General features: G+C 48.1%; 2 protein-coding genes across 2 annotated transcripts; one reads left to right on the forward strand and one right to left on the reverse strand.

Annotated features, from left to right (window-relative positions):
- The first annotated feature begins 53,379 nt into the window (after positions 1-53,379).
- LOC144116515 (uncharacterized) lies at positions 53,380-100,479 on the forward strand. The gene is made up of 3 exons (XM_077651207.1): positions 53,380-53,534; positions 82,114-82,539; positions 100,345-100,479. Exons 1-3 carry the CDS (start codon positions 53,380-53,382, stop codon positions 100,346-100,348), a joined length of 585 nt encoding a protein of 194 aa, XP_077507333.1. The 3' UTR covers positions 100,349-100,479.
- Positions 92,006-94,609, reverse strand: LOC144116516 (uncharacterized). Its single transcript, XM_077651208.1, has 2 exons — positions 93,931-94,609; positions 92,006-92,034 (listed from the first exon to the last, which is right to left on the reverse strand). The coding sequence occupies exons 1-2, from the start codon at positions 94,607-94,609 to the stop codon at positions 92,006-92,008; spliced, it is 708 nt and encodes a 235-aa protein (XP_077507334.1).
- Positions 100,480-122,069: the final 21,590 nt, after the last annotated feature.

Genomic DNA, 122,069 nt, shown 5'->3' on the forward strand with positions numbered 1-122,069 from the left:
CCAATGCAGACACCTTTGCTGCGCCTTCGAAGCTGATTTCCCGGACTTGGCCGAATCACCTTTGACTAGGGAACAGTAGCACCGTTAGTGCGTGCCTTTCAGTGTCACTTTGTACAGCGCCCAGAAAAAAGCCTAACTAAGCCTGTCCTAGCACAGAAATCCTTCAGTGGTTTTGAAAGCCGCAGTCGTGATAACGTTTGCCGTAAATGAGAGGTTTTTTTTAGTTTTAAATGTCTTTCATTGTGCCGCAGCCAAATTTGCGTTCGTTTTTGTCTTTTGCTAACCGATAGCATGTCTGTGTATTTTCAAACAACTATATTGACGGGATGATAGCATGCAGCGTGCCCTTGCCATCCGCACTTTCGTACGCGCTGTTTTTGTGAAGATGTTTAGGATCACCAAATAATTCTACACATGCTGGAAATATATCTTCCAGTCCTACAGCATCGCCATCGTGGAGAGACATGCTGCAGCGAAGACTACACCACACACATGCAGCACCAACTTCCTTTTATTACAAGAGTGCCGTATAGACATTAGGCTTTTCCATAAAAATCATGGGAGTCATGGACGATTAACAGAAAATCAACAGCTCAGCAGATACAAATCAACATAAAGACAAACTTTCGGTTAAAGTTATGCACACATCAGAAGACCCGTAACCGTCACAGCTAAGTACACTTAGCCTGTGAATATGCAGCATTAAGAAGACAAAAAGAAATAGTTACGAACAATAAACGACTCAAACAAAGCATGCTCCTAGCAAACGCCCGGGAAGACGCCCGGCGCGCCAAAGAAAAGCGCGGTGATAAAGTAGAAGCTTCAAGGCACAGCCGTGCCATAAAACTAAGAGAAACGCGCAATAACAAATACTAAGCCCAAATAATGCATAAAATAGAACCGAAGCGGAAAACGTAAGAACCAAAAAAACGTTACTGGTTACATGTCTTTCTGGTCGGTGCTTACGGTTTAGTATACGCGTACATTCCTACTAAATCTGAAAGAAGCGAAAAACGCTTCCTTTTATTGGTTTCCTTCCCAGTACCCACCTGTGATCAAAACGGTTACTATGAACTATTTCAATATATTTAAATAACTTGCTTGCTGATGCTAACTGGAGATGTAATTCTTCCCCAAGGGCCTACCACCCGCTCCGAGTCCTGACTCTTACAGATGAAATCATTTCAACTGCAACAGGTAATTTTAGTCGGCTCTTCATCAAATAAAAATCCCGTCGTGATAACATAGTTTTCCTTGACTCTCTGAGTCGAAACATTCCTGCAAGAAACTCAAATATACTGAAAGCTCTAATAATTTGTTTTTCCCTTTTTCCGCTGAACACATTCAGGTTGTCAGGGCTCAGATGCAACCACGTCCTAATGAACTACGCTCAGTAATAGGTAAATTATAGAACTTTAAAATAAGAAAAATGTCACCGCTACGTCAGCAGTTCATTTCGATAGCATCATACGTGACGACAACTCATCCGCGAATCGTTCAGCTCGAAAAGAAACTAACTTCGCTTGCTTCGTTTTCAGCCTCGTCAAAACTAGATTTACAACAAGCCTCGTTACACCTAGCCTCGTTACAACTAGGAATACAGCATATATATCTATCGTTCATAAGGATCAGGGAATTAAGGTACGTTGTTAGGAGAGCGTGAGGGGCGATGGCCGCTCAAACCATCCGCTTCTTTCTTTTCACCACCGCTAGCAGCATGCTCTATCAATGCAGCTCTAATCATTCATGCTATAGATATGTTCTCACCTCAAGTCGTAGCCATGCCCGGTACGCGAATTTCTACAAATGCTTTCTTTGAGCGGTCCTTCGGGCTGTCTAAAATTATTCCATCGGCAGCTATAAGTGCGCAAGCACTAATCCGGAGGTTGAGAGCCTAGAAAAATCATCTCTTGCCTATGTATGTCAACTCCGTCCCGAGCATAGAAAAAAAGAGGCAGAAAAGGCAATCACAAATATCCACGAATGGGAGTCGAACCCGCGGAGACGCGAACAAAGGCCACTGCGCGAGACTACTTGGATATCGATCGGCGCATTTTATTTCCATTATGGTGCTTACTGCCCGAGGTTATGTATGCATATAAAGGGGCTATGTACATATTATTTACTAAGCACTCAGCTGGTGGCTGCACAGCACTAGCTTGACAAAAGGCAACACAACTAAAAGCCGGCAAAGATAGACACCGCCTCAAAGAGGAAACCAGTCCGGTGGAAAGTCGCTTCTCTCATAAAAGTCCTAAGTTGTACCCTGTGATGGTACACAAATGAGACTATCGCCGCCCGCGAACACGCCTCGTAATAAACTGCCCCGCACTCTGTACGTTGCAGAGCGTCGTCTTCGTCAACTTCCATCTGCTCCGTACCGCGGCACTGCCCGCTCATCGTTGTCTTCTACATGCATCACAAATCTGTGCTTTCGCAATGATTGGGATGTAAACAATCACTGTAGATTTTTTTTGTCAGCGTAGCGTGGACATCGCCAGGCGTTTCGAATTATCGCTTGGCATAAAATAATTTCCAAACGTTTGCTATCTTTTGCTGACTTTTGAAATGATCTTCATGTCAACATTAAGTTTGGCGGCTTTCTTCATTTCCCGAGTACTTTTTCGATGAATTTCGTTAATCCAACGCTATGTACAATGCTGAGCCAGGTTTATTTTATCGTTTTCTCTATCGAGCGCAACCGCTTCTATGCCTGTGTTCTGTATTCACATTTTTACAGCTAACCAACCTACAAGATTTCACACTCTGCCTCAGACAGAAACAGTAATTTAACTTTGTCTAAACCTAAGCTAATTAAATAGCACTTCGTGCTTGCGAGGCATGCGTCACCGCTTTTTAATTCACCTGGCCAAATGGCGCTTGCTTTAGACTTTTTAAGGGAATCGCTTTGGGATCGGTGGAGTGGCTGGCAATATGCACGGCAGACACCGCTAATGTGGTGGTCTGTCCTGGAAATCCCACTTAGACTTGACGCTGTACAAAATGTCTCGCCTCGATCGACCTCACATGTCATGCTATGTGTAAGGTCGCATGCGACGTGCCACCACACGGGTGATGTGCCGTGTCTGCACGCAGTCACGCCTGATTGGACTGGGCGACACTCTTTCAATGCTAGAATTCCCATTGAAATAGCTCCAGCTATGCAACAAGTACCTTTTCAAATAAATTTTACCTTTAAATCTGACGTTTTGGAAGTAGTTTCATCGCTCTGTGGCTATAACAACAGACAGCACATGGCTCAGCAGTCAATGGATAGATAAGAGGCCAGAGGGAGTGAATACCGGAGGTGATACGGGTGATAGATAGTTTGGAGGGGAGGGAGAAAGAAATAGGGCATATTGGTTGCGAGGCTTGTTTTTTCACTTTTGTCAGAGGCGCGGGGTGGTCAATTATAGTTAGGGGTCGTGAGGGAGCCTCGAAGGAATGGTTGTGCACGCGCTGTAACAGCAAGTTTTTCTTCTTTGTTAGAGGCATGTTTTTGGGTTTTGTCGTGCTGTTCAGGTAGCAGCACTTGACATCACTCCGCCAGTAAGAAAATATTGCACCACCTTTCGGGGCTTTCTTAAGATTCAGTACATAATAGCAGCTCAGCATTTCATGAGCTTTGTCATGTAGGCATTTTTTGAACGTGAGGGGTTAAATTTTAAACAGAACAGAGTAATTTTATCCAACGAGTTGTTTTCACAGCATTGCCATACAAACTAAAGTTTATTGCTGCCATTATTCAAATCACCCTGGGGCCGCCTCGGTGGCTCAGTGGTTATGGTGCTCGGCAGCTGGCCCGAAAAACGCGGCTTCGATCCCGTCCACGTTGGTCGCACTTCGATAGAGGAGAAATTCTAGAGGCCCTTGTGCTGTGCAATGCCAGTGCACGTGAAAGAATACCAGATGCTCGAAAATATCCGGAGCTCTCCACTACGACGTCCCTCATAGCCTGAGTCGCTTTGGGACGTTAAACCTCGTAAAACCAAACGAGTGAATCCCCCCACAATAACGACCAAAATAAAGTTATGGTCTGATACATATTTCCTTGTTCTGTTGTACGAAAAACTTTTTTTGACTGTCGATATTTTGTTCACTGAAGAGGGCTAGGTCGTGCTGGTTGGTGAATGTTGACGCAAACGACTGGACAGCATCAACGGTACGGAAGAGAATACAGACACCATCACATGTGTATGTGTTCTTCTTTTCTGTCCCGTCTGTTAGCGCATTTCAGTCGTCACCAGCAACATGTATTTTTTCTTTGCCTATATTCATAATAATTCGAAACTATTCAGTTCGCAGGCAAAAATGCGATACTCGCACACCCTATAAGGTTCTCGCTCTGAAAGAACAAAAGTCACCGGCTTTTTTCCTCCTCTCTTAGTCTGTCCAACAGCCATTTCTCAGGCGCCAATACACGCCGCGAAGGCGGGCCAAGACCATGTGGATTGAGTACTGAGGAGAACAGAACGGCGTCAGAGGCATGTAGTGGTAGTGGTGGTTTTATTGAAATAATGACGAAAAGGAAGGAAAATATTTTTGCTAGCCCCGGCATATGCCATCGATACTGAAGCACCTGAGCTGGGGCAGCGGATAGCAGGATAGCAGGCAGAATGGGGAAATGAAATGAAAGAAGTAGAAAAAACTGTGTTATAATCTGGTGCTTCTTTGTGCGGACGGAAAGAATTTCGAGGCGTGAAGAAAAGAGGTTGAGGGGCGCTGAACGGACAACTTAAACCGCGAAGAGAAGTTCTGGGAACCTGGAAGAGCTGCAAGCCATGAAGAAAAGTCCCCCGAGAGCGCCGCTGTACTCCGACTGCCGTTAACCGGACCCTGCTTCCAACACGTGCTCGAGCGCCCGTGATCTGGCGCCGATGTATTTGGACGGCGTCTCCAGCAGTGGGCATACGTAGACCGGTTCTGTCGTATGTTAAGAGCGCCAACTTTGGGCGCGTGCACCCAAAAACGGCCCTTGAAGCACACTTGCAGAATATCGAGCGTCCTCTACAGTTTGCCAGCCAAAAACCCTCGTTTACAGACGGCAATCTCGCATTCTTGTACGAAAAATGAGTTTGGAGAGGTCCCTTTATCTGTATGAGATAGTAGACGTTGAAAGGATGTGAGGAGCGGGTCGAGATAGGTACTCGTCAAGAGAATTCGGTCATTCTAGCTCTTAGAGGTGGCGCGGCGGTAGTACGGTACTGCGGACGAGGCGGTGATGGCGCCGATGCCATAGCGTGAGTCTTTATGGAAGCAAAGCGGCTTCTTTAAAAATCACACCAAAGGTGTCACAACGTAGAGTCTAGATAAGCAGCAGTCAATGATTCTTGGTCATTAATACGATCCTATGCTTGAGTTTGGCTGCTTTACAGGCTAGAAATAAATCTTTATCGATATTCGCATGGAATCGCTAGTTCGCAAGTGCCGCGCGCGCAAAAACCGCGTCATTGAAACTTGCGAACTTAGCATGGTGAAGTACGATGAACACTTTGAAGCGTAATTATTTTGCACGTTCACTTTCTTTTTCTTTCGGCACTTATCCGAAAGCGTAAGTAAACTACTTTAATGACCCAGACAGTCTAACGCTATGTTTCGTGCCTACACGAGTGCGGCCCTTACCCGCGTAAATGCGGTATGTGTATTTATTGTGTGCTGGCCTTATAAGGATGCCATTGAAAAAAAAAAATCAGCAGTTGGTAACAATGCCCATTCCGCAGCGTAATATTACAGCAGTGATCAAAATCAACTTTTTAATGTTGGACTGGATCAAACAGCCAGAAACATCAAAATCCTTGAGCCTACAATTTCGACGTTGATTGACTGCTTGTTTAGGTAAACAGAAAAGTTTTACAAGTGGTCTACATTTTCTCGCGGAGGAATTCTGTTCGGTAGCCCTGAATGTGCGCGTAGCTTTACTGCAGACTAATTTCCGAATAGCTGATCCGGATCATGAGAGGGAGATAACTAGAAGGATAAGAATGGGGTGGAGCGCATATGGCAAATTCTCGCAGATCATGAGTGCCAGTTTACCAATTTCCCTCAAGAGGAAAGTGTACAACAGCATAATCTTACCGGTACTCACCTACGGGGCAGAAACGTGGAGGCTAACGAAAAGAGTTCAGCTTAAGTTAAGGACAACGCAGCGAGCCATGGAAAGAAAAATGATAGGTGTAACGTTAAGAGATCGGAAGCGGGCAGAGTGGGTGAGGGAACAAACACGGGTTAATGACATCCTAGTCGAAATCAAGAGAAAGAAATGGGCTTGGGCAGGGCATGTAATGCGAAGGCAAGATAACCGCTGGTCTTTAAGGGTAACGGAGTGGGTTCCAAGAGAAAGTAAGCGTAGCAGGGGGCGGCAGAAGGTTAGATGGGCGGATGAGATTAAGAAGTTTGCAGGCAAAGGGTGGATGCAGCTGGCAAAGGATAGGGTTAATTGGAGAGACATGGGAGAGGCCTTTGCCCTGCAGTGGGTGTAGTAGGGCTGATGATGATGACGATGATGATGATGAATTTCCGACTATATATAGTCCATCTGCAGCGTACGTTGGTCGCATATATGCGGTAAAAGAAGAGGCAACGTAGCTGTTGTTTGAAGCGGCAGCCAGGGGGTCATTCGAGCTTTATAGTACAGTCGAAGTTAGCGCTGAAAATGTGTTTTTGACTGGCGGGGGAAAACGCTGTGATCGAGTGAGCAGACGACGGTTGCCAACAAGCGTTCACAATTATACAACCACTTTACGCATTATATCCGAGAAATATATGTACATTGTGAAGTTCTTGCCATTCATGTCGCTCTTTAGCAGTCACGTCGTGGCCAGAAAGCCGTGTTTAATCTAGACCAGAATGAACTGAAGCTCGATGAAAAATGTGTTTGCTGCTAACGCCCACCTTAAAATATTACCATATACACCATACTATAGCTAAGTGTTCAAGCACTGCACTGCTTTCATGCAGCTGTAATAGGCTATGTTGGCAGCATGAACAAAACTCCGAACAGGAATGCGTTGACGACATGGTGTCGTGGGGGTGTTGACGACATGGTGTTAATCAGCAACGAGTATGTTGCTGATTAACAGACGGGTCATTAGGCTGAAACTCGTTACCAACCTGCAGAATGAACTTAATCACTGCTTTTTGAACACATTACATGTTGGCAGAAACAACATGTTTGCTATTTGGACTGTTCGCAAATTGTAGAATAACAGAATATGCTCATTTTTGACGCGTATCTTAGGCTCCAAACCACTGCGAGTGCACGCGCCGCGCAGAGTGATCACCGGCTCGCCGCTTCAGGAAGAGCCCGCTTTGCGCCCCCACCGTCGCTGAAACGATCGAAAACATCATTGTAACCTTTCGACAACTTCTTTTTTACAGCTGGTGGCGACCGTCGGGGCTTCATGTTCCCGCAGGATAGGAGGCAGCCCCCCTCACCTTTTCGAAACAGAATACAGTGCAGGACGACTGACTCATCTCTCCTCATTCTAACCCCGTTAGTCAGCAGAGCAGGAAGTGAAAACGCGGTTTGCTAACGTGGGTTGTTGGAAGAAACCTTCCTTTAAGCCAGCAATTCTGCAAGTTGTCCATTCACGTGGTTCAGGTGTCCAACGATATATGAGACAGATACTGCGCCATTTCCTTTCCTCAAAAACCAATTATTGATTATTAATTATTAACTTCTGAGAAAATGAATGCTGCACGTCAAGAGTACCCTGTCAATAGTTTTTTGTGTTTGGTTGGCCTAGGGTGCAGTGACGCGAGGCAAAGATCATGTGAACCAGCCGTCTTTGAAAAGGAGTTGGTTGGTTGGTGTTTCGGGAAAGGAAATGGCGCAGTATCTGTCTCGCATATCGGCGGACACCTGAACCGCGCCCTAAGGGAAGGGGTAAAGGAGGAAGTGAAAGAAGAAAGGAAGAAAGAGGTGCCGTAGTGGAGGGCTCCGGAATAATTTCGACCACCTGGGGATCTTTAACGTGCGCTGACATCGCACAGCACACGGGCGCCTTAGCGTTTTTCCTCCATAAAAAAGAGTTGTCCGCATTTTCAGTGCACGCGCTCACGCTTCCCCGCTGAGAGGTTTACGAGCATAGTGACATCACGAGTAAAAGAATAGTGACGCCATGCGTACTCAAAGCAATATGAAAATAAATGGCAATAAAGAATGAGATATCTGGCGTTCTGCGGTGGTAACCGTGTCTCGTGATTTTTGTGCTCTGCTTTGCGTTTTTTTTTTAATTTTGATATGGTGGCATTGGAGACTCGATGCACCGTGCTCGACGCTTTTCGTCGCCAGAAAATCTCTGGAGAAATGGACAGTTTGTTGCATTTTATTCGTTTCTTGCCACACAAGACGAAAACACGTGGTTTTTGAAGCTTTCACCAATTATGTGGTCGCGGAAATGTCTCGCGCGTTCACAATGGTCGGTTTTATTTCGTACAGTACACAGGCCATAACAACATAGTGCACTCACGTTGCATGACAAGGAACGAAGTAAAGGATCTAAAGCCCCACCTCGATGGACACATCCTACGCGTACCGGCGGAGCGCCTACGCGCACGGGCGTACGCTGGATCGTGTCTGCGCATGCGCAAAGCGCGACGCGCGCGCAGGCGCGCGCGCTGCATAGATATCTGTACATGTCAGATATCCGCGCCTGAGCGCGGGCGCCTGCGCGCGCATCCGAAGCGGGGTCCGGTTTACAACATTAGGAAAACCGCGGGGGCTCTCGGGGACTCTTTTCTTCATGGCTTGAAGCCCTTTCAATTTCCTGGAACTTTCTTTCGCGGTTTCAGTGGTCCTTTCAGCTCCCCCCAAATCCCCTTTCTTCACGCTTGAAATTATTTCCGTCGGCTCGTGGGGGAACGCGCCAGCACTAAAAAGCATGGAGGTAGATGCCTTTTTTCGACGCTCGTCGCGGCGCGGGGCTGGGCGCGCAGGCGCTCTGCCGTACGCCTAGGATGTGCCCATCGAGTTGGGGCTTAAGGAAAACATTTCCAACGCGCTGCCTTTTTCAGTGAGTGAGCAGATGAGAGCCACGGCCACTCGGTGATGCGGTTCCATCGAGTGGCCGCATTGGTACCAACCGTTGCCTCCACAAGCTGGTAGAATAGCGGGTTAACGGGGTCGCATTTTTCATTGCAGCACTGAGGCTTCAATTTTGGATTTCGACGTGGCCTCTTTGTATGTCTGAAATTTACTTGACCTGAAATAAAATAATCGAAAATGTTTTACGGCCGCGAGTGAGTTTCGAACCCGAGGCGGCGAGAACGCATACGTTTTGCTGGTTACTGCGTTAAGCGTGGCCCGCATGGAGCGTTTTTCCGGGCGATTCGCCGGCGTCGGCGGCAGCGGAGCGCTTTTTTGCCGCTGTCGACTGCCACACCGCCGCAGCCGAACATTCTGCGTCATAAAACACCAGTCTCTTGCGCTGTATTTTGGATATCGTCGTCTTCATCAGCTGCATCTATGCGCAACGGAACCGAACACTGAAACAGCACTGAAAACCGAAGTGCTAGCACTCCTAGTTGCAACTGGCGTAACCACGCTAACTCGTCCGAAATTGATTTTGGTGGCACTGTCTACCTGTGCCATGCGCTGTGCTTTTAGCAAGGCTGGTGGAATTCCTTAGTTTGGCGGAAGGCAGTAAAGAATCTTCTGCAGAAATTCTGATGTCTTTTTTGGGAGATTTTTGTCTGCGTGTGGAGAAACCCTTTGCCAGGACTGACACATTAGCGGTTGTAAGTTTTTTTTTGTGACAGCCTGGAGGCAAGAGTGCGTCCATGACCTTTCCGGGCCGTTTTCGCAGAGGCGCCGACTATGTCGTGCAGCTCGTGCTTCGCACCATAGGGAACAGAAACATAGCGCATCCAAAAAGCAACCATGGACTGCGCTCCACGATTAGAGGAAAAGTAAAAGGAGAAAAAACAAGAAAGGCAGGCAAAGGCACAGCAGGAGACCCCTCCCCACTGTCCTTTTCTTCCTCCCTCTTACCACCCTGCTACCGGCTGCCCGTGTAGCTCTTGAAAAAGAATTTCTCCGTACCTATGCACCTGCTCAAATCATCCTTGGCCCCTTCCGTTACGGCCTCTCCACGTTCTTCATCCGTTTGATGCTGCGTGTTGTGCGTCTTGTTCCCGTAGCCTTTTTGGGAGGAACAGTGCTGAAAATTGTGCCCTAAGGGTAGTGTGGAATACAAGCAAGTTTTGGTTAAGACGATTCCCAATTCTTGCATATTTGTTTTAAAATCAGCGACAACAGCAATGACACATCGCTTTGAGCATGCGGCTCGAGGACGGTGTGTGATTCGTTCCGCAGTGTCGCCGTGTACCCACTGATTTCCAATGGGTAGAAGTTTTCTCGAAGCCTGGCGCTTGGTTTCTTTGAGTTGAAGTGCTCGGAAAATGGTCTTCCACCTAACATTGTGTTGAAGAAAACACTTCAACCCATTGCGCTTGGTGCGAGGTTGTCAGTGCGCCATTAAAACTCATCATCAGCAAAAGAAAACATTTCTAGGCAATTTATACCCAAGATTCTTCACTCGATGTATCATCTAAAACTGAAAAGGATGCAACGAAAACAACTCGATATGCTTATGCTAAGGACACGCTGGTGGCAAAAACGCGTATGCAGTTAGTACGTAAAGGGTGTCTGCGAAACCTTGGCCAGTGTTCTCAGAAAGGAAGGGATGCAAACTACACACAAGCCCGACATCATTATCGGAGGCCTCCTGTGCCACTTCAAAGACAGTCATCCCACCCCAAAAAAGGCCTAGAGGCGCCAACTCGAATGGCCCTCCCTGGGCGTACGCGCTCAGCGTCCGCGCTCTTAGCGTAAGCCGAAACCGGTCTGCGCATGCGCACTGCAGGAGACGCCAGCAAGCCTAGGTGAGGCGTCCGTGCTAGATGTCGGCATCAGCGCGCGGGCGCTCGTGTACGCGTTGGAAGGGGGGTCCGGTTTATAACAATGGAAGGATCGCCGGGCTCTCGGTGGCTCTTTTCTTCATGGCTTGAAGCTATTTCAGGTTCCCCGAACTTTTCTTCGCGGTTTAAGTTGTTCTTTCATCGCCCCCCAACCCCTTCTCTCCACGGCTTGAAATTCTCTCCGTCCGCTCGACAGGGGAAGGGAGCCAGCACCAGGAACATGGAGATGCATGGCACATTTAAAAGTCGCTGGATCGTTCCGTGGAAACGGCTCCCTCTTCTGACTCCCGCGGTTTGTGCGCTTAAAAAGCCGCGCTAACTCCCCGGGAGTCACACATCCAAGAAGTAGTAGTTTGCCAACAGCTTCAGAGGCAACAACTGACGAGAATACAAAAAGGAAGCTAAAAATGTTGCCGGCCCAGCGATTGCTATCTAATCCGTCAAGCACTGGAACTGCAACCGGTGGAATTAAAAGCAAAGAGAGAGGATAGCGAAAAGTAGATAGGAGAGCGGCAGAAAAAAAAAAACGAGGGTAGGTTGGAACTTATGAAAAAAAAATATGTTCGCGCCACTCGTGCGAAAGTGCTTATGGGTATTGTTGCACATATTCGCAACACGGTAAATTCACTGCATATTCAGGGCCGCGACCATGTAGCGTCCTGTCGCTAATGAATCGCGCTAGCGGCGCATTGCACAAACGGATGGGTGGAGCGCCGAGTCACCGTACTGGAGAAAACCAGTAATCTTTTAAACATCGTGTTATCCGACAATAACTTCTGTTCATTTCTTAGCAGATTTAAATTATAATCAAGAACATTTAACTAGAGTTTGACTCTTGATTGCTGCTCTGGGTAACGGCGTAGTTACTGGCTTGCCGAACTGATGGCACACTCTTCAGAATAGTTCCCAGCATGCCACTCTATGAAGTCTTCGTTAGCGGTTCATCCTTCACGTACATCTTTGACAGAATTGCCGAAACTAGCATCGATTACAGCAATGGTAAACCCCTTCTCGACGGCGAACGATCGAATCGTGAGAAGCACTTTACCAACCTAGACAAAAATGTGAACTACCACACTACTAATTGTTACATTGGACAAATAACCTACTGGCATAAAACGCAGCATCAGGTTTGCCGCCTCTTATGTGCAACACATGCAACATTCACTTCAACGCATCCTTGCTGCACTTACACCACATCGACAAAAGATTGGAAGAGCTTTCTGCTATTGAGGCTAATAACATGAGTGTTGAAATGTAGACATTAAGACACGATTTTACAATTTTGAATGCACAGTGCAAGAACCATATACAAGTATCGGTGAGTGGGCTCTAAGTATGAGCGTCCGGGAATTACAAATTTCACTGCTTGAACGAAAGTACCTAGAAGCTTCATTGCTTTGCACTGTTATTGCGTACGCAATTCCACTATCACCTATGCCGGTGTGGTCACTGTACGCGCTTAATGAAAAATGTACCTGTCAAGCAAAAGAGTCTTCTTATAATTTCCTCTATATACCTCATAGAAGGCACACGCTTTCTTGTAGCATTTTATGTAGCAGCCCATGGCCATAGCCTCCCTCCAATGGGGGCACTTTTGATAAAACTGCGCATTCGTACGGCAGGCTCAGCCTCCCAAAGCAACCTACCAAAGCAGGGACACTGTAGCAGGGCACGGCCGGAATCGAGCCGCCTCCGCTACTCGAGCCCGGCCGCGAGCAGGGACGTGTGCCTTTCCAACGCTCCGAGAGAGGGCGCCACACGTTTCATGAAAAAGCTGATGATGCATGATCAATAGTGAAATAGCGCAGGAAGACTTTTACGCCATTGAAATGTAAAATACCTTATACTTCCTTAAAGGTAGGACATTACCCTACGTGAACCTGCTAGAGCTTGTCGATATATTTTAAAATAGGGCTGTAGTGAGCGATAAATTGAAGTCAAGTGGGGTATTTTTCAGGACCTCGCCATAGGCTCCATGCTGTCATAGATCATTGCTCATGGCAAACGCAATATGTAAGCTACATCGATGAAACTCGACTAAATGAAACTTTAAGATGCATTTACCATCTAGGCGAGAGAGCTAATTTCTAACTGTTATGCGCGATGAAATATCAATTTTTATTTTTCGTCGCCATTGAGTTACGCGCCGCCGCGCCGCCGGCTGTCGCGAGATGGCGCGACCGGTTTTTCGAGGCGCATGGTCCAGACTCCTGGGGATGCGGCTGTACCTTGGTGGTAATAGGTCATATCTTGAGGCGGCATCAGGTACGATGACTAGCATTTCTAATTCTTGGCATATGTAACCTAATCGGAATAGTCAAGGCCTGATGGATTGGGGTTTATTTTTAAGCAATGCTTTTCAAGTGCACTTGGTAATTATGGCGTAAGGGAGGTGTTTCGGTAATGACCTTATTTTGAGCACGTATGCTCGTGTAAGCATTCGTCTGCCCTCTGAGAAGGGTGTGTCATTTGTTTCTACACGGACTATTTCCTGGTAAGGTTCGGTGCACGCCAGTTGAGAGACGCAACCCTAGGTTTTGTAGTGAATGCAGTCTTTTTTGGGTACGATAGTCTCGCTGACCCATGTACTATATATACATAATCTAACATACAGCGTAAAAAAGAGCAATACATTTGTAAAAGGCATGTCCTATCGGACGCCGGCGTTTTCATGCGACTACTTTGGCAGCAGCGACGACAGCTTGCGAGACACGCCTAACGCGCTCCCCTGCTTCCTTCTGCAGATCACTTTTGCCAGGTGCACGAGCCGCCCGACGTACGCCGGCGTACTATCGCACTTCATCAGCACGATCAACCACGGAATCAACGACAACAGGCGTCAGGAGGCGATACTCGTCAGCAGCGCACGTGGTCTTCAGTCCTGGTTTCCGGTGGAGCGCCGCTTGCTGTATAAGAGGCATTCACTTCCTGGCCTGGTCACTTGGCAGCAGCGATGACAGCTTGCGAGACACGCCTAACGCGCTCCCCTGCTTCCTTCTGCAGATCACTTTTGCCAGGTGCATGAGCCGCCCGACGTACGCCGGCGTACTATTGCGCTTCATCAGCACGATCAACCACGGAATCAACGACAACAGGCGTCAGGAGGCGATACTCGTCAGCAGCGCACGTGGTCTTGAGTCCTGGTTTCCGGTGGAGCGCCGCTTGCTGTATAAGAGGCATTCACTTCCTGGCCTGGCCACTAGGCAGCAGCGACGACAGCTTGCGAGACACGCCTAACGCGCTCCCCTGCTTCCTCCTGCAGGTTAGTGCTCGTAAAAGCAAACTTTCCTGACCCCTTTCTTTGTCATCGCTGCTGCCAAGCACAATTATACGAGTATTTGTGTGTGCGGGTGTGTGTGTGCTAGAATGACTAAGGATATTGCAAAATTAAAAGAGGAATTCCGTAATGAGTTCGTGAAGCTAAAGGAGGAATTTCAAAGAGAGGTGAAGACGTTACTTGAATCTTCCGAACGCGGCCTGCGGAACGAAGTGCGCGAAGTCAAAAAGGAGCAGATGGAACTGACTCACAGCATTGAGTATACGCTGAAGGACATAGAGGAACTAGAGAAAAAATTGCAGCTAGAAGTGGAGAAAAATTCGAAACTAATGATCGAAAATCAGGAGCTCAACTCCCGATGTGCCTTCGTAGAAAAAAGTCTCGAGATCTTGACATCCGGCTTGTTCAATGTGAACAATAGTCTAGAAACCACAATATCGAAATTCAAGGTGTCCCAGAGAATGAGGAAGAAAATGTGACTACGATTCTGTCAAAACTTGGTGATGCAGTCAAAGAACCAGTCACAGATTTGGATGTCGAGGCCTGCCATCGCGTTCCCACTCGCAACTCCGGCAAATCTAACATTGTTGTTAGGTTCAAATCCAAAGCCAAGCGTGATGATATGCTGCAGAAATCAAAAAAGATGCGGCTTACTTTCGATGATGTTGGACTGGAAGGCACGGCTTCAATCTATGTCAACGAACACCTAACGCCCGAAAACAAAAACCTTCTTGGAGCTGCATTAGCAAAGAAAAAAGAAGTTGACTGGAAGTACGTGTGGACAAGAAATGGGGCTATTTACGCACGCAAAACTGATGCATCCAGCGTCAGTCGCCTGTATCTGCACGATGATTTGCCAAAAATGGAATAGTAACCGGTAGCTCAGCAGATGCATCTTTTTCCGTTTTTTAGACTAATATGGAAGAAACGCCCCTTTTCACACCATGGGAGTTCAACTGCTCCCTAAGAAACAATAAGTGTGGCAAATGTTTGCAAATGCTACACTTGAACATGCAGCGTGCCTTAAATAAGACGGATCACTTGAACAGTTTTTTGTCCAGCCTTCAGTGTACATTCGACGTAATCATGCTATCTGAAACATGGTATTGCTTCGATAGTGACGTTATTCGATTTCCAGGCTATAATACATTCTTTCTTAACCGAAGCTCAAAACGTGGTGGGGGCGTCGCCCTTCTAGTAAAAGAAAGCTATTCGTGCCATATCTTATCGGAACACAGTCTGAGCGACGAGAATATTGAAATGCTTACACTCCAATGTAGCCGTCAATCACTTACCGTCGTTTACCGCCCACCACAAGGCAATATGAATGAGTTCCTTCGTGTTTTTGAAAAAGAAATCACTTTTTTGTCAGATAATTTATCTTGTATAGGAGGTGATTTTAATATAGACGTGGGTGTTAACAGTCCCGCACAACAAGAATTCACAACATTGCTTCAAGCCGCTAGCTTCCAGAACGTTATAAATAGCCCAACACGCATAACTTCCACTTCATGTACCATTATCGACCTTTTCATTACAAATTATGATGTGCCTCTCACCGCAGGGCGTTTTGCAGTAGACATCAGTGACCATCTGCCTATTTTTATGCGTGTTCAGACTAAACCCCTCCCATCACAAACCTTTAATCCACGTCGGCAGTGTATTTCCCAGAAAAACCTTGAAACATTTAGAAGTCGCATAGAGCTAGTAGACTGGGAACCTGTTTTCCTAAGCACCGACTCGGATGTTGCCTACACAGCTTTCTTGCGACACTTTTCACCCATCTATCACGAATGTTTTCCTACTGTTGAAGTAAAACTGTCGAAAAACGCTCGCAAACCATGGATGTCCCCTAGACTTATAAGACTTGTAAAAAAGAAGCACAGGATGTTTGCTGAATTTATTAGGACTAGGGATACTTCACTACTGCCCCGTTTTAAAGCATTTCGGAACTCGTTGAACAAAGAACTCAAAACAGCTAGGACCACTTACCACAATAACCTTTTTGGTAAGGAACTCTCCAATCGCCCTAAAGAAAAATGGAAGCGCCTTAATTTACTTCTGAATAAAATTACACATCCAAATAACATGACAAGTTTAGTAGTTGATGGAACTAACCTGAGTGGGTCTCGTTTGGCCGGTGCTTTTAATAATTTTTTTACTACCGTTGCAGTCGGTATCACAGCCCTGACTTCTCAAAATGTTTGGGTGATAAACTTTCACAATCCTCTTCTTTGAACCTACAGATGAAAATGAAGTGTACTCTATTTTAAAAAACTTAAGAGACACGACAGGCTTAGACTCTTGCGATCTCCAGAGTCGCCCAATAAAGTATGTCCTGCCTTCAATAGTTCCCTGCTTAACGCATATATATAACACTGCGCTCACTACAGCCCACTTTCCTGCTGATATGAAACTTGCTAGGGTGGCAGTAATCTTCCAAAACGGGGATAGAAATAAGTTAAGTAATTATAGGCCATATCAGTATTACCTTTCTTCTCCAAGGGGCTAGAATGCGTAATTCATCATCGAACTCATAATTTTCTTCTAAAGCACTCTATTATAAATGACTGCCAATACGGGTTTACCAAGAACAAATCAACAGAACATGCATTACTTGATCAAAAAGAATATATATTAGGTAATATTGAATCCCAGAAGCTCACTTTTGAAATCTTCGTAGATTTCAGCAAGGCGTTTGATACCCTCAATCATAACACCCTCTTTGCAAAACTTGAACATTATGGTATACGTGGCCATGCCCTCAACCTTTTCAAGTCATATATGTCCTCGCGTTCACAATATGTTGTCATCAATAACTGCCGCTCTGATGTCCTACAAATTTCAAATGGAGTGCCACAGGGTAGTCTCTTGAGTCCTATACTTTTTAACTTATATATAAATGACATCACTAATATAAGCAACGAGATAAAATTTACTATTTATGCTGATGACACCACTTTGTTCTGTTCCTCCACTGACATTAACCAGTTAACCGATTCAGCGAACTTAGTATTGACTGCTCTGAAGGAATGGTCATCCTCAAACTCCTTGAAAGTAAATATGGAAAAAACAAAGGCGATAATATTTCATGCTAAGGGCAAGTTGGTAGAGAATGCACCGCCTATCTTTTTCAGTGGCGCACAAATTGAATATGTTGAATCATTCACATCACTTGGCGTAGACTTTACCCCGTCAATGTCATGGGATGCTCACATAAACAAGGTCTGCATAAAGCTCTCTAAATTCATAGGTATCGTCTCTCGCCATAAATATATCTTACCTACAAAGACAAAACTTGACCTTTACTATGCATTCTTTTTTTCATACTTAGGGTACTGCTATTTGGTATGGGGAAATACTACAATGTCCAATTTGCAAAAGCTTTTTCTTCTACAGAAGAAAATGCTACGAGTCATTACAAATTCCTGCTATGACGCCCCAGCTCGCCCCATTCGAATAAAATACAAAATAATCCCAGTTCCTAGGTTGTTTGAGTATAGGTTTGCCTGTTTTTATTAAAAACAGACTGCAAGAGATGACCCCTTTTTGTCCCGTATTGTGCAGCTGGTACCACACAACACGCCGTATACCACCAGAAACCCTGAAATGTTTTCGGTACCCAGATGTAGAACAAACTATGGTTTTGCTATGCTGAAATATATACTACCAAGAAGTTTGAACTCTTCTCTTTATAACAATATAAACAGAATGTCTCTTCGTGCACTTCGTGAAACATTTATTGATTAGGTTGTATTAGTACTGAATACATATGTCGACCGTTTTTTTCTTTCCTTGTCATTGTTTAATATATCTAACCCCCTGCCTGCATTATAGTACAATCTGTTTTGTTTGAGATGTGAATAGTATTTGCATGCCGCAAGAACTGCCGCTGCTGTCATCGTCGACTTTTTCGGGTGACGAAGCCCGTCAAGCGGTTATTGTGAACCGCTTTTATTTCGTCACCCACGCTTTCTGTAATGGCAAAAAGCGAAATAAACAAACTTTCCAAGTATGTTCAAGGATTTGCAGGCTTTCTTTTCGAGAGTGTTTATATGAGGTAGGAAACAGATTTTTGTCGAGCGAAATGCCTAGAAAGGTGTGTTAATTTTTATAGGTAATTTCGTTTTATTTAGGTCTAAGCAGTAGTCAGTTTGTAGGCCTCGTTAGAGCGAGAATAGAACAGCCACTGTTTTTTATTTGGAAAACTGAAATCCATTCCTATCTTCCCACGCCACTAGTTCATTCATTGTGCAGGCTAACTGGAGATCGTCAGCATAAACTGAATAGATTGTAGAGTTTGGGATTCTTTCGCAAATGTAATTCAAATTAACAAAGAAAAGTCTAGTCCTTAAAAATACACCCCCGGTATACCATATTCTCCTGAACCTAGTTTCATGAAAGGGTTGAGCCTAGTTTTGCATGAATTGATCGATTGAACAAAAAATCGTTCAAAGAGCTCAACATCCTGCTGCGGAGGTCCACAGTTCTCTATTTGTTTCTTGGAGTTCAATTAATCTCTTGTATTCTTCATTAGCACCTCCACTTGTTGGGAGTACTTGTTTTTCGGCTATGCTTTTTATATTAGAAATGACTGGGTATAATGTGACGAACCAGAACTGCAGCGAAGTGCTCCCCTAATATGTATGCCTGTTCCCTTATACTCGTTTGCGTAGCAGGTGTTTTCAAAAGCGGAATTGTGAACTGTGAGAAGCTGCCGTTAAATTTTCTTACCGCGCTCCCTTTAATGTTCATGTGATTTGACTGTTTTTGGATGCGGCATATCGCTGACATGATGCTTTCTCGGCACTACAACGGACGAATCGAGCTTTAATTGTTACTTTTTTAAAATGTACGGGGTTGTCTTGTTTGGGTTTAATGTCCCAAAGCGACTCAGGCTCTGAGGGACGCCGTAGTGAATTATTCAGGAAATTTCTACCACCTGTGGTTCTTGAACATGAACTGACATCGCACAGTGCACGGGCTTCTAGGATTTCGCTTTCATCGAAATTCGACCGCAGCATCCGGGATAGAAGTCGCGTCTTTCGGGTCACCAGCCGAGCGCCATTACTGCTGGGCCACCGGGGCGGCGTGTGTCGGGTGCCTGTGAAAAATACCCAGAGCTTTAATTTGTTGCAGTTTCTTTTTGCTGCCTTGCAATCTTGTGTCCACTGCACTTTGTGGTCGTGTGGCACCTTTCCATAGTACTTAGGAACGCTGAGTGTGTGGCAACTATGATGCCATTTGTGAACTTTTCATTTATCTCATTCTTGTCAAGATTTTCAAAAATTGTTTTTTTTTCTAATGTGGCTTCTGCCCTAAAAGTTCTCAATCTGCTAAAGGAAGCTTCCAACGTTGCGTTTTTGGTGGGATGTCTTCCGGTGCAGATGTTTTACTGACTATTACAGGGAGATTTTCGCTGCTCTAAGAGTTGAGAACGGAATCCCATTTGAAATTGCGAAAAACATATGGCGAATTAAAGACAATCTAGACAGCTGATTTTCCCTGAGGTTGGGGTGATGTGTGTGGTTCTACCAGAGTTCAATAAACAAACAGTACTATTCAGAACTAAATACTCTATAATTTAACCTATAGTGTCAGTTATTCGCTCCCGCAGAAAGGGGATGTGCGTTAAAATCACCAACTACCAGCAAGCGTTCTATTAGCAGGTGTGAAATGTGTTCTATTTGATGCATTGCAACTCTGAGGTGAGGGTCAGTATATATACAACACACTGTTATTGTTTTGTGTGTAAGCAGAGTGGCTGTTACAGCTTCAAATTATTTAGTCTTTTGTATAAGCTCACGTGCTGGAACGTCCTTTTTTTACTAAAATGGCAACGCCACCTGCGAGCCGGATTGCCTTCTTTCGGTGGCGGCGAAAGAATATGTTTCTTGAGCACATTTTTGTGTGGGGGAGCTATGTTTGTTTTCTTTATATGCAAGGCAACCAGTGAGAATGTAGCTTAATGTTTTTTGTTTCGTTTGAGTTATTCAACAGACCAGTATTTAGAGTCCTGTAGAGGTATTTAAGAGAATCCCAGTGGATTAGAAAAGCCATGATTTTTTGGAAGCCTATTTTGGAAAATGATGGCCCTATTTCTTTTAACCCGTTATATGGATCTTACTTTTTTCGTTTAAGAGAGCTCCGCCGCCGCTGCAGCGGAGGTGAACTCGTTGTTACGTCCATCGCCTCACTAGGGGCAGTGGAGCCCCGCGGGGAGCACACCGGTGCCCTGTTTGTACGCCTCTCCCGAGAGGGGGTTGCCTTGCGGTCGCCCGACCCAGTGGTCGGGGGACCCTTTCTTGAGGGTGGCAGAGCAGCCTTCACTGCATCTACCCGGGGCGCGGATGGACCTGCCTCAGACTCAATGCGTGTGGCCTGGGCAGATTCCTGAAGCCTGGTGTGGTGCCCCACGCCACCGCACCACATGGGCGAAATTTGTTCTTGCCGTGAGCAAGAATGTTCCCCGGGATAGTGCAAATGGTTTTCGCGCTTCCTCAAATGCTGTTTTTCTTAATGTTATTAGTTATATACTTCTGTATCGTGCAGGATGGGCATGACCTAGAGTACGCGGGGTGTTTCCTTCACATTTAGCACACATTGGCTCTGCGTTCATTAGATTCGTGTTCATTAGATCCACATTTGGCCTTGGTGTGGCGGCAACGAGAACTCTGGGTTCCATGGTCAAACCTCTGGCACTTGAAACAGCGGCGAGGATTAGGGATGTATGGTCGCGCTGCTATTTTCATATAACCTACTTCTACCATATTAGGGACTTTGCTGGAGGCGAAAGTCAGAAATAATTGTTTCTGGATGTTTTTTTCATCTTTTATGGCTTTTATGCGTTCGACATCAGTGACATTCTGCTCTTTGAGGTCCTCGTGCATTTCTGCCTGTCAGGGTGAGAAAATGTTCAAAAATTACGCCTTTGGCAGCAATGAGGAATCGATGGGTGCTAATGCAAACAGCTATATCTCCAAAGGTTACTATGTTTGAAAGCTTGGACTACTGTGCTTTGTCACGGACGTTGAGTAGTAGGTCACCACTGGGCAACTTCGCCACCTTGTAGCCAAGGCCCGAAGCATCAGTGAGAGATCTCGTAACTAAAAAACGAGAGATGATTCTTGCTTGCTTTGATGCTACTTCGCTTTTTACCACTTGGTACCTCGGGAAAATATCTGTTCATTTTTACAGGAACTGCGCAATGACATTACTTCGCCCACGTTTGTGAGGGCGATGATTTGTTGAAGAAAAATAAGCTATAAAAGAAATTATTCGTCTGTGGTGGCAGCCACCCACCACAAGATGGAACACGGGGATGGGACAGGAAGTTACAAGCAAGTCCCGCCCACGCCAGCTGGACGCCGCAACTGTAACCAAATATGACGTACCTCAGGATGGTTCGTCAAACAAGGTTAACCCTAGCCGCCTGTGAAAGAAGAAAAACAAGAAACGAGGAGACAGGACACTAGTGAGAAAGAAGATAGGAAGGTGAAATATGGAGAGGAGGACAAGAAAAGGCGACTGCCGATTTCCCCAGGTCGGGCCAGATTGCACGTACAGCCTGTGGGAAGCTGGAGCCAAAGTAGTGTGTTGCCTCCGCCAAGCGGCCTTTAAGGTCCAAACGCTCGGCAGCGGCTCAACCGCCCGGATCCCTTTTCCCCGGACATGGCTGAGCCACGCACGGCTACTGCTGATTGCAGTTGCGTGGGTCCCTGGTGTTGCACTCCTCACCACCATTCCACTGCGGGGATGCCCCTGCGGATGTTTGGGAAGCCGTGGTGTCGCAACTAACCAACATCTCCATGTAGCTAGTACCCCATCAGGGAGAACAGGGAATTGAAAACACTAATAAGAGAGAAACCGGTCAGCGAGTTAGCGGTAAGAGAGAAAGTAAAAGAATTCAGGATCCCTCTGCAGACCAGATTTGGTCTCTAATCGAGCATAACTACTTAGTATTCAAGTAATGAATGAAAATTTCAGAGGTATCATTACTGAGTGCTCATTAGAAGTAGGCGGGCGGTAGGATGGTTCGACAGGATGCCGGTAAGCTCTCTCAGGAGGAGAAAGATCTCATTAAGAAATTCCTTAGCCTGAAAGCCTCTAACTCAATAAGCATAATAGAACTGTTACAGCTTTCAAAGTTAATCAATAAGCATAAAGTAATAGGCATAAGGAAATATAATATCAGTTGACCGAGCATGCTCAAACGACCGTCCTCAAGCGAGGCTGTATAAAAGCGGTCAAGTGGAAACAAGGCATGAGAAAAAAATCAGCAGGGGATATCATTAACAGTATTGATAAGGTAGTTAATGTAGCCGAGAGGCTCTGCACAGATCTGTACAGTAGCGATTGTAATCGCGTCGATAATGAAATAAGAAATAGTGCGGAGAAATTGGGCATCCCTCCTTTAACAAAAAAAAAAACAAACTGTCGAGTCAATACAACGGAGGAAACCAGTTGGTGAGGCTTAGGTGAAGGCCGATTTTTTAAAAGACGGCGGGGAAATTTCGACAAAAACTTGACTACTGTGTATGCGCAGTGCCGCCTGTCTTGACTTCACGAAAATCTTTGTAGAACACTAAGAGTATCTTAATCATGAGAAAAGGGAAGTGAAGGACTTGAAAACTTACACACTGATCAGAGTACTGTTCGCTTCCTACAAGGTATTTACAAATTAAATAGCTGACAGAATCTGGACAGTCTCAGACTCCATCAACCAAACAATCATGCAGGCTTTCCTAAAGTGCATTCCGCAGTACACTGTATTCACAAATTCAATCAGGCGATAGAGAAAAGCGTAGAATATAACAAACCCCTATATATAGCATTAATTTACTACAACAAAGCATTTGACTAATACCCCTGTCACACAGGCACTTGCAAAGCCTTAGGAATTAAGGTACTTTGCCTCAAATTCGCATGACGCACATCTACACGGCAAACCGTCGAGACCTTTTCGAAAAAGGTCCGTAGCCGCAAAGGCAGCCGTCAGCAGCCTTAAAGTTGCTTAAAGGAGCAACCCAGACGGCAGCGCTAGCTAGCGAGATCTAAGAATAAAAAATTGACGCAATTGTTTTTATTCGAAAACGTAAAAAATATCTAATTGATCTTAATTAACGGTTAATTTTGCGTTACAGTGCACTTAACCGTAGAGGAGGCTATGACTTAAAACATCTACACTGCTAAGAAAGGACTTGAACGCTTTTCAGCAGCCGCATCGACACACATGTGCTTGCGCTTCTAGCTTTGCTGCTTTTCTTCGTTTGTTCTTCATGGCAATTACACACTTGGTTCTAACGTCTTGCGGTTCATCGCTCAAGATTACGGCAGCAAGCTAACGAGGCACACCCCAATTTGTTTGAAATACGCACAAGGACATAAGCAACAAAGCACGCTTCTTGCACACAACGAGGAACCGAACGGAAAAGTACGCCTACCGTGGTCGGACTGGGAACGATGAACAAGAAAAGAAACTTTTGTTCCAAAACATCGGTTTCTCACCGTCAGAACACTGGTTTGTTATCGTGATAGCTACTTTTTCAAACATGCACGAAAGCACTCTTATCCTCTTAGCTGAAGTGCTACCGTCTGCTTTAATTTCATAATGTTACTAGCGCCGCTTCACACACAGCGGTGACTTTTGGCATTCACGGAGGCCGCGTTCTAGCGCCTTTGGATTTGTCGCGAAACAGCACCGCTGCTCCTTTTTGGTTTTCCTCCTTTAGTGCATTAAGATAACTTTACGGAAAAGGCCGTGAAGAAGACCCGTGTGACTGGGGTATAAGTCCCACCCTTAGAAGTCATGCAGGCATTGCGGAATCAGGGAGTCGATGAGCCTTATGTGAAAATACTGAAAGATATCTATATTAACTGCACTGCCACCAAAGTCCTCCATAACGTCAGCAATAAGATTACTAGAATGGAGGATGTCCGGCAGGAAGACACGATCTCGCCCGGTAATATTTACCGCCTGTTTACAGGAAGTGTTCCGAGGCCCTGGATCGGGATCAGGTGGGGATGAGAGTAATCTGCGATTCGATCATGGCATTGCCCTGGTAAGTAACTCAGGGAACGAATTGCGAAACATGATAAGTGACCTAGACAGCAAAGCAAAACTGTTTGTCTAACAATAAATATGCAGAAAACCAAAGTAATCATCAAATGTCTTGGGAGGGAACAGCATGTTAGAGAGACGCTGGAAGTTGTGAAGGAATGTATTTACATACCGCAGGTACTACCCTCAGATCAGGACGCGAGAGTAAAATACCTAGAAGAATAAAACTGGGGTGGAGAGCATTGGTGGGCTGGGGAGGGGGGGGGGGGGGTGGACACTCTCACTTCTTGAATGAAAAGTTACCTGTATTCACTAAGAGGAAAGTATGCACTGTACTCCACCTAAAGTTTACACAATTCTTAAAAATAGGCTTTCTGAGCTATAAGAATGCTTTTTCGGCATAACATCATCAGCAGTGGCGTATACCAGGATATAGGTAACACATACTAATTAGCCAGCTGGTTAACTAATACTGAACAGTTAACTTTCTAACTCTTACTGTTATGCTCCTTAATTATTGAGAGGCGTGTGGTGCACCATAAGTAATATCCATATCAGTTTTTACAATTTCGTAACCGCAGTTACCCTCGTCGCTGTGGCACAACAAATTATGACTACTTCGCGCCAAAATACATGCGCTTTGGAGAAGCTTTCGGGAAAGGCAACCTCACCACTGCCCGTAAGCCATCGAAATGGGCAAAATTTGTAGGGGCACACTGCCAGGGATAACTTCCCTTTAGAAATTATAAAAACTGATATGAATATTTCTTACTGTGGCCTACACGCCTCTCAATAACTATGTAGCCTAACAGTAATGATAAAGCGTTAACTATTCAGTATTAGTTAACCAGTCTGCTAGTTAGCACGGCTTAGTTCTATTCAGATGTGTTACACCGCTCGCAATGCTGTGCCGAAAAAAACGCTCTTCTAAGTCAAAAGGCCTATTTTTTAAAAGTTGGAAAATTTTAGGTAAAGCGTCCTGTATAAAAGCTCTATCTTGCCGCTAATTACCTATGAGGCATAAACGTGTGTTTAATAAAAAGGAATATTAACTTCAAATGAGGACAGCAGAGCCGGCTATAGAAAGGAAAATGATTGGTGTAAAGTGAAGAGACACGAAGAGAGCAGAGGGGGTGTGGGATCAAACGAGAATTAATGACATCCTGGCTGAAATCGTAAACAAAGGGATATGAGCAGGGCATGTAATGCGAAGTCAAGATAATCGACGGTTCTTAAGAGTAGCGGATTCCGCTCCAATAGAAGGCAATCGTAGCTAGGGGTGGTAAGGATAGGAGGACGGATGAGATTAGGAAGTTTGCGGGGATAAAGTGGCTACAGCTAACACAGAGCCGCGTTGATTGCAAAGAAATTAGAGAGGCTTTTGCTGTGCTGTGGGCGTACCAAGCTTGATGATGATGATGATGCATCTTGAAGGAAGTTATTTATTATTCTCGTCATTCTCGGCGCGCATGTCTGCAGGGTCGCCATTTTGCATATACAGAAATTCTTCAAAGCTGGTTTTTCAACAGCCTACACTTAGTGCACCTTTCCACGAGAAAACCTTTAATGTCTTGAGGCTCAGAACGGGGACGAAGACTGAAAAAATGGCACGGGCACACAGAACACGTTCTGACAACCGTTTACTTAGCCTCGAAAGCTTTCCATTTCTGCACAGAGAAGCTCAGGTTTCTTCGCGGCTTGGTAAACTGCTCAGTTGGCGTTCTGTCTGGCTGTGCCATTTGTTCTGTGTTGGTGCCGCAAAGAGCTTGTAGGTGCCGCATTGTAGGCTTCATGTGCTCCCAAGTAGGCCCTGTTGTCGCGCACTTACCTTTCCAGTAACAGAGCACTCGATGGTGAGTAATTATTCAGGGGTACTTCGCCCTTAGATTTCAGAAGGCACTTATGTCTGAAACACAAGACGAACGCATTTCATTATGATGACTGCAAAATATAAACACTTTGCTGGCTTGCAACAAAACGGCTGGCAGTGTCACAGATATGAAGCGTGCAATGAATGTTGCAAGAAGTGCAGTAACAGTCAGTGTTCTTGAGCAACTAATATTACTCCTTTAGCGGGCCATACCGACTGTCAAAAGCAGAAAAAAAAACATAATTTTACTGTGTGATTTTCTAGTGCAGTTTCCCTGGACGCGCTTTGTTGCCGTGCTGTCGCGCAGAACACATTGTATGATGAAAAGGTGATCTGCGTTAATACGGTGTCTGTGACGTAAAAACGCTTTGGGAACTTCTATTACTCCCTGCGTTTAGCCAAATTGCTATATTTTTGGTATTTCTTCGCGTTTCTTTCCGAAAGGACCCCAGCAGCGTTGAACAGGTTATCTTCCGTGAATGCAGGTGCTCACACTTGAGGGTTCTCTCCATGCCTTTTGGAACGTGCGCGCCTTGCGCATCAGAAAGGTACGGATAGCCATTGAAAATCAACATCATCATTATGTGGAAACCACTCTTTGAGCTAGAACAGCGCCCTAGCTCTCCCGGCCAAAGCGTCTTCTTCGTCGTTAAAAAGTGACGAAAGCATTTGAATTTCATTAATCTTAAACAAATTTTATGATCTACTGAAAGCGCATGACGGTGGAAGCTTCTCTGGCAGTCTCAGACCCATCAAACACCCGAGCAGCAGGCCTGGGAAGTCTGGTATTCACGTTATTTTGCACGTAGCAAAGCCCCGGGATTGAGATCAGAAGCCGTCCCTTCGCTTCTTCAGTTTTTTTTCCTGATTTACGATCTTACATTGAAACCACTGTTTATTTTTTGAAGACGGCGATGGAAGTGGACGCTGTTGGACTTCAGCCCGGTGGGTCAGCCGTTGCCGTCCAGAGGAAACGTCTTGGCCTCCCGAATGACTCAAGCAGCCAGGTCACCGTTGTGAACTCGGCCACCAGTGATGACTCCGGCACGACGGCTTCATCAGAGTACTAAGCAAGAACGCCAAAGGGAGACTGCGCAAAAATTAGGACTCGTCGTCGTCGAGTACGTCCACGATCACTACGGAGCGAGAATCATCGCCACGCACTGTCCTTTTTGGTCCGAGACTCCCACCGACAATCTCTACCACATCAACAGGCAAGCCACGTCTGCCTTCCTGGAACCTCAAGTCCCGGGAGCAATTAAAGAATTCAGGGTGAATCGTTTTATGAATGTCGTCGCCATTGATGTCATGGACCGGAACGCGCTTGAAAGTTTGAGCAACATCAGAACGCTTGGCGGCATCAGCGTTTGTTCCCATGTCCTTCTAGGCAGTGGCACTAAGGCAGGCGTGTTTTACGACGTCTACGTAGCCATCCGCGACTCTAATCTACCCATTTTGATTAAACCAGCTACCGACGGTGTAGCCTTACTGCAAGCTCAGCGTCTTGGGAGGACAAAGTGCATCAAGTTGACCTTCCAAGGGATTGCATTCCAACGTACGTGAAGATTTGACACTTTCGGCATGCAGTTAGGCCTTTCGTCCCGAAGTCTCTCTAGTGCCGGAAATGCATGAAGATAGGACACGTGAGTAGTGTGTGCTATTTCCCCATCGTGTGCCCACGGTGTACTCAGCCACACAGCGGCGATGGTTGCCGGGCAACAGTCCTTACTTGTGCCAATTGCCGCGGCCCCCATGACGCGAACTCAAAAGATTGTCCTCGTCTGAAAAGGGAACGGTCGATACTCAAACAAATGACAAGAGACAATTCCAAATACAGAGAAGCTGCCGCTAAGGTGCGACGACGTCGTCGCACCTTAGCCTAAAAGAGTACAGAGCCTTGGAAAGGATTGTCCAGGAATTTCAGCAACATGTAATCCCGTTCCGCGTACTTCTTTAAGGAATGGGATCCACATGACTTGCGAGCTAGGGACGGTTGTCGCAGACGGGCCTTCGCCATCCTTGCCTGAGCTACACATACCCGCAGTGACCAAGCAGGTATTGCGTACCCAGAGTCCTGTGCCTATTGCTAATCAAACACAAGTCATAACTCCGGTCCAAGACCGGGACCGGCAAGTTACTTGGCCATCGCACCCGAAGCACTGAACAACCTCAATAATAGAACAGTCACTGCGCACTCAGTGTGTTGAGCCTACTGCTTGTCACGTAGTAGGTCAAAAACCGAACCGACCCAAGCCGCAGACGAGCAAGTAATTGCAATGCTGAAGCCAATCGTGAATTCCATGCGTGTGCTGCTTTTCAGCTTGCACATGCCAGCTGCACAGAATTCACTGCAGATGCTAGATTTGTTGAATCCTTTGTTTGCAGCTGTCCAATAGCTCATGGTGGTTGGAACAGCGCGAACAGACGATAGACAAGAAGACACAGACAAGCGCTGACTCGCAACTAATGTTTTTATTAAGAAGAACATACATTTTACGTTGCATTAATATTTGATTGCGGGAACACTTGAATTCGCTCTCGGATTCAAGTTATTCCCATCTGAAAGATCACTGCCGAGAGTGCGGAAAACAGGAGAAAAAGAAAAAATGCCGCCCCTGGTCATCAAAACAAAGATTTTGTTTCGCCATAGAGAAAAAACAACCAGGGAAATAATGGAGGCATATTTCATTCGGAAAAGACAAGCGGAGTGTGTGAGCCAGCCTTCCTTGATTCTTGTTGATAAGGAGGTTTCTTTTTTAGATAATTCATGATGTAACCATTGAATTCAGCGAGGTAACCATTGAAAAGTGCCAATGCAATTGCTATGTACCTGATATATCGCGTGTTTTTTATATAAAATGTATGTTCTTCTTAATAGAAACATTAGTTGCGAGTCAGCGCTTGTCTGTGTCTTCTCTTCTCGTCTATCGTCTGTTCGCGCTGTTCCACCCACCATGAACTGTTACCAACTAGCCGAACTTTCCATCCTTCTTCAGTGTCCAATAACTGGCACAACGCATCCTGCAGCCTCATCCTCCCGAGAAGAAGTCCAATGCTTACGTTGTCATCAACATTATCAGCCGCAACGGCAAGCAGCCTTTCTACACACTGGAACGTCTGCGCTGCCTGTCTGCCTCGTATAAGTGATGGAGGACTCAAGATGTGTTCTACAAAGGTCGAAGCGTTCGACAGCCCTCAAGATGTGCAGGCTACAGCTGCGGTGACCTGTGACTTTCAGTGCAGTTTTCATTGTTTGTCGTGCCAGATACAGACCTCATTACTGTTCTTATTCTTTTACGCCCCCTTATACCTCGTCACCAGTGCAGGGTAGCCAACCAAAACATTCTACTGGTTAACCTCCCTGCATTTACTCTACCACTTCTCTCTCTCTCTTTCCCTGGGACTTTCGGCACGTGGTCATGATTGCCACTCCACTCAGGCACAGAACACAACACGCAAGCACACAGGACGCGATGCTGAAACCCCTGAAAACACACTATGGGGGCTAATTCCGCCCACTTCATTCAATGCACGCACCAAACAGCAGAGAACAACGAGCGGCGTTTCTATCGACGCCAAGCCTAGCTCTGAAGCAACCTGTGTGCAGTGACGCGCTGCCGCCAACCGAGGGTCGGGCCGCAGCGATGGAGCACCAAGACACATTTCTTCTCACAAATGCCTCGCAACGCGATTTTCCTCACCTGTCTGTGTTTTTTAGCTGAAGTGGCCGCAACATAACAGTAAGGCGTTCGTGCAGTTCATATTAGGAGAGGAGAAACTGGGCTAGCTGGTTGATATGCATACTTAAGAAGTTGGCGCGGAAAAACGAGGGAAAGCGAGGCAAACACGAGCGCTCGTCTTTCTTTGTCTCGCTTGTCTACGTTTTTCCGCACCAACTTCTTCATTATGTACTCCATATTAAAGCGGAAGCTTTTAATGGCTCCTGCTGCGTCCGTCCGTGCGTGCGTATATGGCCTCCTAGATTAACCGCTTTGTTTGTGCGGCAAACAGATCTCAGAGGCCATGTTGCGCCATTGGTAGTTCTTTACGCGTGCGCGAGGTGGCGCTAGACACCTCGCCGCTGTAGACAGTCGGGTGCCGCTCACCCTCCCTCCTAACGCTCGCTTCAATGGAGTCTCAGAATTTGGGCCTACGCAACTACTTAACATCTTAACCAGACATCAGTAACACAAGTACTAATACCGCACTAAAGGCTTTCGCCTCATCACACTTTAGGTCAACAAACTGTCCTCCTGAAATTTTACGAAGGGGAATCCCATGCGGCAGAAATGCTAGCGCTAAAATAGTTCTCTTCACTACAACAGTTGATTCCCCCGAAATACGTGCACTGGGCGTCCACTCTCCATGACATTATACAACACTGCACAAAGTTACTGGCGTTGGCAGCGAAGGCAAGGCGACAATGACAGGAATCATGTAGCGCGGGCATAATTAGGAACATTTCTTTAGAACATGCAGGAAAGGGCTGAGTAACTAACTCACTTCTCGGTGGGCACCTTGACCCCTGTGTGAGGGAAGGAGGAGATAGAAGCTCAGTAGTGAATGGCCAGAGGTAACTTTCGACCTCATGGAGTTCTGACAATGCATAGTTTATGAGTTTTTCCTCCAACTAAACGCGGCTGCTGCGCCCGGGTTACCCCTGTCCTTGGTTTCGGCAGTTGAGCGCCTGAGCCAACACGGAGCGCGGTGAATGAAAGGACTGGGGAGAAATGCCACGTGACGCAGTCCAACTTAATGCAGTGCAGTGAAAGCTGTTACAGGCTAAACTTCACTTTGGGGTGCCACCATCTTGCTACTTAAAACTTGCCGCAGTGGCTGCTCAGAAAAGGTCGCCGGATCGATTGCTAGGTGCATTTCGACACAATAGGCGCACATGTGCTTTCTGACGCCATCCCCTTGGGGTAAAAATACAACCCTTGAATGTGGCGTCCGTAGTACCTCAGCTTAGGGACTGCAAACCCCAACTAAGTCTACTGGCACTGCGGGATAACAGCTGAAGACACCATGCTCGCTTCATTAGAGACGAGGGGAAGAGGAAGACTGCTTGATGTGAGGCTGGCCTGTCTTCCACGAATAGTGAGAGCACGCTGAGTTAATCCTACAGGCTCTATCAGTGCCTTGGCAGGGGGATGCGTTAAGTGTGATATCATTTAGTACTTTCCATGGCTCGCTGCGTTGTCCTTAACTTAAGCTGAACTCTTTTCGTTAGCCTCCACGTTTCTGCCCCGTAGGTGAGTACCGGTAAGATTATGCTGTTGTACACTTTCCTCTTGAGAGAAATTGGTAAACTGCCACTCATGATCTGCGAGAATTTGCCATATGCGCTCCACCCCATTCTTATCCTTCTAGTTATCTCCCTCTCATGATCCGGATCAGCTGTCACTACCTGCCCTAAGTAGACGTATTCTGGCACAATTTCTAAGAAAGAAAAATGATAGGTGTAACGTTAAGAGATCGGAAGCGGGCAGAGTGGGTGAGGGAACAAACACGGGTTAATGACATCCTAGTCGAAATCAAGAGAAAGAAATGGGCTTGGGCAGGGCATGTAATGCGAAGGCAAGATAACCGCTGGTCTTTAAGGGTAACGGAGTGGGTTCCAAGAGAAAGTAAGCGTAGCAGGGGGCGGCAGAAGGTTAGGTGGGCGGATGAGATTAAGAAGTTTGCAGGAAAGGGTGGATGCAGCTGGCAAAGGATAGGGTTAATTGGAGAGACATGGGAGAGGCCTTTGCCCTGCAGTGGGTGTAGTAAGGCTGATGATGATGATGATGATGATGATTTAGTACTTGCTGATCTGTATGCACGCGACAGTAATTGATGCCGAGTTGGAGCCATCAGATCGAACACTGTAGCTTCCTCCTCGTCGATTCCGCGAACTGTATCTTATGTTTCCAATGAGGGTGATGGCGAGCCTGTTTGGCATTACAGCAAAGTCAGCGGTGCGGGTGCGCAGAAGTGCCGGATCCTAGAAGTGCAATGAAAAACACCCGCCGCGGCGGTTCAGTGGTTAAGGCGGTCGTCTACTGAGCCGGAGCTCCCGGGTTGCAACCCGAACGCGGCGGCCGGGTTGCGATGGAGGCGAAACGCAACAGGCGTCGGTGTACTGTGCAGTGTCAGTGCATGTTAAAGATTCCTTCGCTTACGACGTGGTTCGGGTGCCCACCGAGATATGACAGACAGTTACTGCGTCATTTCCATTCCTCAAAACCTATTTTCAATTTTCAATAGGGAACACCGCAAGGAATAATCTCCAATCTTTGCAGTAGGTGCAGATGTGGCCGCGAACGTTGGGGGACGTCCTTTTTTTTCCTTTCACAAGAATTTATATTGTATTTCAATTACAAAACTTGTCCATTTTTCAGACCTCATTAGTTAGCAATAGAATGGGAGTGCTGACCTGCCGCGCGGCCAGTGCTCAAATGCCGCAGCGGCAACCGCAAGGTGAAAACGCCGGCGCCACTCTTGACACCTCTGACTACTATTTCGGCCGTGCATCTGCAGTGACGATAGACGCTCCCTGCGTGCAAGCGCCAGGCTAACATCCCGTATTTATTTTTCGGCTGTGCTGCTGGTATGGCTATAGCGATAAGGACACTACAGTACTGGCCGGGGATGCTGTCTAAAGTGGCGCTAGCGTATGTGATGCGTGCAGTGCTGCACACTAAACACGAATGACACGAGATGGGAGGTTTATCCGTGTTCGTCCGCTTTAAAACACCGCATCGCCAGACGAGAACACCGGTAAAACGGTGCACATGATATCATAAACACCGAAGCAACACCAGCCAGAACTGACGGTGTGCTAACGAGGTCCGGAATCGTTCATCAGCCGTCTCTAACGGAGTGGTTTTCGGTGTAGAAAAAAACACCGTACGGCAACTGAGACGGAGCGAGGTCGAATTCCTGCTGCTGTTCAAAAGAACGCGCCAGTGGAACTGTGTGCTTTTATCTGTTTCGCTTAGTTCCGGAACGAAGCAGCAAGTTTTGGTTTCGGTCGAGATGCAATCGACAGCAAGCGGCGCAAAGGATCAGCAGAAGACGGCGAGAGAGTCGTGACTCGTGAGTGCGGACGCTCTGATCGAAGTGGCGTAGGCGCTAGGCCTAGCAGCGCCAGCGGGGCCGTCTCGGATTGCGTCGCAGAATTGAGCGCGGCGGGTTGTCTGGAGCCTTTCTTGGAACGGATATCGTGAGCGGCGACTGTGCGTTTGCCGCTGCTGCTTCTCGATGCGCGACGGAGATAGGAAAGATGGATGCTTAACCGAGTTCACCGAAGTGGATATCGTAAACGACGCCTGAGCTTGCCCCTCGCTCTGGTTTGCGAATGGCGGTATGGCGCCGTTGTGAGTGAATTGAGACAAGCGCTGGCTTTGCCGCGCCCTTGGCCAGCGGGAGAGAAATTTCTACCTCGACACTGCTGCCCGGAAGGATATTTTTGAATCCCTGCCGTCTCACATCCGTCTCGCCGTCATGGTAAATGATTTTGCGTCTTAAATATCGTTGTACGTTAAAGACGTGAGCAGGCTTGTGTGGAGCGCTGAAGCACTGCGCAGTCAAAAAAAACCATTGGAAATTACCAATTGGAAATTTCCAAATGTGTTTTCGACACCATTGGAAAATTCCAATTGGACTATTCCAATTGGCCGAAACCAATTGGGCTATTCCAATTGGAATTTTCCAATGGTGTCGAAAACACATTTGGAAATTTCCAATTGGTAATTTCCAATTGGTAGACTCCAACTGGTCCACTCTATGGCCGATACCGACTGGGCTGCTCCGATTATCGGGCACCAGATGGCTATTAAACAGTCAGGAGGCAAGCAGTGCATTATCTGTAGCATTTTATTAAAGTATAAAAATGAATAAATAAATAGTCGTGACACAAATCTTCTTGCAGGTCCTAGTGCAGGTCCTAAAATTAAGGCTCCATTTCTTTCGCGAGCTCCCTGCAATCAAACAGAAGCATGACACAGAATGCATTACTGCAGAGAATCTAAAGACCGAAAAGCAAATAACAAGGAATAAGATTTAATGTGTGAACAAAGAAACGAAATCCATCAAGCTGCACACTAAGATGCTCTTTGTGGAATCAAGTTATGGATTAGCATTCAATGCAGTAACTGCGCGAGTTTTGATACAAGCAGTCACAACAGAAACAATAATTTGTGCGTCATGAAAACTGCAACATGGGAATGCTTGTTTTTATTCTGTTGTTGGCGATTCATAAAGCACCACAGGAACTTGCTATGTTTTATTTCGTAATTACGCAATGCGATCAAATTAATAGCAAAATGCAATATACTGCATTCCAGGAGTAATGTCCTGCGCTGCAAATACAGCACTTTTATAAATGTATACTCCTGAAGATTTGTATTATCCACATCATCAATGCTGAAAAAGTGCCTAAGCTGCAGCCATCCTCCACGAGCAGAAAAAAGATTCAATCATTTGACCTATTCCCATTATCAAACTACGTTCGTTCATTAATTGTTTTGCACACAAAGATGTGACCACGTGCTCTGCTTCCAAGCATAGATCGCGGACGTAGGCTCTATAACAGCTTCACAATTAATGCTTAACATTTGCATCAGGCACACACATATCACACAAAGTTAACAGTGAAAAGTGCAGGTAATTACCTCCAAGCATGAGAATGCGGGCCGGATAAAAGTCTGCTTCTCCTTCGGCATCTGTCCACTTCACCTGATGATAGATTCGCGAATCAAAAGTCTTGGGCATTTTCAGGTGCAAAGTCCTTCACATCCGTGACGGGCACCACCGCACAGCTTATATTGTCTTTATACCTGACGTACGCAAAATCAGGCGCACCCGAAGACATCGCGCACACAGGTATCCTAGTACTACACCTAGAGCACTGTACTGCAGCGCAAGAACCACGCCACCACGAGTCCACGACCATGTCGACCACGCTGACTGCGCGCGCCATGACACAAACACAGTTGTGGTGATACGAAACTGAGGAATCATTTTATTTTCCGAGAGTAAAACTTTTGAAAGTGATTAACAGCAACAAAATTTTTAATACATTTCTAAAATTAAGTATTGCGATTTTGTTTATAAATTGTTAATATTTGACTATTTTGTACAGTACTCTGCATTATGTGAAAATGTGGATAACATCGCTCACTAGCTGACTGGATCAGCTTGAACTGCAATATGGCGGTCTATGGACTGAGGCTATGATGGAGCTGCCAGTTTCTGAAATATTGACTGTTTATATATTACTAAGAACAGGTGAAAATGCTTATGTCTCGCCAGTGCCGAGTTCATTCACAATTTAAACTCAATATTGCCGCAAATCTTTGTACTGAATGTTTGTTCTTTCATTCATGAAAGCTGCGGGCACACAAATTTATCTCAGTTGATCGCACCGAGGCGGAGCCTTTTCTGCGTTGTTCCAGACTTATGGTAACTTTGCACGCCGTATCTCAGAAGTTCGCTATCAGCTTTAAATTGGGCACGGCCGAGAACAGTGGGCACTCTTTTCGGCGACCGCCGAGCATACTTGTTGCTTTCGTCGCCGCCAAGTAATTCGATCAGTTCATTGTGGGCACAAGTCAGCCGAAAGAGTTTCGTTCGGAAGCTATTTTCGCTATCTTTCCGACCCGCTGGACTGCCGTCATCACAACGTGACATCTGTTGGACCAGTCCATTTGGGAGCAGGGAACCAATTTGGTAGTCCAGTTGGAACAAGGAAAAACAATTGAGCTGACCAGTTGGAATATAAGTCAGCAGGGAACCAATTTGGTAGTCCAGTTGGAACAAGGAAAAACAATTGAGCTGACCAGTTGGAATATAAGTCCAATTGGAAAGTTCAGTTGGACCCAACTGGAAGTACACAACCAAGTGGATGGTCCACTCGGAACTAAAGAAACCAATTGGGCTGTCCAGTTGGATTCATCAGTCCAACTGGCTGACCAGTTGGCTCCCAATGGGTCCAGTTGGCTGACCAGTTGGCTCCCAATGGCTCCAATGGGCTGAACATTTGGGTCCAATGGGTCCCATTGGCTGACCAATGGGTCCCACTGGCTGACCATTTGGGTCCAATGGGTCCCATTGGAAACTTTAGTTGGACCCAATGGTTTTTTTTTTTTTTTGACTGGGTGTGCTGCGGAATGGAGCAAAACATTAGCGCAGTTTTTTTAACGACGCGCTGCCAATGTATGGGTTGTTTTATGACTATGCGCCAGCGCTTGAGCACCTGCATTGTCAGTAAATCCCACTGTCTGCGTTGTAAGTTCGCCTTCGTTCCGCAAAGCACCGCACGAGCGCTCTGTAGTACAAGTCTGCTTGCGTCTGCACTGAAGTACACCTTGCAAGCGGCTGTATGTTTTCGGCATTGTTATATTTGTGGTCTCCGAAGCATTTGTGTCATTTTAGTTTGTATATGTGCAGCATATTTGGCCATTCTTAATTTCATGCATGTTCGCAGAACGAGGTATGCGGCATCGCTATTAACAAAAAAAAAATCAGGTCGCTTTTTCTAAAATGCCATGGTTCCCCACAAAAAACAATTTTTGCTTATCGTGTGCGTCGCAGCAAATTTATGAATGTGCTCAAAGCTTCTGAATTGCATACTTGTATTCTGCCGTCATAGATTCGGCCGCCACATTTAGAATTCCAATCTGATTATTTGTTGCTTTCAGTCAATGGTGCAATCGCTCTGTCAATGGAACACGAGTGAAAGCGAGAGAGCAACGGCTGTCAGTTCTTGCCTTATGTTTTGCGGTTCGTTGCGGCATAACTTCGATGGGTGCACTATAAACGTGCTGGCACTATTTGTGAAAATATAACAGCTGCTTTAATTTCAAAGCATCACATACTTCATTGCCTTGTTCACCTATCATTATTGGAGTCAGTAATTCGAACGACATACATTTTATTCATAATGATTTGTTTGGTATCAAACCTGACTGGACATTGTTCTATACAGGTTCTAATCAATGAAGAACTCCAAGGTTGCATCAGTTTAATCTACAAGCAGTACCAAACAGTTCAGAGTTAAGTCGCAAAGAAAGATGCCCCCTGCAACACTTGTAGGTATTTTTGTGCAAATTATTGGTGGACATAGGAAGGAACTGAAGTTTTTGTACGAAAATAGCAGCTCAGTATTTATCTGAGCATCTGATCACTACCTTTTAGGCACAGAATTTACTCAAATTTAGTCAATGATGTCACGAGCCTTAGCAAAGCTTGGGTTTTGTGATTGTTTATTTTAGAATGGGGCTGGCACAAAGCCCCGGTGTTTCGTTATCTTGCAAAGAGGCGGGATGCAAACAGTGACAGTAAGGAGCTGCTGACCCCCAAGTGATTTTCGTTAAAATTCAGGCATAGTTACTTGTGCAATTAAAAAAAAAGACAATAGTATGTATAAGGAGCCAGTGTAACTGCTGCAACTATGCTCAGTTCTGAAAATAGAGTAATTTCATGACTAAACCTGATACAGCGTACTGACACGCTGCTATTTTGGGATTTGCATTGCTACTGTCTCATTTTCACGCGTGTTCACTACCACTCTTTTCGACTAACCAATAATCCAATGTTGTGACGCTTGTGGTTTCTTTAGACTTGCACGAAATTATGAAGTGGCGATCACCATTATTTGCTTTTGCGACTGTGTTTTTTTTTCATTTTTTTGACAAATGGTAATGAGGTCTGGATACGGTGCAGCTATTTTTTATTTTCAGTAGGAAAAGTGTATTGGGTTGTAGTCTTCAATGGCATCCAATCATTGTGGAGTGCTACTTCACAAGCTGTGTATAATGGCGATATACACTTTGAACAACACCATACCAGTTTTGTATTTCTAGGTCTTCATTATACACACGCAAATATGATTCATGGGGAGTACTGATTGTTGCATCCCGGGCTGTTATAGGTGCTCAAAATGTGATTCCCTGGAGAACATTTGCTTCTTCGATGCTCAGCAAAAATTCCTGTAGTCGCCATATATATCAAATGTCACGGATAAAGCAAGAGTGGTAGATTTTGTGTGCAGCTGTACCTTTCGAATACGCACTTTGTATCACACTCCCTTATGAGCAGTGGCTCACCATTGTTTCTTTAGCCTCTAGTTCGATTACAGTTAGGCTGTTGCTGCACTGGGTGCAAATAAATGAGATTGAGCAGCTCAGTTGTCTTATAGCTAGAATATGGTTTTCAAATCTTTGGCAGGGAGGCCATTGCAGCATTTTGTTTAACATTTGCATAGTTGTGGTGTCTCACTAAATGTGATCATGGCTCTAATGGACAAATCATATGTACAGTTGCACCTCTGTAATATGGACACTGGTTTTTCAGCAAAATTCTCGCAAAGTGATTCATCCATACTAACGAATCATGAATGAAAAAGTTTTGATACACAAAACTTGTCACCAATGTCTCCTGTGCATAGTGGTGGGCAAAGAAGTTGATGCTAGACAGTGTTGAGAGCTCCAAGTACATTAGCCTGGTTACCATTATCTTTAAAAATTGGTCAGTGACATGTTTGAACCTCGCATTTCTTTGACTTTATTCTTGAAAAAATTAGGTTGCGCATGGTTTTTCTATGTAAAATTTCTCACTGTGAGGAGGGGAAACCACCCCCTCATGAATTCATCCCTAGGATTGTGTAGTCATAATGTGCATTATACTGAAATACGACAGTATTTTTTTGCACTTCTACAAGTGTTAGAAATGTCAGTGATATTTCGTTTTTATTTTGCAGGACCAAGCACTTACAGCATGCCTCCTCACCTATCAAAGTGCAGTTTTCCTGTTCATTGGCCATCACCCTGTAGTGAAAACCTGATCGCTTCTGTGGGGTTTCTGCTGTTTGCAGCCTTCTGGGTGTTCCAAGAGTGCTTTTAGATATTTGTTTAAAATAAGCCACGCTTCGATGGTTTTGAGGTCATCAGTTTTTAAAAACCACTTCGTCTTTCCTTCACAGCTGCCTCTTCTATCTGCCTGTACATGTTTTACGTGTCTAGTTTTTTAGTACTGTTTGGAATACTGGTAGTGGAACACAAACTGTGCTGCTATAACTTATCAATGTTAACATGAGACAGTAGGCCAGAGCGAAGAAAAAGGAAAACAATATCAGCATGAATCTGTGAGAAAACTGATGTATAGCCTTTGTCAAAAAGTACAGAGCCAAAGGGTTTGGCTTCTAAGCCGTGTAATAGGGCCTCTAAGCATCCATGGATGTCCAACATTCACGGTGGTCAGGGCAAGATTTTCTGTACCTTCAAGAGATCTGGAATGCTAGCGATGCACAACAAGGCTCAGAAGCGAATTCCTTGGGCTCTAAACTTCGACAAATGCTGTACTCGCATTATGTGACAGCATGGAGACATGACAAACAGGAACAGCAACATTTCGTTGACCCTAAGAATCATCACCCCACTGGTTTCTTGTCCCTGCATGGGCTAGTCATGGTTTTTATCTTTTTGCATCTAGCTCGGACAGCTTCCTGGGAGCACTGTCAGCATTTTGTAATTTTTTTTTGTTTTTAATAGACTCCCCGTTCTGCCACATGACACATTTGCTAGCATTTATACATATCCTTTAATTAGAAAAAAATAATGGTGATAATGGATTTGGTGAACAATTAAGTTTTCAAGCAAATATGTGCTTAGACACAGGTCTTCAGAAATTCAATTACTTATTTAATCACAAAGTTACTAATCCTTAGTCTGATCAGTTGCCATGAGAACTTTTCTGGAATTTTTCTTCACTTCGTCCTAAAGTGAAGGTGATTAATGCCTTTATCGCGATAAAAAAAAATGCCTGTGTCCTGAGCGCTTTGACCTTAGCCCATGTGTTTTTGCTGTGCTTGTAGTGCGCACAGTCACCTAATACCAGGTTGACTAATTCCTTGTGTTTCAGCATTAGTCATTACTTGTTAGCTAGATTGAAAAGCATGTGTCCATGTGTTTCTGTATTCTAATTTTTTCCATATAAGTTATGAGTGCTGCATTTTATTTCCGACAGGCTCCTTCAAATGGGTGGCTAACATATCTTTCGGGGCACATAAACTTTCTCTAGAGCATAGGCCTCCATATATTGAGTGTAAAGTTTTGTTGTGTGTTCTTATGTGATTGTGTTAAATTGAATGTATTGTATATGTTTTATAAGGTTATGTTCTTCCTATGTGTTTCTCAAGAACAAACACAAACATTAGAGGTTGGATACCTGTGATATTTTACTGTAGATTTAGTGGGCTGCTTTAGGATGTCTGTTTAGTATTTCTTTTACTGTAGTTTGTAATCTGCATCTTGAAGTTAGCCACTTGGAATTAGCCATTGGGAATTGTCTGGTGCATAACATTTTTTTAGCTAATCTTATCTGACAGCACCAGTTAGCCTGAAGTGTAGCGAAGAATTTTTCAAGTCAACTCTGAATTGTTTTTCAAGATTTGCTGTCGTATCGTTTTGATTACTTTTAAGTTCTGATTTCAAGTTAGTCCCTATCGCTAATATCTGTCCAAGAATTGTGGTTTCAAATGTTGTTAATTGTCCTCCATTTAAAAAAATAAAATTGTAATCTAAAGGTCTTTGTGACATTTCTTTAATTTACGCAGGCTCAATTTCTTTTCAATTGAATAAGCTTGACATGTTAAGCAGCCTTTCAATGCTTCTGGTGTTAATATTTCAGATATGTGTGTAAGTTAGTAACTGACATTTGTGTTAATCCAGTGCTATTTGTAGTGGTGGTCTGTGTAATTCAGTATTTTCGAACATCCAATAGAATGAATGTAAGTCGCATGCACAAGTTAAATTGCGAACAGTGTTTTGAGGACGTGCTAGTAACAATGTTCTTTAAAGTGCTTAAAACTGCAGTCTCGAAAAAAAAATGTCCAACAAACTTACACAGCTACCTTGCACTATGAAGGTAAAATCCAAGAACTATAATTTTATTCGAAAACGAAACCACGGAGCACAAGCTATATGCAATGTTTTTTTTTTGTAATCCTTACTGCGAATCCTGCTTTTATCGACATTGAGGACTTATAGACTGGATGAAAATAGTGCTCGAAAAATATTTTCAATGCGCGAGTGGAGCACGGAATTCAAAATTTTCTTTAAAAATCTCCATGATGGACTGCAAAAATAAGTAACAGTAATGAACGGATTTTAAGGATACAATATACAAATGCATTATTTTTAAAAACTTCTAAAGGCAGAGAAATGGCAAGCATTATTCGTCCAATGTGGAGCTGCCCTCAAGTGGCTTGTGCACCATTCAGGTTCTTTAACTTCAGGGATTCGGTTTTTGGACCACAGTGAAGAGATGGTATACTTTTACGAGAAGCAAAATGTGTTGCAGGAATTTGGCACGTAGATCCTTTACCACGGTCTTGTTTTCAGTTTCATTGCCTGTCGTCTCCCCAACTCTGCTTTTCTAGTCCATTGCGAAGCACACCGTCATGATACTTTCGGCTAGCGCCGGAGCCATGGTTTGTGTATTCTTTACAGAAGTGCCGTATACTCAGCGGAGTCAGATTAAAGACGTTTCCTTGCCGCCACCGCTGGTCTCGTTTTGTTTCCGCGATGTACGGCAGTACGCTGCGACGTGACTGGGACGTCGTGTGTATGCATGGCGCCACGATCGTGCTATGCAGGCATCCAGGAGGAAGTGAAGACAGCGGTCCGATGCACTTTGTATCCAGCGTTCTTGCCCTGTTCCTTACAGTACTACTTCGTAACGGCATGGACGGTACGGGGCTAGTTGTTATATCTCAACATTGAAGTTCGATTGGGCTTTGTTCATGATTACAAAGCACATTCGAACCTGATTATTGTGATTATCTACCTAGCACAGTTCCGCCTACATTGAAGTTCGATTGGGCTTTGTTCATGATTACAAAGCTCATTCGAACCTAATCATTGTGATTAACTAACTAGCACAGTTCCGCCTATATAGTTAGCAGTTCTAGTAGCCCTGTAAGAAAGAGCAAAAATGCAAATAAAAAAACGGACCGCTGTCATCACCTCCTCCTAGATGCCGGCGTTGCAAAATCGGCGCCTGCATAAACACGACACCGCAGCCACCGCTCAGCGTATCACCGTGGTTGAAACCTCCCATTGCAAACCGGAAGTGCATCGTATTTTTTGGTGTAAAAATTTACCCCCAATCTGCTCCCTTCGTCAACCGTAAGTCCTCCGTAATTTTTAGTGCTGAAATCTACCCCAAGTCTAACCGTGTATATCTAACCTCGATTTTGGAGGACGCTAGAGGACAAGCCAGAAACACCCATCTGGGTTGATTTGTGTTTAGTGTGTAGCCACACTCCTCTTATGAGTGTCGCTGTCCTGTGCGTTCGTGCTGCAAAGTCAACATTGAGTGAGCAACTGTGGCGGGGGTTGCGTCCGCTAATGCCGTTGCGCTCAGCTTAGACCACTTTGGCCGCAATGTCAGGTGCTACACCGATTTGCGCTATGTTTTATTGTACACTCACTCACCATTTATAAACATGAACTGAGCGCTTATTGTAATCAAGGTCCCCACTGATGGCGCGCTGAAATTTCTATTCTTAAAGATCCCCAGGTGGTCGAAATTATTCCGGAGCCCTCCACTACGGCACCTCTTCTTTCTTTCTTCTTTCACTCCCTCCTTTACCCTTCCCTTACGGCGCGGTTCAGGTGTCCAACGATATATGAGACAGATACTGCGCCATTTCCTTTCCCCAAAAAAACCAATTATTATTATTATTCCTGTGAAAACTATCATGACTCTGAATGATCAGTGAATTGCTTGTCGATCTTATTAAAAATTAAGGTTGGGCATTGTCCAATGCATTCCTTGTTCCCAAAGCCGGTTGGCTGCTGCGCATATGCGCTGGCGAGCCAGACTACTCTAGGCTCTTTCCCTGCCCATTCTTTTCTTTGCCGCACAAGCCGCTCATCACTGAAAAATGGCTCTAATCACGTCAACTTCTTCAAGGCCCCTGACATTGATGGTGTGAAAGGAAAAGAAAAATGTAGATAACATGAGAAGGAACAACTGAAATCGTCGTGGGTATGTGCCATGTCCTGAAGGCAACACCAACAACTGAAATCGACACCGGGAAAACAAATTGCTCGGTGCGCCCCGGTTTGAGCGCTTATCCGTGGATTCCAAATGCAAGAACGCCCGTAGAAGTCCTCCATTTTCCGGCAGCCTCCATTTTCGGCAGGCGATACAGAACCATCGGCAGCATGGTCGGAATCGACGCTGTACCAGATGGCACCGAAAGGCGATGGGAATTCCCCTCGCCGAACTCTCCGCTCGGTGTCCTTGACACAGTGACGGGGCCTACGCGGAATGCAGGGCGAGCGGGACAGCCGGCCGGCAGGCCGCTCAACTCTTTCCCGCCTTCCGACAACGCAGGGTTAACGGCCGGTCGACGTGCCGCCGCGCAACCCGCTGCCGACGCTCATGGCGGAGGCCGTTTGTTTTATTGTAATGGCCAATGCTTGGAGCCTGTGTTGCTTTACCAAGCGCCGCCTTGGAAATCGGTCGGGGTAGTACGGCGCGTCTGCTACAGCCTCTTTCACAGAAAAAGCTTCACGGCGTCCTCTTCAAGGATTTACTTGAAGGGCAGCTCTGGAGGATTTTCGAATATTTCGAGTGACTGTCGCATTGTAGTACGTTTTTTACCTCCGTGTCTTATTTTATGTAAATAGTTTTGAAAACATATTAGGAAACTATCATGGAACAGCAAAAAAAGAACGTGCAATTCGTATCTGGGTTCCGACCCATGATGACGAGAGGAAAGGCTGAAATATGACGTCCCGGATACTCTCACAAAATCTCTCTTGTGCTGACCAAAATCAAGCTGCAATTTTTTTTCCCTCAAGCAAATGTCCAGCGAACACCGACAGGCTTGGAGCTCGAGACGAGACGCATAAAAGGCTTCGTTTGAAAATCGGTCCACTTCAGGGCGCAAACGCAGAAACTTTCAAATTCCTTTTCAGTTAAAGAAAACGCCGCCCGGCTGTTAAATTTGGCACGAAATATCAGAAGGCTACTCTTAAGGTCCAAGGGAAAGGAATGGACGCGAAAAAAGCGCCAGAGGTCCCCCTTACAGAGAAACTTCCTTTTTGTCATCTTTGCTCAGGCCGACGATAGACCCTCATGTCCCTAGCTTTGTCTGCTCAGTGGTTTCGCCACTCGACTAGGAGGCTTTACCGAAGGTGTATGCGAACGGAAGCGCAAGTAGCTGTTTTAACGCATCCCGACTGGCCTTGAGTGTGGTGTCCGAACGCACCGGGGCTGTGCCAAGAAAAAAATAGCCCTTATCGCGTTCATACACCTTGGCTACGTGACAATATCGCATGCGGTTGCACAGAACCGTGCGCATGGCACTCAAGTCCGAATGACAATATACTCGCCGGTCACTCGCAAAGGCTCCGTGGCGCTTATTTCTGCACGTTCCTATATAGCGCTCAAACATGCAGGTTTTCGAGCATTTAAATCGTCGAAAGTCACCATTTACGCCGGCACGTCAGGCACGCCACTTGATATAGTGAGAGAGATTGTGGGGACCCTCCGTTCCTCTCACGTGACCTCATAGGGAATTCCCAACGTGCCTGCCGAAATGCTGACTTCCGGGGATTAAAAGAATCGGAAACCCAGTTAAAAGCCCGACTAAGGTAAGCAGTGGCTTAGTGGTACTTCATCACCATCATCAGCTTGACTACACCGACTGCAGGGCAAAGGCCTCTCCCGTGTCTTTCCAATTAACCCTGCCCTTTGCGAGCTGCAGCCACCCTATACTCCCGCAAACTTCTTGACCTCATCCGCCCAACTAACTTTCTGCCGCCCCCTGAGCTATTCTATTCTCTTCGAATCGACTCTGTTACTCTTAAGGACCAACGGTCATCTTGCGTTCGCAGTACATGCCCTGCCCAAGCCCATTGCTCCCTCATGATTTCGGCTGGGATGTCAACAACCCACGTTTGTTCCCTGACCCACTATGCCCGCTTCCAGACTCTTAATGTTACACCTATTACTTTTATTTTCATAGCTCGCTGCGTTGTTCTTAACTTAAGCTGAGCCCTTTTCGCTATTCTCTACCTTTCTGCCGCATAGGCGAGCACCGGTAGCATTACAGTTGTATACTTTTCTCTTGGGGGGTATTGGTAAACTGACCCTCATGATCTGACAAAACATGTCAAATCCGCTCCACCCTTTTCTTGTTCTTCTAGAGATTTCACTCGTGATCCTGATCTGCGGTCACTACCTGCCCTAAGTAGACGTATTCCCTTTCAATAAGTTGGAAGTTTGTGGTAATAATAGAAAGGGTGAAATAAGCGAAGCCGGTTGTGCTGCAGTATGACCCGAGAAGAGTATGACTGCGCTCTCGCTGCCTCTTTATCCAAAAGAGCTCGTCCATGTACCTCAGTAGCACGAATTTCCTTTCCGTGCTTGTTTGTTTGGCGTCCCGTCCTGATTACGTAGCAAGCCACTGTACGCAACAATGGTTGTTAGAAATTAGCGTTTCCTTTTGGTCTTTCGCGCCAATACCTTCTTATGCGCTGCTTACGTGAAGCGGAACATTACATAAAAGCTTAATGCATCCCATTTAATTATGACCACTGCGAATGACCTTCCATGCGGCGTGAAACTTGACTGACGCAGTGTGGGTCAGATGAGAGCTGTGCGCATATCACAAACAGCAACACTGGCACAATTTTCTTCGCCTTATTTGCAGTCGCCATTCTACGTGTACATGTCGTTGGATAAGTGGCGGGTTCCATGCCGGCCGCTGTGGCTGCATCTGATTATAAGAGAAAAGCGCGCACTGGTGAACTGATGAAACATCGGCCCACGTTGAACAAGCCAAAATGGCCGAAGATAAGCCCTCCCGTAGGGCTTGACTCATACCCTTAAGCACGGAAAAATCCCCTCATCACTCTTTACCGGCTTCTGTGAATATGACAAACAGCCCAGCAATTCGCCTTTTAAAACAGGCACTCGTTTTACATCCCAGCAACACGCTGACCATGCGTTTATGGCCAAAAAATCGTTTGATGCGAGTTCGGGGCAAAAAAAATTATTTCTACGCAGCCATACGCAGGATGTCAATGAAAGCACACACGCATCACGGAACATGTGAGTTACTTCCGCTTGATCAAATACCAACGGAATGGATAGCGAGGTAGCGCAGGAATTAATTCCTTTCCCTGAATCCGCATCTGGCATTCCATGACTGCGGAAATACTCTCGGCTGCCAAGCGGGGCGCACCACTCCAGCTCCCGTTGCACTTGTATGCCACTGCATTTGCAGCCGCCGACTTTTGTCGAGGCGGGGAAGGACGCCGCTTTCGCCTAGGGTAATCTCAGTTTGCGCATTTTCGTCTGTGGCATTCTTGCTCAGAAAAGGCACCAAGAGGCGTCGCGAGAGCAAGCGAGCTATGCTGCCTACGATGCATGTAACCCTCCTCCCCCCTCTCTGCTTTCTTTTTCCTTCCCACATGCGATAATCCGATTACCGCTTAGAGGCGTGGCTCTCGTTTCATTACGTCATTGGGCCGAAGCAATTTTCAGATGCAATATGCCGAGTGCTCGAGCCAGGGTCGCCGTTGGGGAGATATTAAAAGCAGCCAGAACTGAGGATGATAGTATCCAATATTAACCATGCCATCCAATCCTCGCGCAAAATTTGCGGTCAAACAGAACAGAAATGATATTGTGACCATAAATTCCATTAATGAACAATAAATAGCAGCATTTTGAATAAGCACACGATACCGAGTAAAGGGCATAAACATTTCTGCCCTTTTTCTTGCTCATCGAGCCACAAAACGCTCCATATGAAAAATAAATTACTAAAAGTTCAGTGCGTGTGAACATATCTTATCTACAATAGACAGTGCTGTTGATCCAATGTCTCGGGGAATCCCCACGCTGGAGTATATTTGTAACATGGAAGTAATTACTCATTAGCAACCACTCAAACACTGCCATACGGCTGCGAAGGAAAACAATAGACTTTTCACAGCAACTTCATTGTTTAAGGAAAATTCATTCTGGTCCAAGGTTCGAACCCGGACCTACCGCCTGTGCGGAGCAGTCGCTCCACCAACACCGTTAACCACGACAGCTAGCAGATGGTAGGGGGCGAGGTAATTGAACGACAACTCGAAGGGGGAAGGGTGTTGGCCTAATGATTATGGGAATCCCCCCACGTGGAGTGGATTTGTAGCAAGGCATTACTACTCATTATCATTCACCGAAGTTTCTTTTCCTTTCACCATTCTTCTCGGAACGTAGGCTTTACACTTGCCTGCTTTCCTTTGGAAGCCGGCGGTATGGGCATGATTAAGGCATAAAACCGAAGCTCGGACACCTTGGGCAGCGTAAAACTTTTCTCACTACCGTTGTGCTCCTCGTGTTCTAGGATTGTTTAGCGCTACGCCATCCCAATGGCTGGGTGCACCTTCGCGCATGGCTTCGCGGATGTCTCGATGCGCACCATCTGCGCCAGCGGGAAGGACGCGCGCACGCATCGGCCTCTACGACACCAAACCTCGAAAATAATGATCGTATTTCTGTTCGCTCGCTATTGTATAAAAAATTACTTCAAAATGGGTTTGTAATTAGGCTAAATTAAAAGTTAGAAGTGGCCAGGAAGCCAACCTGACATTTTTTGCTGCCAGACGGGGTCGTAAAGTAGCCAATTAGGAGCAAAGTAGCCACCAATGACAACCTTGGACTCCGTGCTGACTTGCGTCAAGGAGTGAAAAATTAAATATGGCGAGAAGGCAAACGAAACTAGTTGCATATTTTTGGGAGATACCTGGCGCACTGTAGCTAATTTCTTGATTACCGACAATTAATTGGTTCCTTATGATTATTTATCTAAATTAAAAATATTGCGTTTAGACACCAAATTTGATGCGCATAGTGCGAAAGCAGATTGAGGAACTCCCGATTCCATGTTTTCCAATAGGGTGTATTTGTAGGGTGCACCTCACATGTTTTTTTTTTTTTCCAGCAGCAGAGAGAGCCCGCGAAATACAAGTAAGCCCTCATGACTGTGCATTCGCAAGTAAGTGAACAGTGAGCTACTGTCTTGGCTCAAAGGCCCCTTTGCTGCGGACAGGACGATACGTTGAAGGTTGCTATGGCGCCTCTGTGCGCTCGACGGCCCAGATGCAGGCAGCACGCCGCGCTTTCTGAGAGCTACAGAGAGACCCAAACTGGAAACATACAAATGTGACCATTTTATTGGTCATTTCAAGGCGAACCAGGGATAGGAAGCTTCAGGTCGTTTCTGCTCCAACTACTTCAGCGCTCCTGGTGACTGAAGGAGAGAGTTACGTTTGAAAATAAATAATGGCGTTCACAGCCGACCTGTCTTAGGCACTGAGGAAACGAGGGTGCTCTTCTTTCGCCGGTGGTTGTTCGAATAACGCTTTACAGCGATTTTGTAATTTTATTGTTGAATACCGTTGCCACGATAACGATACGGCGCTCCAGATGACCACGGAAAAGAGGGCCTAATATTGTTTCTTGTGTATACAGCGAGAGACGTCGTGCTTGTGCGACTGCCTTTCATTTGGTGCGGCTGCAGATTTTAATCCGTGCTCGTGTAGGGGTCACTTGCGCAGTGGTACAGCTGTGGTATTTTGTTTGCGTATGCGCTGTGTTATTTCTCACTATAGCTTCATGTATCGTCATGCAGACGTCACTTATTTTAGCTTTGATGTCTTCTGGATGAAAGTTTAGTGCGCTGTGTGTCCGGTCTTTTTGTAACCCCATGAAAATTAATCCATTTGTGCCACGTCAGGACACCTGGCTGGCAAACTCACGGCCCTTATCCACTTCCGTGCAAATGTCACGTCGAGCGATGTCTTTTCGCTACTCTCTACACGGAAATGTGCTGATACCGCAAATCAGTGAACCTGGCCAGGTGTAGATGCCAAAGATAAAACCTTGGCCGGCGCTTCAAAGATACCGTTTCTGTAGCGCCAAGCTACCAGTGCCCGGTTAAAAATTTTACCCGAATAAACCGTCCACAATACATTTGCTCGAAACACTCAACAACCATTAATAGGACATTTGTGGCTGAACGTCCCTGCGCTGCATAGGCTATGAGGGCGCCTTAAAGGGGCAACGAAGTACATTCTGAGGAGAGTAGATAAACTCGTTCGATCGCTGCGTTGTGTTTTCATGTACACCCGAGTGAAATAATACACTCTAGTGCTTTTTACCTTTTGTGAGCGGCCGCCGTGCCTCAGTCGAAGCGCTCCGTGCTAAGAGCCGGCGGACATGACGTCACAGCTGGCCTCAGCAGACACGTACATAAGTTGTCTGGGACTGCACGGTGGGGATTGTCCTGTGCTTGCGTGCCGTGCGGTTCTTGCGAGCGCTTGCCAGTATTATGTTTATGCTGGAAGTTGCATTGAATGCGCGGTTACTTCAAACAAGGAACCAGTGCTCTACGTGAGGTGTCATAACGTGGCAGTGTGATTTAAATGCGGCTTCTGCGACTCATGCGAAAATGTCAAGCTGCCTTCTGCACAGAACGAACCCACGCTGTTTCTTTGGCAGGCGCGAGACGCCACCAGCAGAGCCGTGTCTACAAGTGTTGCTTTTATGAAGTGGTGAACAAAAAGCACTTTCAATGCGCTAGCCCTAGATTGGTAAGTAGCGATGCAGCCTTTACTCGTCATGTTGAAGCCTCGGAGTAACACGGGTAAGCTCGGAGGAGCGCCCCGCGAGGTGCAGCCGAGTGTAGAGGGGTTGAAGATGGAGAGCGAGAAACGCGGTTGCGTGCACATGCAGAGGAACGTGCAGTGGAGCAGCTGGTAAATCAAGGGTGAAGCCGGTCCTGCGACAGATTCCGAAACCGAACAACGGGCACGGCGAACTGAATAGCAATGCAAAACTAGAGAGCGCGAACGTTAATCAACGAACCCAGTGCGTAAAGCTAGGCTGGAAGCCGAAACATGGCGGCGAAGTCAACGTAACCGTTCTGAGCGGGGTGCGGAAACAGACCAGGAGCGGAAAGAAGAGGCGTAATGTGAAGTCGCCCTGCAGGAACGGGCCGTCGGGAGCCGTGTGCAAGTGGCTGCAGAGAACGCAGAACAAAATTAAAGCAACAGCGACTCAAACTGCAACGAGCAGCTCAGGCGGCTATACCGCAAAAGGAAAGCCGAGGAAAGGCTGCAAAAACATTAGGGTACATTTCGAATTTTCATGCTTACAAAAACCTAAACAAAGATAAAGCAATGTTAAACAAGGAGAAACGTGCTAGCACACCTAAGTCAGATTTGGCTTAGTGCGTCGCAAAGCCTATCGAATGCCCGGGTGAGAGAAGAGAGCAAGTGCATGCTCATGGCTGCGCTTAACTATTAAAGTGAATTATTTATTATTAGTTAGAAATCTATCTAGTTAAAGAATATAATGAACTCCACCGCTGGCAACGCTATACCAAAAAGTGCGGCCTTCTCATTCGAAAATCTCTCTTTAAAAATGGCTGACAATCGTAGGTAAAACACTCTGTACACGCGTGTTGATTCTTTGGTTGAGAGAAATATACTGCATAAGCAGAGAGCACCACCGCAAAGCTTTTGACAGACAGTATAGCCAAGTAACAACGAGCCTGATGGTCGTGCTGATTGCGTTCGTTGTATCCGAGGTTCGTACTAAGTGGACTTTCCATCTTCCAGCCAAAAATGAAGTTACAAATGGTGCACCTGTTAGGCTCGTGTGTTTATTCCAACCAGACACTATTTCGGCGCTTTCCGACTTCCCCAGAGCAGTTACATGCCCCTCACCGACAGCGTTGCTGCCCAAAAGCTGCTATAGGAACGCTATATATGTAACTAATCGCGGTGGCGGCCTCTACGGCAGCCGATGTCAGGAGGGCCTCATCGTCATCGCTAGTATATTCATGGCAATGGGAGAGTGTTCGTGCTTCGCGTAATAATATTTTCTTCACTGTACGGCTCTCTGATGTCGGCGTCCTCTCGTGCACCAACCAAGTCAGCTTAGGCGAGCTCAGATCGAGCTAGCTGGGCAATGACGACGCGTTGCAAGAAATAAGCATGCGCTCGTTAGCGTGGCTGCGCGACAGCGTCGTCCGTCGTTCTTTGGATGACAAATTCTGCCTTCCGGAAGCGAGCGTTGATCCCCGTCCAAGACAGCTCTATCCACGCGAACTTATTCCATGGCGGGGAGCAGCGTCACTCGAACTAAGACGTTAGCACCTTGCCAGTCAATTGATATCAGTACGCACTCGTGACGGGGTGCCGATAGAATACCTCGAGCAGGTGAATTATGCCGATGCCAAGCGGAACGTCTGCTTCGTTGCGTGCGTTGGGACAAAGTGGTCGCCGCAGTTAGAAAAGGAGGAACGTGGTGCGTCGCATGGACTGCCGAGCACGAACGGGATCTTGCGAGTTAATTTTCAAGCCACTCGGCAAAAAGACGCAAATTTATGTCTGGTGGCACACTCGACGGTCAAAATGCAACGCATCGCCCATTCCTTTGTGTCGTAAGCACAATCATGTAGCTTCCAAAGCACTGCGCCTTGCTAGTCTTCCATGCTCGGGAATTGAAGGACGGTAACTCGAGCTTACTGCCCTTTTCATCAGCTTCTTTCAAGGCGTGCATTTTCCAAGGCCACGTCTCTAAAAAACCTTCGTCGGCATTCCATACAGCCCGTATCTTTTTTCTTTTTCGGGGGTTGCGTTCCTTCCTTAGAAGGGGCGTGAGGTGGTGTCACGGGGGCTTGGAGGTGCTGGTCGCTCTCCGCTCCTTAGAGGAGTGGTGTTTCTGCTCCAGGGCCGATTTTACAGCGCCTTCTCGTTCGCTGTAATCGAGTTCAGCGGCTACACTTGTTCGTTGTCTCTGAGATGCCATGGCATTGCACTGATATATATTTTGACAGTAGATCCGCCTTCATTCTTTATAAGCGAGTGTTCGTTACAACTAAGGCCGTAATGAGTTGGCTCGAGTGTACCAGGAAACCAGCACACCTTGGAAGTAAGCGGGACATTCACGTTGATCGCCTTTATTATGCGCAATGACTTGTCGCTTGGTTTGTGCTAAAGTAAGCAAGGATATTCGGTGAGTTCTCATGAATATGCCTTCGCGAAAATAAACAGAAGTAAATGTTCCAAACTATCCACAATGTTACAACTGACTTCAGTCTTTATTGCGAACACACACAGGCGAAACAGAAGGCCTATTAATATCTGTATGACCGTACGACGAGCTAATCATGAAACAGCATGATCTCGACCGGGAGGAACTGTCTGTCTGGGAACTTCCTTCTCACCTATCGCCCGATCCTTGCTCCCGGATCCGTGATACCACCACGGAAAGATGCAGGGATGATAATTAAAAGCAATTTTCAGAGTGGCAGCTCTGAGGTTTTAGTGTTCGTCTGCTGAGCTTGATCTCCCCACAGCGGCAGCCTTATAATTTGTTTATTTACAAAATATTGCAGGCCATAAAGGCCCATTCGTTGTAATGGAGCCACAATGAGAAAGACCTAATTATTATTCGTGATTCCAGCGCACCTTAATGCTTACAGTTCGTTAATATTATCTAGAGGACGAATCTGGTTGCGCCGTTCCTTAAAACGCATTTAATCTACCTCCAAAAATGCCGAGGTTACTTATTTGGCTTGTCTAGTGCTGAGCCAAAAACGTGGATTCAGCCTCTGAATCGGCAGCTGTGCCGCGATGATCCCCTTTGCTCCCAGATTAAGTTACATTAACACTACACTTTTCGTTTCTTCAACAAATTTGGCGCAAGTGCCAAGCTGGTACGAAAAATTTCATAGCATTTATTCGATATGTCCCGCAAGTAGAGTCGTATTGTTAGGACTCAACACATGTTTCATGACATCAGTAACCGAGCCATATGCGAATCCTCTTTTTCCTACCATGCCTGCACCTCTCCATTTTGAATGAAGTGCAATGCCTCCGCCGTAACCTCTAGGTAATATTGAAAAAGTAGAGCCTCCAATACGGTGCCTTTTATCACTCGCATCTTTCATTCCCTCCTTCATCCGTTTCGATGCGGTGTCCAACATGACTGAGAGTGCTATGTTTCCTTTCCCCGTATCAAGTTTTTTATTTTAATTCAAGGGGGGATGATGAGATCCATCGATGAAAGGTAATGGCAAATGCAATGGCAACGATGAATTCCTCCCTGATAGCAAAAAGCGCTTCGCCTTGAGTGTTTCTTCTCAGTTGATGTTTTCTTGTGTTGGCTCTTTTTTTGTACCGCATGCCGTGGCAGCAGCAGCAGCAGTCCGGTCGGCCCAGAGGTGCCGCCGACGCACAGAGCTGTGGACCACGGATCTCGGCGCGGTTTCTGCTCGACATCCCCTGCAACATGACGCGCAGCGCTTTCTGCAACGTTGCCGGCAGCTCCTACCCGTGGTAGGTGCTCATGCAACGCCTTAATAAAGAGTTCTCGGGCCGCCTCACTTTGTACGAAAACAACAAGAGGTGGGGAAGTGAACGACCATTAACAACCACTTCATCGGCACCGCGTGCAGTAATGCTTCGCGAATGACCACCGAATAGCTTCGTTCCCGAGGCGGAAATAGCTCGCCAGGCAAGCCAAACTCGTCGTCTTCCATCGTCGTTCGTCGGCATCCGCGCTGTCTACCAGTCGCGTGATGGGCGTGTTTCGGTCACTACCAAAGTTACGCCATCTCCGTGGACATACGTCATGGATGGCAGACGAAAAAATAAAAGGAAAGCGCAACGTCACAACGCTGGGCCCCTGATGTGCATTCAGGCAACCCACCAGTTGGAGATCAAGATGAGGGTCCTCGACTCTCGCTTCAACACGGGTGGTTACAATGCTTGAAGCTTAGTCTCAGGATTACGCCAGACTCGAAACTAATTTGGCCTCACGTAGCCGGTTCGCCCAGCACGGTTCTCTTTTGTCCGGCAACCAGTACGCAAACCACCCAAGGAAACAAGCTCTGATCTGTCCCTGTTCTGGGAATACTCTCTTTCCTGTGACCCCTTTGTGTACTACCGCATGTAGCAGGGTTCGACCTTGGCTACTTCGTGCACCACGTTGCCTCACCATTGCCTCCCACGGTCAGTTGGTCCACACCGGCCGCTTTGGTTTAAATAGACAGCGTTTAACAGGTTAAACATATGATGCTCGTCTTAACTTGCGTCCCTAACGCCCGATTCTATACTTCTCGCGGGGTCTTTCCAATTAAAAAAGAGCCATTCATCGCTATGCGTGCACGCACACCCAGCCATTGTCGCATGTTCGCGTTTGTGTTGCTCTTTCTGAGAGCTATAGTGGAGGCTAGTTCGTATGGTGACATGTTGGAAAATGCACCGAACTGAAGGCAAAGCTTAGGTAGAACCGCGTCATGCTGATACCTGTTATGATTCCGTATGTACACAGTCTGTACCGTAATATGAAAAAAAGTATCAAAAGCACGCAAACGTTGACGCTGTGCCTTCTCCCCAAATGTGCTGTCTATAATCTGCAGTCTGGTAAGGACACAAAGAGGCAAAAAGTAAAGGCATTCAGGCAAGAAGCTCGTGTGGAGTGAAACTCGTGAATTTTTTTGCGCCCAAAACACGTTCGAACACAAGTATAGGTTTTAAAATCATGGAGCAAAGTATCCAATCCGAACCTGCCATATTTTTAGCGTCTTCGAAATTCTTTCATTCTAACCAGCCTAAATTTCGAAAAGGTCATTCTTGTGAAACTCCAATTTGGCCTCTCTACGATTTGCACTCCAGCCCCGACCTCAATTTGTGTCGCCTGTAGCCTCGCTGTCTATTTCGAAACAGCTTCTGATAAAGCCCCTCATGACCACCTCTTACTCATGTTCTCGTGGAACAGTTTAGACCCTTTTGTACTCAACTAGTTCTGTTCAATCCTAACTGAACATCGACAGTTTCTTTCAGTCAACAATCATTCATTGTATCTCACCCCGGGGCTACCAGGATGGCCAGGGCACCTTACTTGACTTCTTAAAAATATGAATGACTTGCCGATTAGCGTTATCTCTAATAATCGACTTTTTGCAGGTGATCTACGCCAAATACATGCCTGCTCAATTTTACTCCTCTCTAAAATGACCTTCGCACCGTACAGACCTTTAGCAAAGAATAGGTGATTTCACTTAACGTTGACTAGGCTGCGCTAACCTCTTTACATCGTCTCCGCAACTTTGCTATTCAATAATTATTACTTTTGCAACGTAATACTATGTGACTCGCTTAGTGCCAAGGTATTCATATGTATCGTGACTTAGCTTTCACCCTGCATGTTGATAAAATTTCAAGCTCGGTTGACCCTGCACTAGGCTATCTAAGCCGAATTCATTTCCTCGCGCCCTATCCCTTAAAGGTACTCGCCATTACTAGTCTTGTACGACCGAAAATTAAATTTTGGTTGTGTTGTTTTTGATCCCCACCTGTATAAATAAATGAGTATTCTTCAATGAGTCCAAAACCGCGCCTGTAGATTTAGTGTTTCTTATAACGACAGTATAGGCGAGTTCTAACACCGTGCATTGATATTCCACCCCCTCCCCTCGCCCAGCTGCTGCAGTCTCATTTCCAACAGCCAAATGAGGCAGTGACGACGTACATAGAAGAAATGAAGCATCTTTTCTGACGTACCAATCCTGGCATGAGAGCGGGGAAGAAGTTGGAGCAGTTGGTGCGATGTGTTAAAGAAGCATTTTTCGATGGGCTTATCCGCATTCCACCTAAGACCCTCGCCGAATTCACCAACGAAGCGACGATGATTGAGAAAGCCCTGGACCTCCGAACGCACGAAGTTGATTCGGCACGACTATTGGACGGCACAGAAGCCAAACCAACCTGCGGGCTGTGATCTGCTACATTGTCCAAGAAGAGCTGCGTCGGCTGCTACCATATTGCAACCAGCCTCAAGTAGCCACCTTCGCGGAAATCATCCGTGAAGTGCAACATGCGCTTGGCTCCCCGTCATCCGCGCCTTCAGTGGAAGCTCAAGCTGTTGCCTATGACGCTGGGATACGCAGTACATGGCCCCGGAGATACTTCCTAACTGTTCTGGTAGCAGTCGTTCCAGAATGCCTTCCTATAACCCCCGCACGCCCAGCCTACAAGCGACCGTTAAGCCCTTGAAAATGCGACGCCTGGAGGACTTCTGAAAATCGCCCGCTTTGCTTCAATTGCGGTAAGGCCGGCCATATTCTTCGTCACAGCCCTTAACGACGTATCGGTCATCGTGGTTTTGCCTTTGACGCACCAATACAACACTTCAGCCAACGCCCGCAAGGAATTGGCGAGTACTTGCGCCGAGAAGAGCACGTGTCATTGAGCCATCTGTCCCTCTCACAGTCACCGTGCACACCACGTTTTTGTGTCGCGCCGCGGCTGTTCGCGGAAGGCCCTCCAGCCCCCGCAGGGGAAACTAAAGAAACCAAGCTGTGGAGGTTATGTTGCTCACCAGCAAAACGATGAAGATCCTCCAGCGACCACGACGCAAGAACACCACGCAACTGCTACGCCGACGCCGCAGACAAACACCAGCTCAACCAGGACGTGATCGGACTTCAGAATGACGCCACCACCCAGAAAAGACTCGACGACACCCCTTCCAATGATGAACATACCCGACGACGTCGTCACCCGACGCCGAGGACCATGTAGCGCAAGAGCCAGGACATCCAGCTTGAAAGTGGCTATCGAAGGCCGTAGATGCACCACTCTAGTTGACACAGCTCCACACAGTTCGACGCACATCTGAAGAAAGCCCCGTCCGCTTAGGACGGCCCAGATATCCGCACCGCCGGAGTCCACCTCATTACGCCATCTGTACGATGCACAGTACGAGTGACCGTCGACTGACCTGCTCAGCGTGAACTTGTTAGAGCTGCAGATATATTCCCGCAACGTGATATCGGGCATAAATTTCCTCAGTGAGCGTCAGGTTATCAATTGCCTTCGATACAAGCTTATCACACTTTCGAACGACGAAGCCATCCCTTTGATGACAACCCTGGAACAGTAACGTTGCCCTCAGTGTGCTGGATGAGCCAATGTGCCGCCTCCTGGAGTTGTGCCTATCAAACACATACTTGTCGTCAAACGTGGAATTTTACCTACAAGTGAAAGGAACGCCAATGTGAGCCTCCAGCTCCGTCGTCATGGCCAATTTAATCATGGAACAGATCGAACGAGCCCTCAACTCATTCCACCCGAGACCAAAGATTTTTCTCAGCTATGTCGACGACTGCTTCGCCATCATCAAAAAATCTGAGATTAAAACTTTCCTTTCTCATTTAAACTCCGTAGAACCTGATATTCAGTTCACGGTAGAGGTGGAACAAGAAATATCCCTGCTGTTTTTGGACGCCCTCGTGTCCCGAAACCACAGTACCCTTCAATACTCCGTATACCGCAAACCAACTCACTCAGGCCGGTATCTCCACTGCTCTTCAACCCACCCGACAGTCTATAAAGCATCAGTGGTGAATATGCTGTTCAGAAGAGTTGAGACACACTGCAGCACTGTACTTGACAGAAAAAAAGAACAACGCACGATATTCAAGGAACTCATCATGAACGGCTACCCAAAAGACTTTATTCAAAAAGCCATTCGACGTCAGCGAAACCATCGCCCGAATCCTGAAAAAAGCAGGTCTCCAGGTAGCTCACAAGCACACACTGTTGCGCTTGCCCTACCTGTACCCAAAGAGAGGCCGCGGAGAGAAAGAGCCCAAGGCATTGTCCACAAAATTCCATGCGCCGACTGCAACGCAAGCTACATCGGCGAAAACAAAAGTTTCGAAGAAAGAATTCGGCAACATAAAAACGACGTCCGCAAATTCGCAAGAGAGCGCAATCCAGTAGCCGAACATTCCGAGGACTCCGACCATAGAATCAACTTCGAAAAAACGCGCATCCTCGGAACCGAAACAAATTGCCACAAAAGGCTCTTTCTGGAATCCTGGCACATCCAAACCACCTCTAACAACATCAACCCCACAAATGGAAACCTGACCCCAGTATATTCCCAGGAACTTCGCTCCTCAACTCAACGAAAAAAGTCGCCATTCACCACCTCCCTGCAGTGCGCCAGCGTGACTAACGGCCTTAACACCACTTCCTATTCCTCCCCCACGCCTTTCGCATCACAGCTGTCGTTCCTTTGACCCCCTCTCCCTTCAGTACTTAAAGACCTTAGCTACTGCCCTCGGTTGGGACTTCTCTCCGTGCGTTTGGCGCGCTCGGTTGTTGCTGCTCGCTCGCCGGTGCGTTTCCTCGCCTAACCGCGCGCGCCGCTCGCCCGATCGGCCTCCTTGCTTGGCGGCCCTCTCCACCCCGCAGGAGAGGGTGAAGGCTCCCTTCAGCCTAGGCGCCATCCTACTGGCTGCCTTCTTCTTGTGGCTGTGTGGGGGGAATGTGCTCGATTTCTGCCACCCATATCGCGGGGGCACAGCTTGGAGCGGGGATGGGGAAAGGGGATGTGCCGCAGCGGCTTCTCCCTGCGTGTCTCGCGAGGACAGAGGGGGCCCTCCTCCCCGGAAAAATCCAGTTCTCGGTGGCCTGTCAGTTGCAGTGATGCCAACCCTAGGGATTTATCTCTAGATTTAGAGATTTTTTCTTTGCTTTAGGGATTTAGCGTCTTTTTGTGAAATCTAGGGATTTTTAGGCCTTATAATTCGTATCTGATTATATACTGCCTATCGAACAGAAAAAACTATGAAAAATCCTAGTTACTGCTCCTCTATTTTGGCGTTGTTCCAAGCCGATGGATGGCGACAGCAGTTCTGCAACGCGAAATAATCGGCTGCTGCACAGAGAGGAGCAACGAAACCATATGACTTTCAAACTGTTTAATCGTGCGTGTCATCACTGGCGCTACGAGTGACTGCTGCTCTACGAGAGAAAAAAGTTGAGTTTGACTTGTATTGTTTGGATCAACGCGCTACGTTTACACTCACCGCGTACCTTGTCCGTTCAAACGTGCTGCATGTCAGATGGCAACTTCTGGACCAGGAGACTTTGAGGAAGATGAGCCAAGCAAAAAGAAAGCGAAAGCATACGACCGAAAATATTTGACAAAATGGGAGGCGGATCCAAAGTACAGAGGCTGGTTGTCAGCCAGTAAAAAAGGGCCCTTGTTCTTTTCCTGCAAAGCATGCAGATCCGATTACAAAGGGGGAAAATCCGAAATCGACCGCCACCTTGCGAGCTCCAAACACAAAAAAAGCGCTGCGAGCTTGCAATTTACCCGCGCGCGGACATCCATGCCTTCAATAAGTGGGCAAACTCAAGTAGACAAATCTGTCAAAGAGGCTGAAATAAGACTTGCGGCGTTTATCACGGAACACAATCTACCCTTTAATGCCATGGGACATTTCGTTGATGTCAAAGCGTCGTGTGACGACTCGCAGATTGCAAAGAGCTTAAGTGGCCGCCGGACAAAGTGCGCTGCCATCATAAATAATGTGCTTGGAGAGGAGAGTCGCGAAGAGCTCTGTGAGCTTTTGCGCAAACAGAAGTTCTCCCTTCTAGTCGACGAATCCACTGACAAGGCAACGATGAAGCATCTGTTCCTCGTCGCCCGAGTAATGAACGTCGACGGCGGCATAATAGATGCGTTTTTGGACTTAGTACCACTCAGTGATGCGACTGCCAGCTCTCTCTACACTAGCCTGAAGGCAGTGTTCAGTGCTGCGGAAATTCCGTACGACAAAAATTTGATTGGTTTTGCGGCCGACGGAGCGAACGTGATGATGGGTGCGCATCATTCCGTCGCGTCGCTGCTACAGGCAGAAATTCCAGGCCTCTTCATTATGAAGTGCGTTTGTCATTCGTTCCATCTGTGCGCCTCGTATGCATGTATAACACTTCCGAGAGGAGTTGAGGATCTGGCACGCGATGTTTTCAACTACTTTTTGTCGCCGAAGCAGACATCTGCCTTCCAAGAATTCCAGAAGCTTGCAGAGGTGAAACCACACAAGCTGTTGCACCCAAGCCAAACAAGGTGGCTTTCTCTACAAGTTGTTGTGACACGCTTACTTGAGCAGATGCCTGCCCTGATTTTGTTTTTCAAAAAAGCCGCCACTGACGACCACCTGCTTGCTGCAGAAGCCATTCTGGAAAACCTAATTGACCCGTCAACGAAACTCTACCTCGAGTTCCTTGAATATGTCCTGCCTTTTTTCGCTAACCTAAATAAAGAAACGCAGTCGGAAGAAACCAGAATCCACTTGCCCCATGAAAAAGTTTCGGCCATGCAGAAATGCATACTTGAATGCTACATCAATCGGGACTACTTGGAGGCCACAGCGTTGTCCGATGTGCGGTCCAAAGACCCAGCCAATTTCCTGCCATTGGAAGAAATTTACCTTGGAGCGAAGGCAACTGCCGCACTAGCCGGTAACACGCACGGCTTAAACGATAATCAGGTTCACATCTTTCGGCGGCGGTGTTTAGAGTTTTTTTTATTGAAGCAGCTCATCAGATCTTCCTGCGGTTCCCCTTAAAAAGTGAACAGATGAAAAACCTTCGAGTCATAGACCCGAAAGTTGTCCTGGGAAAGACAGTGCCATCAATCGCGTCGCTTGCGGTCTCCTTTCCTCTGATAGTGAAAGAAAACGAATAAGTGAATGAACTGGACAGGGAATGGCGACTTCTCCGCAACATGGAGCTTAGCGACTACGCTGACTTAACTGCGAGCCAGTTCTGGCACAAAGTGTCTCAAATGAAAAAAGGAGACAGTTCACAAGAGTACCGCCTGCTGTCAAGTTTTATGAAGAACCTTTTGTGCCGTGCCTGCCACACTCCAGCGCCGCTATCGAACGCGTGTTTTCGCAAGTCAACTTGGTGAAAACAAAGCAGAGAAACAGATTGTCAACACAAGCGTTGTGCGGTTTGTTGCACGCAAAAGCAAAAGGAGCCTTGATGGACAGCTGCTGTTACAAGTTCAAGATCACTCCTTCTCATTTGGAGAGGATGAACAAAGATATGTACGATGATTAAGACTTTAAGATTGTGTGCGCGTCTAATTCCTTAATTGTTCGTGTGCCATATAATAATTCTAGAGAGTTAAGATATATCTTAAAGCGTCAGCATCGACACTGCACGCGCGTTTACGTTATTTCTGAATACAGTATCATTTGCATCGTACGTGTTTTTATGTTATTGAAGAAAGTGCTTCGATCTGTGCAGCTTTTTTTTTTAAAGAAAAGCATTCTCCACGTTTGCTAGACCGCTTCGTTTCAACGTGCTGCTCAATTCCAAAACAACATATATATTCTCAGTTTTAAGGAACCATTTTCTGATTTTGTAATTACCCACTCTACGTCTGAATCAGTGCTATATAACATAGCAAGACTACATTTTTGAGGATGTCAAGTTCTCGTGATGTCATTTCTTAGTCGCTCGAACTACTATTTGACGATCTTTGATTGAAACTTTGATAAATAAAGTACTGGGCGGTGAGGTACGAATTTCACCTCTTCTGAGTGTTCTGTTTGAGGCGAGAAGGGGACTTTCACGAAGTCAAACGTGTTCGTCTTTCTGTCCGCATCTTAAAAAGACTGTTAATGTTGTCTGAACAAAATACTTTTACGCGTTAAGGGGGCTTAGCAAGCAATGGAAGCTCTTTCAACTTAAGTTAATTCAACTCCATTCTATTTACAAAGGGCTGCAACGGTTCTTTGCGCGTAAGGATGAGCCTGCTGAAGGAGCAGCTCAAAAGGCGGTGCGGTGAAACAGGAGTCGTTTGCTCGAATTTTACTTCAGATAGAGCTAGGGGGAGTCAGGAGAGCGTCGTTGCTGACTCCCCCTTTATCTGGTGGTGCCTTCTGTGGACCTTCTATGCATGGTAACTCTACAAAAAATTAAGAAAAAAGCTACAGTTGCGGCTAACACACCATTATCTCAGATAAAATGTACAAGACATGGAATAAAGAGTGAACTGCGTTGAGACTTTGTTAAAGCTGTAATCGCCACATTAACAAGAAAAGAACTAAAAGCTAGGGATTTTTCTTCAATCTAGGGATTTTTGGGGGTTCATTTTAGGGAAAAAACGTTGACCTGAGTTGGCATCACTGGCCAGTTGACCATCAGCCACCGAACGGAGCGCGATCGCCCAGGCACTACCTGCGCCTTCGCGGGGCACCTGCTGCCAGCAGCAGGGCCATGCATCGCCTGCAGCCATGGAGGCTGCTACGAGCCATGATCAAACTGCTCCTGCGGCCATCGGCACCTCCTGTTGCAGCTCCAGTGTGGATTGTGACCCACACATGCTCCTGCGGCCCCTAGAGGCCAGTGTCCAGTCCCTCCTGCAGGACCACCAGCAAGGACGCCGGCGGCTGGATGCGGTCTCTAAGGCGCCCATGCGCCGCAGCCCCTCAGCACCTGCATCCCCCAAATGGTCCCCAGCGTTGACCAGACAGTGCTCGAGTGCGGCAGCTGCCTTCCTTAAGACCGCGGAGCCGGCCCGTGTTCCGCCGCGCAAGAAGAAGGCGAAAGGCAAGAGGGACACGAACCCCCCCTTCCTCATACTAGCCCCAGCCAGGCAGACAGCCCCCTACTCCTGGGCCTCTTCAGGGGACTACCCCTTCCTGGGAGGAGTCTTCCACCTCCTCGGAGCTTCCATCTTCCCCTGCGTTCATCCTGTCCACGACTCTGGTTCGCCCTGCGCCACGGAGCAGAGCCCTGAGGTCTTGGCACACCAAGCAGGGGACCACCCAGCTGACCCCACCCTGAACCCACCCCCAAGCCGTCTCACATCTGAGGCACCCCGTCCCCCAGCAGAGGTGGACACTGCGGGGGGTTGGATCCTGAAGGAACCACGAGGGCGCCGACGTAGGCCACGCCGTCCCCCCCTTCCCCCCGAGGCAGTGGACAACCTGGTGGGGACTGTCCTGTTCCGGCCTCGGGGAAAGAGCGACACCTTTCAGCACCGCTGCAGGTTTTAGGTTGCAGCGGAGCTGTCCATCACACCAGGTGTCGCCTCCATGCGGGTTAACCCCTCACAGAACGTTGTGGCTGTGAACGCAGTCACCCAGGAGGCCCTGGCAGCTCTCCTTGCCATCCACTCCCTTGCTGGGATGGAGGTGCGAGCACGACCGGTTGCACACAAGGGCACCTCCACGGGGTTCATTCACGGAGTGCCTGCTGACCTTGGGGACGCCGAGCTGCCTTCAGCACTAGAAGCACCAGTGTCCATCCTGGCAGTCCGGCGCGGCCAGGGAACCATCCTGCAGATCCGCTTTCGGGCGCCAAAGCCACCGTCCCATGTGGCTATCTACAAACTGCGACTGCCAGTGCTGCCAGCCCTGCCCCGCCCAATCCAGAGCGGCCGCTGTGGCCGCTTCGACCACGTGACGGCCAGCTGCACCCACCCCAGGTGCTGTCGCCGCTGCGGATGACACCACGGGACTGGTGCCTGTGACGCCTCAGCACCACGGTGCACGAACTGCGGCGGACGCCACCCATAGGACAACCCGGTCTGCCCCTGTTGATAGGAAGAACGACGTGTGGCTGCTGCGGTTGCAGCCACAGCGTAACCAGTGTCAAGGAGGGCCATCTGTTCGGACCTCCGGACTGGGCAGAAATCGTATGCCCAGGCCGTCAAGCATACAGCGGCTGACCCACCCAGGCCACATCTGCAGGCCCTCCAGCCCACGCCCCCCAACATAGCCCAGGACCTACCCTTCCCCAGGCTGGTGCCGTTCCTATCCTCCTGAGTGGCCAGTTGGACCAGCTGACGCGGACCTTGGCGGCCACCCTCCAGGCCCTCACACCGCTCCTGCCAGCAGTCCACCAACCACAACTGGGTATGGCGCAGGCCCAGCAGCATCAGCCTACCCATCATGGCTAGCATACCGCAGATGGTTCCCAGACCACGGGTCCTCCAGTTGAATTGACGGGCATTTCGACTCCGAGGTCCATGACCGCCTAGAGCTGGAGGAGTGCGATGTCCTGGCCCTCCAGGAGGTGTACCTGCAGCGGGACAAACTACACCTGCCTGGGTATATCGGCTATGACAGCAGGTCCTCCTTTCAGCAGTCCTCCTGTCAGGCCGACCCATGCTTGCAGGACAGCCATCCACCCGGACCTTCCCGGGCAGCCATCTTCTTCCGCAGGACTCTGGCCCAGGCGGAGATTTTGGTGAGTGATGCGGTTGTGGCCCCCATGGAGTTCGTCTGTGTGAGGATCAGGCTGGGTCGAGTTGACACAGCTGTGGCAAGTGTATATGTGCTCCCCCAGACCTCTTGGGACGCCGAATCCTTGCCGCAGCTAGTCAGTCTCATTGGCGGTGACTGCTCTGCGGGGACTTCAACACGGCTCACCCGCGGTGGGGATCCCGCAGGGCGGATCGTCGCGGCCGGGACCTAGTTAAGGCCCTTCGCGGTACTGGGCTGCATTTTTGAACACCGGGGTCCCCACGTTTGTCCGTCGAGGGGCGTCCGCACATGCATTGACCTATCCATTGGGACGCCGCGATGTGTTTATGGAAGGGAACCCTTCGGCCGTCACCTCGGGTTCGGACCACTACTCTATAACTCTGGCTCCTAAACCGGGCAAGAGAGTGGATGGTCGGAGGTGCAGAGTTGTCCACTGGGACAAATTCCGGGACCTCCTTCGCAGCTTCTCCCTGCAGGACGACATCCTGGCCCATGTTGCAAGGTGTGCTGAGGCTGCCACGATCTGCTGCGAGGTCCCCCTAATCAGCCCATCCCGGACCTTCACCTCCTCCAGCTGAGGGGCACAACGGCGCCAGGCAGAGCGGAGGGCTCTCCGCACAGATCGGCCCGAGCACTGGACCGTGCACAAACGGCTTCGACGCGAAGTGCCGCCGGTCTCACAATTGACGCCGCAGAGAGTCGTGGGAAGGCATCTGTGCTTCCCTGGTGGCTGCCAGGGCGAGTGCCATGGCGTGGCGCCTGTTCCGGTTGCTACTGGAGCCTCTCATCCAGCGGAACCCCTACCTGGTCATCGCAGTGGCAGGGAGACTCACCTACCAGCAGCTGGCTGATAAGCTGGCAGAGGTCCTCCTTCCCCAGGAGCCTTCTCCTTCAGGTCTCTATCCAAGGCGCAACTACATCCAGCCAGCCTGCAGACATGCTGCGGACATCACGGCTTTTTGCTCCACGGCCCTCACGAGGGGGGAACTCTCCTCTGCCCTGCTATACTCCATGCGCCGCAATGCCCCTGGACCAGATGGCGTAACTTATCAGATGCTGCGGAACTTGGACGACGTCTTGCAGACAAGCCTGCTCCAGATGTACAAAGAAGTCTGGTCCACAGGCTGCCTGCCTGAAGCCTGGCGCACAGCCCTGGTGGTCCCGGTCCTCAAGGCGGGCAAGCCACCTGCTGACCTGCTGTCGCACAGGCCGGTTTCTCTAACCTCGGCCGCACGGAAACTCATGGAGTCCATGGCCTTAACGAGGCTGGAGTGAATCGCTGGGGCCACAGGCTTCCTGCCCGAGCAGCAGTCTGGGTTCCAGAGGCACTGTTGTACTGCTCATGTCATAGCAGATATCGTGTCCAGCCTCGAGGATGCACGTCACTCCCACGAAGTCATCTGCCTCAAACTCCTGGATGTGAAGGGGGCATTTGACAATATCTCCCATGAGGCAATCCTCGAGGCCGTGGACTGCCTTGGTGTCACCGGCAACCTCCGGGGGTACATCCGGGGATTCCTGAATGACCACACGAGCTGAGTTCGTGCTGGAGGCGCTACCAGTGCCCTCCAGGCCCTCACCAGAGGGGCTCCCTAGGGCAGCGTGCTGAGCCCCTTGCTCTTTAACTTGGTGATGGCCCAGCTGCCTTCCAAATGGCCTGAAACTTCCCGTCCGCATTGCCATCTACGCGGAAGACATTGCCCTTTGGTGCCGCGGACCACGGCGCCAGAGGGTTCAGGTCATCAGGAACGTACAGCGGGCCATCACCAGGGCCAGCTCCTACCTGGAACGGGTTGGCCTGCAGCTCTCCCCCATCACGTCCGAGGCCATGCTGCTCAACATCCGGCCAGAAGCACGCCCAGGGAAGACCTGCCTCAGCGTCGCAGGACGGGAGCTCCCATGGCGGCATTCCTGCCGCTACCTGGGCCTCCTGATTGTCCGCCACCTCTCCTGGCGGCCAGCTGTCGAGGCATTCTGCAGACAGGCAACCAGGGTCCGTGGCGCCATCCGGAGTCTCCTGGCCGGAGGGAACGGCATCACCCCACAAATGGGGCTCCGGTTCTTCCAGGCCATGGCATGGGCTCAGTTCCTGTATGCCCTCCCGCTGATCCAGATGACCATACACCAGCAGCTGGCTATCGAGCGCTCCCAGAGGGCTGCAGTCAGTCTGTGCCTGGGACTTCCCCGTGGCTCCCAGGTCCCGGCCACACTTGCAGAGGCCGGGGTGTGGCCCATGATGCTGCAGGCTCAGCGGACGGCACTCCGCCAAGTTGAGCGTCAACACCTCGCCCCGGACGGACGTCCTCTCCTTGTGCGCCTCCTCGGCCATCCTTTCACGAATGGGGAAGGTTGCCCAGGCGCTCGAGCAGCAGGTGGGAGGGCAACCCGAGCGCCTTCCGCCCCCTCCACGACCGGACCTGGGCCATTTGTTCAAGGTGTTCATGCCACCACGTGGAGTCAAGCCGAAGCGCCTCACCCCTGCAGTTGGCCTCCGGCAGGAGGCAGCAGCGACCCTGGAGGAGCACTTGGCCGGCTGCACGCAGCTATACACGGACGGGTCGGTCCTCATGGGTGCCTGCCCGTCTGCGGCAGCTGCCTGCACTGCACCTTCATTGGGAGAGAGCCGGCAGGCTAGGCTCCCGTTCGTGGCCAGCTCGACCACAGAAGAGCTGGCAGCCCTCCTCCTGGCTGCATACATCCTGGAGTCCCACCCCGCATTGCAGTGGGCCATTCTGAGCGACTCCAGAGTGGCCTTCCAGCTTCTGCAAGAGCCACGGGGCCGACTGCCCGTTGTACGCAAGTTGACCGCCAGACTCAACAGCATCTGTTCCCGTGGCTGCTCCCTCGCCTGGATCCCCAGCCACGTCGGAGTCTCAGGCAGTGAGGCAGCAGATGCCTTGTCCAAGGCTGCCCACGGAAGCCGTACTCCCTGCTCTACTGCTGGGGTGCCCCTGGATGTTGCCAGAACCATTACGGAGCGGCAGCTGCTAAAGGAGCACCCCGACCCCAGGGTTGCCCAAGGTACACCCCCTCAACGCCTGCCAGATAAGGGGATCACTAGACGGCAGAGGTCTCTCCTCCTCCGGCTCCGCATCGGCGGTTCTTAGACCGGGGCTAGGCTCCATCGCAAGGGTTCGGCCCTCACTTCAGAGTGCTCCCGCTGCGGCCATGCGGAGGAGACTACATATCACCTCCTCCTCGATTCCACCGCCTTTGCCTTCCACCAGGCAAATCTGGCTGCCTGCTACAGGAACGGGAGCCTACCATCCGACTCGGCCAGTGCCCTCCTCTTCCCCACCGGCCCCAACGTTTCCTAGGCGCTCCGTTCTCTCCTCGCCTGCCTGGAGGACACGGGCCTGGACGGCTATTGCTAGCCTAAGGCTGACTGCTGCAACTGCATCTCCCGCATCTTTATACTCCCCTTTTTCCTCTTCCCTCTGAATCTCTACCTATCCTTCTCCTCCATATCTGCACGCCGGCAATGGTGGTGGTGCAATAACTTCAGTCACAGGCCAGTGCACTTTCCTTTCCTCTTCCCTTTCATTCACTTACTACTACTGCCTCAGTCACCCCTGATGAAAGAGCCGAGTCGGCTTCGAAACGTTGGGTTAAATTTAAATTTTTGGTTGGAGATGTGCAGTTTATTATAAGTCTTCAAACCCAACCAGACAGGCAAATCTGTCAATAAGTTTTGTTTTTAATTTATTACGATACTCTTTAAACTTTGTCGATCAGCTAGAGACTTTGTTTTCACAAAATTCTTGAACAACTTCGATTTCTTTTTAATCATCTTTAGAGATTCGGGGTTTATCCAAGGTTTACGATTTCTTCTTGACTTCTTGATCACCTTATTTTTAAATTGTTCATGATATAATGATTTAAAACGAGCAATGAATAGCTCATATGCCTCATCGGCTGCATCGGAAGAAAATAAACCATTCCTACTTTCGTTTATAATACTTTAACGAAGCGCTTCAAGGGTCACGGGTGTGATGCACTGTGTTGTTTTCACGGCGGGTAAATCAGTTGTTTGCTTTTTGATGCCTCGTACACTTACATAAATCGGGTAGTGGTCACTAATATCACAGCACAGAACTCCGAAGAAAACATAATTACTGTTTATGTTGGTTACAAAAATATCAAGAAGGGTAGCAGTTTGGATTGTGACGCGGATTGCAGTTTGGGTTAAAATAAGATGCCCGCTGGACTCTTCTGTTGATACAAACTTCATTTCAGCAGGAGATGGCTTTATTCAGTCGCTATTGAAATCTCCACCGAGAATGAGGTTAAGATTTTTTTGATTGACATAATTCAGCAAGTGATCTAAATGACTGATAAAAACATCAACAGAAGAATCTGGTGGACTGTACATGACTGAAAACACGTTTCTTTGCGACACAACTGTTAAACATTCTACATCATCCCTTATGAAAGAAAATTCGGGTATAATATCACAGTTTCGAGCATGTTTCATTAGCATTGCGACTTCACTTCCATGTTTAAATGTCCGATTTAGGAAGAAGGTTTGTTAGCAGTGTCGTTCGTAAATTTCAGTGGTGCGTATGTACCAAGCTTCAGTAAAAAAGATGGCATCGAGTTCAAAACTGAATTCATCAAGAAAGACGGATAGTTCGTCTTTTTTATGTCCTGCAGGCCAAATGTTTAGATGAAATCAGGTTAGATATACGTCGGTGTAAGAGCATTTCACAGCGTTTACGTCACGGGGTAAAATTGCCATGCCATACACAAAACGATGACGCGCCTGGTGTCCTTAGTCATGCAATTTTTTTCAGATCCTGTTCATCTCGAATGCGCACTGGAGATGACGATTCGTCTTTCTTTGCCAGGATTTTTTCCAACTGTCCAAACAACACTCCAGCCTGCGGCTTTTTTCTGTACTACAGCCTTACTCAACAAGGCCTTGAGAGCAGGGCAGAGATGTTCATTTATGTATGTTGGTGTTTTAGTTGAGTATCCAAAATCCTCCATTGTAATTCTCATTTTCTTTGCTTTTTGTAGCACTGTGTCGCGCTGGGAACAATTCCTAAACTGCACAATGATGTTAGGAGTTGCATCACACGCCTGTATACAACATAAACCCAGACCTGCCATGGAACAGACAAGACCCGATCCACAGTTTGCCTCGAAGCTACAGCCAGCGCTTCTCGTCATCGCCTAAGGTCCGAGAAAAACAGATTACCAAGCATCGCAATGTAAACGTCCAGCACATCCGACATCTGCGCTAAAGCTTCTACCGTGTGTCCCCACGATAACGCCAAACAATTAGGGACTACGCGTCGATGTCCTCCAGCCATCGAATAGCCCCTTGGCAGCACCAGTCGTAGCCGTGAAGAAGGAGGGTGGTAATGTGCGGCTTTGTGTCGATTACCGGGGATTCAACAACGTAACAAAGAAATATGCATATCCGCTTTCCCTGATCGACGATACCATAGACGGCCTCTTCGACGCCAAGTATTTCTCGTCCATGGACCTAAATGGCCGGTGTTGGGAAATGAATGTCGACTAAAGAGACCTTCAGAAGGCAGCCTTCAGGACGCCCGACGGCTCCTACGACTTCTAGGTAATGCCTTTTGGACTTTATTCTGCCTATGAAGCATTTCACATGTCATGGACACAGTGCTGTGAGGACTCAAGCGGCAAATTTTTCTCGTATATATAGATGTTCTCGTGTTCTCCTCGACGTTTTACAACCATCTAAAAAAGATTCGAACCGTTCTAGAGGAAATCAAGTAATTAGGGCTCACCATGATGCCAGAAAAGCGTCATATCGCTTTCGAGCAGCTGCTGTTCCTAGGCCACATCGCATGCAACGATAGAATGCAACCGGACCCGCTGATAACCGCAACAATCGCACAGCTTCCACAGCCGATCGACAAGAAAGCTGTGCGTCGATTCCTGGCGCTGTGCGCGTATTAACGACGATTTGTAAAGACATTTTTCACGCATTGCCGAACCCTTAACGCAGCAAACAGGTCGGATGTGTCAATCCAGTGGGAAGCGCCGCAACATTAGGCGTTCAACGAACTTACGCATTGCTTGCAGTCACCAACCGTACATGGACACTTCTACGAAAACGCCGAAACCTAAACTCATACAGACACAAGCAGCGTGAGGCTAGGCGCCGTTATCGTACAGAAGCAGCTAGGCTGCGAGACACCAGGCGCTCTTTATCAAAGGCAGAAGCTAATTATTCCACAACACAGAAGGAGTGTCTTACGATGGTGTGGGCCACGTCAAAATTCCGCCCGTACTTGTGCGGTAGGCATTTTGAAGGTATGACGTACCATCACGCGTTGTGATGGCTCGCCCACTTGAAGGAACCATCTGGTCGCCTCGCTCGATGGAGCTTACGAGTCCAAGAGTTTCACGTCACCGTCGTTTACAAGTCCAGGCGCAAGCACACTAACGATGATTGCCTGTCACGAGCCCCTGTAGATCCACCACCGCAAGAAGACGATGACGGCGCCTTCCTGGGACCCATGAGCTCGAGTCCTTTCGCACAGCAGCAACGATCGCGCCCCGATATCGGACGCCTCATCGACTAGTTGGAAGGCATGGTTTCTAAATACCCCACTTCGTTAAAGTGGGGATTGTCTTCGTTTTGCGTGCAGAATGATGTTCTCATGAAGAACGTCGCACCGAAAACAGTTTACCTTCTGGTTGTACCTGCAAGTCTTCGCGAAGAAATTCACAGGCTTCACACGGCGAGCCCACAGCTAGTCATCTGGCGTTTTCTCTAACCGTCAGCCGCATTCCAGGCAAGTATTACTGGCCCCAAATGTCTGCCGTTGTCTCACTTTATGTGAAAACCTGCCGTGGTTCGCAGCGACGAAGCATGCCTCCCCCTTGTCCAGCAGGATTCCTGAACATCGTTAAACCCCCATCAAGGACCTTCCGGTAGATCGGCATGAATCTGCTGTGCTCTTTCCCGAATTCAGACTCTGGAAACAAAAGGATCATTGTAGCGACCGATTACCTGACGCGCTACGCCGAGGAAAAGCCCCTGTCGAACGGGATAGCAGCAGAAGTCACCAACATTTTCGTGGAGTGCACCTTTCTGCTACACGACGCCTCCATAGTGCTCATTAGGTACAGAGGAACGGTGTTGACGGTGGAGCTGACGCAAGCCATCCTGCGACAGTCGAACAATTCACCGGAGGACAACTGCATACCATCCCCAGATTAACGGACTTACACAGCATCTCAACAAAACCATCGCTAAAATGCTCGCCCTATATGTCGATGCCGAACACAAGACGTGGGACGTAATCCTGCCCTACATCGTCTTCGCCTACAACACTGCATTGCGAGAGACCACCCAGATGACGCCTAGGCTCGCCCACGGCAGAGGCCACGACCACCCTCGACGCTATGCTGCCCAACGTTACCGAAAAAGATATACTTTGCACGCCGTATATTGAAAGTTCGTTGTCAGCTTTAAATTGTGCCCGGCCGAGAGCGGCAGGCATTCTGTTGACGACCACCGAGCACGCTTGTTCCTACGCCGTCGCCGCGTCACTCAAATATTTTTGGGCGCAGGTCTGCCCAATAAACAGTTTCCTTTAGAAACCCTTTTCGCTGTCTTCCTGACCACCGGACTGACCTCACCACTACGGTACAATATCACTAATGTGCAGCAAAACAAAATTGGTCCCAACACTGAGCCTGGGGAAAAGCCCGGCGTAACTGGTGCATATTGTGAAGAAAAACCGTAGAGAATGAGAGCCTATTTTCGTAATGGCAAATATTCGGCAATCTATTCAATTAATTTATGATCCAAGTTATAAGCTTTCAATCGGGTGAGCAGAAGATTGCGCGCGACTACCCCAGATGCTTTGCTGGAGGCTTGAAATTGTAATCAACTAATTGCTCCTTATCAATAGCTGAAGCTATGCCGTGAAAAAATTCTTCACATTGTGTATTGCAAGGCAAGCCACGCATGAAACTGTGCTGATTGGGGATGAGGAGATCATTTTTAGTTGAATGGGTAGTAACTCAGTTATATAATACACGCTCCATAATAGTAGTCAAAGAAACTGGTCTGTTTTTGTGAACGAAATTTCGCATATTACTCTTATTCCTATATAGGCACTACTCGCACTAACTTCCCATCAGCAGGCAATTCGGTTTCACTGAAGGCCTTCTAAAATAGCCACGTGAAATAAAAGCATAATGTATCCACGCAATTCTTTGTAACAGAGGCAGGAATGGCATCAAGGCCAAATGCCTTAGCCGGGTCCACATTTTTAAATAATTTTAGGTACACCATCGCCAGAAACGGTAATTTCGCGCATGCGGTTCATTTCAACCGACAATCTAAAAGAGGCAGCGAATAAGCTAGACGATAAAAACATATACAAAAGATAACTGCTAATAATTTCAGCTTTAAACGCATTGCCACGAGTTTTTCTTAATGTTTGCATGTACAGAGCTGTCGTCTTTGCCATTACGCTTGACATACCTACAAAATTCTTTGGTATCCCTCCCTAGATGCGAAAACTACAAGCCATTAGCGATCTAGAACATCTGTTTAAATCCATTTTTTATTGCTTTCAGCAAGCCCAAGAAAACCGGCGAATTAGACGCTTTGTATCTTTGATACAAGTGTCACCGCCTTCGAACTAGGACACGTAACTATTAGTTAAACCAAGATTTGTCTCGAGCTCTTCTAGGAAATATAACTCGTGACGGGAGAGAACCTTCACGTAGTTTGAACAGTTTATGTTTAAAAGCTTGCCAAACTTCAATATTGAAGTAATCTGAAGGGCATCAAAAGTTGAGAAGAACGACTCGAAAGTAGCGCTAATCGCCTCGTAAATCTTTCGGCTAGGTGTTTTTACAACATTCACATGCAGAGCTGTTAAATCTGCCAGAACAACATTATGGTCGCTCAAGCCTGACAACCCCCCTGCATTGCACACAGCATAACACACGTTGCAGAGAAAGTGGTCGAGTAGATGACCTGTTCTCTCCGTTCGCAATGGCTCACGCACATACTGACAAAAGGTGTTGTGCTCTACAATGAATGACAGGGTTTTAACGTAGGTGAATGGAAGAGACGTACGAAAGCATGTGTTTAGCTTGATCGGCTCATCATTTTGCTTCGCTCGGTCGTCGACAAGTCTGGCGGCGATATTCAATTCAGGTTAAGCTCTAATAGAGCTTAAGCCGATCTGCTCTGTTCGCGCCGCAGATGGGCGTTGAAGACGACAAGGCACAATGTACAGCGCGAGAGTGTGTTGCAGTTTAACACGAGACGTGATCGGCTGTGGCAAAAGCATAGTTCACTAGAATAAATGAAGCTGCGATAGCAAAGTGCTCTCTAGCACTGGCTAACGAATCCCATCTGTACTCGCTGCCGCATGTTCGAATCCCAGAGGCGGGAATATTTATTTTCTACTCGTTTATTTATTTACGCAATGCTCTTTGCATAAACCCACAAACTTCGCAATATCGTGCTCGGGGTTCACCCATTGCAATAAGGCTTTCGCACTAATATAAAGAAAAAAAGTGGAGTACAGACTGTCGCACCCCATGGTTCGTCAGCTGACCTGTCAATATTTAATTAAGATCGCCGAATTGTTTCAGGTCCTCTTATAAGTGTTATGAAACGCGATGCGCCTTCCACGTGTGCAGTTTCTGTACCTCACAGTGAAATATTGTCACGTGATGGTGATGGCAGTCTGGCGTGCCGGAAGACACCAAAAAGACTTCCGGACGAAATTTTTTATTAGGCTGACTGGCATCCAAAAATAACTCGGCGGTGGCGCAGCAACAAGCCTGCTCGGCGGTCGTCGAACAGATAGCCCGCTGTTCTCGGCCGTGCTCAATTTATAGCTGGTAGCGAACTTTCCAATCACGGCGGCCAAACTTACAGCTGTCTGGAACAGCGTACAATCGGCCCCGCCTGGGTGCGCTCTATCGAGATTATTCTCGTCGCATCTTGCATCACAAACGAAGCGAAAAAGACGTAGGTTGGCAGATATGAAGAATGAACAAACAGTACAAAGGTTCGCGGCATTACTCCCCTCTGAATCAAGCGTCAACACGATGCTTTAAAAGAAATAATGTGATTAGAAAGAAATAGAACGGACTGTGTACAATAAACATCGAGAGTGGAAACACAGCGCCATTTAGCGCGCATAATATGGCTTTAGGCGGACGACATGGACAACTTGTGGTCGTACGCGGCGTCGCTGTGATGCAGTCATTTCCTCAGGGACGACTTCATAGTCCAGGTCTTCTAGCTGACGAATAACCTTGTACGGACCGAAATAGCGGCTCCAAAGTTTTTCACTCAATCCACGGCGGCGAATGGGCGTCCAAACCCAGGCTCGGTCTCTTGGCTGGTATTCCGCGTTACGTCTTCGTAGGTTGTAGCGTCTGGCGTCAGTCCGCTGCTGGTCTTTGATCCGCAATCCGGCTAGTTTTCGGTCTTCTGCGAGTTGAAGGTGTGCAGGAACGTCAACGTTCTCTTCTTCGGTAACATTTGGCAGCATGACGTCTAGCACGGTCGTTGTTGACGTTGTGGAGTCTTTTCGTGGTAGTGTATGGTACGGTAAGGTCCCGAACTCATGTGGCGCACCCTGGATACCTCGGCTGGCTTAATGAACTGGTGGCTCGTCCTCCGGTGCGAAGCGCAGAGGGCTGGAGTCACGACTTGGAGGTGATGTCCGGAACATAGACGGCGACTCCACTCCTCCACCAGATGTCAGGTGGCGGTGACGGCAGCCCGGCGTTCAGGAAGACCGCGAAAAGGGCTTACAAACGACTCTCTTCTGTAAGGCTCGTAAAGGTGTATCCAGACGGCGGATCACGGACCTGTTTTGGCCCGCGGACTAGCGGTCACGTGGGGTTTCGCTTCCGGTCTACGAGGTCCACGCATGGTCCGCGGGCCGGATCGCGCGAGAAATGCGAGAGCATTTTTTCTGGCTGTGGACCAATGACTTTTAGCCTACTTGCACACATCAAGTCTGGCAACTACACCACACTGGTCTTTCCCCACTCAGTTCTCCCGGCAATCGAGGGGCCACCAGCGAAAGTAGTTTTGCTTCCACTGTTAGCATGTCAACGTGGTCGGACAACGCTACATTTTACTTTTTAGCCTTAGCACAGCTTTATGGCTCGTTCATAACTGGGCATTCGGCGGCGAGAGCGAGCGAAATTAGTCACTACGTCGGCGCTCGCGACGTACACAGATATGGTTAGAAAAGAACAATTGGTGCTGTCTACAAGTCATAAGTGTATGCACTCTCATGTACGCTAAACGCAGGCATTTTTCGGCATGTTACAGCATGTCTCACACATCCCACCTTTAGGTCAGCATATGCAAACACAGACGGAAGGATACGCTCAGCCTTGTGGCGCCATCTAGTTGTTAGGACGGGTAACTACTTCTGTCAACAAACACACGCTCCGCTTAAAGGCGCGTTCACACTTGGACATTCGGCGGTGAGAGCGAGCGGAATCCGCTGCCGCCTCAGAGATTCCGCCGAAATACCCAGCGGAAAGCCCGATCGGTCCAGCACCGAACTCTGCCGCCGGAAAAAAATCCGACGAATCTCATTAGCCAATAGGAAGGCGAGTACGAAGCTTCGTCGCTGTTACTGCTATTATTATTATTATGTTACTGCCTTTTTCAGCGCGTTCAATGCCCATAAACTCGACAGCGCTCTTTCGCATCGTCTAATCTCGCCCATTAGAAAAGTGTGAGGGATAAGTGTGCTTTATTCTTTTATTTTGGGTGACAATTCTTTCCTATTTAGGCTTGAGAGAGGCGTCGGTTTGTTGACAACAGTGGTTCCCGTCCTAACCACCAGATGGCGCCACTAGGCTAATCTTAGCTTTTTAAAAGCGAGAATGCTAGAAATGGCGTAACGTCCGTCAAAATAGCTGCATTTAGCATACGTAATCGTGTATATAGTTATGGTACGTAGACAGCATGGATTAACCTCTTGCCATATCTGTGTACGCCGTGAGCAGACAACGCACGGACGATGAGCGGAGACGCGGTGGCCGGGAAGTGTGAATAATAATAATAATAATTGGTTTTTGGTGGAAAGGAAATGGCGCAGTATCTGTCTCATATATCGTTGGACACCTGAACCGCGCCGTAAGGGAAGGGATAAAGGAGGGAGTGAAAGAAGAGAGGAACAAATAGGTCCGTAGTGGAGGGCTCCGGAATAATTTCGACCACCTGGGGATCTTTAACGTGCACTGACATCGCACAGCACACGGGCGCCTTAGCGTTTTTCCTCCATAAAAACGCAGCCGCCGCGGTCGGGTTCGAACCCGGGAACTGCGATGCAGCTTTTCAGCGGCAGCGGATTTCTCTTGCTCTCGCCGCCGAATGTCCAAATGTGAACGCGCCTTAAGAATGGGAACAATCATCACTCTAAATAAAAAATAAACCAAATATTTCACTCATACGTCTTCTTACAGGCGAGGTGAGACCAAGCGAGAAATGGGTGCGCCATTTATTGCCAGTGAACGCAACAAAAAGGCAGTAACAACGATGAATCCAGTCCGAAGCGAGCGGTCCTGCATGGCGGCACGCTTCCAAGCATGCTTGGAAGCGTGCCGCCATGTTTGTCGCCGCGGGAATGCTACCTCCTCGTCACCGCGGCAGAAATCTGTCCCGTACCGATCGAGCTTTCCTCTGGGTATTTAGGCAGAATCTCTGCCGCGGCCGGGGATTCCGCTTGTTATCGCCGCCGAATGTCGAAGCGTGAGACGTGCGTTGCTGCAGGCTGATCACAGAGGCTTGGCCCCTCTTGCCGTCTGCTCTTTTGGTCCGTCGTGTGGATGCTGTCACTGGCCAGAGCCGGCCGGGCCACGCCCGCCGTCTGAATACACAGCGGCGTAGCAACTCGCGTTGCTTGGCGAAAACCACTCGGCGGCGACGTAGCAACAAGCGTGCTCCGCGGTCTCGTACAGAATGCTCGCCGCTCTCAGCCCTGCTCAATATGAAGCTGATAGGGAACTTTCGAGATACGGCGTGCAAACTTAAACACTCTGGAGAGAAAGAAAGACGTAGAATAGGCTGCGCCTGAATGCGAACAATCGATATAATTCAGGTCTTGCATCATAAACAAAGCGCAAAAGCAGAGCACCGGCAGCTTTGAAAATGAACAAACATTACGAAGATTTGCAGCAAAACTATGTGAAATATTTCCACTCTCTTTTACGTTTTCTGAAGCGTATTTCGCCTTTCGCGCGAGCAGTTTATATATGTCAATGCCTGTCACGGTAACATGTGGCGGAACGAATGTTAGTGCGCTAAAAATAAACTAAAATTTATTTTACTGGGACTGTATGGTGACCATCCTGTACAAACCACTTGACAAAGACCCAAGAAACCATTACATGGGATGGCAGCAGCAAAGAGAACTAAATAATTCCTGGAAAATATAGAAGTAGACTCGTTATATATTCTAGAAAATATGGCACACTATGAGCCAGCCAAATATTGTAGTTTGTAATTGGTTCTCAACTGTGATAGATACCATGTGTCCATATATAAAGTGTTGATAGTAGTACTAGTACGCTGTTCAGGAGCTGCAAGCTGTGTTAAGATTTTTCTGAAACATGTAAAAGAAAAGTACATTATTTGCAACACATGAAATTGACAGATATTGTCCACACGGATCATGCTGAGGACTCTATTCTGTGATTAATAATCGACGTTGGTTCAAAGTTTACGATGACGTTTGTAATTTTTCATTGCAAGACGAGAAACTGGTTCATATTTGCTTGAGTTGTTGGTGCTCATTCTCGAGTATAGTAGGGAACATGAGAAAAATAGAGGATAATATATTTTGTAGTTTATCGGTTATGTCAGGGAATGTGCGGCGTCATGAGATTACACTAGTAACAGCAGGAAATTTATTAGAGACATAAAATACATGAGCGTCCCATTTAAGGTGGAAAGAAAAGTATACACCGAAAACCTTTGTTCCTCAACTATTTCTATGTGCTAAAAGACAACGACAACTAGATTCTTACGTTCGTCTTTGTCTTCTAAGCGCAGTAACCGTCTTACTGCTATGAGCAATCACCAACGAGCCCAAATCGATGCTTTGCTAATATACCCCATCCCACAGCCTGTCATCGCACCCAGCACTTTCATCCCCTTTGCCATGGTCATGAATACCTGCGCAAAGATCAGTTCTCGAAATGCTCTTCTGTCTCTTTCAACTACTTTCCATCTATCACTGCTCGCAAAAATACCAAAGGAAATAACACGGGAATTGTTACACAATGTATTTCATGGGATCCTCACACTAAGTCAATTATCAGTCACCTTGAAAGAATACAAAGAAAGACAGTTAGGTTTATATTTAATAAATTTGCACGGACTCACTCTCATTCTAATGTTTGGGCAGACAAGTGTATACCCACCCTTGAATCACGTCGAAAGAACTTGAGTCTTGAATTCCTTTCCCTCCTTCTTAACAACAAAATTCAGATCAATAAATCACCTTATATAACGCCTGCATTAACGCGCCATACAACACCTCGTCATCCTGATTCACTCACACCCTATTATGCTCGAATTGATACGTTTAAATTTTCCTTTTTTTCCTCGGACAATATCGGACTGGAACCATGGTTTACTGGCTAGAGTGTTACTAATACTTGTATAAATGTGTACTTGTCTGTTCCTATTTTGTCCATTTTTATTTGTACATATTCTAATGCCTCTCTGCTTAGAGCCAGGGATCTGCAGTATGCAATAAATAAATAAATAACTAAATTCATCCCCTTCATTTCATTAAGTTCTTGTCGTATATGTCGCCCGCGTGGTCGATCCCAGGAACAACTAAGCACAGCGGCGTTCGTTGCCCAGTCCCCACCTTGTCTCCACAACATTGAACATGGCCAAAATCTGGAGTACGCGCATGTTCAAAGGTTTACATAATACCGCACCTGTCTTGATCAGCGAAAGACTGTTGCGCCGAGAAAGAAAGATGGTTTATGGCGCTTAACGTCGCAAAGCGACTCAGGCTATGAGGAACGGCGTAGTGAAGGGCTCCGGAAATTTCGCCCACCTGGAGTTCTTTAACGTGCACTGAATCGCACAGACACAGGCCTCTAAAGTTTCGCCTCCATCGAAATTCGACCGCCGCGGCCAGGATCGAACCCGCGTCTTTCGGGTCAGCAGGCGAGCGCCATAACCACTGAGCCACCCCGGCGGGGAAAAAGGAAGCAGTTCGGACTCTATAGTGTACAGTCGCGAGAAAAAAAATATTAGCACAAATCACTGGCGATCCGAAGTTGTATGTCTCAACGCGCGGCGCAGCTGTTTGCAGACCTGCCTATCAGACTGTTTCCATACCTACAGCATAAGGGGGCGGGGGACGGCGGGAAGTAAGCTTTATCAAGCGTGCCATCGGCCGAGCGTCGAAGTGCCGACCCTACGTTACTGTGCATGCGGCATTTATTTTGGCTCGGTTATCATGAGAAAAGATGGCTTCTTTTTTATTACTGTTTTTAATGTCCGTGATGGTTCGTCAAAAGGAACTCGCGGGAAATCTAGATGATAGCGCTGCTTTTAGCCAGTGTTACACAAGCTCGAAAAATAGTTTCTTTTTCCCGATGCAACTAATTCCCTTAAGTCAATTTGTTGGGAACGTGTAGTAACGATATCAACAGGAGCACTATCCCATCAATTCAGGAAAAGAAGTAAGGAGGATAGCCAGCTCGCTGTCGTGATGCGAGAGCAAACACGTCGTTGCAATGATGGTGTACATAGGCCTCACCGACCATCACAACATTTTGAAGGCGCTCAGGGAAAGTGTCAGACAGGCCATTTGCAAGGTCAGGAAGAGCCTGGAGCCTGCTCCATTTCTCTTGAACCGCCGTCCAAAGGATATCTGGTGATGACTCGTGCAGCTGCCTTTGAGCTAGTTGCTTTTTCATTAACCGCAATATATTTTAAATTATATTCAAATGCCATGGCTCTTGGGAGGCCATGACAGCTCCTGGATGCAGAGCTGTTCCAGCAGTTGCCAAGCGCAGCGCGGCTGAGGCTGCTCGCAAACATAACTGCCAAACAAGCAAAAAAAAACAACCACCCTATTCTTCACCAGTTACCTGCGGGAGCAAGGCTGCGTTAAAAAAACAGAAAGGGCGAGACAGAAAAATAAATTTTGCCGGACCGTGACAGTCCGCTGAACCCCCCCTAATACTGTATAATGGGAACGGGCCGGCACTCTCGTTATCAGCGTCTTCGTCAGCCGCAGCGCCACGCGTTTTCATTCCAGCGCTCCGGTGTTCTTTCATATCTGCTAATCTTTTTTTACTCGCGACTGTACGAAGCATACTGGCTCCAGCTGAATGAAAGGCAGCGACGCGATTTGGCCCTGTTACGTGTGTACGCAAGGTGAAACGAGTTTCACGCGGCCCTTCGGGCGATATAAGCAGCAGTGCGCTGTGCTTTTACGGCCGACGCAAGGCAACTGTGCCGCTTCTCAACTCGTCAGCGTTCGTTGCGCATATAGTACACGCGGCGGTGACGCGGTGGTTGTAGCTTTCCGCTGCTGAGGTCGCACGGTATAAGCGAATCGCTAAAAGACACCCGCGAGATTCGCGAGTGTAAATTAAACGGTTGACTCGTTCTCTCGTGTTTTTCACTCCTTGGCTTGGTTCAGGTGTCCACGCAGAGTGAGAAAGTTACTCCACCCTCTCCCCGCGAAACATTCTGCGCTCATCTTGGTCTTCGTTCTGCAAATACTATTAACAGATGAAGGAAATAGACCATGGAAGCTTTTTAGAATTTTCATTTCTTGAAACCCGGGTGGTTTCTCAGAGTAATGGTTTTCTCTGCCAATAGAATTTGGCATGTTAGCGCGCACTTCTCGGGCTCATCACGTAGTGAAATCAGTCTTGAACTTTCCTGCAATAAAGTTTGAACTAGATTTCATGGTCTCATGAAATTTTCTCGGGTATACTACTCCAGCCATGAATAATTCTGATCTGTCTTTTAAAACTGCAATGTGACTTAGTATTCAACAAGAATTGCAACATACCCCCACCTTTGTGTTATATGAGCGAATAAGGGCTGTAGCTCATTTAGTGGCGCGTTTGTTAGAACGGGAGCTATAGCCGCTTTTGTGGGCACAACATACGTCCAATAGGAGCCCTCTATTAGTAAAAAAAGTTTTAATTAGCTAGTTGCACAATGCAATTTCATTTCACGACGCAGAATGATTCACTGAAATAATGCTCATACCAGAAATTCATTACCGCTAATCTGTTGGTACTTAATAAGGGGCCCCCCTTTTAAAGCGATGCTACTGCACTGCTCAGCCACAGTCCGGGGTCGCGAAATCCACTTCAAGAAGACAGTGCTTAATGTCGAATGTCTTGAACAGCATGCAGAGGATACCAGTAAAGAGTTAATAAGACGCTGCTCTCCATGCGTCAAGCTGTCGAGGCCTAGCAGCGAAAGGTACGCTTGCCTTTGCAACGCATGGAAAAGGTTCGGCTTCAAGAGAAAAGCGCTTAATGTATAATGTCTCACAAAACATGCAGGGGATACTGCAGGAAATGGTGAATAAGGTCGCGCCCTGTTCTCCGTGCCTCAAGCTGTCGTAACCCAGCAGAGAGCGGAACTCGTGCCATTGCAACGCATGCATGGTAAAAGGTTCGCAAAGAAGGCAAAGTCAGCTGCTGCTTTCAGTAAATGTGTCGCTTAAAGTTGTGCTAGATTGTTCACTAGCTGGCGCAGAGTTACCATGTAGCGGCTGTATCAGCGCGAGACCCGTGCGAAGGTCTCTCCTCATAGGCGAACCTCTGGACACGTGCAGGCACGCCGTGCGGCGCTACATCTTCGAGAACCAGGGCCTCGTGCGACGCATGTACGGTGACCAGAGGCACAGCGTGATCGTGGGCAGTGAGCTGGAGGCCCGCAGGCTGCGCTACGACGACCTGCGCTTCCAGCCGGCGGACGTGCCCGCTCGACCGCCCAGCCCTCTCTCGTCCCGGTCTCGCGGTCGGGCCGCATACCGGGTCCGGCCCAACAGCCGCTACGCCAATCTGCTCAAGACGTCGCCTTTCGCCGACGGCGAAAAGTTACGGCCGCCGCCGCAGAGGCCTCCGATGCTCACAGACCCGAGTGTGGGCCTAGCCGCTACCACGGCGGGCACGAGCCCTGCGACGGAAACGGCCGGGACTAGGCCGGTTACAACGGCGTCGGTTGCATTCGATGAAGACGCTACCATCTACAGACCGGGGTGAGTGGGTAATGCAGGGTGAGTGCTTTCTCACGGCTCATGCTAGAGTCGCAGCCACCCAAATCAGGCCTTTTTGATAAGAGCGATGAATGAATGGCATTTAGATGGTAAACGTCAGCACCGGTTTGATTTTGTGATGCTGCCTAGATGTCATCTAGTAGTTGGGCTTAGAAGAAGTAGACGAATTGGTGGTTCGGCTGCATACACAGCGCCGAGACGAGGGGCGAAGATGGAGGACGCGCTTTTCGCGGCGAGGTGTGCATAGTCGAACATTGTGTACCAACTCGCCCATATCTCTGTTTTAGGAAGAAGGGGGGGGGGGGGAGCACGCGTAAAAGAACTAAACGAACTTCCAGAGCAGCTCCCATTCTAATTCACTAATGCGCCCATGCTCCAAATTTTTTTCTTCCTGGCATTCGATTATACGTGTAGCTTCCAGAAGGCATTTAAAACCCACCGCTTTCATTGGACTTTCCGCATCACTGACGTGTCGATAATATTGAACTAGAGTCAGGCGCAGAGGTCAGGCGTAACAAGAAGGCTGCATACCGCATTCATGGTACTTAGAATCACTACTGGAGTTGGCGGGAAGTTAAAATAAATTTTTCAGATTTGACGTGAGCAGAAAAAATATGGCTAAACCCGGCAACGACCCAGATAAAAAATCAACGTCAGCCGGTGGCTGGACAGCGGCGACTGCTTCGTGCTCACTCTTCCTACGCTCTCACTCCAGCGTGGCCATCCTTGCAGGAAACTTCGTCCGTGAGGGTAGTTCCAGATGTTGAAGGTTCGCCCTCTACGCGTGTCTGCGAGGTCTTCGTCTTCTGCGGTTCCGTGGTTTGGCTGTACAGGCTAAAAGATTCTAGCCTCCATAGTCTTGCTATGTCGCCGATCGGCTTCTCGCTCGGCAGAGTGCGCAACAGCGTCTTGTCGACGCTAAATCTCGCGAGCACGAGCGTGACGAACGTTCTTTTCAATTGCTTTTGATTAGTTTGAAGAACAAGTAAGCTTTGTTGGTCCAGGCTACCTCTATCTTTCATTTATATATTTATTATCTTCCTCAAGTTAGGACTAATAAAAGGGTTAGCTGCTGCGGCATCTGCGCGCATCTGCGCCCGTCCTGTTGTGTTCGTGCCTCTTTGTCTTTGTCGTTTTAGCGCCGTCCTAACTTCTTTCAAGATATGAACCAACTAGCCCAAATCAAAGTACTTCATGTTTTGTTTCTAGGGCCGCTTGCAGAGATAATATTGGTTGAGGTCCCGCTTACCAAGAACATCGCTTCCGAGATGCAGCCGCTTCGGGGGCCGAGAGCAAGAGAGAACCGACAAAACAGCCTCACACGGCCGATGGCCTTCGACGATCGGATAGCTCGGTGGCATCGCTGCGTTCATCTCTCTTTTCAATCGCTCTGGCCGCAACAGTGTCCCTCCAATTTTCTCCTTAATTCTTCCCATCGCCATCGCTCTTCGTTATTCAATCTTCCTCTCCTGACCTCTCTGACCGGTAACCTTCGACGGGCTTCATCCACCCGTCGGCTCGAGGTGGGCTGTGTATTTAGGCTCATGCCGTAAAATCAGCGCGTTAAACCAAAAAGCTTGTTTAATTTTCTTAAAATTCGCTATCTTGATCAAATGACGAAATGATTTGAAGACAGAGTCTCTCATATTGATCCACTGAAGCGCATTTTGCCGGCATAGACGTTGCACACATAAGTAACAGGTCGGCATCTTGTTATAGTTGTTTTATATACATTATTCCATGCTGCACAGCGGTGAACAGCCAAGGACCATGGCATAGAAGCGACACCTGAGTGCCTGCGATGTCGTTTCCCACATGTCTCCTGGTTCTTGGCTGTTTTCCGCTGCCACGCACTTTTCTTGGCTCACGAAAACATTTATAATGCTCCTTCGTGGGAAAGGTAAAGCCTTTGCTTAAAAACGTACTGTTCTGCCTTAGCTGCAGCTAAAAATAAATATTTCTCCACAGATTTACCTTCTCTCTTAAATTCGAATCCAAAAAAGTTTTGCCGAGTTATATCACCTGACCGTGACTCTAACCAGATAGCCTTGCATAGCTATACAAATACTCCCCTCCCTGACAATATGTGCCCCTCTGCGTTTAATACGTTTTTTTCATCGATTTTCAGCTGCGAGGATCATACCAATGTACCTGATGTTGCTGATTTTGACTGGCAATTCCTGGAACGTATTGAAATCTCGGTGGAGGGAATTGCATGTCTTATTAATAATTTGAAATTTTCTACTTCATCTGGTATTGACAATATTAGTTCCAAGATATTAAAAAATACCATTTCTATATCCAGTAACATTCTGTACCATATATTCAAGCAGTCTTTGTCATCGGGACAGCCGCCCAATGACTGGAAAATGGCCAAAATCATACCCATATTTAAAACTGGGGATAAACACTCCCCAGAAAACTACCGTCCAATTTCATTGACCTGCATTTGCTGCAAGATGCTCGAACATATAATTGCTACTCATATTTATAATCACCTAGAGTCCAATAATTTCTTTTTTCGCCATCAACATGGTTTCAGGAAAGGATTATCATATGAGACACAGTTACTCGAATTCACGACTGATCTGCACCTTAACATGAACAATAACCAGCAGACCGATTGCATTTTCCTTGACGTTTCCAAAGAATTTGATCGTGTAGCTCATTGTCGCCTTATTGCTAAATTAACTGCACTTCGAATTGACTCCTTCACTTTAACATGGCTTCGTAATTTTCTTTCGAATCGTCAACAGTTCACAGTAGTTAATAATATTGCTTCGTCTCCTACTTACGGTACTTCTGGTGTGCCTCAGGGCAGTGTTTTGGGCCCTTTACTCTTCATAATTTACATAAATGATTTGCCACTTAATGTTTCTTCTCGCTTACGTATTTTCGCTGACGACTGCATTATTTATAGATCAATTAACAGTACTGACGACCACCTGTCCCTTCAAATTGACCTTAGCCTAATTCATAGTTGGTGTAACACCTGGTTAATGGCTTTAAATGTGTCAAAATGTCAGGTAATTTATTTTAGTCGTAAGCGTGACAACTCACATTTTTTATACAACGTCAATAATAACGAATTTTTACATACAGTATCGTATAAATATTTGGGTGTTCACCTAACCGATAACCTCTCCTGGACAGACCATATTACAGCCGTTTGCGCAAAAGCTTCAAGGACATTAGGTTACCTACGTTGTAATCTGAGTAATTCACCTTCCCACATCCGCAAATTGGCCTATCAGACATTTGTTCGTTCTTAGCTCGAATATGCATCTTCCATTTGGTCCCCACATCCTACATACTTAATCGACATGCTTGAATCAGTCCAGAACCGAGCTGCCCGTTTCATTCACGTAATTATAGCCATCACTCCAGCGTAACGCAAATGTAACTCGATCATTCCATACAGCCATTAGTTCTTCGCCGTAATATCGCTCTGTTATCCTTGTTTCACAAATATGTTTATAATGCCACACAATCCACACTACATATCCAGACCGCCTCGAACACGTCTCGTCGTTTAAATAACCACTTAAGTTTTGCGCGCATGTACGGTACGACACATGCTTTTAACTTTTCCGCACTCCCTACCGCCATTCGCTTGTGGAATAATCTGCCTGATCACATTGCTTTCGAGTCAGATCAAGAAAAATTTCGTCATCTCCTACACGAGCATTGTTCATAATAGCACTTACAAATAACTTTATCTTGTTTCTTACACTTAGAAATCTGCTTCGAACTTCTTGTGATATTTGTGAGGCATTGCTATCTCGCTCCTGTGAATTGCTATTTTATGCTGCGTCGTGTGTCCACTTGTATGACCTGTATTTATTGTTATGAAGACGAAGAAGAGTGCAGTGGCGCGGGACGGAGTGCTCGCGCTAGGCCCTTGAGCCATTAAATCATATCTTCATTCTGTCATCATGTCGTGCTTTCCTTGGCTTGCCACCACGTAACATTTGGTGGAGGTGCTGGGTACTCATCGTCATCCTAGTCCCCGGAGCATCGCCGCCTTCTGCTCGCCTTCGTCGTCGGCCGAGGGGACCTGGGCTCCGCCGCCCGGCTCAACCCCAGCTCGAACTGACCAGAACCAACCAGCCGCTTTCCCCCGCCCCTTCCCCTGCCCCGAACACAAGACACGACGACCAGGACCTGACGTACGATGACCCGACTACGACCCAAACCAAGATGGCACCCCCGCCCAGGCTGTGCGGCGATCCCTCAACCCTTGACCTTCGGCAGTGGGTGACCGACCGCTGGACCTGAAGCTCCGGGGGCAAACGTCCACCAGATCATCTCCTTCATATTTGTGGCAAGCCTTTCATCTTCTTCTATCCTTCCTGATCATCCTCATCGTCACCTCACCGTTCGTAATTCAAGCAATCGATCGGGACGATCGCTCTGAGGACCGGGGTCATGTTATGATGACGAAGAAGAGTGCAGTGGCGCGGGACGGAGTGCTCGCGCTAGGCCCTTGAGCCATTAAATCATATCTTCATTCTGTCATCATGTCGTGCTCTCCTTGGCTTGCCACCACGTAACAATATTATTGCTTTTTTGCGTCTTTTTCCCTGAATATCACTTCAAAAATTGTACTCCCTGATATGTTCATTCTTTGTGTATTTTACTTTCCAGTATTAATGCCTTACGTTAAGTTTTACTCATGTTATTTCCTGAAGTGTACCTTTGTGGCCTTTCATTACTACAGTTGTTCCTGTTTCATGTTTTTATCTTGATAGTAATGTTGATGAGCCCTGTATTGAGATGTATCTTTTGTATACCACTTTAGAAGGCTGCTTACTCTGTAACCCCCCTTACACAATGTACCCATGGGGCCTGTAAGGTATATTAAATAAATTAAAAAAAATTACAGATACCTTAGAGGCCTCCGGAAAGGCATTGTGTAAGGGGGGTCAAATACAAAAGTTTGTGCAAAACAGGTAAGAAATCAGAAAAACGTAGTAAAGTACAGCAGAACACAAAAACAGGTGCGTTCAGATACGATATCGCAATTCACAAAAAGCGATAACAGTTAAACACAACTATACGTCATGTAACAAAAATAGGAGAAATACACAAAAAGTTATACAAAAGCAAAAGAGTATATCAGGCATACATAAGGAAAGCTGCGCATCAACAGAACCAAAGAGGCAATAGCCTCAAGCAGCTGAAAACGAAGTTATATGCATCTTCAGTATAAAAATGACGTGCTAAGCGTTATCAGTGAAGTGCTTCAGTAGATATTTGCGAAAGGTGTCATGATTACCCTGCAGGGCGATACAGTCCGGAAGATCGTTCCTGAGACGGATGACACGCGGGAGTGATGAGAAGTTAAAAGCATGTGTGTTGCCATAAATCCGGGCATAGCTGTAGTTATGTAATCTACGTGATAAGTAGGAGGGACGCTGTAGATGTGCTGGCGATGAATCTGTGGCATGGACGTATTTGTGAAAGATAGAAAAAGGGGAATGTCACGAAGAATCTGCAACGGATGGAGCGAAATTTCGATTTAGTATCTGCGTTCCCTCAGCGCAGAATGCAGTAAAGGACTGGCTCCTACCCGCCGCGGCGGCTCAGTGGTTACGGCACACGGCTACTGATCCGGAGTACCCGGGTTCGAACCTGACCGCGGCGGCCGCGTTTCGATGGAGGCAAAACGCCGAGGCGCCCGTGTGCTGTGCGATGTCAGTGCACGTTAATGATCCCCAAGTGGTCGGAATTATTCCGGAGTTTTCCACTACGGCACCTCTTTCTCGCTTTCTTTTTTCTCTCCCTCCTTTATCGCTTCCATTACGGCGCGGTTCAGGTGTCCTCGGTATGTGAGACAGATACTGCGCCATTTCCTTTCCTCCCAAAACAGTTTTCATTTTACTGGCTGCTAGCAGACGCTTTTTCCACGGGGTGTAGACGCCGCGCGTTTACAAGGTGCTGCGAAACGCTTATCCGCCGCTTCCGAAGCACAGGTTTCTGCCCGACGTCGTTCTGTCTCATTCAGGGAACTGCTCTAAACGCTAGTGAGCTGCCATCTGTAGCGTTCTTATGATGAAGTCTCGCCTTGCTCCGCCTCGCCTCTCTTGTGTTCATCCACGCTTGTTCAAGTGATTGCGGACGCGCACCAATGCCACCTCCATAGTGATTTCCTCCTCTCCACAAGACTGACGTGAAAGCGGCGGTCAGCGTCTCCGCTGCGGCTCGAGCTTAAGCTGAACTTGGATACGATTACTTCCGCGAATAGATATCACTCTAAGGCTAAATTTAACATCAGTTCGTTGCTGCGTCTTTACATGCGAAATAAAGCAGTGTTTGCTCTACTCGGCGCTCACAATAACAAAAATGCAACTATGCTCGTTTGCTCGTGAGATGCGGAACAAGAACGCAGTCTCTGGTTCATTCAGACGTCTTTGACTCTCTCGTTGACGACAAAAATCTCTGACAGACATTTCTTCTCGACAAACTGATCAACACGATGCGGCTGAACGACAACAGCGAATGTGAAGTCACCGCCGTGTTCGTATCAGGCTAGTTGCTCTGACGGCCCCAAAGTGGAAAAAATTATTGTTAGTGAAAGAGTGCAGCGAGAAACGAACACAGAAAGAGCAACAAATATCTTATAACTGACAGGTTGTCAAGTGTAACTTCTCTACTGACAGTTGACAAAAGGGAAAAAAAAGACACGGAAACATAAACGAAGAAATACCGAGCATGAAGTACACATGTACTATCAGCAATGAATGAAACGTGAACAATAAAAGTGTGGTGGCATAAAATACCCCAGCATGTTAGCTCCTTACATACAAGTAAGGTTGATTAACACTTCTGAAGCACATTGCTATGGTTTTATAAGGTTCAACGGCTCAAAGTGATTCAAGGCATGAGGGACGCCGTAGTAGAGGGCTGCTGACAATTTCGACAGCCTAATCTTCTCTAACGTGCACTTACATCACACAGAACACGGGCCATTAGCGGTTCGCCTCCATCAAAATCGACCTCCGCGGCCGGGATGGAACCAGCGTCTTTCAGGCCAGTAGCCGAGCACCATAACTACTTAGCCACGACGGTGGCTTACTTCTGAAGGAGATTCTTCGCGCCTTTGAAGTTAGAGTATCCTCAGTTTCCTACGGTAAGGTTCGTAAGAAAGGCTTGTAAGTCAAGGCCAACAAGGTGATAGTCACACAAGAAATGGAAAAAGACAGTGGGAATATTTGCTGCTCTTAACGACCGGCCCAGTATACCACCTAAGGGGAAGGCCGCTAAAACCGAGAAATGAGTTCACGCAGGTTGTGCGTCTTTTAACAAAAGAGTGCAAATAAACTGTTCCGCTCCTTAAAAAATGAGAACAGTGAGCTACAAGGAGCATTCTTGCAAGATGGTCAGATGAGCAAGTCGTTTCAACACTGCCCAGCAGCGTTGCTTCTATATGCTACGTAGAAGCTCCTAGAAAAAAGAATGACATGCTTTTTGGTGACTTTTGAGAGTAGAAGATTGCAGTAGATGGCGCAACACTTCAATGGCACTTTGAAAGCGTTGAGGCCCTAGGCCCAAATAAGATGCCAGGCAGTATGAGTAACCACGGCCGTTACAGGGAGCAAAGACTCCTCTATCCCCCACCACACATCTCCCTCCCGAAAGAACAACAAACTACATGTAGACAGCTCCAGGCTCGCACAGTCCCTTCACCGGCTTTGTTAGCCCTTATCGACCGAGGCCAATACAGACCCGAATGCTCTCTTTGTGGGGCTCCGAGAGCCAACTTTGACCACAATTTATATCTCTTGCGAGAATTCCAACCACCATCTCGCTGGAACCTCACAGACAAAGAGGGTTGGGAGATCGCAGTCTCCAGCACCGAACCAGCCTCACAAAGGCGGCTGGTAGAGTGGGCTGGAGAGATCGCCGCATGTCATGGACTGTTGGCCACCACCCGGGATTAAGAGCCAGACCAACCCTAGGCAGTGACTCATCCACAAGGCTCATCAATAAACTTTTCACATATCTACCTACCACGGCCGTCAAGAGCACAAAGTGAAGGGTTCAACGAAAGTTCGTATGGTCAGGCAGTTATCGAAATAAATCTATATGACGGTCACTGACCAAGACAAGGTAAAAAATTAGGAAGTCTCCTCGCAATTCCAGCCTTTTTCCCCTTCCCGCGATGTTTACGGACGGGCCCAACTGGCGTCTCATTTGTTCTGATTGGTGAATGCGATTATGATTTCGACCGCAACTTTACAGTTATCAGCACTCTGTAGTAAGTACTTTGGCTCGAAAGACCGCCACGCATGTGGCCAATCCCTGCAACATTGTTGAAAAGGGACAGAACGTACTGCTGGACGCAGCAGATCTAGCGGTGTCCTTCCATGTCACGTCATCGTTCACCAGCGTGGAACAGCTTTTACAAAAGGACACCGCTCTCACTGAGCGCAATTTGTTTGACTTCCCCGACCTTTCCACTTTTCTCCGGTTCTGCCTCGGAAATACGTATGTTACGTATTCCTTTAAGTTCTACTCGCAGGTACACGGTATTGCCATGGACACCTCTGTTTTCGTAAGTGGTTCTTGGTTTATGGGTTTAAGGTTCCAAAGCGACTAAGGCAATGAGGGGCAGCGTAGGGAAGGACTCGGGAAATCTTGACAACCTGGGGTTATTCAAGGTGCACTGACATTGCACAGTGCACGGGCCTCTTGAATTTGGTCTTCATCGCCATCCAACCGCCGCGGCCGGGATCGAATCTGCGTCTTTCGGGTGAGCAGCTGTGCGCCATAACCACTGAGCCACTGCGGCGGCTCGATTGCCATAACTACCAATAGTATTAAATGGAAGCACTAGAAACGAAAGTTCTCTATAATTTCACACCGCAACCACTGCGTTGACGATTATTTTTGCATTCTAAGCCCAACGGACGACACCTAGTTTCTGCAACAACTCAACGCATTCGAGCCAAGACTACTGTTCCCGGTATAGTATGAACATGGTTGTCTCCCTTTCCTGGACGTCTTAGTACAATGCACAGGCAGTGAACTCTCTTTAAATCTTTACCGGAAGCCAACACGCACATGAAAGTACTTGTCCTGTAATTATAATCACTGGGTTGCCCACAGAAGATCCGTTGTGTCGTCGCTGGTGACGCGTGTGGCGCGAATATGCGAAAAAAGCTGAACTTAAAATGGTATGGCGAGAGCTTCCTGCTAATGCCGGGCTACCCCGTCAACTTTGTGAAAGGAATCCAAGAACAGCTCCTGGAACCGAGCACTGCCAGTGGCAAGGATTTCGTGCCCACTGCTGGCATTCCGTATGTATTCGTGGTGTAAGTGAACCTCTGTCCGGTATTTTAACGGAGTATAACCTACGCATTGGACACGTGCCGCCCAGTAAACTTCAAAATATGCCGGTTAAAGTCAACGACCCCCGGCCAAATAACCGTTTTCACGGTGTAGTCTAATTCCCTCCGGTGATAGCCATCAAATCTGCAGAGAAAACAGGAAAATTCACCAGAAGGATCAAAAAGCATCAATGCGATGTCCTAAACCCCAAAGTGCGTTCCAATTCGAATGCCGAGCACGTGCACGAAAAAACGCGTTATATCGACCAGGACAACGGTGCAATTTTATCCAGAGCGGAACATGACGACACGCCTTTCGCTTGAGTCATCATTTATCCAAATGACACCCGATACCATCAACCGGAAGGAAGAGAGGATGCCACCCATCTACATGCAATCATAACGCCATATTCTGCGCTTTCAAGTTTCGACTGATTTTCCTACTAGCCTGATTTTGTACAAGGAACCAGTGCAGTTGCGGAACTTCATTTTTACTTTGACTAGGTCACTGACAGTTATACATTTACTTCAATGATATAAAGGAACTAAGATGAAGTTGGTGGGCGATATGCTGGGCGACAGTCGACGTGCGGGTCAAAGCGGGTTGGTGTGAATCGAAGGAGGAACGAAATTGATGAAGCAGAGCGAGAAGTTGAGTTCGTTGAGGTACAGGAAGAGAGGCGTCGATGGAGGGAAGGAAAACGTCTGGAGACGAAGTGTCGGGTGCAGGAACCGGCGGGCTGAGGTCATCGACGTCAAGGGACGAGGAATCGTCATTTTCATTGTGGTAGAGAATGGAGTCAATGATTTTCACGGTACCAAGGCACTCACCGCGACGTACAGCGGAAGCATATGTAAACGGATTGGTCACGAACAACGCGCTAAGGCCAGCTGACACAGTGAGGACGGCGTAAGGTATGGACAGGTACTTGCGGCACAGAAAGAGGGGCGATGGTGTAAAAAGTACGTTGCCGTCGCGAACAAGGTCGGAAGTGAGGGGCACAAGAACAGGCAGTTCAGTGTCTTCGGCAACGACGGCTTTTGGCAGGAGCAGCAGCAGAAGGGGCATCGGGCGGCGAGGAACCGCAGAGCGCAAAGAACTCAAGTTGAGCACGAGCACAATCGATGACTGCGTTATGGTGTGGCAGGAAGTCCCAACCCAAGATGATCTCATGAGAACAGGTTGGTAGAATGACGAATTCAATCACGTAGACGATTTCCTGAATAACGACGCGAGCCGTACACGCCGCTAACGGCGCAATAGCCTGCGCGCTTGCGGTGCGCAGCGAGAATCCAGAAAGTGGGGTCGTCACTTTTCGCAAGGAGCGGCAAAAGGAAGCGGCCATGGCAGAAACAGCAGCACCGGTGTCGACAAGCGCCAAAACAGAGACACCCTCTACGGAAACGGCGATCAGATTGGTGGGACATAAATGAGGCCTTGGACATTTCGCTGGTGGCGCAGTTCTCGCCCCAGGAACTGCGGCGTCTAGTTTTCCTCTTGTGAAAGATTCGGGTGCCGACGCATGGGAGAAAGGGAGCGGCGACGAGGAGAAGGTGAGCGCCGGGTGGAGAAGGTGATGCGATCCGGGGAAAGCGGGCGACTCTGTGGCGGCTGGGCTGGCGTTGAGTAGTCACTGGGAGGAGGCCAGTAACCGGCAGCTGGGGAGACTGGCGCACGACGACGGCAAAGCTGGGCCACATGACCAGGCAGTCCTAAAGAGTAACAAATAGGCCGATTGTCACTAGTACGCCAGGGATTGCCGAATTGTCGAAGCGGTCGCAATAAAAGGCGTCGGAGCGTGAGGAACTTGAGGCACAGACGCTTGAGGTGGAGCGTAGGTTGGGTGGTAGTTAAGCGGCCGCGGCCGTGCGACGGCGGCAGCGTAGGTCAGGGGTGCAGCGACAGGTGCGGGCGGCTGTGCTGGTGCGGGGGGAGGGACCGGTGGAAGGGCCTCAGCCACTTGTTCGCTGATGGCAGTGCGAAGGTCGGGCGCCAGGAATGGAGATTGCATGGAGGGGGATGGCAGAAGCGACAGCTGACGTGCAACTTCCTCGCGCACAAAATCTTTGACGTGCGCCAACATTTGCGAGTGGTCGGGTGCAGCCGACAGGCCGGCAAGCGACTCGACAGGCGCTGCTGCGTGCTGGCGAGTGATGAGCCTCTGCTCGCGCAGTTCGTCGTAGCTCTGGCACAGACTGACGATTTCGGCAACGGTGCGGAGATCTCGCGAGAGCAGCATCTGAAATGCGTCATCCTCGATGCCTTTCAGACTATGCTTGATCTTGTCCGCCTCGGACATCTGGGCGTGGACGCGCGAGCACAGGTTGACCACGTCTTCAATGTAGCTGGTGAACGTCTCGCCCGACTGCTGAGAGCGCTCGCGCAAGCGGTGTTCGGCGCGTAACTTGCGCACAGCAGGACGTCCGAACACTTCGATGAGGTTTGCCTTAAAAGCAGTCCACGTGGGGAAGTCTGCTTCGTGGTTTCGAAACCACAGGTTGGCAACGCCAGTCAAATAAAAGATGACATTGTTCAACTTGGTATCGTCCCACTTGTTATACGTGCTCACCCGCTCGTATGATGTGAGCCAGTCTTCAGTGTCATGATCGTCAGTACCGCTGAAGAGTGCCGGGTCCCGCTGCCGGAGGGAGCCGGAACAGAGGACTGGAGAGCCAACTTGCACGGCTTGGTGGTGGGCGGCTTCAGGCATAGCGGGCATAGCGGGGGCCGGTTGCGTGCGGTTGCGCAGGTCCAGGGTGGTACGAGGATGCTAAACCGAACCTCCACCAAATGTAACGGGGGCTTAGGTTAATGCTGAGGCGGCGGCGAAACCATGGCGGCGACCGAGTCTCTCGTCTGTTCAGGTCAGCAGGCGCTCGGTCTTAGCGATGGCAGTGCGGCTACCTCTTCTTCTTCTTTTTTTTATCAGTCACACTACCTCTTCTTCTTCTTCCTTTCCTCAGTCAACATAGGATGATGCCCTTCTTCTTCTTCACGGAAAGTTATTACGCAACGTGAACCGTGTGACGTTGTTGTTTATGGCCATGTCAGGAAGAACGATGCTTAGCGGGAGCCGACGATGAAGAAACTTAAAAAATAGAATAGAGGTCTCAATGTACAACTTTAAGTGTAATACTGATATTACAAAATAAAGGGCGGAAATGGGTAGATCGTTTAAATCTATGAACAAAATGTCCGTAGGTGAGGTTTGAGGAGAAAATCTTATGATGCGCATTGCTTGCTTTTGGAGTTTTGTTAAAGGCTAGAGATGAACATGATAAGCGTTACCCCCGGTCGAATTTCCGCACTTTAAGTGGCTGTGGACAAATGCGTAGTAAGGAGATAATAATATATGGATAGAAAATTAACTTCGGGCCTTGATTAGTGCGCGTTTTAAAAGAAATGTTCCCATCATCTGCGTTTCATACGTTGAAGAATTTGCGCAGAGAAATCAGTATGCAGAACTGATCATCACGAGAGGCGACCAGGAAATAGCTCTAGATCTTCCGCAGTGCATGGTAGAAGAACAGTAGAGTACAGCCTATGGGTAGTTCCATGCCTTGCTGCAGACATCAGCAACAGCTCCAGTAGGTTATTCCAACACTGACTGCCACTCCATGCATCAAGAATGGGTATTGGGCGTGAAATGGGAGTGTTGTGTTTTGTGTTCGGTTTAATGGCGCATAAGCAGCTAAGGCTATCATGCGCCAAGCTCAAGGTATAGGAAACGTTTTCGCCAGAATTTCCAGATAAGAAAAACAGCAGTGTAGAAAGTTTCAAAAGTTATTTCCTTGTACCTAGTATAGAGAGCGAATACAAGATTGATAAATGGCTATTATTAAAAGCTTCAAAGGAGGACGAGTACCCTCAGCAGCCGTCCTTAAGGGGGAAGGATCTGGAGGCTACGAACCAATAAAATAGACACCTCGGCCTTCTCAGGTGAGAGAAAGTGCCGAGGTGTGTCAACGACAAGTGGGAAATTCACAGTTTATCAAGAAAGCCCGCTTCTCTTAAAAAGTTAAAAACAGAAGACATATCAACAATTGCATAATCACTTAAGAACCGCGCAGGGTGAAATGGGATGCACTGGTTGTAAAACTGAGTAAAATACTTCTTAGTTTTTCGAGTTTTGGGCATGATAATAAAATATGGTGTATTGTGAGCTCGTCTCCACATCTTTCACAAAGGGGCTTGTCCTGATTGGTTAGTAAGAATTTATGCGTCAGGTGTGTGTGTCCGATGCGGAGACGACATAAAATTACTTCTGTAAAACGTTCCTGGTGTGTACATGTCTTCCATTCGCCGAGGACAGGCTTTACGAAATGCAGCTTGATGGTTATTTCATTATCCCAAGCTGTCTGCATTTAGCCTTCAGATTTCTGTGCATTAATTTTATGCAGTCTTTGTGGGGCAAGCTGACTTTTCCAGTTTCACGCCGGCGAGCTTGTGCAGCACTTTTGTCTTCTCGTTCATTGCCGTCTATTCCAACATGGCTCGGCACCCAGCAGAATTTTATGATACGTCCCTGTGTTGTCACTTTTTCTATGTTATGTACTATGTTTCCTACTAAGGGTTCGACTGCATTTCTGGAATGTAATGCTGTTAGCAGACTAAGCGAATCCGCGTAGATTATGTTCTTTTCCAAACTGTTATTTATTATTCTCCTTACAGCTACAGAGACAGCATAACACTCCGCAGTAAAAAGGCTTGCACAGTTTGGTAGCCTTACTATCTTTTGCAAGTTTCCTTGCACCAGCGCACTTCCGATGTAATCTGCTGTTTTTGAGCCGTCAGTGTAAAACTCTGTGCAGTTCGCATATTTTTCTTGTAGTGCCCGGTATTCATGTAATATGCGCTCGTGTGGCGTTTGTTTCTTTCGGTATTGTGTTAACGTGAAGTCACACACAGTGGGAAGGCTGTACCATGGGGGCAGTGGGTCATACCCTGAGGCGACATCAGGAAGGGTATCCAGTATTCCTAAAGTTTGGCAACAATCCTCGAAGAGGAGCAGCAGAGGTTTAACTGACTGGGGTTTGTTGTTGAATAGTGTTCTGGAGGTTCAGTTTGTAACTATGGAATAACAGAGGTGTTTCTGCAAGGAACGGATTTTCAGGACATATGTGCATGTGAGCATAGTTATTCTCTTTGTAAGGGAGAGTTCATTGATTTCGACATAGAGACTTTTTATGGGGGATGTTCTGTATGCACCAGTTGAAAGTCGTAAACCAAGGTTATGCACTGGGTCCAGTCGTTTTAGATATGATGGCCTCGCGGACCCATACACAACGCATCCATAGTCTAGAGTAGAGCGTACTACAGACCTATAGATTTGTAAAAGACATGTTCTATCAGATCCCCAGTGTTTTCTTGACAGTACTTTTAATATATTCAGGAATTGGGAGGCTTTCTTTTTGATGGTGTTTATATGTGGCAGGAATGTGAGTTTCTTGTCAAATGTTATGCCCAAAAATTTATGTTCTTGCTTAACTGGAAGTGTAATTTCATTTAAATACAAGGTGGGGTCAATCTACAAACCTCCTCTGAGTGAAAAAAGAACAGCAACTGTTTTTTGTGTTGAGAACTTAAACCCATTTCTTTCAGCCCAAAACGCAAGTTTGTTTAATGTCAGTTGAATCTGTCGCTCGCAGGTTGATAGGCTGGAGGACGTGCATGCTATTTGAAGGTCATCGACATATAACGCTAATAATCGTCGCACCGCCATGTCTACAAATACGACATGTCCAAAAAGCGCGAGCCACAGCACATTCTTGCACCACGTGGCGGTTCTACTCCTGTGAGGGCAGCTAGGACACTGCACTGTCCGAACAACACCCGACCGTTCCACGCAGTCTCGTGTAGGCGAAACTATTGAACATACGGAAAGCCTGCGAACCCTGATTTATTGGCGCATCAGGGATGAATTCCCTAAGCGGCGCGCCTAAGAAATATGAGGCGAATGCCCGTCCCAGGCAATCATCCCCCGCATCAAACGCAGAAGGTAACGGAGAGCTAGGAGCCGGCACCCGACTGACACAGAAGGAAAAGCAATCCCACCCCTCGAGCGTGGCTGCCCGAGCGCCGCGCGGCACACTAGCTCCGTCCAGCCTCCCAAGAAAAATGAACACATAATGCATAGACTGCAGTGCACGGCAAACACAAACAGGAGGCTGTGTAATATTCCCCACATACCATACTTGGCCACTAAAGACCGTATGCGTGAGGTATCACCACCCTAGCAATGGCGGATCTAATTCGAGGCCATCGGGATCCGGCTATGAGCTTCGTCAAGTATGGTGTGCCGTGCCAAATTTGACACGCCGTAAGAATTGTTCACACTATGCGTGATGCGTATATGACTGTCGAAACGCGCACCAGGTCGGCCTCTCACAAGTTACTTGCTCTTGGCAAAGTTGAAGGCAGCGCTACACACCCTGCCGTAATCATGAAAAAGCCGGAGACACCGGCTCAGACTGTCGTCGTTTCTCAACCCAAGTAAAGGGTTATTTGTTCAGCGAAATCCGTCCCCAAAACTACTCTACTGCCCAGAGGAAGAAGCCCATGATTACAGGGCTCTTAGATAAGGCTCGATGCTCAGCGCGAACAGTATTTTCGAGAGGGGACAACATTGCCTAACCCCACGGGTGATGGAGAAGGGGGAGCTCTGCCAGCCATCTATAGCCAAAGTGCTGTGGATACCCTCTTATGCCTTACGAATAAGCCTATTGAGGCCTTCTGCGAACCCGAAAGCCCTGAGTGATCCAGAAATGTAACCATGCTCGAGGCGGTCAAACCTCTTTTCCTGATCTAAAGAAACCAAGAGACCGCTCGCCAAGCGCCCCTGTGTGTACGCTATAATATCGCGAGCGGCGATTGAAAGGCTCTGAAACTTTCTGCCGGGAACGGAGGAAGCTTGATGGTTACCAATGAGGGAGGCCATCACACTCCTCAAGCGCCGGACTACAAATCCTGCAAAAGATTTGAGCGATTGACTACCACAGATTAGGCCACGATTCACCACACGTTAGGCGACTGACTACCTGGTCTTGAGCTGTGTACATACCTGAATCTTGTCAAGCGCAACTCTACAGGTTGTGCACAAGTTCCAAGTCTACATCGCCAAGCTACAGCAGAGAAGGACGAAGCAGCAACAAGGCGTTGGTGCCGCTCCTGCAGCTCATCATACAATGCACGCGTAAGAGGCGTCTGGTTGCCAGCCCTCTGGACCATTGTTATTTTTGCTGCAGTGCCTAAAAGGTCATCTGATACGCGACGCCACAGCGCGGTACCCTCGACGGAGCAATACAATCGCCATAGCGTCTTCAGTGCCTCCCACTTGTTGCGGCCACTGTCGATCAGCGAAGCATTTAAAGTACGCGACAGACTCGCATTTGAGACTTGCAGCACGCGCACATCTATACGCCACGGCCTACTGGTTCCAGCTCAAGTCAGAGACAGTCCATACAGTACCGGTCGATGATCAGAAATGTACATCGGCGTCGACAGCAAAGTGACAACGTTCGTCCTCGACACGTACGCACAAAGTGCTTGAGGCACATAAGCGAGGTCCAGCCTGTTGGCAGATACACAGCGGCGCCATGTCAAAGAAAATTGCGGGCCGTTAGAGCGAAAACTGCTCTACAATGCGCCGAAGCTCATGAGCATCCCATCTCGACCGACCCCAGCCAGGGCCTCGCATGTCAGCACACGTATCAAGAACGAAATTGTTAAGTCACCCACGAAGATTACGTGGTGGCCATCGAGAAAGAAGACACCCAAAGCTTTTTAAATTCATTATTTTGGCTTGCGTTAGCCGGCGGGTAAACACACAAGACGTGAAAAAAAAATTGCAAATGTGTCAGAAACGAGCGTTGTCGCTTTTCAAGTACGGGTGCGTAGTTTTGAAGACTGCCGAGAAAAAAAAGTTAAGCATGTAAAGGTCGAAAACTAGAAAGTTGTAAGTTGAAGACTCCGTCCTATCTTCAAGTGAAACGCTCATTCACTCGCTTAGTAAAAACACGGGAGTGCGTTTTTCAAAACGAGTGGGGGAAAACAATTAAGTACCTGGTGCCTTGAAAATTGTCGTCTACGCTGCTGAAGACATGCAAATTGCATCCGCGCATTTGTTCTCAGGGCTCCAACATACTGTGAGCAACGGGGCTGGGTTCCCGTCACTGTGCGAAACACTTGTCGAAGAAAATGCACAGTTGGCTGTGAAATAGGATTTACAGCTTTTGCAGGTGCAGAGAATAACGTCGGGGAACGGAGGAATGCTTGTAAATCATTGTGAGATATCTTGTAGTATTGTGTGTGGTGCGTAAATGTTCTGGATACGAGGTTCGTAACAGCATGTTTTTCTTGTTCTTAATTTCGCCTCTCTCACGCGTTTCGCCTGTTCGCATAGTTTTTGTGTAAGTTTTATCATAATGACACCTGTTCGTGATTTACATTTTTCAGCTGATGGTGTACGGTGGGAGCGACAGCCACTTCTGTGAGCCCTGGCGTAGTAACAATGGACGCGCAAGAACCACGGAACGATCCTATCGATGTGCAATGGCGATGGCTACTGTACTGGTATTTGGTTTATATGCAGCAAAATAAATATTCATTTAACAAAGCACATGGTGTCTTTGTTTGGATTGAAACTGTTTGACAAAGGCCGTCGCGCAGCGGTTATGATGGCAGGTAAAGAGCGCCAGGAATTAATTTTTCATCTTTCTTCACCGAATGTAAATAGATAACAGTAGGTGAACTGGGTGATCAGAAATAATGCGCCACGAGGGCGCGGCAGGCTGCAGCGCATGCTAGAATTCGAAATGCGCGCGCCAGAAACCGAAACCGGAAGTCCATTCAATCAGCTGCTTGGTGCGCTACAGTCAATTGGGCCGCTGAGCTCTGCGGGAGTGTCCGCTCTTTATGAATCTATTTCTGTTTGCTAATCCCTTACGCAGTTCGTGGAGCTAGATTTCGCCGAGCGTCTGCTCTTTATAAATTGTCTTCTTTATGATGAAATGCTATTGCAACAGACAACGCGGTAAAACTCTTGAAGATTTCCTTAAAGAAAACAAAAATCAGAACACATCTGTTTAGAAAAAAAATTTTTTTGCATATGTGCACATGCCAAAGTTACCGGATACATTGACATTCTCGAGTAGACATGATGCTAGCATCTAAGGCGAGCCAATTATTGAAGTACTATAAGCATCTTTGAATAACTAACCGGAATTGCTCGTGGGAGTTTTAAAACGGGAGACCATACCTATTAACAGGATAGTGAAACGTAAATAATTTGACAGAGAGAAAAGGACCTTAGCGCCAGTTTGTCCTAACAACCAGAACAACACGATCGTTGCTAAAAGAAATAAATGTGCATGACCACTGCAGGAGAAACACTTCCTCTATCAAGAAAAAAGAGTTCCCCCGACAGCAAACTCCTCAGCTCCCTTCGAAGATGGCCGAGAATTTACCACACAGCGCAGGTGTTGAAAGCCACCTGCGGAATCCCGCATGAACCGCGCGCTAAAAGCCGCGTGCGACCACGCAGGCGACTCTAGCGTGGCGATTACATTCCGGGAGCCGGAAATTCGGACAGGCACTGTAGCCTAACACTCCCCACCGCTCTAACCGATCCCAATTAAGCAGCACTGCCCAACAAAGTTTTCAAAAAAGTCGTGTAGATGGTCCGGGAGAGGTGTCGACGTTAAGCGCACTCATTGAACGCGGCGCATCGGTGAGCGCCGAGCCGCCGGCACAAAAGGCAACAACAGCGAGTCCATAATGTGCACCACACAGCCTGCAACGATGTTGATATCAGGTGCTACTGCTCTTACATGCTTGAAAAAGGCCATTGACATAGCATAGAAAGCGGTAGGCTGCTCTGACTGAGGTCCATGATTAACAGGGGCCGCGGGATCCAAAAACACAAAGAAGGGCCCAAAAAGTACCGCGCCAGGGTTTGCGCTGGAGCAGCGTCTCCCAGCAGGATACGTAAAATTATCTTCAAAGCTAACTGCGAGGACGTGACAGACGAAGTTTTAAGGCAAAACCGCCCGTCGCCCATCGTTGTCTAAGAACAGCAGGAGCCACAAGCTCTGTTCCGCCTGAACAAAAAAAGAAAACTCCGCAGTCTGCACCTGCCTTATGACAAGCAGGGGTGGTTTAACAATGTGGTAAAGGTACCAGAAGGCACCCAGCACGACCGACTGAACTAGGTAGCACCTCTCAAGCAGAGGCAGGTCAAATGACTGCGCCTTCCGCTCACGCGCTGTAAAGCCTTCTACGACCGAAGACCACATACCATCCCATATTCCTGCACGGTCGGAGGTCGCGCCTAAAATGCACATCTGCGCATACCACTGCAAAGGTATCGCACGTGTAATACGTATCTGAGGAGTCCCCACAAAAAAGTAACGACTCTTCGAGCAATTAGGAGCAGCCCCCGACAGGAAGGCGTGCTCACGAAAAACGTTTAAAGCTTCGAGCAGGCTGCGTTCATCAGCTAAGTAGAGTGCGATGTCATCTGCATAAGCGGTGATGCGTACTGCTCACTGCCTGGCAAAGCCGGACCTCTAATAAGAGAGTGGTGATTGACTGCCAACAGGAAAGGATCTAATGCTAAGACAAACAAAAGGGAGAGAGCGGACAACCTTGACGGCCGCCGCGGCACACATCACATGCGGTACTTTCCCTGCCATCGAGGAACAGAGTGCTTGAAATATCTCTGTTGCAAACGTCTCCCTATCTCGGCGGCAATCGCATCCCAGCATCCGGCGTGAGCGTTCGCGCGCGCGCGCCGTTTACTGGATTACAAGCGCGCTATGCCAACGACTCCTCTTCCTGTGTCCGCGCTCGCTTGCGGTCGCGCCCCCGTGAACACTTCACCATGGAGGTGCAGGTGCAGGGAGAGATTCTTCACCTCCGCGACTATGACCCAAGGGATTGGACTCACATCCTTAGTGTCTGCCCGCTCCAAGGACCGCTGTACGTCAACAAGCCAAGAAACCGCAGCTTCTGCAAGCGGTGCCGCCATCTCACCTACTGCAGGCCCTGACAAGTCGCACCTGCAAGCAACGCGCGCAGCTGTGCAGCGTTCGCGGCAGCAGCCGCCGTTCTCGGCTGTTGATTACAAGATTATCTTCAGGTCTCGAGGCGGGCTGCAGCTGGACCTGCTTCCGCCCCGACTACTACGGGAAACCATCCTCCGAGCGGCGTCCCAGTTTCAAGAACCAACGCGTACCCAAATCAGGATTCACCCAGTCAACAACACGTGCACAGTAAGCACGCCCCTACAGGCTGACGAACTCGTGCTGGTTCGCGTAACCTAGATCCAACGCCAAGCCAAGGACTTCGCAGTCGCAGCTTATATAGCGCCACCGGAGGGAGCGGTACGGGGAGTAATCTCCAATGCATACTGGAATGAGACCCCGACAGCTCTCCTCCAGGACCTCATCACCGGCAACCCGGAAGCCCCCATCGTGGACGCCCGCCGAATGGGGACCACGCGTTCCATTCTAGTCACCTTTCGTGCTGGGCCTGTGCCACGCGCCATTCTTTATGGAGGAGCCCTCCACAGGTGTACACCGTACCGAGGGCATATAGACGCCTGCACGAACTGCCGCGTCCCAGGCCACCTGGCGGATGTGTGTGTCCACCCAAGATCTCATAAATGTCCCAGCAGCGGGGAATCCTATCCCAAAGAAGATGTGCCATCATGTACCCTCAGCTGCATTCTCTGTGGGGCCCACATATGACCGGAACTAGAAACTGCAAAGCACGGGGCCGTGATCTAGCGTCCCCGAGGAACGCTCTCTCTCCTCCGTCTAAATCGCGGCTGTCTCGCCGTGATAAACAAAGCACAACCAACGGACGCAGCTCGACGGCTTCCCGGTCAAGTTCCAGAAACCGACAGAACAGCAGCAAAAATGTTAGCATGAAGTACCAACTCGCCCAGCAACTGATTTTAAGCAAAAACTCCTCACGTCTCACTTGGGCAGACTGCGTTTCCGGTAACGCCGCCCGTCATCCCCCGCCACCCCAGTCCTCTCAAGAAGATTCGAGAGACCAGGAACTCCGGGCCTTGCGCGACGAGGTAAGCCGTCTCTCCTCCCTTTTAAGCAGCCCCAGTCCTTCTCTGCCTACTCAACCCGCACCCCCTTTCGTAAACCGGCCTCCCCATCCACAGACACTTCGAGCACCCCTCCTGCAAAGAAGCAGCGCACCTCAGACGCCACACCGCTTCCCATACCCTTAGAAATAGACGCTAAATTCGCTGCACTGGATGCCAAATTTGACCACAGACTAAGAGCTAGGCGTCAAAGGTCTGACGGAATCCCGTCTGGTCGGGATGGTACATGATACTAGTGAGTCGCACCGACCAAAAATTAAGATGGAATGACGTTTCGGCTCCCACACGGGAGCCTTGTTCACAATGAGGCAAAACGTTGCGGGGTGCCTTTTTTATGCGGCGTATATGCGATCCAAACAACAGCGCATACTACCAATCAAAATGACGGGAATTTGCCACCTATCTACGCGAGATGCCTGGGATCGCATATACGCCGCATAAAAAAGGCACCACCGCAACGTTTTGCCTCATTGTGAACAAGGCTCCCGTGTGGTAGCCGAAACGTCATTTCGTCTTAATTTTTGGTCGGTGCGACTCACTAGCATCATGTACCATCCCGACCAGACGGGATTCCGTCAGACCCTTGACTACAAGCATTTTCGCCAGACGTATGGTCAACCCATCATCAGTGAGACACGACGCTTCGTTTCGTTGACAACTCGGATTGCTGCATTCAAGGGGCACCTCAAGTTCAACCTCGCCTGCAAAGCCCGAAGCTTAATTCCTCGTTCATTGACGCTGCACCGAAAGGTTTCTACAAAGTTCGGACTGTCTGTTGTCTCGAAGGCGGAGCGACAGCTTCTACAAGCCAGGATTCTTGAGTGTAAGGACACAATCAGGAAACTGGAAAATTATGCATTCTTCGCACGACGACGACTGGAATTCAACTGTCCCGGTGATTTCCCCCGCATTCAACTCCACGCAAATTTCCAAGCTGGCCTCCGTTCACGAAAAGCTGAGCATGCTCATGAACACAAACTAGAAAGGCTAATGCAACGCCGAAAAGGCAGGTCCCTAGACGCCCCAAATAGGTTTGTAAGGAACCTGTCATCTTACCAACCCAACAAGGCGGAAATGTCGATCTTGAGCCTAGGCCTAAATTTCTACAATGGTCCGGCCCTCGACACAAGAAAGATGGTTTCTGCGGCGGAAAATGCTCTCACCCAGGTTGACCCGTCGTGCCGAGAGGAAGCACGTACACGCGTTGTCGGCGTTCTGTCCAAGTTACCTTCGCATCTCGCGATTTCGTCACTGACACGTCAAGAGAAAGAAGCGGTCACGAGCCTTCGCAGTAATCCAGACATCGTGGTACTCCCGGCCGACAAGGGGAATGCAACGGTGCTGCTCTATAGAAGCAAATACAAGAAAAAAATGCTGCTTCTCTTGGAGGATGAGGGCACTTACGCCAAACTTGCTCGGGATCCCACGGCCAAAGTTCAGAAGGAACTGCAAAAACTACTGGCGGATGTCTTTCGGATGGTTCCCCCGCAGCAACGCTCCCTCTATTACTACCTGCTATGCCACAATGGCTCAGCTCCTGCGATCTACGGACTCCCGAAGATTCATAAGCCTGATGTCCCGTTGCGCCCTATTGTAGACTTCACGCGTTCGCCTTTTCAGAATTTATCAAAATTTTTGCACCGCGTTATCTCCCCTCTCGTAGGTAAAAGACCTACACACATACGCAACACCCAGGACTTCATCGAAAAAGTTCGACACCTGGAAGTGGAAACCGGTGAAATAATGGTATCTTTCGACGTAAAATCCCTTTTCACAAGTGTTCCAGTGGACCTTGCCGTGAAAGTCTGCACCGCTGCCCTTGAATCAGACCCAACGCTACCTGAAAGGACCCCTATCGACGTTCCAGACCTGACTCGACTTCTCCGTTTTTGCCTGACAAACACCTATTTCACCTTTGAGAACGTCCCTTACAAGCAGATCCACGTTGCGGCGATGGGAGCTTCCATCTCCGTCACGGTCGCAAATCTGACCATGGAAGAAATCGAAGGCCGCGCGCTCGCTGCATTCACGCCTGCCCCCAAAGTTTTCCTAAGGTACGAGGATGACTGCTTTTGCGTGATGAAGAGGGAAGCATTGAAAGATTTTATTGTACAACTGAACAGTATAGAGCCAGCCATACAGTTCACCGTGGAAGAAGAAATCGATGGCCGTCTCCCATTTTTGGATCTGCTTGTCACAAGAGACTCCTCCAGATTACATTTCAGCGTTTACCGGAAACCTACACATACCGGCCGTTACCTAAGTTACAGGTCAATTCACCCAGATTGCCATAAACATTCGGTTGTTTCATCCCTCCTCCGACGCATGAGAGTATGTTCCAGGCGGGAAGACCAAGCGGCTGAATCGAAACAAATACGACGTGATTTGACGACCTGTGGCTACCCGGTGCACATCACCGACTCCATGCAGCGAAAACTTGACCGCCCTAGGATGCAGCCAGCCGAAAGCACAGAAAAGCGAACGGCTCTCCCATACGTCCCAGGCATCAGTGATGCACTTGCGCGTATCTTACGTTCATATTGTGTGCACACTGCTCATGTGCCATTTCAAAAACTGAGAAGCCAACTTGTCAATGTCAAGGACGGGCTTAAGAAAGAAAGATTCCCTGGCGTTATTTATCAGGTTCCATGTGCCGACTGCCCATCAGTATACATAGGTGAAACAGGAGATTTTGCACGCAGATTACGTGAACATAAGAATGACGTGAAGAACCGGCGCGCAGAAGAAAATGCGCTTGCCGAGCATTCAGTATCTGCCAGCCACAATATCAACTGGGCAGAGGCACGTGTGGTCGCCAAAAAGAAAGACAGGAAATCACGGCTCTATCTTGAGTCGCTGATGATCCAAACAACAGCGCATACTATCAATCGAAATGACGGGAATTTGCCGCCTATCTACGCGAGATGCCTGGGATCGCATATACGCCGCATAAAAAAGGCACCACCGCAACGTTTTGCCTCATTGTGAACAAGGCTCCCGTGTGGGAGCCGAAACGTCATTCCATCTTAATTTTTGGTCGGCGCGACTCACTAGTATCAAGAGCTAGACGCCCGCCTTGAGGCCTGATTCAATCACCTTGCCGCCACCCTCACCGGAAAACTTGAGCAGCGCATGGACGCTATGCTTACCAAGTTAATGGAGCTCATGGAACATAACCTTACCCATCGCTTCACCCAAATTCAGACCACCTCCACGCCTCCCCCTCTACCTCCGCAAGCACAAAACCCCTTTGCTGAACACATACCAATTGACTCCCGTCTCACTCCCCTCCTCAACCCCCCGACTCTCCAATATGGCGGGGCGGAACACTAATTCTCTCCCTATTTTAACTTGGAACTGCCACGGTTTTCGGGACAAGCCCGCACCTCTGCAACTTCTCCTTCCCACCCTCACGCCCACTCCCCATACACTTCTCCAGGAGACCGCACACCGGGCAACCCTCCCCAGCTACACATCTACACACTCAGGCACCGCTCGCAAACCCAGGGCATCTACACTCATCCACCGCAGCCTCACCTATAAAACTCATCACATCACGTCTGAGACACCCTGCGTGATCACTGAACTTACACATAACACACATACACTTCCTTCAATCTTTATAGCAAATATAACCACCCCCGGTCCCAGCAGATGGCCGGTTAGAATCACTTCTGCGAGAGCTACACCACCTAGCAGGGAAACATCCTCTACTAATTGGTGGGGACTTCAACAGTCAGCATACTGACTGGGGATACACAACCACGACACATCGAGGTCGGAGGCTGTGGCTGCTCCTGCAGAACCTCCAGCTCACTGTTCACAACACGTTTGAGATGCCCACGCGGATCGGTAACAGTGTCAGCATGGACACCAGTCCTAACCTGACGCTGAGCCGCTACATCCGCGGTGTTACCTGGAACAGAACTCAACATACATTGGGCAGTGATCATTACATTATACAAATCACTGTCCCGTACAAACCACCACGTCATTCCTATACAACACATAAACCGGTTAACTGGGATGCACTTCGCGCTGCACACACCGCCCACCCAGACACTCCGATCACAGAGATCGACGCCTGGGTGCAATCACTCAAGCATGACGTTCACCACAACACGCAACATATTGAAACGACCACCGAAACGCATACCCTGGACACACACCTAGCCCACTTCTGGGAGGCTTATCACAGCCTCCTAGAACGCTGGAAAGGCAATAAATATAACAAGACACTTAAAAAGCGGCTGGCCGCGCTGCAGACACAAATCCAACACTCGGAGGAGCTCTGCCGATCCAGCTGGGGACAGATATGTGATGGCATCGCCGGAAACCTGTCCAGCAAACGCGTATGGCAACTCCTCCGACACCTCATCGACCCCACAAACACTAAATCATCAACACAACACCACGTGACACGCCTCAGACACCAACACAGTGACGATCCCAAGGCCCTCATAAACACCCTTCAGAACACATACACCTCTCCGGGTGCCCCCACACCTGTACCCACCTACACAGGACCAGCCAATCCAACACTCGACAGAGACATCACTCAGACGGAAGTCAGAGCGGCCCTCCTGACTCTCCGAACCAACTCCGCACCTGGTGCAGACCAAATCACAAACTACATGCTCCGTAATCTGGAAGACCAATCGATCACCCAAATTACGCAATGCTTCATCCAGTGCTGGAGGGAGGCTATCCTCCCGCAGTCCTGGCACCACGCGAAGGTAATATTCATACCGAAACCCAAAAAAACACTTACACTTCAAAACCTTCGCCCGATTTCGCTAACCTCATGCCTCGGGAAGCTCTTCGAGCATGTTGTGTTAGCAAGACTCACAACGCACATGGCGGACAACAATCTATACCCGCATAGCATGGTGGGATTCCGACCCCATCTGTCCGCACAGGACGCCATGCTGCAACTCACACATGACATTTTCGACCCGCTTCTGCCTTTTCACACAAAGGCAGTCTTAGCTTTGGATCTCTCCAAAGCTTTTGATCGCATCGAACATCAGGCGACCATGACTGCCCTATCTCCATTGAATGTGGGTGCGCGCACGTACGCCTACATTCAAGCATTTTTCTCTGACCGCACAGCTGAGATACATTTTGGACCTCTCTCTTCCCCCTCCTACACTCTTCAGAGTATCGGAACCCCTCAAGGGTTAGTCCTCTCCCCCTTCCTCTAACATCACCCTCATCCCCCTCGCCCGAAAATTGGCAACTATTCCCCACCTTAAGCGCACTCTTTATGCCGACGACATCACACTGCTGACCACCCTGGGCAGTGACGGCGACACAGAGAACACCTTACAGGAAGCAGCCACCCTCACCCAAACTTATGCACAGAACATCGGACTGTCTTGTTCCCCAGAGAAGTCCGAACTGCTCCTCATCCGGCCTAAGAACCAACATTTTTCCCCCATTGCCATCGAACTGAATGGGGACCCGGTACCGGAGGTTGACACTCTCCGCGTATTGGGCCTGCATATCCAGAACGCTGGCAAAAACACCACCACCCCCAAGAAACTCAAGCAGGTTGCAGGCGCGATATCGCATCTCGTCCGCAGAGTTTCGGGCCATCATAGAGGCATGAAAGAGCGGGACCTCTGTCGCCTCATTCATGCCTTTGTCCTCAGCCGTGTGCTCTACACTACCCCATAGCTAGAACTATCCAAACACGACATAAATGCTTTGGATGCCTTGATCCGCAAGGCATTCAAAGTCGCACTTCATCTTCTCCTCAACACCCCCACAGACAGATTACTAGGCCTGGGCCTCCACAACACGATCGGGGAACTCGTGGAGACCCATCGACAGGCCCAATACACAAGGCTTACACAAACCTCCACAGGCCGGTATATCCTGGACTCCCTCGGAATCAGAATACCGGCCAACGACCCAACCCTCCTCCCCATTCCTCGATCCCTTCACCGAGAGCTGGTCATCAAGCCACTGCCAAAAATATGCACCCCTCCCACCATGAGCAGCGCCGCAGAGCCCGTGCGAAGGCACTCCACCGAGTGTACGGCTCCGAGCCGGACGCCGTATGGGTGGACGCCGCCTGCACGGGTGACGAAGAAACCGCAGCCGTGGTGGACTCCTCTTCATCCGCCCTCCTCACACTACCTCTCCCCCCAGACACCACCCCAGAGGCTGCAGAGGAAGCCGCCATCGCAATTGCCATCACACGCACGGAAGCCCAGTACATTTTAACAGACTAAAACTGCAATTCTAAATTTTGCGCGAGGCCGAGTCCACGTCCCTGCTTTTGGCACACTGGGCTCGCCCGATGCACCCCCACGCCGCCATGTTGACCTTACATGGCTGCCAGAGAACTACGGGAATCCCGGAAACGAGGCCGCCAACCTTTTATCCCGAGGTTCTTTAAACCGGGTTCAGGTGGCCTCGGATCGGGGATTCACGAGGGAGCGAATGCACTCGTTCAGCGAGATGACGCAGGCCTACAGAGCCTCGCGCTACCTCTACCCCTCGCCCCACCCCTCCCTAGATAACAAACACGCAACACTCTGGCGCAAACTACAGACACACACACTCCCCTCACCCCTGACCCTAGCCCACTATCACCCCTCCTTCCCCACTCCTGCCTGCACCTTGTGCCCAGAACCATTCGCCTCTTCCCTCCACACCCTCTCCCTCTGCCCGGCTGACCCTCCCCCGTGCGGCCTAGAGGACCTCAAGGCCTGGGAAGACTGGGAGACCCTGCTGCACTCTGAGGTCCCGGCCGTGCAGACAGTCGCCACCGGCCGGGCTGGCAGTGTTATGGACCTTAGGGACATAAACACTCGAGTGCAGTGGGGTCGTGCGGAGACCTAGGGGCGTGCCCCGACTTCTTCTTCAACAATAAAGTTTTTCTTTCTCTCTGTACCTCTATTTGATGAGAAGCACGAAAGAAGGTGGGAAACCGAAAGCATCCAGTGTACATTAAAAGTCATGCTCTGAAACGTCGAACGCCTTGTCTTGATCTAGGGAAACAAAACGACCGCGAGCATGCCTCCATATAGTATACTCTAGGATATCTTGCGTTACGGAAGATAAACTATGTATTTCACGACCCAGGTTGGAGCAAATCTGGAGGAAGGAAATGAGGGACGGGAGACCGTAGGCAGCGAACGTGTAATTTTGCTAGCAGTTTGAAATCTGAATATAGAAGGGTGATAGGGCACCAATCTGCTGGATATGTCGACAAAAGAAAGGAGACCTTTTAGGAATAAGAACAATGCGGCCTCTTTTAAATCATTCAAGAAAAACATGCTGATTGAAGTAGATTTTTTACATTTCCGAAAATATGGGGTCTACAATAAGCCAGAATTGTTTGGCTAGAACAATAACCACATAGTGTTAACGAAAGCTGCTATTCACTATTCCAATCCTAGAGGTCATTGCGATGAAACACCAATGTTGCTCTGGTTTCTTCTAAACAGCGATTCAAATCACTTTACAATTTTCTCCCTGCAAAAAACTTTCAGCCTCCTTTTCTGCAACTTCATTAATGCCTGAATATTTTGCAATTTAAAAAAGGCCCCAAACCCCGATGACATTTATGACTGGAGAACGGATGCTCGAAAATCGTCAAGCTGTCCGTTCACTGCAGCACAAGGTTGCGGCAAAAAGAAAGCACGTTAAAGATACCCAGGTGGTCGAAATTATTCTGGAGCCCTCCACTACGGCACCTCTTTCTTCCTTTCTTCTTTTACTCCCTCATTTATCCCTTCCCTCACGGCGCGGTTCAGGTGTTCGCCGATATGTGAGAGAGATATCTGCATTTCCTTTCCCCAAAATCCAAATTTCAATTTTCCAATTTTTCCAATATGAACCCAAAGTGATGACATGGTTTAACGGTCTCCTGAGCGTAGACATCCACCCATATGCAGCTTGGCATACGTAGCTTGGCAATGGCAAAATGTCAGGCGGTCTCATTGCTTGCGCGCTCCGCGTACACACGTTTATTCCTTGTTTTTACGTCGGAAGGAGTAGTCTGCCTACACTGTGTTCGTTGTGAAAATGATGCATTACGATTATTTTACATCCAGTGAAGGCAGCGGCATTTTGTGACTGAGTGGTTCCGTCCCTCTGGTCAAGAGAAAAGCGCCTCACCTTCCATGTAAGTTGTATCTTTGGGATAAAATGTGACGGTGAAGAAAAAAAAAATGGTACGATTTTTAAGTAGTTAAACCGAATACACATGCGAAAGCACACGTTAGGCTTGGTTTGCTCATGGTTTTGCTTTGGTCGGTTGTCGGCACATCTGGTGACGATATTACACTCAGGCTAAGCATGATCGAAGTTAATAAGTTGTGATCTGTTTGGTCCGCTGATGGAAGTTGGTGAAGAGATAATGTGCTGTGCACAGCGCGAAAGTTTGTTGCAGTTTAACACGAGGCGTGATTGGCAGCGGCGATCACGCCTGTGCAGTGGCCAGCGAAGCTGCTTTGCTCGCGCTTCCGTGAGCTCGAATCCCATCTGCAGCAATATTTATTTTATTTATTCCTTGTAAGAGTTCACTGATGGCCTGTATTTTTTAGCTTTGTTTGGGAAGTAGAGCGTTGTCTCTAAAACATACTGACAGCGGCGGCATCTTCCCGCCTGCCTAGGCTGGCTGGGTCACGTAGCACTACGGGATATATTCAATTTCGTTTGGCCGTGACGTCAACTGTTGCGAAACAACAGCAGGCGGGAATGTAAAGGGCCAATCAAAGGCACAGTCGGTATGATCGCTCCGCCGCCGCTAAGCGCCTTCCTAGCGCGGCATCCAGTTCCGCTGGTCACACTTAGAGAGCTTCCCTAGTCACACTGCGGCAACTGATCCCAAACCAACGCTTACTTCTTTGCCGTGGCTGGATTAGTGGCGATTAACCTCGTCAGGCGCGTCAAACGCCTCGTTGCGCTCCGTCATTCGTCGGCGGCAGCACCACTGCTCGAGTGCGACATCGGCTCGGGACAAGCTTACGCAATTAAGTGGCATCATGGGCGTTTCTACCGCAACCAGCGTGCGGTATTCTCGCACGACCTATGTCACAGCGCGCATCAAACAGCAGCAGAGGCTCGAATTAATGAAAAACGCAGTTTTTTTTACCACCTGGGAATCTAACGTGCACTGACATTGCACAGCACACGGGCGCCTTAGCATTTTTCCTCCATAAAAACGCAGCCGCCGCGGTCGGGTGCGTTTTTATGGAGGAAAAACGTTAAGGCGCCCGTGTGCTGTGCGATGTCAGTGCACGTTAAAGATCCCCAGGTGGTCGAAATTATTCCAGAGCCCTCCACTGCGGCACCCCTTCCTTTCTTCTTTCACTCCCTCCCTTATCCCTTCCCTTACGGCGCGGTTCAGGTGTCCAAAGATATATGAGACAGATACTGCGGCATTTCCCTTCCCCAAAAACCAATTATTATTATTATTATTTTAATACTGTCCAGGGGCCGTATGTTCGACTGATCCGTTTTCTTCATTCACTTATGTCCGCTTGCATTCGTCGCTGGTCAAGTGATGTATGCTGACGGAGATGCCGTCACGCTGGTCGGGACAGAAATGCTCATGATGTCACTTCATTGCGTAAGCGTGTCCTGCGCCGAGGACGCAGTCGCGGATTGGCGCTGGCGCCAAGGAATGACACGCCTGACGAAATCTCTTGCCGCTGATACAGTATCAGTAGATAAAGAGGGCGTCGGTGGTGCACCAAATTGGCGCGACGTGGTCGGTGTGACTCAGCCGGAGTGGACGAGGAGGAAGGGGTACGACTCGGGCCCGAGAAGAAATGCGGCGGTGCCCTTGCGCGAGACGCAGTGAGACAGACAGCGCTTTGCGCACGCCCATTCGTTTCCAGCTGGGTCGTTGCGTACGCAAGCCATCTGCGTGCGCCCAACTAAGTGTGCAGTATGTGCCACTACGGGCTTCTGCCAAACTACCTTTCAAGGCGCGGTAAGTCGAAGCGGACAATCCTTTTTTTTTGTTTTACCTGTGAAGAGCACGTTCCTCCCTGAGAATGCGCTCTTCTCGGTTTGTGCTGAGGCCGAAGCGCTTAAGCTCGGTGCACAGCTCCTTTGCCCTTCAGCTTGAACAAAGAAAAGAAAACTTTGAAGTAATGGGAGTGCCAAGTCATGAAGCTGCCCTTGCATTCTTGGCGAATGAATGTGAGGAATAATAATAATAATAATTGGTTTTTGGGGAAAGGAAATGGCGCAGTGTCTGTCTCACATACCGTTGGACGCCTTAACCGTGCTGTGAGGAAAGGAATAAAAGAGGGAGTGAAAGAAAGGGAGAGAGGAGCCATTGTGGAGGGCTCCGGGATAATTTCGACCACCTGGGGATTTTTAACGTGCACTGACATCGCACAGCACACGGGCGCCTTAGCGTTCTGCCTCCATAAAAACGCAGCCGCCGCGGTTGGGTTCGAACCCGGGAACTCCGGATCAGTAGCCGAGCGCCCAGGATTAGTTTTGAGCAGAGAATTAGCAGGGTGCATGGGGTTCTACACCAAACTAATAGGCGCACTAATTTTTCAAGGGCTCTTCAGCATGCAGCTGCGTGTGTAGCCCCTGTCAGATGCGTAACAGTACTCGCGATCAGGCGCCCGGGTTGGGGCGGCATGAGCGGAAAGGGGTAGGGGGAGGCGTCGAAAACCTCCCAGTAGACTTCAAATGCCCGGCAGACATGCGGTTCAGATCCAATCGTACGTAACGAACTCCAGACACGCTACCCTAACGCGGCATCCGCGTTCCGGTGGAGGCGAAACGCAAAAGGCGCCAGTGCATGTCAGAGCACGTCGAACAACCTAAATTATTCTCGTACCGCCCGTTCCTTTCTTCTTTCACTCCGTCCTTTACACCCCCCCCCCCCCCCTTGACGGTGCGGTCCGGGTGTCCACCGAGATATAAGTGATACAGATACTGCGTCATTTCCTTTCCTAATTTTTTTTTTTTTTTCAAGGGGTGCGCAACGGACGTCTTAATGAGTCAACTAAGGCCCTAGGAATGTCCGCTGCTGGACGTCCACGAACTGAAAAACCGCGATTGTCCCGAACTCTTTCGTACGCATGGGCCGGCCCCTCTATGTCAGTGTCAGAGTTGTACATAATTGATTTCTTGTAATTAATTACATTTCTGTGCAATTTTGTATTTATTTGATTAATTTATCTGATGGTAAAGTTTCGAGTATTTCATTTGTTTTCTGTAATCGATTACCGGTAATCTATCACTTCCTTGAAAAAACTGCCACCGGGGCGAAGCGTCCGTGTCAATGTGATTGCGACAAATGGTTCGGCCGCGCACGAAGGTGCACATGGCCACCTGGCGTGTTGCGCTTTCCGCGGTATTCGCTCCTGGTGCAGCTGGCGCCATATATGGATGATCCTTTCAATACGTCGTGCCTAGCTAATTCATTGTAATAAAAATTGATGCCGCCACCGTCTGGGGCTTGCTTGAATTGTGACCTATGTTGTATTTACTGCACTGTGTTTGTGTTGCTACAAAAAGTAATTGAATTCCCACCCTGTATCGGCCCAAAAAGGGCTAACAGTATAAATAAATAAACTAATTAATAACGGAGGGAGTGAAAGAATAAAGGAAGAGAGAGGTGCTGTAGTGGAGGGATCCGGAATAAATTCGACCACCTGGTGACCTTTAACGTGCACTGACATCGCACAGCACACGTTAGCCTTAGCGTTTTGCCTCCATCGCAACGCGGCCGCCGCGGTTAGGCTCGCACCCGGCAACTCCGGATCAGTAGCCGAGCGCGCTAACCACTGAGCCACCGCAGCGAGTAAATAATAAAACCTGAAAATTTGATGCGCTGCAGTTTTTGTTTCAGCCACCGTATCAACCGTATTGCGGATGGCAATGGACATCTACGGCCCTATAACCCGCCTGCAAAATGACCCAGTAGGCGAGGCCAGGACGCTATGTTGGCCGTTGCGCCACTGCCCTGGCAGGCGCTTGTCTCTAACACAACCTCCGGTAGGGCTTGTGAGACCCAGCTGCCTCTTCGCGAGAAAACCCGCATGGAAAAGTTTTGCTCATGAATTTAATTTCTTCGATGGTGACCGAATCACCGGCCTGTCAATGCGACAGTTTGGTCGAGGAAACTTTTCCCAAGCATTTCACCCTAGAATAGCCGAGCATCAATCAGGAGCAATGCTTGTTACACCCGTTAAAAAAGCGGTTGGTACCTGGAGGCCCTGAGGATCGAATACAGCACCCACCGTATGCGAGGTGGATGCTATAACCTGAAAGCCAGCGCTGCGGTTAGTTTTTCTCATGACGGAAATAACGTTACTGCGCAAAAAAAAGAGAGGAGCAATCCCGTAAAGAACATGACATTCGCAATTTTGAGACAGAGTTCTTCGGGAGCCTTTATCTTGACTGATGAGCTGATGCGCAGTGCCACGCACAACTATCCGCCCCGGTCCGTCCTGGGCGCAAAATTTGAGGGGGTGCAGCAGAAGCATAGGAATGGGGGTTGGGTGTACAGTGGCTTTTTAAACTCTGGATCCACTGAATGTTCCATTGCTGAAACTCAGAACTTGTGACGCTGTCTTAGAGTGCATTTTTGATGAAGATGTTTTGGTTGCGAAGACGCTTTCCTTCGTTCGTATAAGGAGCGGTCAAGGTGTCCACCGCCATGTGACACATTCCTTGCCACGCGCCATTTCCTTTCCTCAAAAACCACTAATTCTTTGACGCTGTCATAAAGGGCATTTTTCCTCGACATACTTCGGCTGTGAAGACACCTCAAAGTGGCACACATTCACCTGGAGGATCGAGGCCGAGAATTGGCCATCATTTGAAATTGGAAATAAGTTTTTGAGGAAAAGAAATGATGCAGTATCTGTCTCACATATTGGCGGACACCTGAACCGAGCAGTAGAAGAAAGGAAAAAGGAGAGAGTGAAAAAAGAAAGGAAGGGAGACTTCTTCACTTTCATCCTTCAATCTGCTTTGATTTTCTATTTCGCACGACCTTTACACTAGGCTTGCAAATATTTTTGAGGATATCCTCGTCTTTAGCATCATGAGAAGGGCTGGGGGTTCTAATTCGGAAACTGTTAAGTCCACTTTGTTGTGTCCTGGGTTTCAGTTTCGTTCTACTTGGATTGGATTAAACCTTGTGAATGTGCATCTGTGCTTTGGATTTTCATGTCATTGTTCCATATAAAAACCCATCCCTTCATTAATAAAACGTCTATCATCACGTTTTGCTGAGTTTCGAGTCCCTTCTTGCGGCCGTTCAGGCCGACAACAAATTGACGACGAGGATGGGAGTTATTAGGCCCACTGCCTTAATGTGAGTTGGCCGTTATGAATTAGATTAAATGTGACGACGTTCCGTTGTCTTCGGTTCTTTTCTTCACGTCTTATATTCAGCGGCAAATTCATGTTCTTAATCGTTCGACCGACGTCTGCTTGCCTCCTCCTGCGTCATCATTGAGGACCGGGCCGCTTCCAAGGAGCTGCGTTTGCCCGGAATACTGAAGCTTTGGAAAGCGAGTGAGTGCGTTTATCGCCGGCTTTTCTTAGACGCGTGAAAAGTGTTCTAGTGAAAATGAGCGAGGTTACGTTTTGAGACGCCTGGAGTTCAGCCGGTTGAGGAGGTCGCTAAGCCTAGTGGACCTACGCAGCTACCGCCATTGCGTGCAAACTTGCTGTGCAGACGAGGGGGGAGGAAGACCATTAACCGCCATTTTCTGTAACCGGCAATCGTGAAGACCGGGAGGTCGGCATCTTTCATGTTCAGTATTAAATGCGGAATGAAAGGAAAACTGCAAGTACGTTGTACTGGGTCAGCATTTCGTTAGCAGCGAATCAGGAGGCCACTGTCATTTTGTAGCCGGCCATTGGAGGAGCTGGGGCGCTGCTGCCGTTTTCATGACCGGCCATTGAGAGATCGGGAGGCCGCTCTTGTTTTTAACCGCCATATTGAGTATTGCGTCGGAAGGTCAATGCTTCATTTCTGGCGATGTCGTTTGAAAGTTGAATTGAGAGGCGATTGCACTAGATAAATACAAGCTGTGAACAAGATTATCAACGGAAAAAAATGTCGAACGCGACGCAAGGTTTCTCCGGCGTTCATGCGCCTGAGCCTTGTTCAGAGACCGCGACGCCCGGCGGTGCCTTGAGCACAATGGATGTAGATATTTGAACTTTAACTTAGCTGCGGTTTTTAGAGGACGAAAGGAGCAGAATTTATTTTTCACGTACTACGACGCAACCGGAGATTGCGTCGCTTCCAGTATCAGCATCCACAGACACGGGAGACCCTGCGCCAGATATGTATCAGGCTGTAGTGACATTACTTGCCCAAGAGTTCCCTGTCTTGACAAATTTGGTTGTAGAACGACGTAAATTCTACAACAGCGTGCACTAGCCAGTTGAGTCGGTCACAGAATACATAGCCGTACTTCGAGATCTGGCAAACGCGTCCAATTCCGCGTCCTCAGATTAAGCAATGAGAGAGGGGTTCGTGACCGGCGTCTCATCGCTACGTGTTCGCGAATGCCTTTTGTTAGAAGGATCCTCTATCCGTTACCATAGAGCGTGGTTAGCGTGTCCAGCGATGTAAAAAAAATTTGTTTTGGGGGAATGGAAATGGTGCAGTATCTGTCTCGAGCTTCGGCGGACACCTGAGCAGCACCATAAGGAAGGTATAAAGGAGGGAGTGAAAGAAGAAAAGAAGAGGTGCCATAGTGGAGGGCTCCGGAATAATGTCGACCACCTGAGGATCTTTAACCTGCATTGACATTGCACAGCACACGGGCGGCGTTGCGTTTTGCCTCCATCGAAACACTGCCGCCGCGGTAAGGTTCGATATATGCGAGAATTTGTTAAAGATCGCGATTTGGGCGAAATTATTTCAGAGCCCTCCTCCACGGCACATATTTCTTCTTGCACTATTACCTTTCTAGTTCCCCTCACGGCCTGCTTCAGGGCCCTTTCACACTTGAGAGTCGCAGAGGTCGCGCGACTGTTTTGGTCGAAAAGCGACAGTCGCAAACGGTCGCGTTGTTCGAAAAGCGACAGTCGCGGGCCAGTCGCTCGCTGCTCAATTCTGCAGCCTTGCGGATGCGAGTCTCAAACCGCAGAACCAATCAGCGAGCGAGCCGAGCTTTCGGCAACGACGCTGCTCGCGGGTGCGCCGAGCTGCCGTAGTCCTTACTAAGCCTAGCTGGTTTCACATCGATGCCGCAGCTGAGGGCGATGCAGAACTGAACAGCGCTGTAATCAAGATGCTACTTTCGTTACGGATTTATTGTGAACGCCGCCTCATGATAATATAAAAATATGCTCGATATCCGCGACGCCTTCAGCAACGGAGAAACAAACGCCAGGCGATCGAGCCGCTTTGGGCAACAGCAGCAAAGCGGGTATGAGAAGAAATTTGCTTGTATCCAGCAGCTCGGTATTGGCCAACGACCCTCACAATCGATTCATTTTTGAATTTAGACTTCCAAGAGCATGGTATGAACGCGAATAAACAACATACTAGAGCATTTTTCTCATGCTAGCGGCCGGCATCCAGGCTGGCTGGCAGGCCGCTTGTACGGCCGCAGTGCACATTGCCGCTATATCTTCGTCTCCGCTCAGGTTGCCCCAGCCAATTGCTAATATCGAGTGACCAGAGCACTTTCGAGGGCCAAGCGGGAGCGCAGGAGACGCGGCCAAAGCAGACGAAACTCTCGAAAGCGCGCGCGAACTGCGTCATTGCCAAGAGTTCTCATTTCAAACGAGAATCGAACGAGAAGGCGACCCGCAGGTCGCCTTTGCAAGTGTGAACATCAGTGTTGTCGAACTGCGGTGTAGTCGCAGGCGACTGGGGGTCGCGCAATCTCTGCGACTCTCAAGTGTGAATAGAGCCCTCAGGTGTCCACCCAGAAGCAAGAGTTACTGCGCCATTTCCTTTCCTTAAAAAAATATGACACCGTTGTCTGGAAGACGTTGTAGCAACGAGCGTTAGCTCTGATAGCGCAATCCATCGTCGATGCGATTTATAACCACGTGGTTAGGCTACTTTCCGATACTTAACGACGAGCGGGCGCCTACCGCCTTGAGGTCGGATAATTTTGGAAAACTTTGGCCGAAAAAAGTTGTTCGACTGTTTGACTTGTTAGAGGGCCATTTTTCCTTGCCTCAAGGCGGTAGGTGCCCGGTCCTGATAAGGAATGAAATTGCGAGGTGTCGAGTGCTGACGTCTTGGCCCCCATGTTAAGCCTACCCGTAACTAAATATTAATCTAATTAGGCGATGTTGGTGTCTAACATGCTCTACTCATCAAGCCCATTACGAATATGTCATTAGTTAGATCATGACATCATAGAATATTTTTGTATAAGCAATTAAGTTTAAGTCTAACCATTACAAAATATTAAGTTCATTAGATAATATCGGTGGCAAACTTGTTCTACTCATCTAGATGATTCCACATATTTAATTCGCTTTACGGTGTCCTCATTGATTACTGAGTTATAAGCGATTAAATATAGCCACGCGACTAGTTAATTATGACTTCACAAAATCAGTGACCTCAGCAATCAGTCACCAAGTCGATATACTAATGACGTCAACAACCAATCAGCAATTGAGTTGCCATAACGATTTACAATGGGGCCGCCATCTTGAATTCCTTGGACAGCATGAATTCCTTGCAGTTTCTGACGCTGAAGGGAGGTGGTAGCAGATTTCACACCGGATTTTACGCCGACGGCACATGATAGCAGACCCCATGAAATCGTGAAACTTGATGAATAAAAGCTAGCGCTCTTAAAAGCACTAAAAAGGACAGTAAAGGAACGAACAGAAAGTGAGATGCACTTGTGGAGGTCTCTGGATTGATGTCGGCCACCTGGGCTTCTTTAAATTAGGCTGAGATTGCGCAACACACAGGTATTGCACAACACACTAACCCGAAGGCCTTGCTTCTTTGCTTTTTATGCGGGTGAGCTGCTCACAGAAAGTGAGGTAATTAGCGTTCATTTCGTTTACACATAATCGATATTATTTCTTTAAAAACACAGTCAAAAGACAGAACACAGCATATAGACAAGGCGCACACACGGCGACACCAGTTGTCATGTGTTTGCCTTGTCTCTACGCTGTGTTCCGTCTTTTGACTGTTTTTTTTTTCGTGAACATGTACAATCTGAGCCAGATTTCAACTCTACTGCGATATTATTTTAAGTTGGTTGGAAGCGAAGAGCGCGTGGCGGCGGACTGTAGCCACATTTCTTTGGCTCGCTAGCACGTGATAATATAGCACGCACTGAATCTATGATGGTTACTAATGGCCAGCTGTGACTGCAACCAGGTAATCTGTAAAATCTGGAATCTCTAAAAATGTATTGAGGGGACACTTAAACTTCGCGATAAGCTCGAGACATGACAGAGTAAAGGCTTAATGCCGATATACTTATGATTCTTAAATCCCTGGGAGTCCTTATGCTCGTCCTGGTGCACTGGTGCAGCGGTTAAGCGATGCGCCACTGCCATATGCTGGGAGGTGCTCCCAGCAGGAGGTTTAGCTGCCCGAGCGGCCAGTCGTTAACTGCCACATGCCACTGTAGGCAGTTTGCTAACTATCCGGTGGGCAGGTTGCGATGCCGCTGCAAAGTCACGTGACGTAGGTGGCCCACGTGCCTTCTAGCGTGCTGTCTGGTGAGTACCTTCCAGTGACACGTCCGTAATTATTTTGCTCACAACGCCGACGCAGATTTCCTGGTGAACGGGGCCTAATGCTATCGCGTCAAAACTTGGGAGCCTTCTTAACCACAATCTTAAGGAAGAAAATGCTATAGTCTTTAGGTTTCCTGCTATGGCTTCTAACCTGAGTGTCTATTGTTCGTCTTGAGATTTTCCCGCGAAATCTCCGTGTGGAACAGGTTGTATGCCTTATGACCTGTAGCGTGCCAGATGCTTGGAAGAACGCTGACAGTGTCTTAGTTCTTCAGAAAGTAGACGCCAAGGACTTGAAAAATTACAGTCTATCAGCTTGCTGCTCTTTTCCTACAAGGTATTTAGTAAGGTAATCGCTAAGATT

This window comes from Amblyomma americanum, chromosome 1 (assembly GCF_052857255.1).
Source record: "Amblyomma americanum isolate KBUSLIRL-KWMA chromosome 1, ASM5285725v1, whole genome shotgun sequence".
Lineage (NCBI taxonomy): Eukaryota > Metazoa > Arthropoda > Arachnida > Ixodida > Ixodidae > Amblyomma > Amblyomma americanum.

Coding starts and splice junctions, on each gene's coding strand:
- LOC144116515 (XM_077651207.1), top strand. CDS start 53,380: ATGCCGTGGCAGCAGCAGCAGCAGTCCGGTCGGCCCAGAGGTGCCGCC. Junction 53,535..82,113: donor GCCGGCAGCTCCTACCCGTG/GTAGGTGCTCAT, acceptor GGACACGTGCAG/GCACGCCGTGCGGCGCTACA.
- LOC144116516 (XM_077651208.1), bottom strand. CDS start 94,609: ATGCCCGCTATGCCTGAAGCCGCCCACCACCAAGCCGTGCAAGTTGGC. Junction 92,035..93,930: donor TGTGCGCGAGGAAGTTGCAC/GTCAGCTGTCGC, acceptor TTTTCTCTGCAG/ATTTGATGGCTATCACCGGA.